Raw genomic sequence first — 144,179 nt, 5'->3', positions numbered from 1 at the left:
TTGTACCCTGCCATCATTTCCTTAGCGAAGTGTCACATGGTAGGAAAGAACCCTAAGTTCAGTGTCCAGCCACATTCCCACACTGACTCCCTGAGTGACTTCAGGCAAGTTCCCGATCCTCTCTGAGCCTCAGTTTCCTTGTCTGTCCAGCGAGAATAACCCTGCCTGCTGGTTCCCACTGCCATCAGACTTCATAACTCTCCTGCAGGCCCTTTGTGAGAGTCACTGTCCTCAAGGGTGGGGAGGACACTAACTGCTCCTGCTCTCCTGCCCAGAGCGGGAAGCTATGGGGTGGCCGGTTTGTGGGAGCAGTGGACCCCATCATGGAGAAGTTCAACTCATCCATTGCCTATGACCGGCACCTGTGGGAGGTGGATGTGCAGGGCAGCAAGGCCTACAGCCGGGGCCTGGAAAAGGCGGGGCTCCTCACCAAGGCTGAGATGGACCAGATACTCCATGGACTTGACAAGGTACTCTCTCCACCCTAAGGGCCACCCTAGAGCTCCTCCCTGTGGTCCCAGGCCCCTACCAAGTCCTGAGCACAGGTTACAGTGCTCTCCATGCACGTCATTTCCTGTGATTAAATGTCAAGGTGCCCTTTAAACTGTCTCTCTTCATTCTTTAATGCCCGTGGCTCATGGGGGAGGGAGGGCTGGGCCTGAGCTGCTCCCTTGGGGGCGGTGACTGCACCCCCTGTGGAGCACTCACTGTTCCTGTGGAGCACTCACTGTTCCTGTGGAGCACCCCCAGGACTCAGCTCCTATACAGAGACAGTCAGTGATCAGAGTGGGAGTGCAACCAGGGATGGGGCCCTTTGACTGTGGATGCCTGGCCCCTGGGATCATTGCCATCTGCTACAGGTGGCTGAGGAGTGGGCTCAGGGCACCTTCAAACTCAGCCCCAATGATGAAGATATTCACACGGCCAATGAGCGGCGTCTGAAGGTACGACCCCCTCAAGTCCCCCTGGCCTCCCCTCTTCACCTGGCCCTTGGTCACTGGGAGCATAAGTGCCGTCATTCTGTTCCTTTCATCACTGGCAGAGTGCAGGCCAGACCCCAGAACAGGCGACCTGGGCAGAGACGGCAGGGACCAGGAGTAGGGAGGGAGGAACCAGGGCGTGCCTGGGCTGACCCCACTGGGTCACGAGCAGGCAGACCCTGACCCCATGCCTCCCTCCACCCCCAGGAGCTCATCGGTGAGACTGCAGGGAAGCTGCACACGGGACGAAGTCGGAATGACCAGGTGCTGCTAGCTCTTCTGCCCCGTGCCCCATGCCTTCCCAATCTTGGGGGACCCAGGAGGCAGATTTGGGGCTCGGCAGTGGTCTGGTTCCCCAGCGAAGCAACACATCTGTCTCCCTGAGTGCTGCCTTCTCCTCCCCTCAGGTGGTCACAGACCTCAGGCTGTGGATGCGACAGAACTGCTCTAAACTTTCCGCCCTCCTCTGGGAGCTCATCAGAACTATGGTGGATCGGGCAGAGGCGTGAGTCTCCCATGGACACCCAGGTGGCAGAGAGGGGCATGAGGGCAGCCGGGGGCTCCTCCCCTAAGACAGGCAGATCTAGGTGGCAGAGGTGAAGAGGGTCGGAGAGCCAGGCTGGGGTTCATGGGCATCCTGGAACTCCTAGACTAAGTGAGGCAAGCAGCCAGGAATGGGGGCATTTCTTGCTCTTTGCTACTCCCATGCCAGCCAAGCTCAGCAGGCAGGGCGAGCTCACCCTTTGCGGCTTCATAAGCAGGAGGCTAAGGCACTAGGCAGGTGCCCTGAAGCCTGAGGAAGGGGGCTGGCTGTGCCTGGGGCAGCCACAGTCACTCTTTAGCCTGCCTATGCCCTACGTCCCCATTCCACCCCCCATCCCCAAAGCTGCTTCCCAATGGCCTCATCCCAAGCTTTGGCTTCTGTGGCCTCATGTCTTTGGCGTTGGCTTTGTTCCTTGCAGACCTGGCTACTTTGCTGCCGAGAAGTCCCTACCTGGTGTCAGAGATAGGGTTAACCCTTCCTCTTTCCCAGCTCCCTGTGACCTCTTTTTCACAGACCTTACCACCTGGGGGAAAACAAGGGCATAAGAACTGTCACCCTGGGGGTGCTGGGAGAAATAGGGAGTGACTGCTAATGACTACAAGGTTTCTTCTTTGGGATGATGAAAATGTTCTAAAGTTGATGTGGTTGATGAGTGTAGCTAAGGTGTACAGTTTAAATGGGTGAATTGTATGTGAATTATATCTCAGTAAAGCTGTTTATTAAAAACAAAAATAAGCCAGAACTGTGTGCCCCTGCCTTACCCACTTTAAAGTGCCCCTGGCTCTTCTAGAGTCCTTGGGAGCTTCTTGAGTGCGCACAAACATGACTCCCCGCCATGTAGTACCCACCATGTGTCTCCTCCTTTGCTTTCACCTCTGCTCAGCGCTGAAGACTTAATCACCTTTGGTCCTAGCCAAAGTCCTACTCCTGGGAGGCCCCATGGCACTGGCCTAGTCCTTGGATCGCCCCACTTCTGGCTGCTTCTTTTATGATGTGTTTGTCCCCAGGAGATCCCTTGCTTTCTTGTGCAGGCAGATCCTTGGTAGGCTTGCCCTGCTTTTCCTTGTAGGGGCCAGGCCTGCAGGGTCCCAGGTGTCACAGGCAGTCCTTGCCTGAACTTCCTGTACCCCTCAGGCCCTGCCCTTATTCTTCCCCCACAGGGAACGTGATGTCCTCTTCCCAGGGTATACACACCTGCAGAGGGCTCAGCCCATTCGCTGGAGCCATTGGATCCTGAGGTGGGTGGGTGGGTGGGTGGGGCATCATGGAGGGACTGTGATGGAAAGGAGGGCCCAGGATGCCCTGACCCTCTTGCCCCCTGGCTTCCTACAGCCATGCCGTGGCACTGACCAGAGACTCTGAGAGGCTGTTGGAGGTACAGAAGCGAGTCAACGTCCTGCCCCTGGGGAGGTGAGTGAGGCCCCAGTGCTCTGAGGGCCTAGTTGGGGGTAGTGGTTGCTATGTCACATGGTCCCTGGGGATCCACAGAATAGGAGGGACCAGGAAAGACAGAGGAGAACAGAGAGGCAAGTAACTGGCTTCCCTGTCCAGGGTTCTTCCACTGTGGAAGGGAGGGAACCGTGCATGGAACCCCCCCCCCCCCAGCTCTCTCTAAGATGAGGACAAGCAGGCTAGTGAGTATGTCAGAGCTTAACCTCCAGAGAGGTTCCAGAGAGCTGTCCAGCTGCCCATAGCCCACCATTTCCCTGCCGTGGGGACAAGTGTTCTGTCACCCGTACTGACTCGGTGGCAGCCCTGACAATCAGGGCTTGGCTCTGGGTGTGCAAGTGTGTATGTGCCAGGGCCTGCCTGCCAGGAGCCCTGGTCACCTGGAATCGCCTATTTTTGCAGTGGGGCCATTGCAGGCAACCCTCTGGGCGTGGACCGTGAGCTGCTCCAAGCAGGTGAGGTGCCCTGCCCCTCCTCCCCAGGGAGATCCCCCTCAGCACCTGCCAGGTCCCACACACAATTGGAGAGGGCAGGAGTCTGGTTGAAAACTGCATTTATTACCTATGGACACTGAGGCTAGAGAGGCCAGAGAAGGCCTGTGGCCAGGGTGCATTGTGCTGGGGAGTCTCAGGGCTCTTGCTTCCTTCTTGGGACCCAATCCCCATATCCTGCCCCTCCCTACTCTCCTCTCTGAAAGGGTCTTAAGGAGGAGGTGGCTGGGCAACCTGGTTTGGGGTAGAGGAGGCCCCTTCTTTCCCTCCAGCCCAGCCCTATTGCCTTCCTCATTTCCCTGTCCTCCAGAACTGAACTTTGGGGCCATCACTCTCAACAGCATGGATGCCACCAGTGAGCGAGACTTTGTGGGTGAGTCCTGGGGGCCAGCCCGCTTGTCCCCTGGGGCCACTCCCCTGCACTGTGCTCTAATTTGTCCTCTAGCCTCCTCCCACCCCAAGTTTGGTCCCACCTGGGGATTCTCCAGACTGAGCGAGGAACAAGAGAGGCCTGGTGACCAGAAGGCCTGCTCTCCCTTTCCTCCCACAAGCTGAGTTCCTGTTCTGGGCTTCACTGTGCATGACCCACCTCAGCAGGATGGCTGAGGATCTCATCCTCTATGGCACCAAGGAATTCAGCTTTGTGCAGCTCTCAGATGCCTATAGGTAAGTCCGGGCCCTGCCCTACCCCAGTTCTGCACCTGGCACACGGCTTCCCTCCTCCCCCTGCCACCCCCTGGGCACACCTGGACTGCATGCTGCTGGACATCCCCTGATCCAGCCAGCACACCAGCCGAGAGGCAGGGGAGCCCTTTCAGCCTCAGCATCTCTGTCCCCAGCACCGGAAGCAGCCTGATGCCCCAGAAGAAAAACCCAGACAGCTTGGAGCTGATCCGGAGCAAGGCGGGGCGCGTGTTTGGGCGGGTGAGCAGGGCAGGGAGTGGGGGCAAGGCTCTGGGCTGACCCGGAGGGTCCTGAGGTCCAGCCTCCTGCTTCTCACTCTTCCTTCAGTGTGCTGGGCTCCTGATGACACTCAAGGGACTTCCAAGCACCTACAACAAGGACCTACAGGTGCGAGGCTGGGGCTGTGGATGAGGGGCCCATCCACATACTGCACCTACACCGTATCCCAGTTCTCAGGGCCCTGGCACATCCAGGCAGGGGTTCACAGAATTGCCACCTTCTGTCCTATGTACCCAGCCCTTGACTGCCCTTGAGAGCTCTCTCCTCCCTGCTGATGTGGGTTGTACGAGGTGCTGAGTGTTCCCAGTGGAAGGCAGTGGGCATGCCTCGGTGGGGGACAAGGCTGCTGGGCTCTCACTTCCTGCCACATGCCTCCCAGGAGGACAAGGAAGCCGTATTTGAAGTGTCAGACACCATGAGTGCCGTCCTCCAAGTGGCCACTGGCGTCATTTCTACACTGCAGGCAAGCCACCCCCCTCTCCCCTTGGCCCCTACACTCTGGGATGGGCATGCCAGGAGGCCATCTTGAGAGGAGATGAGAGTTGATGTGTCCAGAAGATCTGAGGCAGGGGGAGGTGGGTATGTGTTTGTTCCTGCCCCCTGGGAACACTGAAGTGACAAAAGATGCTAGCTACAGTAGAATGGAACTGGGTTAGACTCCAGGGGTCCCATCAACTGGCCTGACCAGATTTCTTTTTTCGTCACTTACTATGGGAAATTTCAGGATGCGCGGTTGAGAGAACGTATCATGAACCCCTATGGACTAACATGCAGCTTCAACAATAATCAACTCATGGCCTGCTTTTGCTTTGGCTATCTTTACCCACTACCCACCACCTCGTTATTTTTAAGCAAATCCCCATCATATCATTTCATTCTTAAATAGTTCAGGATGTGTCTCAAAGCCGTGTTTCTCAAACTGTAGTCCCGGGACCAGCAGCCTCAGCAGCACCTGAGAATGTAATAGAAATGCAATCCTAGGTCCCACCCCAGACCTCCTGGATTCGAGACTCTGGGGGTAGGGCCCAGCGATTTATACATCCCCCTGGTGGTTCTGATGTGTGCTAAAGCTAAGGACTCCAAAAAAGGGCCGGCAACCCCTAGTAACACACTGAAACATTATCAATAGTGATGACAAAATGGCTCGAGCAGAGAGGGCAGAGTAGGCTGGATCAGAGTGGATCTGCCCAAGGCTGGGGACATCCTGGCTAATGGGGGTGGTGGTAGGCCTTGGGCCTGGGGCTGGCAGCTTCGCCACCCAGGGTCCCCAGGACTCACCACCGCCACCACTGGCATCCCCCAGATTCACCGTGAGAACATGGCACGGGCTCTTAGTCCTGACATGCTGGCCACTGACCTCGCCTACTATCTGGTCCGCAAAGGGGTAAGTGTGGAGTGGCAGGGGTGGGGGTGGGGCCAGGAGATGGGGGTGTTGCCCAGGCTGGGGCTGGGGGTCGTGGGGGAGGACATGGACAGAACAGGGAGCAGAGGAAGGCCGAGTCAGTGCCGCCCTCGCCCTGGCTCCCCCAGATGCCATTCCGCCAGGCCCACGAGGCCTCTGGGAAAGCTGTGTTCATGGCAGAGACCAAGGGGGTGGCCCTCAATCAGCTGTCGCTGAAGGAGCTACAGACCATCAGGTACAGCCCCCTTCCCTCTGCTGCCTCCCAGGAGGTGGGCCTGGGCCCCTGAGGCCCCCGGTGGCCCAGCTGGGCCCTGGCCCATCTCCTCCTCCTTCTCCCAGCCCTCTGTTTTCAGATGATGTGAGCCACGTGTGGGACTACGGCCACAGTGTGGAACAGTATGCTGCCCTGGGTGGCACGGCGCGTGCCAGTGTCGACTGGCAGATCGGCCAGGTGCGAGCACTGCTGCGGGCCCAGCAGGCCTAAAGCCCTCCCCACCCTGCTCCCAAATAAAGTGGGCCCAAGAGGAGACTGCTGCTCGTGTCCTGCCTAGCCTGTCTCCCTCAGCAGCGGGCTTCCAGGGGTCTGCTGAGCGAGCAGCGGGGGCCATCAAGATAGTGGAGAAAATAGGCAGGGATGACAGAGTCACGGGTGGGGAAGGAGGAGAGGGGATTGTCCTCATTAGAGCCCCTACCCTGCTTGGGCCCCACACCCTTCACCGCAGGGCAACACAGTGACCTCCCGTCTAGGGTGTCTTGGGAGGCTTGGCCTCCTTGGAACCTTGGTGGCACCTGATGGGCTTGGTTAACTCGGTCTTTGTTCATTGTCCTTCCTTCCAGTGTCCCCCAGGCTCCCCTGCTCACATTCTCCCCATGCTCACCCACCCTTTCCTGAACAATCAGGCATGATTACAGGGTGTCCTGTGTTCTCGCGGGGGGAATGATGTATTTGGTGGTAAAATCAGTCATCCAGGTAGCGTGTGATGCCACGCACTAGGTGAGCTTCATACACAGGTGAAGCTGTCTCCTTCACCCTAGAGAGTAATGTACAGATAAACTCTCAGCACTGACCATGAGGTGAGGGCCACAGATAGGGGGAGCCTGCCCTGTGTTGCAGTCAAAGAGTTACATTTGGTCTGCAAAGGGACTGAGGCCAGGCCTGGCACACAGTAGATGTTCAATAGCAGTGAGTCCCCAGAGCCGGCAGAGACCTGACCAAAATCCTGGTAAGAAATATCTGAAATTTATGTTTTATTAAGAACAAGGCTAAACTGAAGGAAGAATGAATAAGCCCTCCCACGTGTTTCCACGAGCAATGGAAACATGGTAAACTAAAGAACCAAAACTGCAGCAGTGGGGACACAACACCAAATTCCAAAAAAGGCCGAAGCCATGGGTCACAGAATGTTCTAGAATAGTGGCTCTGGAAGTGTGGTTTCTCCTCCCCAACTCATCATCTGGGGATTTGTTTAAAAATGCAGACTTTCAGGGGTGCCTGGGTGGCTCAGTCGGTTGAGTGTCTTGACTTCAGCTTAGGTCATGATCTCGTGGTTTGTTAATTCAAGCCCTGCGGTGGGCTCTGTGCTGTCAGCTCAGAGCCTGGATCCTGCTTCAGATAGTGTCTCCCTCCTCTGCCCCTCCCCTCTCTTCTCTCTCAAAAAAGAAAAAAAAAAAACTAAAAAAAATTTTAAGTGCAGACTTTCAGGCCTTAATGAAACCTATTAAATCGGATTCTGTGTGAGGCCCAGCTGTTTTCATAAGGCCTTCAGGTGATTCTGATGTGCGTTCAACTTTGAAAATCACTGGTCTCTAGAATCTTGTTACCCAGAGTTGCTACAAACCAGCACCCCACCTGGGTCCCAGCCTGACCTGATTCAGAGTCTGCATTTTATTTTATTTAATTTATTTTTTAAATGTTAACTTATTTATTTTGAGAGAGAGAGAGAATCCCAAGCAGGCTCCACACTGTCAGCACAGAGCCTGATGTGGGGCTCGATGTCATGAAGCCTGGGATGATGACCTGGGATGAAATCAAGAGTCAGCCGCTTAACCGAATGAGCCACCCAGGCGCCCCAGAATCTGCATTTTAACAAACTCACCAGATGCTTGTTGCACATGCTAGAGTCAAAGTGCTGATCCAGAGAATGCCTAAAATCTAGTCTCAGAAATGAAGGGGTTTATGTCCATCAAACAGCAGATAGGATTAAAATAGTAATTATAGGGGCGCCTGGGTGGCGCAGTCGGTTAAGCGTCCGACTTCAGCCAGGTCACGATCTCGCGGTCCGTGAGTTCGAGCCCCGCGTCAGGCTCTGGGCTCATGGCTCAGAGCCTGGAGCCTGTTTCCGATTCTGTGTCTCCCTCTCTCTCTGCCCCTCCCCCGTTCATGCTCTGTCTCTCTCTGTCCCAAAAATAAATAAATAAACGTTGAAAAAAAAAATTTTAAAAAAAAATAGTAATTATAATATATACTGTAATACCCATGATGCAAGGAACACTTCCTGCCATACCACCTCCATCAGTGGGGCACACCCCAATCTAAAGTGGGAGCTTTACGTTCAGACACTCCTATTAAAAGTTTCTCCTTAACTGGAACCAGCCTTCCACCTGTGAGCCTAGACACATGCAGTCCAACTTGACCAGAAAGAAGGAGTCTCTCCTGTCCCAGGGAGAGCAAGAATTTGTGTAACTTTCTCCAGACTGTCCATACGTGGTTGAGTTACGCCCTGTGTCTGCCTCTTTCTATTCTGGCACCAACTGGCTATTTACACCAAAGCTCAGTGTGACCTTGTATTGGGTTCCTATTGCTGCTGTAACAGATTACCCCATACAGTGGCATAAAACAACATAAACATTTATCTTACACTTTGTGAGGTCAGAGTCTGAAATGGGTTCTACTGAGACAAAATCAAGGGTCAGCAGGGCTATGCTTTTTTTTTTTCAGAGATTCTAAAGAAGAATCTGTTTTCTTGTAGTTTTCAGTTTCTAAAAACCATCTGTGTTCCTTGGCTTTGTGGCCCTTTCCTTCCATCTTCAAGGCCAGCAGCATAACTGCCATCTCTAACTCTGACCCTCTGCTTCCTTTGTCGCATCTTCTGACTGACCTCTCTGCCTCCCTTTTATAAAGACCCTTGTGATTTTACTGGATCCATCTGGATAAACCAAGATCATTGCTTCATCTCAAGATCCTTAATCACATCTGCAGAGTCCCTTTTACCATGTTAGGTGACATGTTTTGGGGATTATGACACTGGGGATTCATTCAGTCTACTACATTTTGTTGTCTGGCTCTCAAGGATTAATGTCCATCCCACATGCAAAACATTCACTCCATTCTATGTTCCCCCAAAGTCTCAACCCCTTATAGCCTCAATGCAAGTTCTAAATCTTATCAGCTCAGAAGTCTCATATCTCATTACCTAAGTCATCTAAATTAGATACGTGAGACTCTGGGTCTGATCCATCCTGGGGCAAAATTCCTCTCTACCCATGAATCTGTGAATCTCTTATGATTGTGGTTTGGATTAGAGTTCACACATACAAACTCAAGAAACAAATAATCTAATCCCAGAATATAACGCTTGTTTAAGCACAAGATAATACTTAGAGGCATTTCAATTTGAAAAGGAAGAAAATGGAAGGGAAAAAGGAATCACCAGTTCCAAGCAACTTTGAAATCCAACCCAGAACACTCCATTAGGTTTCAAGGCCTGAGAATTTACGTTTTCCCTGGTCTCTGAAAGTACTGTGTTCTTATGAAACTTTCCATAAGCCAAAATGCTATAAAGTGATAAAGCAATTACCATTAATTTATATGGAAAACTTTTGATCATTCCCAGGGCCCCCAAAATAACCTCTCCTAGGCTATTCTGATACCTTACCACATATCTTGCTACTGGATGCCCAAAATAAATCAAGGCAAAGCACAGATGCTCATAGACACAGTTCAAAGCTATGGTGGCTCGATGCTGAGATGCTGAGTGTAGTTCTCGGGGAAGGAGCTTGGTGATGCCACTCTCACTGCTCTGGGTACGTGCTACCTCTGTAATGGCTCACAGCAAAACAAAATGCTAATTTTGCTTTTTTTTTTGTCTTCTTGAAAGCAAAAATCTTTGGATTTCTTTTGGTTAGTGAAACAGGTACTAATGTAGGTCTTCCATAAAAGAGAAGTTGGATACAGGGGTGCCCGGGTGACTCGGTTAAGCTTCTAACTCTTGATCTCAGCTTAGGTCACCATCTCACAGTTCTTGAATTTGAGCCCCGAGTCAGGTTCTGTGCTGACAGCGAGGAGCCTGCTTGGGATTCTCTGTCTCCTTCTCTCCCTGCCCTTCCTTCCCTTAGTCGCTCTCTCCCTCAAAAGAAATAAACTTAAAAGTGAAGTGGCATAAGGCAAACTTCTGAAAAGCAGGGGATCCCTGTAATCCTCTCTGCCCTTAAGCTCTGCGCCCTGGGCCTGTACCACCACCTGCGGAATGACCGTTCCTTTTTCTTGAAGGGTAGTGCATCTTTACCATTGAGTAACATGTAAATATATGACCCTGTTTCCTGTTTGAGGAAAATCGGAAAGCCTTCCTTAATTTCCTTTTCTCTCTTTTCCTTTTAGGCCTCGCTAGCAGTGTTTTTGCTGATGTAACATTCTCAAGAGCTTTGTATATGTCAGGGGAGTTCACTTCATGAGACAAGGGATTTCTCTACAGATCTTTCCTAATCACATCTCTATTCCTGACTTCTGCTGAGATATCTGAGGGGATCTGGGAATCATGTGCCAGATCTCTTCAAAGAGCACTTTTTTTTTTTTCAACGTTTTTTTTTTTTTATTTATTTTTGGGACAGAGCATGAACGGGGGAGGGGCAGAGAGAGAGGGAGACACAGAATCGGAAACAGGCTCCAGGCTCTGGGCCATCAGCCCAGAGCCCGACGCGGGGCTCGAACCCACGGACCGTGAGATCGTGACCTGGCTGAAGTCGGACGCTTAACCGACTGCGCCACCCAGGTGCCCCTTCAAAGAGCACTCTTAACACCAGAGTGCTCTGGTCTTTTGATCTCCAGGCACTAGCAAAAGGTTCAGCCACACTGTAGGTTTTCTCCCTAAAGCATGCTTGCCTGACAGTGAATCTTCTAATTTCAGAATCTTTTGCAATCTAGATAGACTGAGAATTTCCCAAATTATCAAGTTCCTTTTTGCTTAACAGTTCTTTTTTTTTTTTTTAAGTTTGTTTATTTTGAGAAATTGCCTGTGAGCAGGGGAGAGGCAGAGAGAGAAGGAGAGAAAGAATCCCAAATAGACTTTACACTGTCAGGGCAGAGCCCGGTGCAGGCCTTGAACTCACAGACCATGAGATCATGATCTGAGCTGAAGTCAGCTGCTTAACCCACTGAGCCACCCAGGTGCCCCTGCTTAACAGTTCTTACCTCAATTTATCTCTCTTGCATTCTATACTCTTAGCTTCCAGGAATGCTGAGAAAGCAAGTTCCTTGCAAAAGGGAAAGAGGTTGTCTTACTGGCTCTTACGCTAAACTTTAATCATCCCTTGTGGATTGGGGCAGGCCCCACATCACTGAGCCTGTTGTCTTCTGAACAAAATCCAGGTCTACAAGAAAAGAGGGGAGCAATGGCTGTGGGTTTAGCAGCCACTAATGTCCAGAACATATGATTACTGTTCTTTTGAACCAAGATTGCATTGACATCTACCACAAAGCAGGTAGACTCAAAGTCAAAACTCCAGAGTTATGTTCTACATGAGCACTGTGGAAATATGTCTCCTCCTGTATTCTGTAATTATTTGAAAAAGTACAAACTAAAATTGTCCCTTGTAGAATTCATCCAAAGTTGGCTTGGTTCTCTGACTCCTGCAAGTTTGATCAGGATTTTATCTATTTTTCTCCTCTGAAATCACCAATAAAAATGATGAAGAAAGTAATGCAGATGACTGAAGCCCTATGGCATATAATCTGAGAACTTTTTCCAGCTTACTTTTTTTAAATGTTTATTTGTTTTTGAGAGAGAGAGAGAGAGAGAGAGAGAGAGAGAGAGAGAAAGTTCAAGCAGTAGCAGCAGAGACAGAGGGAGATAGAGAGAATCCCAAGCAGGTTCTATGCTGTCAGCACAAAGCCCAACACGGGCCTCTATCCCACAAACTGTGAGATCAGTAATGCTGTCATCCGTTCTAGATTTTTCAAATATCTTACTGAAATCCAGATAGCCTTTGTTAGAGCATTACCTCACCCAGGTCTAAAAGGGATTAAGAACGTTATCAAAAATTCTGATAAAAAACTTTATCAAAAAGGGAGATGAAGTTATTTTTATAGGATTTGTATTTAGGTACAACTATATTGGGTCCCAGTATCTATCAATTCTTTTTCTTTTTTCTTTAAAAAATTATTTAATGTTTATTTTTGAGAGACAGAGCGCAAGTGGGGGAGGGGCAGAGAGAGAGGGAGACATAGAATCTGAAGCAGGCTCCAAGCTCTGGGCTGTCAGCGCAAAGCCCAATGCAGGGCTCGAACTCAAGCTGTGAGATCATGACCTGAGCTGAATGCTTAACCGACTGAGCCATCCAGGTTCCCCTATCAATTCTTTTTCTAAATGCACATTCTCCACTCCTTTTACTCATTCATTCCTTTATTTTTTTAAATAATAGCACTATTGAGATATAATTCACATGCCATGAGACACTTTTAAAGTGTTCGGTTTAATGGCTTTTAGTATGTTGGTAGAGTTGTGCAATAATCACCATAATCAATTTTAGAACATTTCATCACCTCAAAAGGAAGCCCACCAGAAACTTTTGTGCTTCAAAGGAAATGAAAAGACATTCATAAATGGGAGAAAATATTTGTAAATCATATACCTGACAAGGGTCTAGTATCCAGAATATAAAATGAACTTTTACAATTCAACAATAAGTTGAATTTTATTTTAATTTCATCTATTTGAATTAAAAATGGGCAAAGTATCTGAAGAGATATTTCTCCAAAGGAGACACAAAAATGGCCAATAAGCACACTAAGCAATATTGAACATCATTAATCATTAGGGAAATACAAATCAAAACCAAAATGAAAGATCACTTCATGTGCACTAGGATGTGAGTTACTTTTTGTATTTAGTATTAAGGAAAAGGTCCAACTTCATTCTTTCCCATATGGAAATCTATGTGTCTGAGCACCATTTGTTGAAAAGACAATTCATACCCAATCGAATTATCTTGGTACGCTGGTCAAAAAATAGTTGACCAGGGGTGGCTGGGTGGCTCAGTCAGTTAAACGTCTGATGCGGGCTATGATCTCACAGTTTGTGGGACTGAACCCCTTGTCGGGCTCTGTGCTGACAGCATGGAGCCTGCTTGGGATTCTCTCTGCCCTTCCCCCACTCGCATGCACTCTCCCTCTCTACCTCAAAAATAAATAAATAAAAACTTAAAGACAGTTGACCAATACAGGGGATGAATTGTATGATATGTGAATTATACCTCAAAAAAACTGACACCCCTCCAAAATAATCAACTATTATTTCTAATAAATAAGTATTGTATGGAAACCAATTTGACAATAAATTCATATTAAAAAAAATAAGTATTTTCTACATGGACCAGATATTGCACTCAATGCTTTAAGTTTATTTAGAGCTTGTGGAACTCATCTTCTTCCCTTTCTCGAAAATTTTCTGTTTCTTCCAGTCTCACCAACATCCTGCTATCAGCCACCACATCACCCACAGAAATTCTACAAACTCACCTTGTTCTCAGTAACACCAATCTCTTACCAACTCCTGTTGCATCTGAATGTGCAAGATTGGGCCTAAAAGCTTAGCCAAATGTTCAGTTTTTCACTTATTTTTGCTCAACTTTCCCTCCCCTCCCCATGGCACCTAGACCAAAGCTTTCACACCTTCTTCAACCTCCTAACCTGATCTGAGCATCTCCCCCAAGCCCCTGGAAACCATTAGTCTACTTTCTGTCTTTATTGGCTTGTCTACTGAATATTTCATACACATGGAATCATATCATATGTAGCTTTTTGTGCCTGTCTTTTTTCACTTAGCATAATGTTTTCAAGGTTCATCCACATTGTAGCATCTATCAGAATTTCATTCCTTTTGATGGCTGAATAATACTCAATTTTATGATATACAACATTTTGTTTAACCATTAATGATAAACATATGGGTTGTTTCCACCCTTTGGCCATTATGAATAGTGCCACTGAGAACATTCATGTACAGGGGTATCTGGGTGGCTCAGCCAGTAAGCATCCAACTTCAGCTCAGGTCATGATCACATGGTTTGCGGCTTTGAGCCCCACATTGGACTCTGTGTTAACAGCTCAGAGCCTGCTTCAGATTCTGTGTCTTCCTCTCTCTCTCCCTCCCCCACCCCTGCTTAAGTTCTGTCTGTCTCTCAAAAATAAATAAACATTAAAAAAAAATTTTTTAAAAAGAACATTCAGGGGCGCCTGGGTGGCGCAGTCGGTTGAGCGTCCGACTTCAGCCAGGTCACGATCTCGTGGTCCGTGAGTTCGAGCCCCGCGTCGGGCTCTGGGCTGTTGGCTCGGAGCCCGGAGCCTGTTTCCGATTCTGTGTCTCCCTCTCTCTCTGCCCCTCCCCCGTTCATGCTCTGTCTCTCTCTGTCCCAAAAATAAAAAAAAAAAAAAAAAAAAAAAAAAAAAAATAAAAAGAACATTCATGCACAAGTTTAACAAAAGCCTCTTAATAACTAAATCCCTCAGTCCTTATCCTACTTGACCTCTCTGAGATTCTAGACAGTGTTGACCATTCCTTCAAGAAATCCCCCCTTTTAAAATTAAATATAATATGTCACAGTTCTGAAAGTAATATTAACATATTAAAAGGATTATACACTATGACCAAGAGAGATTTCCCCTAGAAGGCAAGGATGGTTCAACATACAAAAATTAATCAGTGTGATATACCACATTAACTGAATGAAGGAAAGAAACCCCATATGATTATTTCAATAGATTCAGAGAAAGCACTTGAAAAAACTCAACAAACTAGAAATAGAAGGAAACTAACTCAACATAATACAAGCCATATATGAAAAACCTACAGCAAACATCATATGCAGAGGTAAAAGGATGGAAAGCTTTCCCTCTAAGATCAGGAGCAAGAAAAGGATGCCCACTTCTTCAACATAATCCTAGAAGTCCTAACTAGAGTCATCAGGCAGGAAAAAGAAATAAAGAGCTTCCAAATTGGAAAAGAAGACATAAAATTATTTCTATTCACAGACAATATTGCCATATACGCAGAAGATCCTAAAGATTTCATTAAAAAACTATTAGAACTTGGGGTGCCTGGGTGGCTTAGTCGGTTAAGTGTCCAACTTCAGCTCAGGTCATGATCTCATGGTTTGTGGGTTCGAGCCCCGCATTGGGCTGTGTGCTGACAGCTCAGAGCCTGGAGCCTGCTTCAGATTGTGTTTCCCTCTCTCTCTGCCCTCCTCTGTTTGCACTCTGTCTCTCTCTCTCTCAAAAATAAATAAACATTAAAAAAAAAAAAAAACACCTCTCAGGTGGGGCGCCTGGGTGGCTCAGTCAGTTGAGTGTTCGACTCTTGATTTCTGGTCATGATCCCAGGTTCTGGGATTGAGCCCGGCATCAGGCTCTGTGCTGAGTGTGGAGCCTGCTTGAGATTCTCTCTCTCTCTCTCTCTCTCTCTCTCTCTCTCTCTCTTTTTCTCTCTTCCTTTGTCTCTATCTCTTCCCCTTGGCTCCTCCCCTGCTCACGTGTGCACACGTGCACACTCCCTCTCTCTCAAATCAAATTATAAATAAATAAATAAATAACTCAAAAGTAGGAATAAAGGGAAATTTCCTAAACATAATAAAAGGCATGTATTTATTTATACAATTACGATAATCTTTTTTATCGGTATCATAATACATTGGCTTATTAATAATTAGGGCGTTCTGCATATACAATATCTCATTATGGACAAGAAAATTTTAATGTTGATTATTTGCTAGATAAAGGGCATTTATGAAAAACCCACAGTAAACATCATATTCACAGACTGAAAGCCTTTCCCTTAAGATAAGGAACAAGACAAGGATGCCTGCTTTTACTGCTGCTATTCAATATTGTAGCCAGTGCAATTAGACAAGAGAAAGAAATAAAAGACCTCCCAACTGGAAAGAGATAAAACTATGTCTGTTCATGGATGGCAGGATTCTGTATTTAGAAAATCCCAAAGAATCCACGAGAAAGTTGCTAGAGTGATAGTGTGTTACACCAACCCTAGAAAACTAATAGTCATATTCTGAAGTTCTGGGTGAATATGAATTTGAAGTGGGGAGAGGCACATTCAACCCACTACACTGGGCTTTCAGATTCCTTTACTGACATTTATTTTTCTATTCCTTTTTTTTTTAAGTTTGTTTGTTTATTTATGTAAAGAGAGTGAGTGGGGGAGGGGCAGAGAGAGAGAGAGAGAGAGAGAGAGAGAGAGAGAGAGAGAGAGAGAATACCAAGCAGGCTCCTCACTGTCAGTGCAGAGCCCAATGTGGGGCTCGATCAAAACAATGAATGAGATCATGATCTGAGCCAAGACCAGAAATCTGATGCTTAATTGACTGAGCCACCCAGGTGCCCCTATTCTTCCATTTCTAATCTGAAGATCACTTTCCCAGACAGCTGAGGTGGAAATAAGACAAGCTGCAGGCAGCCAGTCACTATGTTCTTGTTCCAAACACAACTTCAAAGCCTCTTATGATCACGTTAGCCTGTTTTTGTGTTTCCCCCTCTTGTCTTCTTATTGTAAACCAGGTCTCCACAGGGCACTGGACCTGTTTGCCTTGTTTTCTGTTTCCCATCTGCTCCAGTTCAGCCAGAACGACTCCCCCTCCCCCACTCATTTGACATTACCCAGTAGAATTTGGATTTTGAGGTTTCCAGAGCCACCCTCCTCCTTAGAGCATCTACTGAACTCTGTGAGTTCAGCCACTCACTTCTGGATCATGTCTTAGAGTTGTATGCTTCCTGCCCAATATTCGAGACTAGGGATTGTCATTTTTGCTAAGGAAAGGGACTGCTGTGGGAGCAGGGACCTGGTTGATCTTCCCTAAAGGTGAAATCAGGAGTGGATCAGTGTGACAAGCTCCCTCCTCAGGGTCAGGACCCAAGCAGAGCTTTCATTCGCTGCCTTAGCTGATGCCTGTCCTGCGGCTGACCTTGAAGAATGCCTTCTGCACCCTGAAGTACCCGATGGCTCCCCGAGCCAGGCTTGAGAGCTGGCCTGGGCTGTTGGCAACTGCTTCATCTTCAGTCCTTGCTCTGATAAATCCTCCCTCCTCCAGACAACGGGACATTCATCTCTTTTCTCTACTCTTACCCCTTTGAAAGTCCATCTCTGGGATGTCCTCAAGCATCCTTCCTATCGGCAGAGCAGCTCTGCAGTCTGGAAATGGGAGAGGAGGCAGCCCTGACCCATCTCCCAGACGTTTGCTCCTCAAAGGTGAACTCAGACCCCACAGCAGGCAGAGCCTGGAGATCAAGGGCCTGGATAGCGAGAACTTCAATACAAGTTCAAAACCTCCTGACTCCCGGGGTTGTTATTTTTTCCTCCTCTTCCTTTTGTTTCCCCTGGAGTGAACTCTTAAAGAAAAAACAAAACAAAACAAAAAACGCCTCTGGGCATTTTTTTTAGGGAAGGGAGGAGAAAATGTGATTCCATATTTTCCGTAATGTTCTGCTAATCTTGAAAAAAATGTATAAAGTGACAGACCTAAAAACACTGATTTCGTATTCTCAATTCACAAAGCAGGATTATAATATAGACACATTTATTTTCAAACATTAAGAGGCAAAAGCCCAGGGGTGCCTGGGTGGCTCAGTTGGTTAAGCATCCGACTTTCGCTCAGGTCATGATCTCACAGTTCATGAGTTCAAGCCCCACACTGGGCTCTCTGTTGTCTGAGTACACCTGCTTCAGATCCTCTGTCTTTCTCTCTCTGCCCCTCACCCACTGTCTCTCTCTAAAAAATAAATAAGCATTTTTTCAAAAAGATGCAAAAGACCACATATTATATAATTCAACTTACATAAAAAAACATCTGGAATAGACAAATCTATACAAAATCTAGACAAAAAATAGATTAGCAGTTGCTTAGGACTGGAGGGGAGGGATAGAAGGATAGAAAGCAAAGAGCACAGAGTTTCCTTTTGAGGTGATGAAAATGTTCCAAACTTGATTGCAATGATGGTCACACACATCTGTGAATATACTAAAAATTATTGCATTGTATACTGTAAATGAATGAATTATGTGGTGTTTGAATTCTATTTCAATAAAGCTGTTAAAAAAATAAACATCAGGGGGTGCATGGGTGGTTCAGTTAAGCATCCGACTCTTGATTTCAGCTCAGGTCATGATCTCACGGTTCATGAGATCAATCTCCACGCTGGGCTCTGTGCTGATAGCTCTCTTTGCTGAATCCACTGCAAGAATGGGGACCATTTATCACTAGCCAGACTGTCCACATTCCAGAAATGTTATCACTCTGAAAGACCAGGTATTGTGAAAGCCCAGAGGAATCCTGTGGAGGGACCTCATCACTTTAGAAATCAGCCTCCTTGGAAAGAAAAGCAAGAGATTCTGGGTTGACAAAGAGAAACTGGTGACAGTTCACACAGTCTGTAGTCAAATATAGCACATGATCAAGGGTGTTCCATTGGGTTTCCATTAGGAGGAGGTCTGTGTGTGCTCACTTCCCCCATTTATATCTGTATTCAGGAGGGTGGATCTCTTGTTGAAATCTTATTTTTTGTGAATGAAAAAAATCAATCTGCTGGGTAAGTGAGGCCCGGTATTACTTGTTCAGTATCTCAAGCCCAGAAAGTTACTGGCATTGAACTTGTACCAAACTCAGCTTCTTTGATTCAGCAAGCTACAGCAGTTAATCACAGGCTATCAGAAAAATTTTAGATGTTATCTGTCTCTTAGAAAGGAACTGATTGGTGGGCTGATGAAAAGATCTGAGGTCGTTCAGCTACAGAAGCAAGAAGTTGCCAAATGAGTCCCAGGACCTATTTGAGATAATGTTTAAATGCAATAAAATTTATCTATTGGGAGCAAAATAGGAAGTCTCAGATTGTGCTCTGATCAGCTGAGTATCCTGTGACTTGCTTATTAAATTCAAAGCTGTGACCATACAATCTTTGCAGGGACATTTTGTGTTGCTGCACTCGACCACGAAGGGAAAGCATTAGTATCTTCCGTCTTAGACATCAGAAAGTCCTTTGGATGTAGGGTAATTTGGGAAAAGGAGTGAATGTGCCATCAACAATGGTAAATGTAGTTTTGGGTGTATTACCTTGAGTAAGTCATTTTACCTCTCTGAGCCTTAATTTCCTCATCCGTGATAGAGACAGAATAGTCATTTTATAGTCTTTCAGAGCCATAAGGATCCCTTAGCAGAATGCCTGCTCACAGGATTTCTATCGTTATTGTCATCAAGTGATAGGAATCCAGTGGGCACCCACACACACCTCACCTTTGCCCCAGTGATGCTCTGTAGGCTCTCACTTGGGGGTCAGGGACCATGTGATGGTAGTCATGGGACAAGGAAGAGGGTCAGCTGCCAGAAAGTCACAGTCTGGCAAAAGCCAGACAGCCAGGACTCTGGTGCTGTCCCCTGAGTACAAATGTGCTGACAGCTGCCATCCCAGGAAGAAGGAAAAGGGAGAGGAAACGAAAGAGTTGGCATCTGAACCACGCTTAGAAAGATGACCCGGAGATCAGCCCAAACAGTGCTACAGCCTCCAAGACAAGCCTGGGAAAGTATTTCTGGGCCCAAGAGGCCCATAAGCAGAAGTGTGCTGAGGGATGGGAGAAATGCCCAGAAAAGTAGCTTAAGACAGACCTACAGTCAAATAGCAAAATGACTCCATGTTTCAGATACAAAATACCGGTGAATAAAGCACAAAAAGAAACAGACCCGGAAAGATCTAGTCAAGATTAAAGTAAGCGAGGCCTCTTTGTGAACCAGACACAAGCAGAAGTGGTGAATAGGGAGCCACAGGGATCTGCCCTGGGTCAAGGGAAGAGCTGGTGGCCGAGCACTTCCCTTCTGTGGGGCAGCAGGAAATGAAAGCACCCATGTGTACCAGCCCCATGGAGGGCCCTCAGGATGCCCAGTAAAGGGGAAGATGAGCAGACCCACCAGGCCGCCAGGCCACATCTCTATTCCTAGAACGCAGCTGGGCAGTCTTGCATGTGAGCACAGGATCAAGAACCGCCTGAGGAATGGACGGCGTGGAGTTGGTTGTGAAAGTGCGAAATGGAAACAGCCTAATTGCTGCATAGGAAAAGGGCAGGGGTGCCTGGGTGGCTCAGTGGGTTAAGTGCCTGACTCTTGGTTTCTGCTCAGGTCATGATCTCGAGGTTCGTGGGACCGAACCCCTGGATGGACTCTGCACTGACAATGCAGGGTCCTGCTTAGGAGCCTGCTCTCCTCACTCTGCCCCTCCCCGGCTCATGGTCTCTGTCTCTCTCAAAATAAACAAACCTTGAAAAAAAAAAAAAAAAAAAGGAAAAGGGCAAAATCAGTGGTGGTGTATTCACACAGTGGAATCTTCTCCAGCAATTAAAATGGGTGAACTAGAGCTATGTGTATCAGTGTGGACAGTTCTGGCCAAAGCACGTGATGTGGCTATGCATGGTCCTGGGGGTGGGAAAGTAGACCCATCCCCCCAAGGAAGGATGCTGCTGTCAACGAATGGTTTTTCAGTCTACCACAGGTATTCAGAGAGAGAGGAGCAAGGTCACTTCAGACTACGACCAGTGTCAGGGATAAATCAGGGAGATGTGAGAAGGTGACTTGACAGGGTGCTAATTTATATTAGGTGTGTCAGAGAAGAACCTGCCCCTTATTTCTCTTGTTTAAAATTATCTTCTGGGGGTGACTAACTGGCTCAGTCAGTTAAATGTCTGACTTTTGATTTCGGCTCAGGTCATGATCTCACGGTTCATGGGTTCAAACCCCTAGTCAGGCTTTGCACTAGCAGTGCAGATCCTGCTTGGGATTCTCTCTCCCTCTTTCTCTGCCCCCTCTTCTCTCTCCACCCCCAAAATAAATAAATAAATAAACATTAACTTCGATTTCCAAACTGTTCACTGGCAGTTGAGGGGCTACATCATCTGGTGGCCAATTCAGACAAGTTCTCTGACAAATATTTGGAGGAAAGCCTCAGAAATAAGAGCAGGAACTAGAAACCAGTGCCCAAGAGAGCTGAAACTCAGTAACTTGCCTACATTTGTTAGTTAGGCTAACGTTCTCCTTCTGGCAGATGAGTCCTTAGAGTAGAAAGAGTTTGTGCACCTGTATTTGGGAACATCAAAGAGGGAGCTGGTCTCATTCCCAGATCAGGTTTAGGGGCTGGGGAGAAGAAGATTTCGAGGGTGAGGTGGGTGGGGGCAGCAAGTGAGGAAGACAAATGGGAAGACAAATGGGAAGACATATTTTTGAAAATTCGGTTTTTTTTATTTTAAATGTTTATCTATTGATTTGTTTTATAATTGATTTATTTATTTTGAGAGAGAGAGAGAGAGCTGGGGAGGGACAGAGAATGAGAGAGAATCCCAAGTAGGCTCCGCACTGTCAGCGCAGAGCCTGATGTGGGGCTTGAACCCACTAACTATGAGATCATGACCTGAGCCCAGATGAGGAGTCAACCAATTAACTGACTGAGCCACCCAGGTAGCCCTATTTATTGATTTTTGAGAGAGAGCGAGCACAAACAAGGGAGGGGCAGAGACAGAGAGATACAGAATCTGAAGCAGGCTCCAGGCTCTGAGTGGACAATACAGAGCTCGATGTGGGGCTGGAATGCATGAACCACAAGATCATGACCTGAGCCAAAGTCCCACACTTAACCAACTGAGCCCCCCAGGTGCCCCTATTTATTTATTTTGAGAAAGAGAACATGGAGGAGGGGCAGAGAGAGAGAGAGGGAGAGAGAGAATCCTAAGCAGTCTCCGCACTGGCACTGACACCACTGAGTCTGATGCAGGGCTCAAATTCACCAAATTAGATTATGACCTAAACTGAAGTCTGATGCTTAATTGAGCCACCCAGGCGCCTCTGCCTGTTTGATTTTAAAAAAGCATTTATTGGTTTGATTAAAAGAATAATGTTATGTTCTTGCAGGAAATTTCAAAAAACTCAAAAAAGTATGAGAAACAAAATGGAAATTATCTATAACACCAGTAATGCTTCACATCTATCTGTATTTCTGCGGATACAATATTTTGATCATACTGTATGTACTTTTGCATCCTACTTTTCTTGTTTTTATATTGTGAGAAAAAAAAAAAACCTTTAAATCTTGTCAGCTCCTAAAATACATTTTATTTTTACTATTCTGGGGACTCTGTTGGCAGTATGAAGGCCCATTATTAGGTTGCTTTGTTAAGTATAAAATCAGCAAAAAGTAAAAAAAAAAAATAGTAATTTTAAGAATCAGGTAACTGTACAATTTTATCTAGACCAGGTTACTGGGGCCATAAGCCCCCTCTCCTTGCATCTTTATGATCCCACAACACCAACTGGGAGCCCTGAGCCCCTGGTTAGAGGTTTGGGGCTCAGGTGACGGTAGCTGGAGGCCCACGGTCAAGGCTACGGCCGCGGGGTGCACGCCACTAGGCACCGCAGAGACTTCGCCTGGGCTCACGGGCTGTCCGGCTGTTTCCCTGGGTCCCGCTCTGGCCGCAGCCCCGGACCGACCGCCCCGGGCGGGGGAGCAGTCGGACCGGGGAGGACAAGGCGGCGGGGCGGGCGCAGAGCCGGGGACCTCTGCCTTTCAGGACGGGCGCTGGAGGCACGGGGTCCCTCTCCCCTGAGGGCCTAACCTCGGGCTCCCCGCCGGCCCACCCCCATCCCCGCCGCGGCCCTGTGGCCAGCAGACAGTGGCGTCCCTGCGGCCCCAGAGCTCCTCCGGACCGGGCACTCACCCTCAACCAAAATGGCGCGGGAGGCCTCAGGTGGGGCACGTGACTTCGCGCGCCGCCCCGTCCGCCTCCAGCGCCGCTCCGAGCCCGGCGGTAAGCGGCTGGCTGTGAGCTGCCACGCGCGAAGCATGCTCCGGGGGCCGGCGGCGGTCTGGGCGGCGCTCGGCCCGCTGCTTTGGGCCTGCGGGCTGGCGCTGCGGGGCGGGATGCTCTACCCCCGGGAGAGCCCGTCGCGGGAGCGCAAGGAGCTGAACGGCCTCTGGAGCTTCCGCGCCGACTTCTCCGAGAACCGGCGCCAGGGCTTCGAGCAGCAGTGGTACCGGACGCCGCTGCGCGAGGTGCGGGCCCAGCGGGGGAGGTGGGCAGGGAGCCTTCCTCTGAGGTCTCGGAGCTGTCGGCCAGGAGGAGGTTAAAGCTGGAAGGGTTTGGAGGCGTGGGATCAGACGACGGGGAGAGGGACTGCGAGGGAGGAAACGGGTGGAGGGCCGGCCCGGACGTCCGGGGGGCGGCGGGGCAGGCCTCTGCTCCAGCCCGGTTCGGTAAGACTGGCTGAGCCGGACAGGCTCGCGGCGCTGGCACCGAGCTCGGGGGCGGGAGGACAGGAGGTGTAGGCGTCTTGGCACCAGCCCTGCCCTGGCGCGAAGGACCTGGGGTTCTGAGGTTCAGAGAGAGGACGGGGCTTGGCACCCACCCGGCCAAGGACTCCTCCCCGGCTCTCCCCTCTGACTTGGGTGGTGTCGGCGGGAAGTGGTGCTGGGCCTGTGTGCCCACTGGCCCTCTCTTCTCTCCTAGATCCTCTTTTGTCAGTCTTTGCCATCCGTTCCTCAGGGGAGGAAGAACTGGGTGCCGGGCTTGTGCCCCACTCACAGTTTCCTCAGCAGAGCAGCCCCTGCCCCCACCAGCTTCCTCCCCGGGGCGGTCGGTTGTCTTCCTCTTAGGGTCTGGTCTGAACAGATCCTCTTGCCTCTGCCTGGGTTGTGGGCTGGGCTCGCCCTTGTCCACAGACTGCCCTGAGAAGGAGCTGGCTGCCCCCCAGCCCCAGACACAAACCATGCTAGCAGGAGGATCTCTTACCAAGTTATACATCCATTCAGCCAACGTTTTTTGAGTCTTTTACATGCAGGGCTGTGCCAGACCCTGGGATACAGCTGTGAGGGACAGAGGAAATCCCACAGACAGGACGTCAGGAAGGTCTTCCCCAGGCTGCTTCCAGGCTCACCGAGCTGTCCTGCTGGTGCCTAGCCTTCTACTGGAGATGTTCAGGGGATGCCCTGTCAGGCTCAGGCTCACCCAGTTCTGCCAGGTTGTCAGAAGGCAGTATCCCATGGGCCCCCAAAGGCCTTCCCTGACCATCCCTGCCACCCTCCACACTCTCTTCATAGAGCTGATCACCTGACAGCGGAAGTCTTCCTCACGGTTTTATTCCTAGCACCCAGAACAGCATTGTAGGTATTCACTGCACACCGTTGATCGAGTGACTGAGTGACCGCTGTGTGCTTCGTGGAGTTGTGCGAATTAAATGAGCTCCATAAACGGCATCAGCCAGTTGCTGGCAAAGAATAAGAATGGTGGGGTGGCCTGGAATCTCGGGACCCAGGGGAAGTCATCTTACCCAGCCTTCTTCCTGCAGGCCAGGTGGCTGGGGGACGTGGCCCCTGGGGAAGGGGGTTGCCTGGGTCCTGGTCCTCAATTCCTAGGTGGTCTGGACCTGATCCCAGCCCTTCTTTCCTCAGTCGGGCCCCACCCTGGACATGCCGGTTCCCTCCAGCTTCAATGATGTGGGCCAGGATAGGCAGCTGCGCAGCTTTGTCGGCTGGGTGTGGTACGAGCGGGAGGCGACCCTGCCCCAGCGATGGACTCAGGACCTGGGCACCAGAGTGGTGCTGAGGATTGGCAGCGCCCACTACTATGCCATTGTGGTGAGTACAACAAGCATCGGGCAGGGCGAGTGGTCATGTGCAGTTGCTGAGCAGCCTGGGGTTGCCTTGGGGTGTGTGGTTCCCAGGGGTCACCTGACAGCCTGCCTCCTGGGGTGGACTGGGGGGGGGTACACCCATGTCCCACACTGGGGTTGGTGCCCTGGGTCGGGGGAAGGTTGCCTGATCTGTTCAGGTGGAGCTTCATTCCTCCATTCCTGAGGCAGGGGGTGGCTGGCGGGGCCCTGAGCCCCCACATACGACACTTCTGTGTGAGGGAGTGCCTGCGAAGGCCACCCTGACTTGCTGTTCCCTCCCCGTATCTTTCTTTTTTTTTTTTTTTTCCCTCCCCGTATCTTTCTGTCTGCAGTGGGTGAATGGGGTCCACGTGGCAGAGCATGAGGGGGGCCATCTCCCCTTCGAGGCTGACATCAGCAAGCTGGTACAGAGTGGGCCCCTGGCCTCTTGCCGCATTACCATTGCCATCAACAACACGCTCACCCCCCACACTCTGCCGCCAGGGACCATCCTCTACCAGACGGATACCTCCAAGTGAGCAGCACCCTGCTCCCCCCTCCACCCCACTCCCCACCCTGCCGACTGGTCTTCCCACTGGGGCAGGGTGGCCCTAGCAGAGGTGAGGCCCTGGCTCTGGGAGGCCAGGGAGACATGTGAGCTGAGGTCAGAGTATCAGAGCAAGGTCCAAGTTGGCCATTGTTCTCCCATCCTAGGTACCCCAAGGGTTACTTTGTCCAGAACATAAACTTTGACTTCTTCAACTACGCGGGGCTGCATCGGCCCGTGCTCCTCTACACCACACCTACCACCTACATTGATGACATCACCGTCAGCACCAGCGTGGACCAAGACACTGGTAAGGGCTCCCTGCAGGAACTTCCCTCAGCCAGGCCCCAAGTGGCTCTGCTCCCTGTTTGGAAAGATGCTCCAGGAGAAAGCCTCTGCCGGCATCTCTTCCCCCTCGGGGTTCCCATCCGCCCAAAAAGAGCTGAAATCCAGCCTGTCTGAACTGCACGGGCAGCAGAAATCATTCATCTGGTCTGACCTCCTTTTGTGAGGGAACGAAGCCCAAGGAGAAGTGGGGCTTGTGTAAAATCATAGCTCAGGGTGAATCGCTTAGGATTCATGAGAATCTGTGTCCCTTCCCACTGTGCTGCCCTCGCCTCATCTCCCCTCATTGCAGGTTGGGCTCCAGAAATAAACGGTTGTTGGCTGAGGACTCCTCAGAGTGGTGGCTGCAGGAGGCTCTCTGTGTGACCCAGATCGTGTCCCTCCCTTTTTGGTCTGATCTTCCTTGTCTCTTGCAGGGCTGGTGGATTACCAGATTTTTGTTGAAGGCGGTGAACACTTTCAACTGGAAGTGCGTCTTCTGGATGAGGAAGGCAAAGTCGTGGCCCAGGGGACAGGGGGTCGGGGCCAGCTGCAGGTGCCCAATGCCCACCTCTGGTGGCCATACCTGATGCATGAGCACCCTGCCTACCTGTACTCATTGGAGGTAACGAGGTCTTTTGCCCCCACCCAGCAGCCTTGGCTTCCAAGGGGGTGCAGGACAGGTAGTCAGGTACACGTGGTCCTCTGAGCTTCCGGTCTGATTTTCTCACCGCTTGGTAGGGAGGCCCAGTTTTGAAGAGCAGGCACCAGGGGCAGGGTGAATGTTCTTCCTTGTTAATGGCAGAAGCTGGGAATTTCTGCATCTCTCTGCGTGCAGCCCCAGACGTTGGCCGTTGTGGTTCACAAGGGGCCTTCCCGCTGGAGGGTGGGCTGTGCGGGGCTCAGGCCAGCACGGATGCCTCACACCGGTGCTCGGCTTTCACAGGTGAGGTTGACCGCGCAGACGGCAGCTGGGTCTGTGTCTGACTTCTACACTCTCCCCGTGGGGATTCGCACGGTGGCTGTCACAGAGCACCAGTTCCTCATCAATGGGAAACCTTTCTATTTCCACGGGGTCAACAAGCACGAGGATGCAGATGTGAGTCGTGGCTTCTGGGTTCCTGTGACAGTTGTTGCTCACCACTGCCTTCCGCGTGACCCCTGAAGCAATTGAGGGTGACTCAGAGCAGTGAAGCAAACTGCTTGAAACAGTTGCCGGATGGGGCCTGATGGGGCCTGTCCTTGTGCCAGATTGAGGGCTAATGGGGTGACCCTTCCGGGGCCTGGCTCCAGACGGAAGTGCATCTGGAACAGGGGAGGGAGGATCACTCAACTGTGCTCTCCCCTAGATCCGAGGGAAGGGCTTTGACTGGCCACTGCTGGTGAAGGACTTCAATTTGCTTCGCTGGCTCGGGGCCAACGCCTTCCGCACCAGTCACTACCCCTACGCGGAGGAGGTGATGCAGCTCTGTGACCGCTATGGGATCGTGGTCATCGACGAGAGTCCCGGTGTGGGCATCGTGCTGGTGTGAGTGCCCGCCGCCCTCCCTGCTCAGCCTGCCGGGGGCGCAGGCGCTGACGGCTCCTTTTCCTCCCTCTGCCACAGCGAGAGCTACAGCAACGTGTCTCTGCAGCACCACCTGGAGGTGATGGAGGAGCTGGTGCGCAGGGACAAGAATCACCCGGCTGTTGTGATGTGGTCTGTGGCCAATGAGCCCACTTCCTTCCTGAAACCTGCCGGTTACTACTTCAAGTGAGTGCTCCCTCTGCCCTGGGTGGGGTCAGGGGTGAGACCTCAGCCCTTTGGTCTGGGTCAGCCTTGGGTGGCAGCGCTGAGGTTGGCTCTGGGGCAGGCATGTGCTATGAGAGGCAGCGTCCACTCCCAGCCCAGGTGGGGGTGCCTCCGTACATGGTCACTGCAGGGCACCAAGTACACACCCACCACTTGTGATTTCAACCCACTGAGCCCTGTGTCCCTTTTTCACATCTGAAATGAAATCTAGGGTTAACTTTTTTTTTTTTTTAAGTTTATTTATTTTAAGAGAGCACGTGCAAGTGGGGGAGGGACGGAGAGAGGGAGAGAGAGAGAATCCCAAGCAAGCTCTGCACTGTCACCACGGAGCCTGACAGGGGGCTTGAACTCACAAACCGTGAGATCATGACCTGAGCTGACACCAAGAGTCACATGCTTAACCGACTGAGCCACCCTGGGCACCCCTGGAGTTAACTTCTGCACAGAGTGACTTAGAGACATAACTTCAGGTTATGAAAAGAACAGTGGCCTGGCCCAACTATGATACAGAGGAGGGTCATTTATATAATTACACGTGAGTGCATGAGCCAACTCCCCAGAAGAGCCAGTGAAGGGGTCAGACGCTTGCACTTAGATGTGGAACCGCCTGAGAACGCAGCTACAGATGCTGACAGTGGGGGCATCGTTTTGGTGACTGATGCCACCGGCGGTGTTTCCTTCACTGCTGTGCATTTATGAAGTGGTGACTCACTCTAGGTAAAGTTCCAAGCCAAACCAAGTATAGTCTTCTCTCAATTTTTATGTTATCTCCATTCCTGGGAAATTTAGTGCATGTTACACCTGCAAAAACCACTTGGTGATGCTTTGGGTTCATCTCTGTAAAGTGGCTTTATGAAACTGGATTATGTAGGCACATGATTATAAACAGGTTTTTCAATGACATGCACGTTCTGACTGTTTTAAGTTACATTACTAGACAGGATCAGCCCATCTAAAAGTTCATGGTCCCATTCACTAAATGCCAGTAGGCTCCCCCCACCCTGGCATTGCAGTGGACAGAAACCACACCTACGGGTGGTTTCCAGCGGTGGGAGGGTTTACTACCTCAGGGTGGGGGTGGTCCTTGGTTCCTTGTCTTTCTTACAATCATGCAGTTGTAACTTGGCCCACAGAGGGGGATCACTTCGCTTGGCTCTAGAGGCAGCAGAGGCCATTCAGTGTCGTGGAGTGCTGTGAGCTGAGCCGTGGGTACAAGATGCGGGGCTCTGAGCAGCAGGCCCACTGGGCAAAGCTCTGAACGTGCAGCCTGGTGCCTTGAGGCACAGGCCTGTGTGAGCTGGGGCTGGGGAGACAGAAGTTTGTTGTGGGGCAGAAAGCGCAGGTGTCCGAGAATGGGTGTCTGCAAGCTTTTCTGGGAGGTGGAGAGAAGGTGATGCATGATCGTTGGTGCAGTAGGGAGGTGGCCAGGGAATGGCTGGAGCTGCCTGGGCATCAGGAGCTCAGCGAGGCTTCAAAGCTTCCCAGAGGCACACAGGTTGTTTCAGAGTGTGGCTCTGGTACTCGAGGTGAAGGGTGCTGTTCTGGCTTGAGGAACCGCAGCCCTTGTATGAGGAGAGCAGGGTGGGAAGAGTGTCATGGAGAAGGAAGCCAGCTGTGGGGACGGGGAGCAGAGGAGCAAGCTTGACCAGTGAACGGAGTGAGCTGTGCTGAGGTGGCCTGTGACGGGTCCCCAGGCTGAGCCCTGAGCGCAGGCTGGGCCCTCTGTTGGGAGCCTCTTTCCGCAGCTCCTCCTTGGGGAATGAGACGAAATGCTGTTTTTTCTGAGTATGGGGGTGACTCTCCAGTGTCAGTTAAGTGCCCTGCTATTGTCTCCCAGAGCCCTGTACCGCCCACTTGTAATGGCAGCATAGCGTTTCCCCGTGCAAATGTCTGGTCCCACTGCTCCTGTTCCAGTCTCCAGTGAGCGCCCAGTGCACACACAGCCCGCCTCCTCACACACATCCTCTACTCGTTAAATTAACGTCCACGTTGGCCCACGCCCCACCCATTCCCTGTTTTCAAGAGGTTTTTCCGAGATTCCGGCAGCACCCAGCCCAGCCCAGCCCAAGGACCCCAGCTGTGAGGGTGGCCTTCCCTCTGTGGGGGTGGGATATGGGGAGCGAGAAGGAAAGAGGCCAAGGAACGTGATCTAAGGCTAGAAGACCGTGTTTGCCTACCGAAAGGAGTCTTCAAGGTCGGGAGGGAGGAAGGGTTTTGTCTTTAGTTTTTGGCTTCGAGACAGGGTGGAGAGAGAGAGAGAGAGAAAGACGGCTGTATGAGGGCCCTTCCCAGACTGATGAGCCTGTGTCTTCTGCCCTCTGTGGACAGGACGCTGATTGCTCACACCAAAGCCTTGGATCCCTCCCGGCCCGTGACCTTTGTGACCAACTCCAACTATGAAGCAGACCTGGGGGTGAGCCTGGGGGTCTCTGTGCCACTTCTCTTCCCTGCCTGTCCTCTCGCCTTGCTCTGATCCTTGCTAACACAGGCTGCTGGGAGGAGCCCTGAGCAGCCGGTCCAGACGCGTCCCTGGATGGTCTTCAGGTTAAAGATAACTAGCTGCTTGTTTGCCCAGCAGTATGGCTTCTCAGTCCAAGGAGGCTGGGCACAGGGAGGTTTCGTGCATTCTCAGGTCAGAGTCAGGGTTTGATGCTCTGCGGTTTAGTATGCTTTTAAAGTGGCACAGGTTTAAGGGAGCTTAAAGTTGTCACTGTCCAGTGTTTCTCAAACCCAGCTGGTTGTCAGAACCACTCAGAGAAGCTCTTTGAAAGTACAGATGCCTAGATGCTGATCTAATAAGTCCAGGCTGGCAATCTGAGTTTTTAAGAAGGGAACCCCTGATTGGAATCGAAGGGTCAGACAGGCTCACTTGGCTGGCTGGACCACACGCATCCCTCCCCACCCCCTGGCGCAGCAACCCCTCAGAAACTATGCGCAGGGTTACACTGAGGCTGTAGGTAGAACATGGCAGCAAGAGAATGTGTCTTCACCAGAGAACTGAAGGCCAGCCCTTAAAAGGAAAGCACTACAGAAAGAGAAAACATCTGCAGAAAGAATGGAGGAGAGAACGCAATGTACAAAATGAACTGGGAACACTCCTTTTAACATGAGCGACCAAAGGCTCATAGCCCTGGTGTTTCCCTTGGCATCTTTTGAGAACAGCCCCTTCAAAGAAGCATAAAGACTGTGCCCAAACACCAGCATGGCACAGGCAGGCTCTCATGTCCTCAGAGCCCAAGTGGCATATCCTCGTTCTCGTCTTCTGTGTGGATGGGGCAGCCAGTGCCTGGGCCACAGAGGGTTGCCAGGCTCACCTGGTGGGATGTGTGATCCGTGTGCAAGTGTCCACCCGCGGGCACTTCCCTAGCTCCCTCTTTCTGCCCGCTGCTTTCAGCCACAGTTTGGAAAGGGGCTCGGTCGCTTGGGAAGGTCGGACCACATCAGCCCCAGTACAGGCTTTCGAGACTGGCTTGTGTTCTGGTGATAGGAGAGGCCGGACAGTTGGCTGGCCTAGCCCTTGCCACTCAGTCCTGAGCACCGCACTGTGTAGACATGAGGGGTCCCGCCCATCATTGCCGCTGCCCTCCTAGGAGGGAAGTTTTCGGCCACTCTGTGGCCCCAGCACCAGCTCACGAACGACATGGTTCACCAAGACCTTTGTGGGGAAAAAAACCGCCTCTGTCCTTCAGTTGGGAACATTTCCCAGGTAAGGGAAGCCCAGTGACAGGAGCGCCACCGCCCCGGGCTGGCACCGCGACCGGCTCATGGGGCGTCTGCTCTACCGCTCAGTCTCTCCAGAGCCCAGCTACAGCCAGGTCAAGAGCGTCAGCCCAGGATTATAGACTTGCCTTATTCAGGTCACTTCTATGTCTGCTACACGTGGGAGCACCTAGATCATTTTCTGCAGCCCCCTGTTGCCTCCTGTGCCGGAAGAGCCCCCTGAGTTTGTGAGCCCTAATGCTCTTACAGTCTTTTGGTTCGTGAACAAGCTTAATGCTCTCATCCTAGGTGCCGTATGTGGACGTCATCTGTGTGAATAGTTACTACTCTTGGTATCATGACTATGGTCACATGGAGGTGATTCAGCTGCAGCTGGCAACCCAGTTTGAGAACTGGTATAAGACCTATCAGAAACCAATAATCCAGAGCGAGTACGGAGCAGACACCATTGCAGGGTTTCACCAGGTAAGTGGTGTAGAACATCGTTTATTTTTTCACTCTCGGACATTTCCCCAAGCTGGAAATGTGCTCCTCTCCCACCCCTCACTTGTCCTGATGATCTCCATGCAGTGCTGGCTCACACCAGCCTGTCCTCCACACTCGCGGCTGCCGGACTCGGGCCTCCGCCTCGCTTGCTTGGTCCTCCTTACTGGCCTCGTTTCCAAAGAGCCTCCCCTAGCTGCCCGAGTGGTCTCCTGAGCAAATCCGAATCTTGGGAGCCTTGTCATTGGCTTCCCCTGACCCCCACGCTAAAGCCCCAGTCCCTGGCTGGGGCAGTCAACGTCCTTTGCTCTCTGCCCTCTCCCAGGTCGTCCTCCTCTGCTTTCACTCCTGGGCTGTTTTCACTGTGCTTGTTGGCTCCTGCTCTGGTGTGGGCTGTTCCGTCTGCCTGGAATGCCCACGTTAGCACCACATTCACTGACTACGGGATTCTTACTCTGTTCACATCTCAGCTCAGACGTCCCCTCTTTGGTGAGGTTTACCCCGCCTGCCATAGGCAGAGGAAACTGCTCCTTCTGCCTGGTCTTTGTGTCAGCGTTTCTCACTGGGTGCCATCATTATCTCTTTGGCCCCCTCCCTGACCAGACTGTGGGCTCCAAGAGAGAGACTGAATCCTATGTATCAGTGCTTCCCAAGCCCTCAGCAGTGTCCGGCCCTCAGTGGGTGCTAAATAATAATTGTTAAGGAAATGAATGAAATCTTGGAGCAAGGTTTTTTTTTTTTTTTTCTGTTTATTTTTTATTTTTGAGAGAGAGAGAGAGAGAGAGACAAAGGATCTGAAGCAGGCTCTGCACTGAAAGCAGAGAGCCTGATGCGGGACTTGAACTCACGAACTATGAGATCATGACCTGAGCTGAAGTCAGACGCTCGGCCAACTGAGCCACCCAGGTGTCCCCGAGGAAGATTTAATCACTAGCTTTTCTCTCTCTCTCTCTCTTTTTTATTCATTTCCTTCCCAAAGATATGATGCTTTATCTTGGGGATTTTTTTCATGTGGGTTTTTGAAGCACAGCCAGCCCCTCATCCCTACCCAGCTTCCTTACACTCAACTGTCACAAGTACCACGTTCCTTGTTGACACATTTTTTTAAAAATTTTTTTGTAATGTTTATTTTTGAGAGAGAGACAGAGACAGAGTGTGAGTCGGGGAGGGACAGAGAGAGAGAGAGAGAGAGGAAGACACAGACTGTGAAGCAGGCTCCAGGCTCCGAGCTGTTAGCACAGAGCCCAACACAGGGCTCGAACCCATAAACCATGAGATCATGACCTGAGCTGAAGTTGGACGCTTAACTGAGCCACCCAGGTGCCCAACACACCTTTCTTAATATGCTTATCCTTGGTATGTTGAACAGCTACCTCTATGTGCTATATTATTCTGTTCATACCCTTAAATTCATCTTGCTTACACAGAATGCCACTTTACAAACTGGTAAAGTAAGGGAAAATAGCTTATGAAGACAGTGTATATGTACATCAGCTCTCTGTTTTTGAAAAGGTAACCAACTCTGAATGTTTAAGAAACTCAGTCTAGACCTAGTGCTGATAGGACCCTTTGCAGTGATGGAGTGTTTCTGCATTGTCCAAGAGGGTAGCCACCAGCCACATGTGACTCTTGAGGACTTGAAATATGACTAGTTATGACTGAGTTGACTTAGTTTAATTCGGTTTTAAGAATTAGACAATGCGGTTGTCTAATGGGTTGTTTCCATTAAAACAAAGTAAGAACATCTACATATACAACTTCGGAACTGGAACAAAACCTGGCTCAGTTGTACCGTTACATTACCAGTGTGTCCTCGATAGCATTTCTATCCTTCTCTTTGGAAAAGAAAGCCAAGGCCTACAGGGCTTTGTTCTCTTGTAAAGTGACTGAAGAGCTCTATCCTTGAACGTTTAAGATTTGAGTGCCCCTCAGGTTGCCATGGGATGAAAACTGAGACCGTCCCAAGAACCTCTAAAAGGTCATTATATCTTAGTACACAGCACACAGGCGCTCTTCACCAGGTACTGAACGAGTCCACAGACGTGGCCTCTGCCTTCGTTCATCAGGACCCTTCTCACCTGTCAGGTCCTTGACGTCTCCTCAAGGGAGCTTTGCGTGGCCCTTCTCAGCCCCACCGCTAAACACCCCCTGGCTCTGGCTCTGGCTTTGCACTCTGCCAGTCACCCCCATTTACCCTCATTACGCTAACACCTTGAGTCTTTCTTGTCGGAGTATAAAGCCTGCAGGGGCAGGGACACTCGCCTTTCTTGCTTGTCACTTCATCACCAGAGCCTCCATCCATACTAAGTGATTATTTGTTGAATGGACGGATGTGCTAAGTAGCAGCTGCTCACCCAGACCAGATACAGAGGAATGCGAGTTGAGTTCAAGTGAGTCACACTATTTCTCAAATCGTCAGCTGGCAGCTACTTAAAATGTGAGTTTTAAATTTATTATCTGAAGACTCATTTTTACTTCCAGTGTAGCTCAGCTTTCAGGCTGCACTGGTGAATAGAGATGGAAGATAAAATATCAAACTCTGCTTAGAAATAAAGCAGTTCCTAATTAAGGTTCCCTAAACAATCCCTTTTCTTTACTCTGGGCTACACCACAGCCTGGCTGTATCTCCACCCGCGCCCGAGTCCTGCAGTCACTGCAGCCCACCGTGGAGACGGGTATTTTGGTCACGTCACATGGATCTTTATTTTTATCTACCATTTACAATTCTGCCAGTTCTGCCTCTTAACTTCACTCTCTGCCTTGAATTCCAGGACCCACCTCTGATGTTCAGCGAGGAATACCAGAAAGGTCTGCTGGAGCAGTATCATTTGGTTCTGGATCAAAAACGCAAAGAATACGTGGTCGGAGAGCTCATCTGGAACTTTGCCGATTTTATGACTAACCAGTGTAAGTGGCAGTTGGGTTTGCGGAGTGTACTGTTCCTCATTTTTTCAGGTTGGCCTTTTAGTTCAGGACATTTGTTTGTAAGAGCAGTGGAAACGAGGGGGAAAGCTCTAATCAGTGTAAGCTACGTGAGGATTTCCTAGTTTGGCAAGCAGCAATCACTTGCCCGCTTCCCAGATCATTTCATGGTAAAAAAGCAAACGGAGGATGTATTATCTTGAGGCAAAAATGACCAACTTGCCTCTGTCTGTTTCACAACAGTGTGTGGAAAAAGTGGACCTAACTTTGGATTCACGTGTGGGCTACACTTATTATTCCAGAGTACGGTACAAAGCCTGGGAAACTTAGTATGTTTTGGTGTGTTTTACATCGTTCACTTGTAGGAGGCAGGTTTACCAAATGCAAGTGTCAAAGTGTTTGGAATGTGGGAGGGTCTGAAAGTCTTCGGAGAGAATACCGTCTGCATTCTTTCTCAAGCGGGGAGACGTGAGGGCCACTTCAGTGCCATTCATCGTGGATCCCATTTCTTTCTATACCTGTAGGTGTTACTGGTTTCTTGATATCCCATAAACTTAGCATAGCGATTTGGGGAGGTAAGGAAGGATTTGCTAGTAGTGGGATTTACAACCTGTTATTCACAGGGAAAGACAAGTCTTTGGAAGGCGAAAGTTTAATGAAAAATTAGAATGGAAAGAGGAAGGTAGAGTAAAAGGAACAAGAACTCAAGCCTCTCTCTGGCAAGTGAGATCGACGGCTCCTGAAGTCCGGTTTCGTGAATGGATGCGCTGGCTCTGTGTAGTAAGAAATTAGCTGTGCGACTGTGGACAGATGATCTGACCCTGTCACAAGCCTGTAAGTGGGGATGAGCCCCCTGCGGGTCGATGTAGGAATTCATGTGATAAAGTGCTTGGCCCAGTGCCTGGCATTTGCTTCTCGTGGAAAGACCTTCCCGTTCAGCGGAAGCTGTGGTTTCACCTGAGGTGGAGAGAAGGTGTGCTGGGAGCCTGTGGCCCGCTTCGCCTCCTTCCCAGCTTCAGCTGCTGCAGAGCAGCCGACCTGCCACTGGCAGTTGGAACCCAGCCGGAAGTCTGCCTGAGAGAGCTTTGAAATCTGGTAGATCCCACCGAGGCACCCTTGCCTGGTCAGGACCCCAGCTCCCACTAGGAGAGCCGTCTCTTTAGAAAAGCCCAGGCCTTTCTCAGGGTAACTCTGTCTCAGTCCCCACTCTCATTACCGGGCAGCTGGGTGCTCATGTTTCAAACCTTATTTTGCAGATAAAAGAAAAATAATTTTAGATTTTCCTCTAAGAGACAACAACAACAACAACAACAAAAATATACCAGGGAGCTGAGCTGTTTGGGGGAGCAGCAGGTTAAATCTTTAGCCTTACATTAAGTGGCCACTTCAGACCAAGCAATCCTAAGTTTTATAGAAAAGGACATTTCTGTTTCGTGCCCAGCTTGTCTCTAGGTTGGTTCCCGTTTGGCCCATCAGAAGTCATCTGAAATACCTTTTTGCCTTGTTTTTAGCACCGCAGAGAGTAATGGGGAATAAAAAGGGGATCTTCACGCGCCAGAGACAACCAAAAGGGGCAGCGTTCCTTTTGCGAGAGAGATACTGGAAACTTGCCAATGAAACCAGGTATCCCTGGTCAGCTGTGAAGTCACAGTGTTTGGAAAACAGCCCATTTACTCTCTAAAGCAAGAACTACCTCTGCTGACAAGAGCAGATAGCAGCCCCTCCTCCACAAGTAAGGGGCGACTTCCACAGCAGTCCTGGACTGTGCATGGCCGACTGGGAAGTTTCTGGCCCGGATTTTGTACTAATTTACCAGAAGGGAATGTCAGAGGTGCAAATAAAAGCTTTCGTAGTGTGGGAATAAAGAGTTGTCTTAAAAGTGACCATCCATAAATGCGATGATCTGTATTGCTGGAAAGCGTCTGAAATTCTTATGTGTCAGGCTGTTTTCACAAACTTAGCTGTGTGCGGACTCTTGCGAAACTTGCTTCCACACTCACACCACGGCCGGAGTTGCTGGGTGCAGACGGCACTTCCGTAGGACTAGCCTGGCAGCCCTCAGGCCCCAGGGCCTGTGCAGCGAACCAGGCGCGTGAGGAAAAGACGACTGCTTCTTCAGCTTCCCAGATGAGCTCACGTCCCAGTGAATTTACAGAAAGCGATGTTACTGGAATAATCGACAAGGTCTGTGTACCAATTTCCACCAAGTTAAGCTGACAAATAAGCATAAGAAAGGTAAGAGATGAAGAATGTCTGGATCAGAAGGGAGCTCAGAGCTTACCAGTTCTTCCAGGACATTATTCCAACCCCAGCCATAGTCTAGTCTTGACAGAAATGGACAGAGGAGCATAAAGGCCCACTAGTGCCTTCATATCCGACTCCACTGAATGTGACGGGACCCTCTTAAAGAGGTCAGGCCTACAGACAAGTAGTCTAGGGCTTTGTCCTTTTGGATGATGCCACCTGTCTTGCTCCTAGAGGATGGTCTTATTCCTTATGGAATCACTCCTCCTCCTCTTCCAGAGGCTCTGTTTAGGCAAGTAAGGTACATTATTCCAAGATGGCAGAATCAGTCCTGGTTTAAAGCTCAATGCTGTGGGGGCGCCTGGGTGGCTCAGTCAAGTGTCTGACTTTGGCTCAGGTCATGATCTCATGGTTTGGGAGTTTGAACCCCGCATTGGGCTCTCTGCCGTCAGCACAGGGCCTGCTTCAGTTCCTCTGTTCTCCACCTCTCTTTGTCCCTCTCCTGCTCTCTCTCTCTGAAAGATAAATAAACATTTAAAAAAAGGGGCATCTGGGTGGCTCATGTCCAGTTGAGTGTCCGACTTCAGCTCAGGTCATGATCTCACAGTTCGTGGGTTTGAGCCCCGCGTTGGGCTCTGTGCCGTCAGCATGGTCTCCCTCTCTCTCTGACCCTCCCCCGGTCATGCTCTGTCTCTCTCAAAAATAAATAAACGTTAAAAAATAAATAAAGCTCAATGGTTTGGAAAAAGGCTCCCTTTGGTGTCCAGTCAAATGGAGGACCGTGAACCAAAGCAGTTAATACAGAACTTGATTCACTTCACTTGTGGTTGATTCACATATCTCAACACATACCCATTTGTATCCTTTCTTTCCAAACTCCAGGAAAGACAGTGAAGATAACTGAACCTTCTTTTAGTGGCCATCTTTAGACCACTTTTAAGAAATGCAGGTGTTGTTGGTTCAGATACGAAGTTAGGGGTTCTGGGGGTTATATGTTTGTTTTGTTACCACTGAACTTAAGTTCCTTGAAGGAAATCAAGTTTTGCGTTCCATTTAATGTCAAGGAATAACACAGAACTCTTTAACAACATTAAAAAAAAATTAAACACTTAAATGTTTTACAAGTTAGGAGTGGTAAGGTCCATTTCCTAAATCCTGAGGTTCTAGAGAACGCGTTTGTTGTATTCAATAAAATATGGCTGAACTATATTTTAAATGGATTCATCTTCCTTGCAGGTGTTACCTTTTTAGGGGACTGAGTGGAGCATTCAGGGGGAGCTGAAGTAAAGCCGTGGGCAAGATCTGATCAGCACGTGCATGTGCTTCTAGAACTCTAAGCACTAATTCCTTTCTCATGAATTCTTGACAGCCGTATATATCATGAGCCCACACGCATTCCAGTACTGGAATCGCTTAAGATTTCTGCCTGTGTCTTCTATAAATTACATCTAATTTAAGGGAAAAAGAATCAACTCAGGACACCTGTAGAAATGAAGTTACAGTATCAGCTTCAAGAATAGTTTGTAGGAAGACTGGATTCATTGCAGCTTTTTGCTTGAAATGTAATACTGCAGTGTAAGAAGGATGGCCGTACAGCTTCCACAGGTAACGTCTACATTTATTTTATACCAAAAAAGTTATGTGCAACAAATAAACATTCTTACATATTTACATTTGTTTTTACCAGTTAGCAAAACTGTGTCCTAAATCTCTGGTAAAGAATATTTCTATCTATATTAAAGGGGAAGTCTGCCCAGTGAACTCCACTTTAAATGAATGTTTACTCCAGAGCTGAAAGCACTAGTAATAAATATTTTCGATGGAACATACTATACAGATCATACACCTAATACTTAGGCCATGCTTAATACAGTTTTATAACAAAACATTTCACCTTTTCTGGGCTAATTATTTGTAAAAAACAAACAAACAAAAAAACCAAGTAGCCTGGATTCCCACCCCTGCCCCTTTTGTTTGATTGAAGGGTAGTTCTCACAGATTAGGAATCATTAGTGCTGCCTAAAATGTCTGAATAGAAATGTTCCACCAATGCTTGTATCTCGGGGGAAAACCCATGAGGACAAAGGTTGCAGGTTAGGTATTCCTTCCCAATAGGTTGCCAATAATGATAGTGAATTTCTTGTTGGCATTTGTCCAATACAGATTTTCAAGACAAGGTCTGTCAGCATTCACTCACGTTAAGCAGTGGTTCTAATCTCAGTTACAAAGCAATTGCTGAAGATTACTTTGCACTTTTGCTGATAATCTTAAAGATATAAATGAAATACAAACAAATAAAACCCAACAATTTAGGTTTAATTAGGTTTAATTTCACTGTAGTCTTGGTCCTATATCCTACTTAGTAGGGTCCAAAGATCTCTTGTACCAAATGGCAGATCTCTGTATGAAACAGTCAATGCTTTCAACATCTTTAAAAGTAATAAAGAGAGGTGACATACACAAAGGAAAAGTAATTCCTGGCACACAGCTAGTTAAACCTGAGTTATTTCACCAGTTTACCTTCCTGGAAAGCACCTAGCTGAAATGCAAAACTGAATGAAATCCTCCAAATCACCTAGATTGCCTAGAATTTATCATTTAACCACAGCTTCTCTCATTTCTTCAAATGATATGACTACACAGTAAATAAGAGGCTTCATTTGTTACATACAACTTATTCCCAAAACCAAGAAGCATGGAATAACTGCAAAAAACAGAAATCCAATTCTCCCTCCCCCCCCTGCAGTTTGTTCTTCAATGTCGGTGGCTGGTAATGTCGCAGTGTTTTAAATATTCAGTCTCAAAAAATCATAACGATCCTCAAATTTTATAGCATGGTGTTTTCTCCTTCTTGGAGTGGAAGAGAGGATGTAGAGGGGAGCCTAAATTCTTCCAGGGCAAAAATATCCCAGCACCCACTGGGGTCCTGTTACTGACATACTGGCATTACCCTGCTGTTACTTCAGGCGGCACACCTTCATCACTCAGTGAGAAAACAAAGAGATTAATTCTACTGGGCTCATAGGAATGTGGCAAAAAAATTTTCGTACAACTGAAACAGTGGTGTTTCCCCCAAGGCTTAGGAAAGCAAAGGAAAATCTTGAAGGGTCTGGCTGAACGTTTTTACATTTTATCACATGAGAGTTGACATTTGCAAGAACACAACATCAAGACAAGCTTTAACTATACTCTGCTGATTGATACCAAATATGATGAAAATCCATTTGAAATTGGGACACGAGGAACTTATTTAGCACAACCAGTGTTATATATATACCACAGAAGTCTTCACTGTTAACCTTTTCCATTCTAGCCTAGAAGAAAGAAGCAGTAAACTGCCTGGCAGACCGGGAAGCACTGCGATAAGGTGACCTCATTGTACAAGTTCTCCGACATTACGACTTGTTTCTCCACAAACACCAGACATCCGATCAATGCTTTCTAGAGTTCTTTAACTAGAAACAAGAACAATACACACATAATAAAACAGGCATTGAAATATTCACATTCATGGGAAAACAGCCTTGAAATCTGAATTCAACTTTTACAAAACCTGTTAAAACCCGTTGGAAGTTCATTACAATTCAGATTTTATACCTGCCTTGGGCCAGAAAAATACATTGCATCAATTAGGACAGTTAGTTGGAAACTGCTGAACAGTTGCTGACTCTACACAGTACGGTTTACAGAGCAGAGCCTGTCCCCTCCCTTCAAAAAGAAGGCTTATTAAAGAAAAGTCACCGGTCTATTTTTAACATAATGATTAATCTAACTGGAAGCAAAAACATTGCTACTACTTCTCAATCTAAGGAACAAAATGATTGTACAGAACCTTTTTATAGACTGATGCAGGCTTTCTACTTCATGGTAAGAGGAAGGAAGGACACTTCTGCCCAAGTTCAACACACAAAATATTTGGTTTGAGATTTAAGACAGAAGGCACTTTTAACATTCTGATATAAGGTGTTAACCATAGAAACATACTGTCACACTTTCATTTGGGTTTATTCAAATCACTCTTAAAACCTATGCATTGCGTAGTTACTAGAAGGAGTAGTGACACCATTAGTGTATTTTACCTTCAGATATTTCTACCCGTACTACTCCCGGTTATGCAAACTGAGCAGCGTGTCAGCCCTAAAATTTACAAATCTAGTATGGACTCTAAAACAATTAGAAACTAGACATCCAATTAGTGCAGAATTAAACAGGAAATACTACAGAGCTACCCAAGAGCAATCCTACTCTGGAGCAACTGGGCTTATACTGGTTATTTCAAGGTCCTAATACTGTTTGGTCGACTGGCACCGATGTTAAGGAAGAATATCTGCATGAAAATTCAACTGCTGTAAGAGACTTTACCTAAAAATGCCATGTTAATATTTCCAGCTTTTCTCCAAAGAAATCTACCCATTTCCCCATTTTTAGTGTCCTGAAGGCCTTGGATGTGAAGGTCTGGTCACATGACTCATTTGGTAAGGTTATAATCAATCCAGTTTTATGACTAGACACAGGCTTGACTTGAATGTCCAAATTTAGTTTCTTCCTTTCTGAGGAAGGAGATGAAAGGGAACCAACTACCCTATTATTTTTGCTGTCAGTGCTGGACCCACAGCTGTCAGTACTTTTCACAAGATGCTCTGTATGGACTTACTATTTTCATTATTTCTTCGGTCAACGTTGAGCTGACAATTCTTCATCGCTACACTTCAACTAAACTGTACAGTAAGTTCTGCAGGGATGGATCCAATATTTCTACCTTTATTTACAAATATCACATAAATGGATTCTAGTTGAATCTACATGTTTAAATCCATCGGCTAAAAACATATTACATATTGTAAACATGGCAATATTTAATACAGTATCTATTCTAAAATATTTTCATGTCATGATCACATTTGTTATACCTGAAATTGAATTTATACACATTAGAGAATTACTAGCAATGGTTGCTCACTTTACAATCAAGGGCAGGGGGCTAGGGCTACATTTTATTATTTCAGAAACATTTTCAAAGTAAAGTTAAAGCTTGTCTTTGATTGGCTCGGCATATCCTTTTTTTTTTTTTGTATCCATATTTAAAATGAAGATTGACACAAAATAGCTAGGGCCCCTTCTAATTTATAGGATTTTATAAAATCAGTTTAAGATTCTCAGGGAAAGTGTCTGTTGTGAAGAATTAAAAAACAAAAAACAAAAAACAAAACCGCTGCAAAATAAACTTAATGGAAAAGGGAACTTCAGGCCGTCAGTCCGGAGCTGGTCAGGCTGTCAGTCTTGCTTAGGCTGCAGCTGCCGTTTCCAGGCCTCATTCAAATAAACTAGTCGTTTGTAGTTGATGATAAGAAGAATGAAGTTCAGCACATATGTGATGACACAGATGATGCAAAACTCCTTCAGCACAAAGTACAGAATGTAGGCCAGGTACAATGACCCCACCACAGACACGATGGAGGACGTCATGAGGATTAAAGCTGCGACTGCACTTGCTGTCATGCCTGCAAGAGAAAGAGACGTGTGGCTCCGTCAGTCCTTGACAATGGCGAGAAAGTTTCTGAGTTAAAAGCTAGCACTCCATGATTTGCTGCAGCATTGCAATACTGATTTTACTGCAAAATGCTATGGAATTTGAGAACAAAACTTACTCATCTATTTTATTAAGATTATGCAGGGTGACTTTTGCACACAGAATACCAGTTTTATAGCTGCAGTGTTTTTGATTTGTCAGTATTCTAGGTGAAGTATCACTTCTATCATAAACTAGCTTTAGTTAAGTCATGCAAAGAAAATATGCAGTCTTGTAATCACATTATGCAATAAGCCAGTCTGTAAAATTGACAGTCTCACCCCCTCCTAATGGATAAAGGAATGTGAGGACCCCAACCTTCTCTCCCAAGCAGGACACGCTTCCCCTGGCCTTTGCACTGGAGGCTCCCCATGTGTGGGAAGTAAAATTTGCTTTCCATGTTTAGATCAAATTTATCAAAAATCCGAAATGGGAGATGATTATACCAATATGCTGCTGAAGAAGGGGAAAAAAAATTGTAGTAAACATTTCAGAAAGGGCTCACCCTGGAAGATAACGGAAACCACGTTTGGCCAGTTGGCCACATGTGGGTCAAAGCAGATCAAGAAAAAAGGCAGTTATGTGCACTAAACCAGGGCTCTCTCGGTGCTGACATCCTCACGTGTATTGTTTTGTAATTTCCCACAGCTAACAGAAATGAGAACGTGTGTGCTTATTCTCAAGGACAGAGGAGTTAGAGCATTTTACACTACCCTCCTACCCAACAACTAACGGACAAGGAAAACACAAAGAGGAAAAAATAATTGGTGGTAGGAGGTTTGAAGAAGTTAATTAAGGAGCTGAAATCCCCACCTCTTGTTGAATGAGAAGCTGCCTGGAGGCTATAGTCTCACCATAAAGGCCTGACTTGCCCACAGGACTGGTCAGTACTAAAGTATGACCTCTCATAAGACTCTTGAAGACTAAGATACTATTGGATTACTTACAGTGAGGGGCTGGCCAACCTGGCCACCTGCTTTTGTAAATAAAGACTGACTGGAACCCAGTCACACTCACTCATTTAGGTAACATCTGTGGTAGAGCTGAGTAGCTGCGACAGCCAGCAAAGCCTAGATGGTTTTCTGTCTGGCCCTTTACTTAAACAGTTTGCTAACGTCATCGATGCTAAATGTCTAAAACTTCAAAAATTAATGCTGCCACATTAATTTTAAAAAGAAAGTGAGTTTCAGAATGATACGAGCTGTTATTTACTTCCTCCATGTCACTCTCTTCCTTGAGATAATAATCGTTTTTACCTCCTAATACTGATGTGTGGATTAAAAGAGCTGATAGGTGGGGCGCCTGGCTGGCAGAGAGTGCAACTCTTGATCTCAGGGTTGTGAGTTCAAGCCCCATGTTGAGCTTAGAGCTTAGTTAAACAAACAAACAAACAAAAAAAAGATAAATAAAGGAGCTAATAGGTACAAAGCACTTTGAATGCTCCATAAATACTGGCTGTTGGTTAAGTACTATTGTATCAAACCTGTCCTAATGTAACGTAATGTAGGCTGGTGGCTTGGGATACAATTCCCGGTGGAATTTACAATGTGCTGTAACTCTAAATAAATGACAGTACTATCAAACAATGGAATATTTTGCAGCTGTAAGGAAGGATGAAGACACTTAGTGAACGGCTATGGATATCAATGTATTAGTCAAGCAAAAAAGAAAGAGTATATAGAACAATATGTATAGCATCTGCCTTTTATATTTTAAAAGCAGGAAAATTAAGATGATATATTTGTATTTTCTTGGATATGCCTTGCGAAACTCTACAGCAACAACAAGCAGATACCAGTTGGGCATGAAAGGCAGTAGGAAGTGGGCAGAGGGGGACGAGGGGTGAGGTAGGCGTTTCACTGGACAGCATTTTAATTTTTTTTTTTTTACTTTTGAACTCATGAATGTATTACCTATGGAAAAACTAAAAATGCTGTCTCTCAAACACCTTAGAAGGGAGTGAAGATGATGTGCTCTGGAAAACTGTTAAATGAGCTCACATATATATGCCTTCAATGTGCCTCCAGATATTAAAAATGCATGTGAATGCACAAAATTGTGAACAGAAAAGATACAAAGGATACATATGATTTAAAAATATATATATAAGGAAATTCACAAATCAAATATTATATATAGAAATTTGTTCCATCTCTATCTCCAAAAATTAACATAGTCAAAAGCATGTTTTGGGCTATTTTAATTTTGGCTTATATGTTTGGATTTATAGATTCTTCTTTAGAAATCCAAACAGAAAAAATAAATGGAATAAAAAATAAAAATCTCACTCCTGGCCTCCAACCACCAGACCCTTTCCTATGCATTCACATGCATATATGTAACATAAACTTGTATCTATTATACTATAATTTACTTTTTTCACTAACCTATGTCTTGATCCTTCCAGAATATACATGTAGACCTACTTTTTCCTTAAATGGCTACATAGTATTTTCTAGTATGGAGGTAACCTAATTTATTCAGCCATTACGTTTGAACGCTTCCAATTTTTTTGCTATTTTAAACTGTACTGCTGTGCATATCCTTGTGTATATTTTTGTATTTCTATAGGATATAGAACAGGTCAAACTTGATAAGGAATATTTAGAAAACTTAGATTCACAATTTGCCTCATAACAAATCAACTTCAGCTAGACAGAAGAGCAGAAAAGAGCTGGCAGATAATAGGGCAGAATATTAACAATTGAAGCCCAAAGATAAAAATGGATAGATTTAACTCTAAAAACATAAAAAATTTTCGTATGATCAAAATTCACCAAACTAACATAAAAAAAGGAAAAAGAAGGGGTAAAATGTTTCTAACAAATATGGAAATGGACTATTATCAGGATCCCATCAACAAAAGTGACAATGTAAGGAAATTAAAATGTAATAATGGCTATACTTTGTAACTACTGAATTAGAAATTTAAACATTAAAAAAAAATCTATGTGTTTTGACTCATCCATCTCATGTTTGGAAATTTATTTTGCAGAACTAATTCAAGGAGGGAGGTGTGTGTGAAGGGGTCTTTAAACGATGTTGATTACCACAGTGTTAATGAGCATAAAAAAATTGAAACCTTGTTATCAACAACAAAACTGAAAAGGAGAAACAAAATAAGGATTCACATAAAATTAAGTAAAAAGAACAGAAAGCAATAGGAATAGTGGAGGTGTAAAGGTGATGAAATTATGCACATGGTTCACTGTTAGTGTTTTCTCAGTATGTAATAGTTTTAAGTAACCACACAGTATATAAAGTAATAAGAAAAAAAGTTTCCAGGGAAGACTGGAGTAATAAGTTCTCTGATTGGGACTGTTTTTTCTGGACACTATGGGATGTTGCCATCCTTGATCAAACACCAACAGATACCAAGTTCAGCATTAGCATCATCAAAATCTTAGGGAGCCAAATTTTCACAACAGAAAAATGTACTGCAAACTAGTGGTTCTATCATTAACATGCTTTTATTTAATATAAAGACATTTCAGGGAAAAGACACAAAGTACTAAATGGAATACAACAAAACAAACTTATTTTTGTATTGCTGTATACTTACCAAGTAATAATTGTAGTATATAAAATATAAGTCCAAAGACACTGTTTGGCTGGTTTAATACACCATCCTTTCCAAAAATGGAACCCAAAAGACCAAATCCTCGACCCCATCTGTAAAATAAGGAAAACCAATAACCCTATTTTGAGTCCTCCTATTTTTAAAAATATAAAATTACTTGAGAATGCCATGCCAATACACCCATCTGAATCTCTAAGTTGCCTATTTCTATATATTCTCTTATGCAAAAGGTAGGATAAAGTACTCTTTTTCTTTTTAAATGTTTATTTATCTTGAGAGAGAGAGTGCACACACACACTAGCAGGGAAGGACAGAGAGAGAGGGAATCCCAAGCAGGCTCCGCGCTGTCAGCACAGAGCCCAACGAGGGGCTCAAACTCACAAACTGCAAGATCATGACCTGAGCCAAAGTTGGACGCTTAACTGACTGAGCCACCTAGGCACCCTCAAAGTACTCTTTCTCTGATGGCATTAGTATCTGCAGAGAAAGGGCTCTCTCAATTTATGCCAGAGCCTCCTAGCAGCAGCACCACTCACATTTTGGGCTAAAGAATTCTTTACAGTTGGGGGCGGTTCAGTGCATGACAGGGTGTTTAGCAGTATCCCTGGGCGCTGCCCACTAGATGCTAGTAGTACAACCCGCCAGTTGTGACAACCAAAAATGTCTTAAGCCATTGCCAAATGTTCCTGGAGGGGGACAAAACCACCCCTATTGAAAGCCACTGACTTAAGCTGCCCTATTTCTTCATTCAAAGTCTGTAGATTGCAGTGTTGCTTCCTGACAAATTTCACCAGGATATGCAATAGGAAATGTATCTTGGGAACACATCTTTAAATGTAGAACAAGAGCAGAAACTATAGGCCCTTCCTACAATCATACATACCTCAAGAGTAAAAAACTGACACACTATTTGTTCCATTGTTTTTATTTGCAGTTTAACCTCAAGTTTTGCATTTCACTTCGCATTTTCAGAACCATATTTTCCTATTTTTTAAAAAGATTACTTCTGATCTAATAAAATTTGATTCAAATATCAAACTAACATTTACTTCAGATGAAAACTTTTGAAGATAACTTTAACTACGAGCATGCTTTTTAAAATACCAGAAAGAAAACACTAATGGTTTTAAGTCCATAGCAAAGCACTCAATAAAACCTAAACTTTGGTTTGGAAAACAAACTACCTGAAGACAAGGATAAATAAGTGATTCTTTATTTGTCACACTATTTTAAAATTTTTTTAATGTTTATTTTTGAGAGAAAGAGAGAAAGAGCGTGAGTGGGGAATGGCAGAAAGAGAGGGAGACACAGAATCTGAAGCAGCCTCCAGGCACTGAGCTGTCAGCACACGACATGAACTCATGAACCGCAAAATCATGATCTGAGCCGAAGTTGGACGCTTAACTGACTGAGCCACCCAGGAGCCCCCATCACCCTATTTTAAAAATATATATATTTTTTACAAGCAAGTGAGAGCCCTGAAGATTTTCACTGTACAGAGTTACACACTTTGAGGAATACAAAATAATCTCCACGTTTTTGTATTCTTTCACACATCAAATACTCATTGTGCATGTTCTAGGTGCAGATAATGGGTCAGGCATTGGAATCCAGGAGAGTACCAGTCAGAAGAGGTGGTGCCCTTGTGGAACGCTTATTCCATTTAGGGAGGAGAAGTAGTGAACAGGTGAACAAATGACAAAGTTATCTTCAGAAATGGATGAAACCATTAACAGATATGTGGGAAAAGTGAGGTGGGAGATTATTCGAGACCAGAGCTTCTGAAAATTTAAAAGTGCATATGATCACTTTGGGGTCTCATTAACATGCAGGTTTTCCTTTAGCAGGTCTGTGTTAGGGCCTAGGACTCTGTGTTTCCAAACAAAACAAAACAACTCCCAGCTCAAGCTTCTAGTCTGAGGACCACACTCAGTACCACTCAGCTCTAGACGGAGAAGGGGTGGAGGGAGCTATTCTAGCTAGATGGTCAGAGATGGCCTTTTCCAGGAACTAAAATCCTGAATGAATTAAATCCTGAATGATGAAAAGCAGCCAATCTCAAGAGCAAGCACAAAGGCCTTGAGGCAGGAATGAGCGATGAGTGTCCTAAGGCCATCAAGGCTGACACAGCGATGAGGGAAGAATGGCAAGAGAATGAGGCACCCAGTCATTTACATCATTTATGGCCTTGTTTGTAGGCCATGATGAAGAGTTTGAATTTTATTCTAATTGCAATGGGAGGGCATTCAGTGGCTTTAAAATAGGAGAGTAATATAAGCTTATTTATGATCACTCTTGACTATTGTGTAAAAAACAAACTGCAGGAGAGCAAGAGCAGACGGAAGAAACTATATGCAATCAACTTCTTAGCCCCACTCATCTGAAGTAGGAATTCAAATGTAAATCACCACCTTTGGCAATGGAAATAACTGGGCAGACTGCCAAAATTATAACCGGCAAACAGAATTTTTATATATTCCAAACACTGATCTCTAATTATTCACATAGGATCATGTCGATCTTTTTCCTGAAAACAATGCAGAAATCCATAGAATGAATATATTGGCTTATCACAGTAATACGTATATAAGGTTTAAAAATCAAATAACACTGAAAGTCTTACAGAATAGACACCCCATACTCCAGCCCTCTCCACACACAGTTCTGACCCCAAGAGGCAACGATTTTGATATCTTTTAACCTTTTTTCCCCTATTTAATTCCACATTTCTAAATAATATGCTTACATGGCTATTTCTTGACTTCTGGATTCTAAATATCTTCTGATTTTCTAATACGGTAGACCAGAATGTTGCTTTAAAGAAACATTTTATTGTGGAAAGCGTTAAATGTACAGACGCAAAGTTAACAGAACAATCCATGTAATAATCTCATCACCCGGCTTCAAAATTAAACCTCTTTTGTTTCATTTCCACCTCTACCCACACACCACTCATGATGATTTTTAGTTACTTTTTAAATTTTAATGCACAAATCTTAACTTTTCTGTATTTTTTTAATTTTTTTTTAATGTTTATTTATTTTTGAGACAGAGAGAGACAGAGCATGAACGGGGGAGGGTCAGAAAGAGGGAGACACAGAATCTGAAACAGGCTCCAGGCTCTGAGCTGTCAGCACAGAGCCCGACGCGGGGCTTGAACTCACAGACCGCGAGATCATGACCTGAGCCGAAGTCGGCCGCTTAACCGATTGAGCCATGCAGGTGCCCCAACTTTTCTGTAATTTTGATGAATGGAACACCTGACTACTCCTGGATACATCTGAGTAGTCCTGGTATACTAATTCTGGTATACTTACTAATAGTGTGAAAGGAGAATTTAAGTACCTTTCCTAAACAAACAAACAAAACCCAAACATTCCAACACCAGAGTCTTCCCATCTCCCCAATTAAGTTGTTAGTTCCTTCCTGTTGATCCACACTCCTCTTTACCACAAGCAGTAAGTACCTGGCTATCTAGGTAGGAATCCAACCTCAAAACCAAAATTAGATCTCTGGTCTTCCTGATCACACTGCTACGCCGTTTCCCTCACGTCACATTAAGTTATAAAGTACAATTACCATTCTAGCATTTTCAACCAAACAGAACGATCACTTAATTACTTGATGAATATAATAAAGTTTAATAAACTTTGATGAACGATGGAATAAGTGTTAGCAAGTCAACTCACAAAGTAGACTGACATTATGTAAGATTATTTTCCTTGGAAAGGTCAATGAGAACAGATTTTCATAAATGACACTTAAAACTGCTAAGGGTGGTTGTAATTTAAAAACTTCTTAGTGAATTTTTTTCAAGTTGGGACATTTGAAAATACTGAGTTTTCCCCCACTTCTAAAAGCTATATGGAACTATATGAGATACATTTTATGTGCTAACTTTATTCCTGGCTTTATCTTAGTTTCTAACCATTTTCTCCTTGTCCCATCTATAATCACAATTCTATTATTTTACTTATCCCAGACCTGCCCCAAGTAATTTATGGAAGGAGGTGGGATATTAACCAATTGAGAAAAAAAAAATGTTCTCATTTTTTTTAAATGATGATCTTTTTGGTCATTAAAAAAAATTATTTTAATGTTTATTTATTTTTGAGAGAGAGAGAGAGACCAGAGCACAAGCAGGGGAGCGGCAGAGACAGAGGAAGACAGAATCCGAAGCAGGCTCCAGGTTCTGAGCGGTCAGCACAGAGCCTGACGTGGGGCTCAAACTCACAGACCGCGAGATCATGACCTAAGCTGAAGTCGAATGCTTAACCGACTGAGCCACCCAGGCACCCCTTGTTGGTCATTTTTTATTAAGTTTTTAATTTTAATTCCAGTGTAGTTAACATACAGTGTTATATTAGTTTCAAGTGTACGATATAGTGATACAACACTTCCATACATTACCCAGTGCTCATCACAACTGTACTCTTTAATCCCTATCACCTATTTTGCCCAATCCCCCCCACCCCCTGCCTTCCCTCTGACAATCAGTTTGTTCTCTATAGTTAAGAGTCTGTTTCTTGGTTTGTCTTTTTCCCTTTGCTCATTTTTTTTGTTTCTTAAATTCTACATGAGTGAAATCATATAGTATTTGTCTTTCTCTGGTCTATTTCGCTTAGCATTATACTCTCTAGCCCCGTTCATGTTGTTGCAAATGGCAAGATTTCATTCTTTTTTTATGGCTGAGTAATATTCCATTTTACACACACACACACACACTCACACACACACCACATCTTCCTTATCCACTCATCTGTCGATGGACACTTTGGCTGCTTCCATATCTTGGCTATTGTAAGTAATGCTGCTATAAACATAGGGGTACGTGTATCCCTTTGAATTATTATTTTTGTATTCTTTGGGTAAATACCCAGTAGGGCAGTTGCTGGATCTTAGGGCAGTTCTATTTTTAACTTTTTGAGGAACCTCCATACTGTTTTCCACAGTGGCTGCACCAGTTTGCATTCCCACCAACTGTGCAAGAGGGTTCCTTTTTCCCCACATCCTGGCCAAAAGCTGGTTCTTGTGTTTTTTATTTTAGCCATTCTGACAGTGATATCTCACTGTAGTTTTGATTTGCACTTCCCTGATGACTGATGTTAAGCATCTTTTCATGTGTCTGTTGGCCATCTGTATTCCTTCTTTGGAGAAATGTCTGTTCATGTCTTCTGCTCATTTTTTAAATTGGATTATTTATTTCTTGGGTGTTGAGTTGTATAAATCCTTTATTTATTTTGGATACTAACCTTTTATTGATGTCATTTGCAGATATTTTCTCCCATTCATTAGGTTGCCTTTTAGTTTTGTTGGCTGTTTCCTTTGCTGCGCAGAAGATTTTTATTTTTTTTATTTTTAGAAGATTTTTATTTTGATGAAATTTATTTTTGCTTTTATTTACCTTGCCTCAGAAGACCTATCTAGAAAAATGTTGCCACAGCTGATATCAGAGACATCACTGCCTGTGCTCTCTTCTACAATTTTATAGTTTCAGGTCTCACATGTAGCTCTTTGATCCATTTTGAGTTGACTTTTGTGTATGGTGTAAGAAAGTGGTCCAGTTTCATTCTTTTGCATGTAGCTATCCAGTTTTCCCAACACCATTTGTTGAAGAACCTGTCTTTTCCCCATTGTATATTTTTTCCTCCTTTGTCAAAAACTGACCATGTAATTTGTGGGTTTATTTCTGGGTCTTCTGTTCTATGGATCTATGTGTCTATCTTAATCCAGTACCATACTGTTTTGATCACTACAGCTTTGTAATGTACCTTAAAGTCTTGAATTGTGATACCTTCAGTTTTTTCTTTTTCAAGGTTCCTTTGGCTATTTGGGGTCTTTTTTTTAAATTATTTTTTTAATGTTTATTTATTTTGGGGGACAGAAAGAGAGGGAGACAGAGGATCTGAGGTGGGCTCTGTGCTGACAGCAGAGAGCCCAATGTGGGGCTCAAACTCATGAATAGCAAGATCATGACCTGAGCTGAACTCAAGTGCTTAACCAACTGAGCCACCTGGGTGCCCTGGGGTCTTCTATGGTCCCATACAAATTTTAGGATTACATTCACAAGTTTTAAACTTCTGATGACTTTTATTTATTTGCTTATTTACATATTGGAAATCATTTGCTTTTTTCTTTGGTATTTAAATTTTGTAATGTGTGATGATTTTGCTTTTACCATTATATTTTAACAATACAATTTAATAATAGCAATTGAAAAATTCTCTTTATACAACAAATACATAGATATTTGAGTTCTAAGTATGTGTAGTAAATTTAATCACCAAATTTCCACATGGAGAGACCTCCATTTCAGCAATACTTCCTGCCTCTTGACCCATCCCCTCACTTATCTCTTGCTAGGCTGGTAGCAAAAACTTGCTTGATTGATCAGTTTACAAGAAGGAACTGGGCATCTGTAGATCAGACCCTTCTGGATTCCTTCTTTGGGATCTATCTGAACAAAGCTGCATCTAAGACTAAACTTTTTTTTTTTTAATGTTTATTTATTTTTGAGAGAGAGAGAGAGAGAGAGCACGAGCAGGGGAGGGGCAGAGAGAGAGGGAGACACAGAATCCAAAGCAGGCTCCAGGCTCTGAGCTGTCAGCACAGAGCCTGATGTGGGACTTGAACCCATGGACTGCGAGATCATGACCCAAGCCGAAGTTGGATGTTTAACCAACTGAGCCACCCAGGCGCTCCTATTTTTTTTAATTGTGGTAAAACACACACACACACACACACACACACACACACACACACACACACGCACACACATTAAATTTACCACCTTAACCATCTTTAAGTGCACAGTTCAGCAATGTTAAATATGCTTACATTGTTGTGAAACATCTCCAGAACCTTTTTATCTTGCAAAACTGAAGCAACTCTGCTTTTCTCTCTCCTCCCAGTCCCTGGCAACCACCTTTTCATTTTGTTTCTATGAATCTGACTACCTTACTTTAGATACCTCATATAAGTGAAATCCCACAGTACCTGGCTTTATGTGACTGCTTATTTCATTTAGTACAGTTCCTTCAAGGTTCATACATGTAGCATGTGACACGATTTCTTTGCTTTTTAAATAAAAGGCTGACTAATATGCCATTTTCTGTGTATACCATACTTTGTTTATCCATTCGTCCATTCAGGGACACTGGGTTGCTTCCACCTCTTGCCATATAAAGCTTGTTTGCTATTTTTTTTTTCTGGTACCCCAAACAATTACAACTGCTCTGGTAATTTTTCACCCATTCCTCTGACAGAAACAAGCCCTCTTGATAGTAAAGTTTCAGGTAAAGCCCAATGTCCAAGCAAATCAAAGATGAGGCCCTTCAACAAGAGCTAGGACATCCTCTCCTACCATTTTGTTGTGAGAGTTAACAGCATGGTTCATGGGAGGAAGATGGCCCTGGGTGAAGATTAAAAAAAAAAAAAAAAAAAAAGATATTTCTCTCATTCTAAAATCATGGGTTATGATACATCATCAACTTAGTAACAATTTTTCAGAGGAAAAGGTACCATATAAATATCTACATTCATCCAGATGTTAAAGCTAAATAACAATGGAACACAAAAATCAGAGAAACAAAGAAGTTAATGTCTGGGTTTAGAAAATCTTTGTCAAAGTTTCTTTTGAGGAAATGACCAGCTTGTACCAGGAAAGGGCCTCATTCCCAACCCACTGTGGACACGAGGTGTGGAACAAAACTTAAAATTTTTTCAGGATGAAAGGTCTGTTTTTTCACATTATCTCAAGAACCCAAAAGGGTCAAAAACCACTAAAAAGGAAAAATGGATCCTGGAAAACGCACAACAGTGGGATAATCCTTGTATTGGCCTAGCATGGTATCTGGTAATACCATATGTGAAAAAAATACTTGTGATTACTACTATAAAAATTTCTGAGGAACTTGATGGAAGACTTGTATTCTCATTTGGTAAGATTTTTTAAATTTGTTTTCATGATATTAGTTCTCTGATCTTGGAGTCACCCTTCTCAGAGGCAAGCACTTTCAACTCATTTTAGTGGTTTCTTTGGTATTTACCCAGAAATTTCTTTGTATACACATTCAAATGATCTTTTCAGATAATCTATTCAATGATGCAGCAAGCCACAGAGAAATACAGTCCATACCACGGTCTGGCCTTTGGCTTTCATGACACTGCTTAGTGTGTGGTTCTCCACAATCTTTGTTTTACTGTTGTCTCCGTAATTCAGCTGCTGCGGCGCTTCCTTACATTCTCAGCCAGCAAGCTTCCTTCACATTTCTTCCCTCCACCCCCAAGGTGAAGTCTTACGGTGACCATATTATTTATTTATGTAAAATTTAACAACTCTTTGAACTCTGTCAGTATTTTAATTAGGATTATTGTTGCTTTCTCTTCGTCATCTGGTTACATTTACACAGGTTTTGAATGGTCCACCCCATCCCTTGTTTTCCCATAAGCCCTGGGAAATGTACTTTTTAAATGTACTTTTGATCAAAGTATCATTTACATATAGAAAACTACCCACAAGTGTATTAAACTTAATTTCCAGGAGTCTCCACTCCCATTTTCTTTTATTTGATGTTAAGTCACTTTTAAGCAATAAATTCCTAGTCCTGGTATTTTTAAGGTTCAATTCCATAGGAAATGCATTTTTTTCAGTAACATATTATATCAGAAATTCTATTAAAACTATAATTACATTTCTTTTTGTGCACAAATTGCTTTTCCTGGAGTTAATAATTCATTCTTATTTTTTCTTTTTCTATGCCACCATCATTAATTTTCCAAAATCCTTCTGAGCAATATTATCCTTTTTTTTGACACCCTAACATGTTTTTTATTTTTTAAGTTTTAAAAAACTTATTTGGAAATATTTTCAAACTTATAAGAAGTCACAAAAATAAAAATAGAACAAAGAACACCCATATATTCTTTAGAAAGACTCACCTACTGTTATTTTACCCCGTTTGCTTTTTTATTCCATCTCCCTCTCCTTCTCTCTACACATACACACACATACTGACTGTCATCCTAACTTCCAATCTCTTCCCTACCTCAAACCTTCTTAGATCTTCCTTTTGCCCTTGGTTAATCACTTGTTTTGGTGAAACAATCTTTTAGTAGCTTCCCTGAGAAAATATTACACTGGAGGTAACATTTCTGAGATGTGGAGTCTTAAAATATCTTTCTTCTACCATCAGAGTGGATTGGTAGTTTTGGGGGTATATAATTATAAATTAAAAATAATTTTCCCTCAGGAGTTTTAAAGCCATTGTCCTTGAAAAACCTGCTGCCGTTCTGACCCTTGAATATGTCCTGTTTTTCTTCCTTTATGAGACTTTTAAGAAACTTTTTAATCCTACTGATCTAAAAAAAATTTTTTTTTTTTAAATTTTTTTTTTTCAACATTTATTTATTTTTGGGACAGAGAGAGAGAGACAGAGCATGAACGGGGGAGGGGCAGAGAGAGGGAGACACAGAATCGGAAACAGGCTCCAGGCTCCGAGCCATCAGCCCAGAGCCTGACGCGGGGCTCGAACTCACGGACCGCGAGATCGTGACCTGGCTGAAGTCGGACGCTTAACCGACTGCGCCACCCAGGCGCCCCTAAAAAATTTTTTTAAAGTTTATTTATTTTTGATAGAGAGAGACAGAGCACGAATGCGGGAGGAGCAGAGAGAGAAGGAGACACAGAATCCTAAGCAGGCTCCAGGCTCTGAGCTGTCAGCACAGAGCCTGCCTGATGTGGGGCTCGAACTCACCAACTGTGAGATCATGACCTGAGCCGAAGTTGGACGCTTAGCCAACTGAGCCATCCAGGTGCCCCTAATCCTGATGTTCTAAAATTTCACAGGGGCACCTGGGTGGCTCAGTCAGTTGAGCATCTGACTTCAGCTCAGGTCATGATCTCACAGTTGGTGAGCTCAAGCCCCGTATCGGGCTCTGTGCTGACAGCTCCGAGCCTGCAGTCTGCTTCGGATTCTGTGTCTTCTCCTGTCTCTGCCCCTTCCCATGCTCATACTCTGTCTCTCTCTCAATAATAAATATACATTAAAACATTTTTTTTAATTTCACAAAGGATGTGCCTTGATATAGGTCTTAAGTTGTTCATTGTGAAGGGTCCTTGGTAGGCCCTTTGAATGTACAAATTCATGTTTTTCAATGCCAGAAATTTTGCACATATTACCACTTAGCCAAATGTTGGACTTCTTAAACTGAACCTCTAGGGGTTTTTTTTTTTTACCCCTTTCTTTTATTTTCCATCTCTTTTTCCTTTTACTCCATTTTCTTGGAGATTAACATGATGTAACTCTTCCAAGTCTTCTATTAAATTCACTTATTAAACTTACTGCTACCATATGTTTAATTTCTAAGTGTTCTCTCCTATCCTATGATTATTCGTTTACATAAATAGAATCTTCTTTGTTTAAAGATACCACTTATTTCTTAGATCTAATGAGATAAAACCATCCATTTTTATTTTAGGTTTACTTCTTGGCAGCTTCATTTAGTTTCTTCTGAGTTCCTTGGTGTCATCTCTCATATTGGAGACTTTTCTCAAATGTATGAGGATCCTTAAGTGTCAATTCACTTGTAAGACCAAGGCATTAAAAATATGAATGTCAATTCTAGCCCTGGACAGAATACAATATGGCTATTCCAGCCTCTCTCTCTCTTCCCTACTGATTACAACTAAAAAATGAACAGAATACAGAAAGCAACTACCTGAGGATCCTAAAAAGTAAAAATAGCCAGTGGATAGAGAAGAAAGGTCAAAACTTGAATAAAAACCAGAACGGTGGAATTTTCTGAGGGTTTTTCCTCCTTTACCTTCTTCTTTTGAACCGAGGGTGGTATAAGTTGTGGAACTGTCCATGGGAAGAGATAATAAAAAAGCCCCACTTTCTGGCCAAAGGATGAGTAAAAGGGACCCATGTGAGTTGGAGAATGTGGGAGCTACCAAGTTTGTTTTCACATTTAATTTTTCCCTCCTGGTCTTGCCTAAAGGGAAGCAAGAGAACTGTACCTCAGGCATGGTTTGAGATACCTTGAATTCTGAGAGAAAAGCCTCTCTCTGTCTGGAAAAAATAAGAAAAGGGGCCCCTGTGGTCGTAAGTATGTGGGAGGAATCCTGTAATTTTTCTCTTTTCTCTCATGGCTTTACCCCAAGGGTGAAGTCAGTCACGTGGAACCGTATAACAGTAAGAAGGGCTAAAGCTCTCTGTGAGAAACCTGTCTTTTTAGCAGGAGGAATTGTGAAAGGGGCCACTGGGAGTCAGAGATTAGGAAGAGAATCCCAGCAAAGAGCAAGCCAAATAAGGGACCCTTAATTCTGAAGAGGAATTAACAGAAGTCCCAGAATCATCCTTGAGATGCAGCATGGAACAGAGCCAAAGAAGCATAGCAAAGTCTTTGAGAACTAAACTACTGTATAAACCACCACTCAAGGTGCAGACTAACTGACTACTGAGTGTGGCATGTGAAGGGGAACTCAACCAGGAGAACACGGAAAGCATCGTCTATAGTGTGAGAGACAGAACCTGTAGTCTTAATCTGATTGAGTTAATTGCCAAAACAAACATCAACATCTCAGAAGATCTTTAACAGGACCCAAAGTCTAACAAAATAATATTCAAAATACACTTAAAATAACATGCCAAAATGACATAAAGTACAAAGAATTAAAAAAAAGTGACTACTCTCAAGGAGAAAAAATAATTAATAGATGTCAAGCCTAAAATAACACAGGTATTACCAGTATAAGATTTAAAACACTTACATCTATATTCCACAAGGTGAAAGTAACCAGAAATGACTGGAAAGGTAAAAGTTCTCAGCAGAGAAGGAATCACTAGAAAAGGTCTAACAGTCATGTCATGGAAATCTAGAAGAGACTGAGGTGCACACACACACAAAGAAATACTGGTAAAAACTCCACAAATTTAGCCAAATATAAACATTTATAGACTTGACAAACTAGGTAAACATGAAAAAGTTGATAAATTCAAAGAACATCACACCCAGACACATCATAAACTGCTAAAAACCAAAGATTGAGGGGAGAAAACTCCTGAAAGCATCCAGAGAAAAATAATACATTACCTTAAAGGAACAATAATTCAGGAGACACTGAAGGCATCTTTTTTTTTTTTTTAATTTTTTTTAACGTTTTATTTATTTTTGAGACAGAGAGAGAGAGAGCATGAACGGGGGAGGGGCAGAGAGAGAGGGAGACACAGAATCGGAAGCAGGCTCCAGGCTCTGAGCCATCAGCCCAGAGCCCGACGCGGGGCTCGAACTCACGGACCGCGAGATCGTGACCTGAGCTGAAGTCGGACGCTTAACCGACTGAGCCACCCAGGCGCCCCTGAAGGCATCTTTTTTTTTATTAAGATTTTATTTTTAAGTAATCTCTACACCCAATGTGGGACTCAAACTGACAACCCCGAGATCAAGGGTCACAAGTGCCACCCACTGAGGCAGCCAGAAGCCCATGACACCAAAGCATCTTTAAAGTACTGAAACAAAAAGAACTATCAACCAAAAATTCTATATCCAGCAAGAGCATCTTTCAGGGATCGAGGATAATTGAAGACATTTCAGAAGCAGGAAGCTAAAAGAATTTATTAACCACACACTTGTACTAAGAAAAATGCTAAAAGCAGTTCTTTACATTGAGGGACAAGGATACGAAAGGGAAACACGGGAACTTCAGAAATTAAAGAGGGGAGAACAGAAATGGTATATATTTGGGTAAACATAATAGATTATTAGTCTCCTTATGAGTTCCTTAAAATATGTAAGACTATTGTAAACAAATGTTATAACATTGTTGGGGTGGGGGGTTCAATATATGTAGATGAAACACACATGACAACTATAACAAATGGGACAATAAAGGTCCCTTTATAGATGTAAAATTTCCATATTCTCCTTGGTTATTAAATACTAAATCTAAACAGAATATGAAAGATTATGTATATCATAATCTCTACAACTACCACTAAAAAATAATTCAACTAAAAAATAATTCAGAGATATAAACAAAAAGCCTATTGTGAAGTTAAAATGAAATATAAAAACATCCAGATATCCAAAAAAAAGATAAGAAATCGGGAATGGATGAGCAAAACAAGAGAGGGTACAAAGGGGGAAAAAAAAAGGTAGACCTAAATCTAAACATATCAAATATTAAATTAAAACTAAACAGTCTGGGGGCGCCTGGGTGGCTCAGTCGGTTAAGCATCCGACTTCAGCTCAGGTCACGATCTCATGGTCCGTGAGTTCGAGCCCTGCGTCAGGCTCTGGGCTGATGGCTCAAAGCCTGGAGCCTGCTTCCGATTCTGTGTCTCCCTCTCTCTCTGCCCCTCCCCAGTTCATGCTCTGTTTCTCTCTGTCCCAAAAATAAATAAACATTAAAAAAAAAATTTTTTTTTTAAAAACTAAACAGTCTGAACACATCAATTATTATGTTGTACACCTGAAACTAATATAATGTTATATATGTCAATTATACCTCAATAAAAAAAAAATCATCCCCCCACCAAATCAAAAGACAGGCATTGTCAAAGTGAACTCAAGAACAAAAAAGGACTGAGTATATGCTGCCAATAAGAAAATCACTTAAATATAACACAGGTTAAAACTAAAAAGATAAAAAAGATATGTCATACAAACAGGAATCTAGAAAAATCTAGAAAGCTAGATTAACAAGGTTAAAAATGGTAAAGTTTGTGTTATGTATATTTTACCATGAAGGGGGGAAAAAAACCCTAGAGTGGCTATATTAACATAAAAAAAAGTAGTCTTCAGAACAAGGGAACTTATCAGGGTATAAAAAGAGTATATAATGTTAAAAGTGTCAATTTAACCAAGATGACAAAACAATCCTAAATGTGTAAGCATCTAATAAGAGAACTCCAAAATACAGCAGTGATAGAACTGTAATAATAAATAAATAAATTCATAATTATACTTAGAGACTTCAACAAATCTCTCAGTAAGTGATTGAACAAACAGAAAATCAGAAAGGATATAGAAGACCTGAATAGAAAATCAACCAACCTGATTTGACTTTTATAGAACATTCCACCCAACAGTAGAATACATGTTCTTTTCAAATACACATAGAACATTCACCAAGGTAAACCATACTGTAAACAAAACATAAATAAACATTGTAAACAAACTTGAATAAATTTAAAATAACTGAATCCATAGAAAGTATATCCTCTGACCATAGTGGGAATTAAACTAGAAATCAGTACAGAAATATACCTGAAAAATGTCACCAATTATTTGGAAATTAACACACTTCTAAAAACAAAAATCCACAGATCAAAAAGTCTTAAGGAAATTAGAAAATATTTTGAACCCAATGAAAACATAACATATCAAAAGCACTGGTATGCAGCTAAAGTAGTGCTTAGAGAGAAATTTGTAGGATTAAAAGAAGGAAGGAAAAAAAAACTAGGGCAAAAATCAATGAAATTAAAGACAGAAAAACAGGAAGACTGGGGCGCCTGGGTGGCTCAGTCAGTTGAGCGTCTGACTCAGGTCATGATCTCACGGTCTGTGAGGTCGAGCCCTGCGTCGGGCTCTGTGCTAACAGCTCAAAGCCTGGAGCCTGTTTCAGATTCTGTGTCTCCCTCTCTCTCTACCCACTCCCCAGCTCATGCTCTCTTTCTCTGTCAAAAATAAGTAAACATTAAAAAAAAAAATTAAAAAAAAACCAGGAAGACTAAATGAAATCAAAAGCTGATTCTCTGATAGAAAAAAAAAAACTAAAAAACAAACAAAAAACTGATAAACCACTAGCTACAGTTCATAAAAGGAAAAAGAGAGAGACAAGGAAAGAGAGAGATATATACACAGACACAAAATATCAGATATGAAAGAGAGGATATCATTACAGACAGGTATAGACATTAAAAGGATAAGGGAATACTACTCTATGCCCATAAATTTGACAATTTACAAATAGAGCAATACTTTGAAATTCACAAATCCTAAAACTCACTCAAGAAAAAACAGAATCTGAATGGTTCTACTAATAGTTTAAAATCTTTCCTCGAAACAAAAACTCCAGGTCTAAATGGTTTCATTGGCAAATTCTAGATAATATAGAAGGAAGGAATAATACTAAATTCGATACAATCTCTTCCAGAAAACAGAAGAGAATGGGACACTTCTCAACTTCATTAATTTGAGGCAAGCATTACCTTGACATCAAAACCAGACAAAAACATTACAAGAAATATTAAAAGAAACAAAACTGCCATAGATCTGAATCACTCATGAAAACAGACACAAAAATCCTCAACAAAATATTATAAATCAAATCCAGCAATACACAGAAGGGATAATGGGAGCACCTGGCTGGCTCAGTTGGTAGAGCATGCAACTCTTGACCTCAGGGTTGTGAGTTCAAGCCCCACGTTGGATGTGGAGCCTATTAAAAAAAATAATAATGATGAATCATGGAATCTACCCCCAAAACCAAGAGCACACTGTATACGCTGTATGTTAGCCAACTTGACAATAAATTATATATATAAAAAAATAAATAAATAAAAAGAAGGGATAATGTATCACGACCAAATGGGATTAATTCTGAAAATGCAAGGCTGGTTCAACATTGAAAAACCTATCAATGTGTTTCATCATATTAACAGACTAAAGAAGAAAAATCACATGAGGATTTCAATAGATGCAGATAATGCATTTGCTAAACTACAACATCCATTCATGATTTAAAAAAATGTTCAGCAACTGAGAAGGGATTTTCTTTGACCTGATAAAGGTTATTTAAATATATTTAAGGGGCGCCTGGGTGGCGCAGTCGGTTAAGCGTCCGACTTCAGCCAGGTCACGATCTCTCGGTCCGTGAGTTTGAGCCCCGCGTCAGGCTCTGGGATGGCTCAGAGCCTGGAGCCTGTTTCCGATTCTGTGTCTCCCTCTCTCTCTGCCCCTCCCCCATTCATGCTCTGTCTCTCTCTGTCCCAAAAATAAATAAAAAACGTTGGAAAAAAAAAAATCCCTACAGCTAATATCACATTCAACAGGGATAGACTAAATTCTTTCTAAGATCAGGAACAAAAGCAAGTCTGCTCTCACCACTCCTTTTCAACATTGTGCAGAAGTCCTAGTCAGTACAATTATGGAAGAAAATAAAAGTCACACAGATTAGAAAGTTAGAAATAAAATTCTACCTGCAGGCCACATGACTGTCTACATGGAATCCTAAGCGAGAGGATAAATATACAAAAAGATGATAGACCAAATACAAAAATAGAACTCTGACCTACAAACTCTGCAGCAACTAGTTGAGGAAGCCAAACCACAACTTCTAGAGCTATTGACTGATTCCAAACATCCAGGACTTGATCAATAATTGTCAGCTTCTCTAATTTTTGCCTCCACTTCCAATTTAGGACCAACCAGAGAAAACCAAATACGCTCCCTTAACCAATCACATAGGATGCCCCACTGCTAGTCAGGCAAGCTTCCAGCTTCCCCATACCAACAACTTCCAACAAGGACAACCTGAAGCTTTCTTTTTCATTAAAAAGCTTTTATATTTTCCTTTTAGATTCCCTTTTGAGTCTGTACCAAATGGAAGTAAGGTGGCTGACACCTTACTTGTTCTCATTTGGGTGATCTTCATGGATAGTATGTTAATTCTCCTCAGACTGATCTATAGAATCAATGCAATTCTAATCAAAATGCCAGTGAGATTTTTTTCTGTAGATAGTGACAAAAATTTATACAGAGAGGTAAAGGAACCAGAAGAGCCAAAGCATTTTTGAAAAAAAGTGTAGGGGCGCCTGGGTGGCTCAGTTGGTTGAGTGCCCAACTTCGGCTCAGGGCATGATGTCATGATTTGTGGGTTCGAGCCCCACATCGGGCTCTGTGCTGACAGTGCAGAGCCTGGAGCATGCTTCAGATTCTGTCTCCCTCTCTCTCTGCCCCTCCCCCACTCGTGCTGACCTTCTCTCTCTCTCTCTCTCTCTCTCTCTCTCTTAAAAATAAACATTTTAAAAAATTGTTTAAGAAAAAAATATAGCTGGAGAATACATATTAATTTCAAGATATTCTAAAGCTATAGTAATTAAGACAGTACTGGCAAACAGGTAGATACAGATCAGCAGAGCAGAATACAGAGCTCAGAAACAGACACAATTGATGTTTTTTTTCACAATTGAGGTTTTTAACTAAAGTACAAAAACAACTTAATGAAGAAAAAAATCTTCAACAAATGGTGCTGGGATTATTAAACGTGGATATGCGAAGGAAGGAAGGAAGGAAGGAAGGAAGGAAGGAAGGAAGGAAAAGAATGAAAAGAAAAGAAAAGAAAGAAAAGAAAAGAAAAGAAAAGAAAAGAAAAGAAGGGAAAGGAAAGGAAAGAAAAGGAAAGAAAAGAGAGGAAGAAAGAACTTTAACCCATTATCTCATACCTCAAGCATAATTCACAACAGAGAAAATTACCAAAGTGGACTTCGAAACTTAAAACAGTTGGTCTTGAAGATAGTGTCAAGAAAATGAAAAAATAAACTAGAGACTGGGAGAAGATACTTGAAAATTACATATCAGGTAAAGAACTTTTATCCAGAATATATAAAGATCACTAAAATCTCAACCATGAGAAAACAAACAACTCAATCAAAAAAGAAAAAGCAAAAGATTTAAATAAAAACATCACCAGATATATAGAGATGGCACACAAACATATGGAAAGATGTTCAGCATCTTCAGTCATTAAAGAAATGCAAATTAAAAATCTAATGACACACTACTACATACATAGCTACCAGAATGGCAAATAAACAAAATATAACAAAACTAAGCATACACATCTAAGTGCCGATGAGGATGTGAAGCAACTGGAACTCATACATTTGTTGACGGTCATGTAAAATGGTACAGCTGTTTTGGAAAAGAAATGATTCGTTTCTTATGAAGTTAAACATACATGTGTCCTATGACCCAGCAATCCTGCCTGTTCATCCATGAGAAATGAACACTTATGCTCACTCAAAAATTTGTTTGCAAATGTTTATGGTAACTTTATTTATAATTGCCAAAATTTGGAAACAACGCAATTGTCCTTCAACAGATAAATGGTTGAACAAACCAATCACTCAATATCACTCAATAATAAAATGAAAGGATATATGCAACATATATCCATGTTGTATATGCAACAACCTGGATGAAACTGCAAATACATTATAATAAGTTAACAAAATGAGACTCAAAGACTGGGTACTGTAAAATTCACTTAAATGATATTCTGGAAAAGGTAAAACTATAAAGACAGAGAATAGATAAATGTCTGCCAGGGATTAGGGATGGAGAAGTGTGGACCTCAATAGGGAACTGTTCTGATGCGATGGGACTGGTGGGCACCTGGCTGTGTGCATCTGTTTAAACTCAACAAAGTGTAAGCAAAATAGGGAATTTCACTGTATGTAAGTTTAAATTAATTCAGTTCGAAACGCAGAATGGAATTTCTATTATTGGATGTGGTTTTGTCAACATTATATGTTATCATAAGTAGATAATTAGGCAAAGAGCTATCAATTGTATCAGTAAGGGTCCCTGAATGTCAGTATCTGTACATATTTTACCTAGAAAATAAATTTCTGTACAAAATAAAAATTCCACCAGTCTCCTACTGCTAGAGGTAGGGATGTTCTTACAGCTGTGTCTACTTTCCTATTCTTTCTGTCCTTGTAGTTTTATACAATTTCTTTTATTCCTTTATTCTCATTTTCTTGGGGGTTCCTGAGGGTTCAGAGATAAACACATGCATAAAAGCTATTATGTTTACCTGGAAATTACTCATATTTTATCAAATACATATGTGCCAAGCAGGTGGTATCTGAAGCAGTAGGTAGGAACTGTGAAGTTGGACGGAGAACACATGAATCAGAGTATCTACCCCCAAGAAGCTTAGTCTTTAAAGAATAGGGAAAAGTCATATTCAGAAACACAGAAATACTGTAAAGTACCTATGTATCTAAGTGAAGAGAGCTTAATTCTGCTTAAGAGGGTTAATAGGTAATTGGTACACAGCAGAGATTGATTGGGGTGGGTGGGTGTCAGAACTGAAAGATAAGACCAGTTAGGAGACTGCTGTGTCCATGAAATGTGAAGGTCTGAACTAGGACAAAGAGCACAAAAGATGAACTCAAAAGAAATTCAGAAAGAAAAATGGACAGATTTGACAACAGAATTGTGAGGGAGTAATGACTGGATAGATGGTGAGGCCACTCATGAGACAACACAGGAGGAAGAACAGTGGATGACTGAGTTAGGTTTTTGTTTTTGTTTGTTTGTTTGTTTTTTTTAATTTTAATGTTTATTTCTGAGACAGAGAGAGACAGAGCACGAGTGGGGGAGGGGCAGAGAGAAAGGGAGACACAGAATCGGAAACAGGCTCCAGGCTCCGAGCCATCAGCCCAGAGCCCGACGCGGGGCTCGAACTCACGGACCGCGAGATCGTGACCTGGCTGAAGTCGGACGCTTAACCGACTGCGCCACCCAGGCGCCCCTGTTTTTGTTTTTTAATGTTTATTTATTTATGTTGAGAGAAAGAGGAGAGAGACAGAGAGAGAAAGAGAGAGAGAGAATCCCAAGCAGGCTCCTCACCGTCAGTGCAGAGCCCAACACAGGGCTCAAACTCATGAACCGTGAGATAATAACCTGAGCCAATATCAAGAGCTGGTCGCTTAACTGACTGAGGCACCCAGGTGCCCTGGAGTTATTTTTAACATGTTGAGTTTACACATATCTCTGAGCCACACAGATAGTTGTGTTTAATAAGAGGCCCAAAATAAAAATCTAAATATTTATAAATGGGTTTAAACTGTGGATTTAGCAGTGTGGTTCTAAAAACAATAGCCATGAAAAAGATAGCTCAGGGAGAGTAGTTTTTTAAATGTTTATTTATTTTCGAGAGAGAGAGAGGGAGACAGAGTGTGAGTAGGGGAGGGACAGAGAGAGGGAGACACAGAATCCAAGCAGGCTCCAGGCTCTGACCTGTCAGCACAGAGCCCGACGCCCAGCTTGAACTCACAAACCTCAAAATCACTACTTTGGCCAGGTAAGACACTCAACCGAGCCACCCAGTCGCCCCAAATGTTTATTTATTTTTGAGAGAGAGACAGTGCGAGGGAGCGAGAGCGAGCACAAGCAGAGGAGGGGCAGACACAGAATCTGAAGCAGGCTCCAGGCTGAGCTGTCAGAGCAGAGCCCAACACAGGACTTGAACCCATGAACTGTGAGATTGTGACCTGAGCCAAAGTCAGATGCTTAACCAACTGAGCCACCCAGGTACCCTGGGAGAGTATTTAGAAAAAAATTATATAGCGAAGGAGTCCATGAGGGTGACTGAAAACTGGCTAGCGCAATAGAACCAGGAGAGAGTAAAAGGAGTGAATGAAAGAGAATTTAAGGAAGAAAACAGTCTTCAATATCAAATCCCAAGGAAAAGATTAGTAAGATACAAAGTGAAAAGTACCTCCTAGATTTGGCAATTAAGCTAGTGATTAACCATGACTTAAAAGAATGGGCAGGTCTTAGGGGTGCCTGGAGGGCCAACTCTTGATTTTGGCTCGGGTCAGGATCTCATGATCATGAGATCAAGCCCCACATCTGGCTCTGTGCTGGGTATGGAGCCTGCCTAAGATTCTTTCTCTCTTTCTCTCCCCCTCTGCCCTCTCCCCACCCCCCAAAAAAAAGAATGGCTAGGTCTTTTTTTTTTTTAATACTTATTTTTGAGAGAGAGAGAGTGAGCGAGTACGAGCGGGGGGGGGGGGGCAAGGGAGGGGTAGGGAGGGGAGGGCAGAGAGAGAGGGAGACACAGAATCTGAAGCAGGCTTCATGCTCTGAGCTGTCAGCACAGAGCTCGATCGATGCAGGGTTCAAACTCACGAACCCGAGATCATACCTGAGCCGAATTCGGATGCTTAACTGACCAAGCCACCCAGGTGCAACATCACTTTAATGTTGGTATGCCCAATTCCAATGTGGGGCAGGGGGCTTCTTATCCCCCACAAAACCAAGCAATTCTTGAACACAAGCAAGCAAGCTGTCTGAGAATTCAACTCAATTCCATCACTACGAGGAGATTCCAGATTCCATAGATTAAGGGCTAAGTCCTACAAGACCACCTCCAACCTCAACTTCAGAGGCCAGCTGCCAGCCCCAGCAGCTCTCTGAACCCAGTCCTTCTTGATTTTTAATGGAGGCTTCATTACATAGACTAGCCCAAAAAAACTCCAAAACCAAACACCAGAATTGATTAATCTAAGAGGAGAAAGAAATCAGTGGGAGAAAAAGAAATCGTGAGATATTATTTTTAAATCCAAATATACCAGTAATTAGATTAACCATGTGAAAGGTCTATTAAAATATCTGCTAAAACCACTATTATCAACACTTGTGGGATTTAGCTAACAGTACGTATAGAGAGAATTTTTAACCATAAATGCATGCATTAGTGATCTAAATATGAATCTCAACCAATTAGAAAAATAAAAGCAAATTAAACCTCCCCAAAGTAAAAGAAACTAATATAAACAGTCAATGAAATAGAAATAAGTATAATGGCACAAATCAAAGATTAATAAAAGGGATCAATGCCTAGAAAGACCCATCTTTAATTAAAAAAAGAGAAAAACAATTTCAAGAATGAGAAAAAGCACACCATTTACAGAAGCTACTTAATGTTCATTTTTCAGATCCCAGCTTTTGACCCTTGACGGGGGAAAAGCCTCCCCACCCCTCCTGTCAGCTTCCTAGGGTTTTTACTCTCATACAACCAAGCTCCTTCCTTGAGAGCTTTTCTTGGATTCTGCACATACATTTATGTGCTACTACTGTGTCTCCCATGAGTCTATGCTCCATGAGAGGGATCCCTCACTGTGACTACCCACAGTCTAGCACAGTGTACAGTCATTTATTTAACAAATACTGAGTGCCCACCATGTGCCTGGTACTATTTTAGGGGCTCAGAATACAACAAACAAAACAGACAAAATTCCATGCCTTACATTCTCATGGAAGGAGTGGCAAGCAAACAAATAAAATATATATGTCGGATGGGGAGAAACAGAAACAAGGCAGGGAAAGGGGAGTGTGGGGCTGAAAAAATTACGTTTAAAATTTAAATAGTCAGTGAGGTGAGAAAGCAAACTATGCCCACCTGGCAAGTTTGAAGAACAGTCAAGAAAGCATGGATGGAACAAACTGGAGGGGAGAGCAACAGGAGACCAGGAAAGACAAGGAAGAAGAAAGCAATAGGAGACAAAGTCAAAAAACATCAGGGCAAGGGTAGCAGCAGATCATACAGGATGTTTAGGCCATTATTATGACTTTAGCTTTTACTCTCAATGAAATTTGTGGGTGTGGCCACTGTTTATATTAATTTTTTTTTTTTACTGTTTATTTATTTTTGAGAGAGAGAAAGAGAGAGAGAGTGTGAGTAGGGGAGGGGCAGCGAGAGAGAGACACAGAATCCGAAGCAGGCTCCAGGCTCTGAGCTGTGATCACAGATCCCCGTATGGGACTTGAATTCATGAGCCGAAGTCAGACACTTAACAGACTGAGCGGCCCAGGTGCCCTGCCACTGTTTATAATTTAAAAGGATCACTCTGGCTGCAGTGTTGAAAACAGTCTGAGGGACAAAGGTGGAAATCAGGAGTCCAGTTATGAGGCTACTACAATAATCCCCCAAAAAGACCATGGTGAGAAATGGTTAGGCCTCACATAAATTTTGAAGGTACAGAGAGCCACACAAGACTTGCTCACAAATTGCATGTGCAGTGTGAGATAAGGAAAATGGTCTAAGATGATACCAAGGGTTCAACTTGAGCAGTTGAAAACAGAAGTTGGTATTTTCTGAGCTGGTAAAGAGCAGGCTTTGGAGTGACAGAGAATTGAGGGAGAATTCAGTTTTGGACACATTAAGTTTAAACTGCCCTTTATGTATCCAAGTGATGAGATGTCAGATAGGCAATTAGAGGAGTCTGCAGTTTAAACTAGAGATAAAAATTTGAGAGTTGTCAGCACATGGGTGGTATTTAAAGTCATGACACTGAATGACATCACCAAGTACCCTTTGACAAATGACTCAATTCATCAATCAATGACTAATAAACAAATGACGTGGCCCTCTGAGCTGTCAAGGATCAAACAGTTTTGTTGAACTTTGGGGACTTGAACTTCAGTTGGAGTGAAACCACAACTATGGGGCTTGTTGTGTTTTTGTTTTTTTTTTTTTTAAAGAAGAATCTTCTCAAATATCACCTCCAAGGGGAAAAAATGTATAGCCAACATCAGGGCAAGGCAAGTTTCCTCAGTTTCCTCTTACTTGTTCTCCAAAGTTGGTAGATTTCCTATTTGACACCATGTTACCTGCATTCTAACATGCATTCTATATATACCTTGAAATGGATGCTGTACCTATCTTATCAAATCCTAGGGGTAAAAGTAACCTTTGTTGAGTGCTTGAAGATTATCCCAACCATTCATTTTGATGGGTATTAATTGGAAATAAACCTGGGCCATCAGAAACCTATGGCCTGGGCTCAATCAGGTTAAGTGTCCAACTTCGGCTCAGGTCGTGATCTCACAGTTCGTGGGTTCGGGCCCTGCATCGGGCTCTGTGCTGACAGCTCAGAGCCTGGAGCCAGCTTCAGATTCTGTGTCTCCCTCTCTCTCTGCCCCTCCCCTGCTTGTGATCTCTCTCTCTCTCTCTCTCAAAAATAAATTAAAAAAAAAAAAGAAATCTATGCCTTTGGACAACATTGTCCATCCTGTGTAAAACTGCTTGCATTGAGTTTCAGTTGGCATTACATCTGGTAATTTCTAAAGGGAACAGTCATATGATAACTGCTTTACTTTGTTTGCTATAGGAATATTGCTGAAAATACTGTCTATATCTGTGTCTTTTATGCGTAATCCTACAAGAAATTTCTTTTATAATTATAACGTATAGTAATATAGTAGTTTATAATTAACTGTAAGAAGCAGGATAAAACTTCCTAGGGTTATAGTTATGTTTCACATCAGCATTTCTTAAAAGTGGCACTACTGACAGCTGTGACCAGACTCTACCCACTAGATGTCAGTACTTCCCTACCCTTCCCATGCCCAGTTGGAACAGCTAAAAATATCTCCACATGGTCAAATGTCCCCTGGGAGGCAACATCGCCACTCATTGAGTACCACTGCCCTATATCTTAACAAAATTTTGGCCTACAAAGGTGTATGTATTTATGTCAAAACTCAGAGAACATATACTATCAGTGTGTTGCACCGTGTGGATTTTAGCTCAAAAGAAAACAAACTACAAACACACAGTGAACTCTGGTTAATGATATACATGCTAAAGTATTTAGGGTTTTTTCAGTGATGGTTGGATAGAGAGATGGATATTTGTATAGTCATGTATAATGTATAATGCAGGCATAGTAAAATGTTAGTGGTAGAATCTAATTGGTGAATATACAGGCACTGTAAAAAACTCTTTAAACTTTTCTGTATGTTTGAAATTTTTCGTACGATGTTGTGCTATTGTCATTGATCCATTACATAAATCAGGTACCCAGTGGAGCCAGTTCAGAAGCATGGGGATACTTGTGCGTGGGAAAGGATCAGCTGTAAGCACCGTGATCTTGGAAAGTCACAAGTTATACCACATGGTATGTTGTCTCTGATGGCTCCTTGAAGAAGAAACAATGCTCTACAGCTCCGCTATCATTAATAACTTATATCAGCAAGTTCACACTTCATAAGTATTTAAGAACACTTTAAATAATCTGAAATTTCAGTTAAAACTATAAATGCCGGGGTGCCTGAGTGGCTCAGTTGGTTAAGCGTCAGACTCTTGATTTTGGCTTAGGTCATGATCTGCACTAAGTGTGGAGCTTGCTTGGGATTCTCTCTCCTCTCTCTGCTCTCCTGCTCGTGTTCTCTCTCAAAATAAATAAATAAACATTAAAAAACCCCACAAAACCCTGTAAATGCCTGCACACTGTTTCGTAAATGCATTGTAAAATACTTGAAAATTAAAATGTAATAATGACTAAATACGTTATATTTCTTGTTTCTAACAAGGCATTTTTACTGTAGTATTATCTTATTATGTAATTATATTCCAATACTGTGTAATGTGCTCTGTTGTGTCATATAATAAGTATCAAATCCTTTTAAATTTTTTTTTTTTTTCAACGTTTATTTATTTTTGGGACAGAGAGAGACAGAGCATGAACAGGGGAGGGGCAGAGAGAGAGGGAGACACAGAATCGGAAACAGGCTCCAGGCTCCGAGCCATCAGCCCAGAGCCCGACGCGGGGCTCGAACTCACGGACCGCGAGATCGTGACCTGGCTGAAGTCGGACGCTTAACCGACTGCGCCACCCAGGCGCCCCTCAAATCCTTTTAAAAGATACAGTGAAACCGGTTATTTCCTATAGACTTAAGTACTAGTGCATATAAAGCCTACAGCTTTACTGCAGGCAATACAATCATCTAGTCCACTGACTTTCAAAGCATGGAACACAAACCAGTGGTGGTCTATGAACTCTTATGGATTCATGTTGAGATCAATTCAGAAACTGAAAGTAAGCACTTAGAAACTTTTACAGAAGTGTAACATTACCATGACATCAAAGTGCATTAGTGGATTGTCTTGTTGAACAGAATACAGACAGATCCAAGTGTGGACAAACTCATGTGGTGAGTTGTATATGGCATTACATGTGCTAGTCAAGCATAGAATCAAGTTACATGTGAGATTTTAAGGTAATCTTGCCAGCTACCTGAAGGTGTATAAAATTCTGAGAAAATGCACAGGCTTATTCATTTTCATAACTAGTTAATTTTATGAACATTTTCATCTTAATCAAGCCGGCTTTTTATTTTATTATTTAACATAATTAGCTAAATTAGAGAAGTGAAATTTAGATTACTGTAACCTAATTTACTGAACAAGCTTCAGTGGATTTTTCAGCATCTTTTTAGTGGAAAAGACATATCTTTTCTGAATGCACCAGTGGCAGTAAATGAAATGAGAATGAAGGAAGTGAGAATGAAGGAAATGAGAATAGATGAAGACTAGCAGAGGCCTACTTTCAATCAGGAGTATGATCCCTTGTAGAATGAGTTCAGTTTTATAGCCATAATTGATGGTGAAGTGCTAACATCACAGTATGTTAACTGCAGAAATATACTGGTTAATGGAACAACAAAACCATGTAAATTTAAGGAGTGTTCATATATAAAATGTGCACAAAAATGAGTTCAAAACCAAAAGAATTACTTGAAAGAAAGAGCACTGAATTTAAAAGGCTAACAGAAGCAGATATTCAGTATTTCATCCATAAATGTTTGTTTTACAGGCTTCCTATCCTAGCACTTTGGACTGTTAAAACTAAAATGGTAAATACGATTGTTAAGAAACAAGAGAATAACTTAATCAAAAGTATTTGCTTGGAAATATTGGGTAAATCTGTATTTTTCGAAGCTAGCACAGCTTACCACATTTAGAAACTAATGATCTGGAAGAACCAATTTACAAAACAATACTTGCAAAGTATTTTTCATTGTACCTGGACAAGTGCACAGATATTGCTAATATGTTGTTTAAATATGAAGGAAGAACTCTTGCTCTCAGTGGAACAGCCAGCAAACACAATCAGAGCTTTGAACTGGATAAAACTATGAAGAATTACACTGCCAACAAAAGTGATCTGGAGTTTTGCAGAGAACAATGTTCTGATGGCACAACTGATATGACAAGAAAACATTCTGGAGTAATTTTCCAGATGAAGAAGCATCAGAAAGTAAATCAACACACTGGTTCTTTTGTTGACAAAATCTTGTTACACAAAAAGTCAGTTTAACTCAACAGCGGGTTTAGTGTTCTAATAAAAATCATGAAAATGTAAAGCATCAAAGATTATTTTATTATGTAATAATAAAGATGTATCTTATAAATGATTACTAATGGATTAATGTTAAAACAGTGTTAATGTTAAAACAATGGCTACTGTGGGGAAGTTGAAATTACAAACTCAGTGTTTTCTGTGAGATAAAAAACAAGTTTCATTCCACTTTTCAAAGATGACACTGGATAACCAAGTTGTATAATATCTTCAGTACTTTTAATGATCTTAAGCCTTCCTTACAAGGAAGAAATGCAACGTGCTTTTCAATGGCAGTTGAGATAAAGCGAAAAACAAAAGTTTCCTTGGAAGAAGTTTCTATAGATTATCACCATATGATTTATGAATGTAACACAACACTTTGAAGTTTAACTTTCCATCCAAATGAGATCCACAGATAGGAAATGTAATAGAACCGAATCTATTTCTTTCATTTAAAGATAATTTAACCACTGACAGCATAAACTGCTGGAATTCACTACTGTTGAAAGATAAAGCATCACTTGTTTTTGGTTAAATTCTAAATGAATATTCTGAGCTTGATGAAACTGTTTTTAAGATCACTTCTTCTAATCCCACCAACATAATTAACATGTTCTCTCCTTTATTTTTTAATAGAATACACATTTTATTTTTTATTTTTATTTAAATTTAACATTTTATTTTATTTTTGAGAGAGAGAGACAGAACATGAGTGAGAGAGGGGCAGAGAGAGAGAGGGAGACATAGAATCTGGGACAGGCTCCGGGCTCCAAGCTGTTAGCACACAGCCTGATGCAGGGCCTGAACGCATGAACCGCAAGATCACAACCTGAACCAAAATTGGACACTCAATTGACTGAAAAACCCAGGCACCCCTTATTTTTATTTTTGAGAGAGATACACAGAGAGAGAGCCAGAGGGAGAGACAGTGAGAATCATACGCAGGCTCCACACTTACCGTGAAGCCTGATGTGGGGCTTGATCCCACAACCCTGGGATCATAACCTGAGCTGAAATGAAGAGTCAGATGCTCAACCGACTGAGCCACCCATGCACCCCACAAATCCCTACTTTAGAGTACTATTAAATAAAAGCATAGCAACAGTTTAACCCTATGTCATCATCTGAAAGTACTGCCAACTTCAATCCAACCTAGATAACAAGCAAGACATAAGCTCATTTGTCACATTTAAACTTTAAGTACTGATAAGACAATGCTTGTTCAAGGTATATGTTAGGTGTCTAAAATACCCAACTGCTGGGGTGTCTGGGTGGCTCAGTCAGTTAAGTGTCTGACTCTTGATTTCAGCTCAGGTCAAGATCTCACAGTCATGAGATCAAGCCCCACATTGGGCTTTGTGCTGACAGCGCAAAGTCTTCTTGGGATTCTCTCTCCCTCTACTTCTGTCCCTCCCCTGCTCGTGCTCTCTTTTTCTCAAAATAAGTAAATAAACTTTAAAATAAATAAAATACCCAACTGCTATTTATCATAACTTTATTTTTATTATTTTTTTAGGTAATCTCTACACCCAACATGGGGCTCAAACTCACAAGAGTTGCATGCTCCACTGACTGAGTCAACCAGGCACACTTCTATTTCATAACTTTAGATACAATTACCAAATAACATAAAGTTAAGAGTGTAATAGAGAAATTTACCATAGTAATTGACTATACATGCACAGTTTTTATAATTCTTCACATTATTTTACTGATTATACTATTAAAATGCAATTTTGTCAGTTGAATAAACTACTTGACCTTTTATTTAGCATGTGCTGTTTGCATTTATTTTTTGATAAATGTTTTTTGTAAACTATCAGTCCATAATAGATGGGAAATTTTAAAAACTCATCTTCTACTAGTTTGAAAAACACTGGGCTAGCCTAAGTAGCTACTTGTATCTTGAGTTTCTGTCAAGAGTAAATCCACATAAATCCTGAATGAATCTCTATTAACTGAAATTTTACAAACACTTGAAGTAAACTTAAATTATTAAATATTTGGAAACTTTCAAGTTTCCAAATATAGAAAAATGTCTTAACTGGTTGTTGGTATTCATATGCAGAGTAGTTGTGGCCTCCCTTTATCAGAGGAGTTCACAGGTCTGGCACATTGCTTTCTTTTTTCACGGTAAATAAAGAGAACCTGGACTATAGCATATTTTCATATTTAATCCAGCATTTCAGCCACTGAAACTACTGTCTCCAATGGAAAAAAGAAACTGATGAGGATTCTCTTAAAAGAAAAACCTCCCCAGCTGAGATTAACAAACTGAACAAAATTGTCTTTGTAAATATCAACATGTTCTGATTGTAACCTTAGACTCCCTGAAGTGTAAGTAAATTTGAACTTGAAAAATAATTAAACACCTGGTTCAGAGATCTGTAGGTCATTAGGCTAGCTAATATCAATGAAAATATTAGACCTTGCCCCCCATGATTTAAAAATAATAGTGGTATTCACAGTGGCATATATTGCCAGTAATTAAAACTGGACACTGGGAGATGTACTGTGGGTTATTCAGGAATATGAAAGCAAATCTAAGCCACTCTTTTTTTTTTTAATGTTTTATTTATTTGGAGAGAGAGAAAATACAAGCAGGGGAGGGTTAGAGAAAGAGGGAGAGAGAGAGAATCCCAAGCAAGCTCTGCACTGCCAGTACATAGCCCGATGCAGGGCTCAAACTCATGAACTGTGAGATCATGACCTGAGGCAAAATCAAGAGTTGGACACTTAACCAACTGAGCCACCCAGGTACCCCTAAGCCACTCTTTCAAGACATAAGTCAGTGTTGGGAAGAGGATACCTGAGGCCATCAGAATTATTGCTACCATAAATAGTTTTCAAGTATGAAGGGAAAAAATTTTAAACCTCCATTTTAACTTAAAGTTTTAATGATTAATTTCACATTAATGTGAAAAGAAATAGAATTCTAGCAGCTACATGCACAAAACTGAGGTTCAGTCCCATTCCCTTCAAATCACCTATCTTGAGTCAATACATTAAGATTTGTTTTCCATCCCTATACGAGGATTCTTACAACTAGAAAAAAAAGAACTTAAGCATTGCTTTGTAGATTTTTTATTCATCACAGGTTAAATGGTATCACTCCAAAATGCAATCTCAAATCTCTTTCATTCTGCAAAAGTCTCTGCTGACCTCTCAGGAGAAAATGTAAACCGCAAATTATGGATCTCCTTCACTTTCTGGTACACCACTACCACTACTGTTTTACTTATTTTGTTTATATCGTCTGTGTCTGGCATTAAATTGGACTTCAGGAGAAAAGGAACTCTCATTCATCTTTGGGTTCCCAGGTCAAAATTCTAAAGTATAAATAATTAAAGAAAGGAATAACCAATTCTTTCAAGTTCCCAACTGCCGTCCTCTAAAGAATAGGTATTTTGTATTCAAACTTTCATTACTTTTTCTTTGACCAGTTCTCTACCTTCTGGGGTCTCAAAAAGTAGTTGAAGAAGTAGATGCTGTCTAGGGGCGCCTGCCTGGGTGGTTCAGTTGGTTAACCGTCTGACTTGTGATTTCAGCTGAGGTCATGGTCTCACAGTTTGAGAGTTCAAGCCCCCCATTAGGCTCTGCACTGACAGTGTGGAGACTGCTTGGGATTCTCTCTTTCTCCTTCTCTCTCTGCCCTCCCCTGCTCTTGCTCTCTCTCTCTCTCTCTCTCTCAAAAAAAGTAGATGCTGTCCAGAATCCTCCCACATAACAATCTTTGCAAATAAAAACTCCTGAGCCCTAACTTTGTACTACTAAAAGCCTGTGATTCCACATTTTAATTGTGTCAAAGTGAAGTAAGGGAACAAATAATAATACTAATACTAATACACCATTTTCTTTTCTTTCCCAGCCCTAAAGTATTTTAAAATGTACTACACAGTGAAGTTTAAATACCCTAGAGCTGAAAACAGATATAAAATCTGAGTCTCAAATAGTTGATATGAATTGAGAGGAAAGTAATAAAATGCATAGAGCTTAATATTTTTAAAGAATCTCAGAAAATTCTGCATATGGGGAAAGGATTAATAGAGATGAAAAGATTTTCAGAGATGAATAACATGACTTGCCAAATTTAAAACAGCAACAGAAGTAGTGAGTAGCAGATAAACTACTACCAAACAAAAAGTGACATAAAACAATAAATGGATAAATTATCCCACAATAATAGAACAACAAAAAGGACAAAACAGACTAGTAAGATGAAAGAAAAAAATGTTAGAAATATTATACAGATCAACCTTACCAATAATAGTTGTAGAAAGAAAAAAAACAGTATTTATTCTTTTAACAAATTTATTGAGCATACAGTAAACTATTGCAGGCACCAAGGAGTCAATAGTGAACAAGAGTGATATGGAAAAGTTCACATTCTAGAACAAATAAAGCTGAAGTAATAACCAAAGAAATGAAAACTAAACTATTAAAGTAGGAAGAAGGAAGGAGGGAGAGAGGGAAGGAGGGAAGGAAAAAGGGAAAAAAAGTGAGAGAACGAAGGAGAGAAGGTAGTTGAAGGAAAAATAAATGTACACATTTTGTGTTCTAGCTAAATTTAATGCAGAGATTGGCAGAATTTTCAAACTTCAAAGATAAAGAAGTATCCCATAAGCATCAAGTTACAGTTTAGAAAACAATCTGATTGGCAATGTTTAATACTAGGCATGTAACAAGGAAAAGGTTAAATTGGCACTCCTATACACCATAGGGGGAGTGTAAATAGGCACAATTTTCTAAAGATTAATTTAACAATCCCACTTCTAGGAATCTAGCTTAAGAAAATAATCAATGATGTAAAGATTTACATAAATGTGTACAAGGGTGTTCAACACAGTATTATTTAAAATGGCAAATTGAAAAACAACCTAAATGGCAAATTATCTAGGATGAAGCAAATTACATTTTGGATATTCAGTGGAATACTATACAGACATTAAAAGCTCTTTTTCAAATATTTTATTATATGTCAAAATGCTTGTGATCCAAACTTAAATGGAAATGAAGAGCATGGCCTCAATTTTTTTTCTTAAAAAAAAAACAACCCAGCACATATTTATGTATAGACATTTGGATGAATATGCATGTGTACACATACATATTTATACACAAAAATCAACTGGGAGTGCACTAAAATATTAATAGAGGTAATTTTTATCTCTTTTACTTTGCAAAGCTTTTCAAGACCATTTACATTTAATGTAATGACAGGTTGATATGACTATGTTTAAGTCTAGCATCTTGCTGTTCCCTGTTTGTCCAAACTGTATTTTGTTCTCTTTCCCCTCATTACCTGCCTTCTTTTGGATTAACGGAGAATTTTTTTAGGATTCCATCTCCACAATTACTTGACTAGCTATAATTCTATTTAATTTTCCTAGTGGTTACTCTAGGTTTTACATTGTATCTTTATATTACCTTTAACTTAGGCTGCTTTCCCATAGCAGATAAAGAGCACCTCATGTATTATTTAAGAACTTTCTAATCATGTATTTCCATTTTCCTCCCATCTTTTTGCTGTTGTCATGCATTTTAATTTTACTTCTATATGTTATAAAATCCACAATACATTATTACTTTTGATTTCAAAACCAAGTATCTTTTTTTCCCCCCAAAATATTTATTTTGAGAGAGAGCACAAGCAGGGGAGGGACAGAGAGAGAATCCCAACCAGGCTCCGCACCACCAGCGCACAGCCCATGCAGGGCTCAAACCCACAAACCATGAGCCAAAATCGAGTTGGACACTTAACCGACTAAACCACCCAGGTGCCCCCCAAGTATCTTTTTAAAGCTACTAATTCCAGAACATTTCCATCACTCCGAACGTACACAACCATACCTGTTAGTCACTCAATTCAATTATCATTTAAAGGAATTAATAATAAATATCTTTATATTTACCCCACATTTACCACTTCCGGTACTTTTCAATCCTTTGTAAAGATCCATATTTCTACCATAAATAATTTATCTTTTGCCTGAATAACTTCCTTTAACATTTCTTGTTGTACAGGTCTGCTGGCAACAAATACTCTCAGCATGAGTTTGTTCAAAAGTCTTTATTTCACTACTATTTCTGACAAGTATTTTCCAAGATAAGGAATACTAGGCTAACAGTTCTGTTTGTTTGTTTTTAAGCACTTTAACGATGTCTCTCCACCGTCTTTTGATTTGCTAAATTTCTGATAAGAAATCTGCTGACATTCTTGTTACCCTACATAATGTGTCTTTTTTCTCTGCCTGCTTTTGAGATTTTGCCCTATCACTGGTGGTCAGCAATTTGATTATGATGTATCTTGATGTGGTTTCCTTTATACATATTCTCCTTGAGATTTGTTGTGCTTCTTGAATCTGTGGGTTTGCAATTTTCATCAAATTTGGAAATTTTCTGGTCATTATTAAAAATGTCTTCCGTTCTCCTCCCTCCCTCTTTTCTGGGCTCCAATACACATATGTTAGACTGTTCTTGTTCCTGACTACTGTTCCTGTTCTAGACATTGATGATCTGCTAATTTTTCCTCACATTTTTTCTCTGTCGCATTTGGAACAGTTCCTACTGTTACATCTTCACGTTCACTGATCTGCTGGTGCCTCGTGTGCTGCTAATCCCTTGAGTATATTTTTCACTCCATTTCTATCTCTGGGAGTTATATTGAGGTCTTTTTAATATCTCTCCATTATGTTAACCATTTCCTCTACCTACCTGAACATATAAAGCATATTTAAAAGAGCTGTTTTAGGGGTGCCTGGGTGGCACAGTCGGTTAAGCCTCTGACTTTGGCTCAGGTCATAATCTTGCAGTTGGTGGGTTCGAGCCACACATCAGGCTCTGTTCTGACAGCTCAGAGCCTAGAACCTGCTTCAGATTCTCTGTCTCCCTCTCTCTCTGCCCCTCCCCTGCTCACACTCTCTCTCTCAAAAAATAAACATTAAAAAAAAAATAGAGCTATTAAAAGAGCTGCTTTAATGAACTTTTTTATTCCATCATCTCTGGGTTTATTTCCATTTTTTTATTTTTCTGATTATTTTCTAATTATAGGTCCTATTTTTCTGGTTCTTTGCTTGCCTGGTAATTTTTTAATTGGATGGCAGGGACACTGTGAATTTTATGTTTGGGGTACTAGATTCTGCTATATTCCCTTAAAAAGTGCTTGTTTTTGTTCCAGAACACAATTAAGTTTCTTGGAATCATTGGATCCTCCAAGGCTTGCTTTTATGCTTTGGTAGGGCAGGTCCAGAGCAGCCTTTATTTTAGGGCTAATTTAGCCCTATAACCAAGGCAATATCTTTTTGATGCCCTACATATACTTTGGCTAGTGAGAACATACACTATTTCCAACCTTGTGTGAGTTTCAGCCTACTATTTTTCAGTGGAGTTCTTTTTTTGGCTTCAGGTAGTTTCTTCTTATGCATGTGAAGATCAGTACTCAACCAGACTCAAGGGTACACACCCGCATATCTCTGGGGTTCTCTGGGCAACTTCTCCTCTCTTACATTGTGCCCCACAAATGAGAGCTGCCTTTGCCCCATCAAACTCCCATCTCTGTCTTCTCAACTCAAGGAAACCACTGGGCTCTATTTGGGTTCCCCTCTCCACTCTGCAGCCTGAAAAACACCTCCCAACAAGAAACTGGGGCAACCACAGAGCTCGGTAAATTCGTTTCTCTTCTTTCAGTGATCACAGCCGTGTTGCCTCTCATCCAATGTCTCTAAATTGTTATTTCATATGCTGACTTTCCAGTTGTTTAAAATAGCAAGGTAAATTCAGTCCCTGACATTCCATCGTTGCTGGACAGAATCAATTTTATGATCAACTAGTGATTTCACAATTTCTTATCTAAAGTATTCATCCAGAACTCTCTTTTTTAGTACCTAACAATGCTAACTACTCCTTTTTTTCTTGGAATTTGTTCCACTCTTAGTTTGACACTAAACTCTTAATTCTCCTGCTTCTCTATGATTTCTTATTCTTGAATCCCCAAATATAGGCAAATTTCCAAAGTTCTGTCCTTGCCACATTATCTTCTCCATCTGTGCAGGATTCTCACCATGTGTGATTTCAACAAGCCCTACAATTTCATTTATGACCTCTTTCTTTTGCTGCTGACTTTTCTTTTTTCTTTTTTAATTTTTTTTTTTAACGTTTATTTATTTTTGAGACAGAGAGAGACAGAGCATGAATGGGGGAGGGGCAGAGAGAGGGAGACACAGAATCTGAAACAGGCTCCAGGCCTCGAGCTGTCAGCCCAGAGCCCGACGGAGCCCGACGCGGGGCTCGAACTCACGGACCGAGAGATCTTGACCTGAGCTGAAGTCGGACGCTTAACCGACTGAGCCACCCAGGCGCCCCCGCTGCTGACTTTTAACACAAGAGAAGCATCACATGTAACTGGTTCTGGACTTTTTCATTCATGAACAGAATACAAAGAAAAAAAGCAGAACACAAAATGTAAAATCTCAACTCCATTTTAAAACGTGAGAGTTCATACATATACTTTCATAACACGTAACCAAAACAAATAAACAAACACACCCAGAAGTTAATTCAGTTAAAATGTTAAGAATGATAATCTATTCTATGGATAATTTTTTCTTCTATATACTTTTCTGCATTTTCTACACAGGCACACATAAACACACACACATTGGCATACACTAAATTTATAATGAAAACTTATTTTCTAAATCCCCACTTCCAGCTCACAGCTTCAGCATCTCAAACCAATATAGGCCAGCATCTCAAACCAATACATATTCAAAGACTAGTCACATATCTTCCACCTAGAGCCTGCCTGTCCTTCTCTGTTCTGTTTAATAGTACAAAGTCCTCTCATAAACTTCAGTCATTTCAACTTGTTCCTCTGTCCCCACACTCAGTCAACAATCCTGATAGAAATGAGTCTCAATTCATGGGAAACAATATTACTGCAGAAAGCTCTAGAATAATGATCTTAAGCAGCACTGAATAGCTAGAAAACGAGACCCCCCCCCCTTTTTTTTCCAGGTCAAAGATACAGGAGAAATCTGCAAAGAGGAAGCAATGCCCTTGGCATAGAACCAGGTTGTGCCAGGGGTAAAGAGGTAGACTTTGAGGAAAGGGCCAAAGTTGGACAATAAGCCCAGGGGAAAAACTACTGTACTGAGCAGACTGAGAGTCAAGAGGCTGGGGACTTAATGACCCTCTATTCTGGTGATACCTATACATGAAAACAAGGAGAAATATGTAGTAAAATAAAACTTTAAATGGCACTATGGTATAAATCTGTTTTGCTGACAAAACTGGCATTAAATGATGGTTGATGTGAATAATACACACTACCAACTTTTACATATAATTAACCAGCTCTGAATGATAAAGTCTTACCTTTTTATTCTAATGCTCCTTTAAAAATAGGTAATAGGGGAGCCGGGCACTTCAGTCGGCTGAGCATTGGACTTCGGCTCAGGTCACAATCTCATGGTTCACAAGTTTGAGTCCTGCATCAGGCTTTCTGCTATCAATGTGGAGCTCTCTTCAGATCCTCTGCCCACCCCACCTCCCTCTCTCTCAAAAGTAAACATTAAAAAAATAATAAAAATCGGTAATAAATGAACAAGGTACAGAATTCAAAGATCACAAAATACGATGTCTGAGCCTTGAGGACATTATGTTAAGTGAAATAAGCCAGTCACAAAAATACATACGAATATTTTATGACTCCACTTTTATGGGGTATCTAGAGTAGTCAAATTCATAGAAACACAACGTAGAATGGGTGATTGCCAGAGGTAAAGGGGAGGAGGAAACGAGGAGCTGTTTAATGGGTTTGAAAAGTTCTGGGGGCACCTGGGTGGCTCAGTTGGTTAAGCATCAGCCTTTTGGTTTTGGCTCAGGTCATGATCTCATGGTTTGTGAGTTTGAGCCCCACTTCGGGCTCTGCTGACAGTGTGGAGCCTGCTTGGGATTCTCTCTTTCTCAAAATAAATTAAAAAAAAATTTTTTAAGTCCTGGATACTGGTTATACAATGATGTGAATAAAATTAAATTAAGAGTACTGAATTGTACACCTGAAATGCTTAATACAGTACATTTTATATTATGTGCACTTTGCCATTATGAAAATTTTTAAAATTTAAAAGTATATGAGTATTCAGGGAAAGTATCTCCCATTTTGTTCCCCAGCCACCAACTTCTCCCCAGAGAGCCAGCATTAATATACTTTTCTATACTTCCAGAAATATTCTATTTATATACTTTTTATGTAAATGACTTAAAAAATATACCCACACAAAATACAGTTGGTCCTTAAACAACACAGGTTTGAACTTTGCAGATTTAGTCATAATAAAATTTTTTTTGATGAATACAGTACAGTACTGTAAATGTATTTTCTCTTCCTCTTAAACATTTTTTCTCTAGCTTATATATTTGTATAATATACAAAATATGTGTTAATTCACTGTTTATGTTCACAGCAAGCCTTCCAATTAACAGTAGGCTACTAGCAGCTAAGTTTTGGGGGAGTCAAAAGTTACACACTGGAAATGCAAACCAAAACTACAATGACTTCATACTAGTCAGAATGGCTAGTATTAAAAACACAAGAAATAACAAGTACTGGCAAGGATGCGGAGAAAAGGGAACCCTCACCCAGTTGGTGGGAACGTAAGTTGGTGCAGCTGCTATGGAAAACAGTAGTTTTCCTCAAAAAATTATAAATTCTGTACGATCCACTAATTCCACTGCCCATTTACCCAAATGAAAACACTAGTTTCAAGATATATGCACTCTTATTTACTGCAGTATTATTTATAATAGCTAAGAGCTGAAGGCAATTTAAGTGCCGATGGATGGATGGATGGATGGATGGATGGATGGATGGATGGATAAAAAAGATGTGGTATATATGCACACTGAAGTATGACTCAGCCATAAAACAGAACGAAATCTTGCTATTAGTGACGACATGGATGGACCTAGAGGGTATCATGCTAAGTGAAATCAGAGACAAATACCACAAGATTTCATTTATATGTGGAAAAATCTAAACAACAAAACAAATGAACAAACAAAAACAGAAAAATTCTCACAGAGAATTTTGCCAGAGGGAAGGGGGGTTGAGGGGACAGGCGAAACAGGTGAAGGAAGTTAAGAGGTACAAACTTTCAGTAATAAAAAAAGTCACAAACAGGGATGAAAAGTATAGCAAAAGGAATGCAGTCCATAATATTACAACAATGTTGTATGGTGACAGAGTGTAACTGCATGTATAGAATTGTGGATTATTTTGAATACCTGAAATGTAACACTGCATGTCAACTATACTTCAATTTTAAAAAATGCAAATTGTACTACACAGGTGGTCAGTGCCCCTAACCCCCATGTTTTTCAAGGGTCAACTGTATTAGCATACTACATATATCATTCATGCACCTTGCTTGGTCTTTTAAAAACATCTTAAGAGATGTTTCTAAATTAGTTCACAAAGAACTCCCTTCCACTTTTTAAGAGCTGCTATTCATTCACTCTATTATATTACCATTAATTATTTCACCAGTTCCCCACTGACTGGTAACTAGAATTTGTCCCAACTTTTGTTATGATAAGCATGGCAATGAATGTCTTCATACTACTTAACTGCCACATACAAGAGTGTATATGTATGTATTCGTGTTTACAAGCACAGAAAAGAACTGCTAAAAAAAAAAAAAGGGGGTATGTGCATTATGACTGTGTATATACATGCTATTATCTATTTAGAATTTGTTATTGAATTATAGCATACATTCAGAAAAGTACACAAAAGCTTGATGAATTTTCCCAATGTAAGCACAACTGTGTAACCAGGACCCACATTAAGATATAGAACACTACAAGCCTCCAAAAGCTTGTCTTGTGTTCCTTTTCAGTGAGGTAACACTACTCTGACTTCTAACAACATAGCTTTAATTTTGTGTTTTGGAACTTGTATTTTTGTCTGGCTCTTTCACTCACCATTATGGTTGTAAGAACCATCTATTTTTGTGTGTAAATTGTAACTCATTCATTCTTGTTCTCTAATGTTCTATTGTATAAACACATCATAATTTATTTATCCTTACTACTCTTGAAGTACATACATTTTTAATTTTAATGGATATTATCAAACTGCTCTTCAGAGTTTAGAATCCTACCATTACTATATGGAACTTGATACTTCTCTACATCTCAGCCAAGTTAATCAAAATTTTTGATCTCTGCCAATCTAATACATTAAAAACGTTTTCAATATAGTTTCAATTTGCTCTTATTATGGCTGAAATTTCCTGTTTAAGAACTATTTGTGTTTATTTTCAACTGTCTTTTTTTAAGTTTGTTTGTTTGTTTTGAGAGAGAGAGAAGAGGAGAGAATTCCAAGCAGGTTCCACACTGTCAGCGCAGAGCCCAATGCAGGGCTCGAACTCAAGAACCATGAGATCATGGTCTGAGCCGAAATCAAGACTTGGATGCTTAACTGACTGAGCCACCCAGGTGCCCCTATTTTCAACTGTCTTTGAGTGTACTGTGCCCACTCGTCTGTTGAGATGTTGGTCCTTCCTGTATTTATTTAAAAGGATTCCTGTCTTTTCCTTTTCTTTAAAGGAAATTAGCTCCTTGAAAATGATGCACGGCAAATATTTTTTCCCAGTTTATCTTTGGCATTCCAACTTCATTTATGCTAGTTTTTGCCATGCACAGGTTTTGTCTGCCTTTATGCAAATTAATCAACTTTTTCTCTTTATGGTTTCTGAGATTTTATAAAACTTAGAGCAACTGGAACTCTCATATGTTGCTGGTGGGAATGTAACCTGGTATACTCACTGTGGAAAACAGTTTGGCAATATACACTAAAATTAAACATATATGTAGCCTATGACCCACCACTTCCACTCAATTCCAAGAACAAATGAGTACTTAACACCCAACAAACACATACAAGAGTGTTCTAAGCAGTTTTATTCATTTTAGCAAAAAAAAAAAAGTAAACAACAAAAATTTCTATCAATGATAGTGTGGCATATTAACACAATACTACACAATAAAAAAGAACTGCTACATGCAACATAAATAAATCTCATATAGTGTTAAGCGAAAGAAATGAGACACAAAAGAAGACTTAATATATTGATTTATTTGAAGATCAAAAACAGGCAAAACTAATTGATGGCCAGAGGCCCAAAAAGCGATTACCACCAAGGGGGTTGGTACTGACTAGGAGGCAAATATAAGGGAAACTTTGGGGGTGCTAGAGAGTCTATTTCCTGATCTAGGTGACAGATCCTGTTACACGTGTACAGATACATAAAAAATATTGGCCCTTTAAAATATGTGTACTTTCCTTTTTTTTTAATTTTTTTTAAATTTTTTAAATTTACATCCAAATTAGTATATAGTGCAACAATGATTTCAGGAGTAGATTCCTTAGTGCCCCTTCCCCATTTAGCCCATCCCCCCTCCCACAACCCCTCCAGTAACCCTCAGTTTGTTCTCCATATTTATGAGTCTCTTCTGTTTTGTCCACCTCCCTGTTTTTATATTATTTTTGTTTCCCTTCCCTTATGTTCATCTGTTTTGTCTCTTAAAGTCCTCATATGAGTGAAGTCATACGATTTTTGTCTTTCTCTGACTAATTTCACTTAGCATAATACCCTCCAGTTCCATCCACGTAGTTGCAAATGGCAAGATTGCATTCTTTTTGGTTGCTGAGTAATACTCCATTGTGTGTGTGTGTGTGTATGTATATATATGTGTGTATATATATATATACCACATCTATATACCACATATATATACCACATCTTCTTTATCCATTCATCCATCCATGGACATTTGGGCTCTTTCCATACTTTGGCTGTTGATAGTGCTGCTATAAACATGGGAGTGCATGTGTCCCTTCGAAACAGCACACCTGTATCCCTTGGATAAATGCCTAGTGTGCAATTGCTGGGTCGTAGGGTAGTTCTATTTTTAGTTTTTGAGGAACCTCCATATTGTTTTCGAGAGTGGCTGCACCAGCTTGCATTCCCAAAATATGTGTACTTTCCTATCTGTGAATTGTATCTCAATAAAAGCTTTTCTTTTTTTTTAAGTGAGATGGCAAGCTAGCTTTCTTTTTCCTCAAATGGCTAACACAATACTACTTACTTATTGAAGAATTCACTGTTTTCACCTTCATTACCTGTGACATTTCTATAAATGAGGTCACAGCACTACTCTCAGCTCTGTTCTGGGGATAACCTACCTGCTCCGGCATGCTTAATCACTTCAGCTTGAACCCTGACTTTCACAGTACTAATTCTCCTTCGTGAATTATTGATTTTCATATTTTATAAAAAATTCCATTTGTGTTCTTTCATATAAACTTTAGAATCATGTTTTTAAAAGCCTGTGGAAATATTAACTGGGATTACACTGAATTTACAAATTATGTTTGATCAACTCCAAAATACCTTCAATGTAAGATGTACAATTTTATGTAGCCCTAAAAAAAGGACATTGCCACCCTGACATAATGCTGCCTTGTGACTGAGGATTTTTCTTTTAGGCTTATTAAAATAGCTCTTTTAGCATATGCATATGAATTGTGCTTATAATGAAAGGAAAATAAGTAAAATAAACTGGTTAAGATGTTCATAAATAAAACTTCTTCACCACTACCACATGGCCAGAAGTGACTAGAAGGTATCCTCAATTTTAAGGCATATCTCAATTAAAAAAATATAACAAGAAATCCATTATATATTAACAGAAATAAATTCTTTATGAAAAATCACTATTTTCCAAAACAAAAACTTAGTGAAGAGTCACATCTGGCTTAAAAGGAGACAGTTTTTGTCTAGAGACAATTAAAAAAAATTCCACATAGATTGTTGACCTAAATGTGAAAGACAAAATGTAAGAGAAAATATCTTTATCGAGAATATCTTCAATACCAAGATACAAAAAGCTGATTATAAAGGAGAAGGTTAACTGTGTTAAAACTAATAATTTCTGTTAATCAAAACATACCTTTAAGAAAATGAAAAGGCAAAGCAAGCCACAGAGTGGAAGAGAATATACACAACACAGATTATCTGAAAAAAGACATATATAGACACATGTATATACATACACACATATATACATATAAATATGTATATATATATGTATCTTAAAATGAATAAGACAAAGAACGAACACCAGGTAGAAAAATGGGCAAAAGACTTTAATGAGCCTTTCAAAGAGAAGATATCTAAATGGCCAACAAAAAAACAGAGGAAAGGCTGCTCAACCCCTTTAGTAATTAGGGAAATGCAAATTAAAACCAAATAGGAATGTTAAATAGAACAACCACTTTGGGAAACTGTTCTATAGTTTCTAACAAAATTAAATACCTACCCTATGACCCAAAAATACACTGAGTGTGTGTGTGTGTGTGTGTGTATAAAATCATACAATGGCACTAAGCAATAAAAAAATAACTGATAAAACCAACAACTTGGATGAACTGCTATTATGCTGGGCAAAAGAAGCCAGACACAAGAGAGTGCATACTGTTAGGAGTCCTTTTACATGAAGTTCAAGAATAGGAAAAGCAAATTTACAGTGATAGAAGTCAAAACAGTATTGTCAGGGGGCACCTGGGTAGCTCAGTGGGTTGAGCGACCGACTTTGGCTCAGGTCATGATCTCACGTTTGTGAGTTTGAGCCCCGCGTCGGGCTCTGTGCTGACAGCTCAGAGCCTGGAGCCTGCTTCTGATTCTGTGTCCCCCTTTCTCTCTGCCCCTCCCCCACTCATGCTCTGTCTCTCTCTGTCTGAGAAATAAATAAACATAAAAAAATTTTTTAAAAAACAGTATTGTCAGAATAACAGCTTCTGACTGAAAAGTTGCATAAGAGTACTTTCTGAGGTGATAGGAATGTTCTTCTGAGTAGTGGCACACGCATATATAAAAAAATTTTCAAGTTGTACATTTAGAATTTTTGCATTTTACTGAAATACACCTCAATAACCCACAAAAATCCATTACATATATACCAGAATGGCTAATAAAATTTAATAGACTGACAATTCCAACACCCGACAAACAGGTAGAACAACAGGAAATCTCATACATTGTTGGTAGGAATCTAAATTATTGCAATCACTTTGGAAAACAGTCTGGCATTACCAACTAAAATCGAAGACACACAAAAATGTTCATAGCAGCATTATTCATAATTGCTGCAAAGTGAAAACAACTTAAATGTCCATCCAAAAAAAGAGTGAATAAGTTAATTGTGATGTATCTGTATAACAGAATAGTCAGCAATGACACATAAACTCTAGCTCCGTAAAACATGGATGAATTTCACAAAATACTGTTGAGTGAAAGCAGCCAGAATAAAGAATACAAACTAAATGGTTCCATTTAAATGGAACCGTTTACAAAGTTCAAAAAGCAGGAAAAACTAAACCAAGTTTAGATGCAACCTCAGGTAGAAAAGTAAGAAAGTGAGTATCATAAAAGTCAGGACAGAAGTTAGTTACTCTTGAGAAGGAGGAAGAGTATATTTGATAAGGAGGGGGTTAAGGGAGGGCTTTCTGAAGACAATAGTCTATTTGATGACCTGGATGTTGGTTACAAGGGTTATGCTTTGTCATTACTACGTCAAAAAAGATGCACAGCTCAATGTCTCTTCCATATGTATGTTACAAATCAGAACAAAAAAGGTTAAAAAAAAAAAAATCAATGGGACCTGGTGATTGATTGGATTTGGTGGGGGAGGGGAGGGTGGAGAAACAACCAAGGACAACTCCCAGGTTTCTGACTTGCACAACTGCTGGGGCAGTGATGCCTTTCACTGGGATCAGAAAAAGCCTTTTCAGGGTAAGAATATTAATTAAATCTTGGACACATTAAACTTATAGCACTTTGGAGACATCTAACTAGAGATGTCCAGCAGGCAATTAGATATGCAGATCTAGAGTTCAAAAGAGAGATATAAATTTTGAGGCTATAGACATAAATTTCCAGGCTAGAGATATAAATTTTAGGTTCATCTGTGAGTGATGCCATGAACACGGACATGACTGTTTAGAGAAAGAAGACTAACAAGAGGGTAGGGCTGATTCCTGGTAAACCAACATAATGGGTAATTGCAGGAGGATAAGCCAGTAAAGAAAGCTGAGAAGGAACCAAGTGGTAGGAGGAAAATCAAGAACATGTCATGAACCATTAAGCAAGGGAAGAGAACGTCTCATGAGTAATAAGTCACCCACTGCAGGTTGATGCATACTTAAGAGAGAATATGGCTTATGTGCAATACTCAACAAGCCAGTTTTTATTCCACCTCTTTCTGGTTGATTTGAGACAACAACCCAAGAGAAAAACCAATGCTTCTGAGAATGGCTGAAAGTTTCTATGTTATCTTTAGAAGTGAGCAATCAAGGCCCTTCTCACTGTTCTTTCTCCCTGATTCTCACAAAGGAAGAGGACAGATTTGAGAGCACTGATTGGGTCTGTGTGATACTGGGTAGAATCGCCATTAAAAGTTCAGCACACGAGTACAGGCTCACTTTTCTGCTTCTTCTACATGACTAGAGTGGTATGAGAAGCCCTCAAGAGGGTTTCTCTTCTCTAAGTGAGAGCCAGGGCCAAACCTACTACTTGGGCAGAAAAGGCCTGAGGCATGTGGCCAAGGCCAGATCAGCAGTCAGCCAAAGCAAATGTGCGCTTTGGTTACACAGCCCTGGGCACTGATAGGAATGAGTTAGAGCAGGCTTTGCTCACATCACAAAGGAAAAATCTAGCCATGTTTGAGAATTGGGGAGATGAAAGGGGTCCATATCACAGCCTGTTTTAGTTTGAAACAATTTAAGACTAACTGGATTAAAAAAAAAAAATTTCCACATGAACCCAGCTGGGCTCATTACATTCTTTTGTCTTGGGAGTTTGGTACCCAAGTCCTAGTTAAGAATAAATGCAAAGTATTTTAGTTTTTCATTTGTAAGTACAAATATTTAACATAAATTTCTTCCTTGGGGAGCCTATAGAGTTGAAAATAGTGGTTGCAGACTAGAGAAAATTGTTCCTGGGATCCATGATCAGGAATACCATCATAAAATTTCTCAATTTACAGCACCACATAAATCACATACAAAACAAGACCACAATGGGCATCTAGGTTAAAATGATAACAGATTAGTAACTCCAGAAATAGATACAATATGTTACTTGATGGGAAGTTTTGAGTAAAGGTTGACTCCCAAATTCATCTAAACATTAAGTACAATTCTAATCAAAATCTCATTGGGATGTTTTTTAGAACTCATCAAAATAAATTCTAAAATTCATCTGAGATGGAATAGCCAAAACATTTTTTAAAATGAGCATATTTGCCCTATCAGATGTCAAATTACTATTTAAAACCACAGGGCAGATGGGGACTATAGTAATGGAAATGTGTGGAAACACAGACAACATGTCACTAGAACAGAGCTGAGAATCCAGAAAGAGGCCCTATAGAATACAAGGAAATTCTTGTGGTACTTCAAATATGGTCAAGTCAATAAATTGGGAGTTAGGCAAAAGTCTATCAATTTAGAAAAAAGTTAGATCCCTACCTCACACCACACACAAAAGTATATTCCATTCAAACTAAAGGAGCTAAATATGAAAAAAAATTCAAACAAAATATATGAAAGTTAAAAAAAAAACAACCACCTTGGGATGCTACAGATTTTGCTGAACAAGATTAATGAAAGAAAAAAAAAAACCATGTTTTAAAACAATAGCTACATTTTATGAGCATTTACTTTTGTGTCAGGTGCTATACTGTTTACAGAAACTGGTGCATTGGTACACTTCATATTCACAATAATCCTGAGTTAGACACTACTGTCACCCTCATTTTATGAAGAGGAAACTGAGACAAAAGAGAGATCAAGTTATACAGCCAAGATTTCAATCCAGGTACTCTTGCTCTATAGAAGTCTGTGATATTAATTTTTAACACAATGCACAAGCAGAAATAAATCAAACTTATAAAACACAGTGTAGTTGAGTATACTCCACCTTAATTCATATTTTGTCATGGATCTTCCACTATTTTACTTCTCAAATACAATGATTATTTATTTTTTTTATTTTTGAGAGAGAGAGCATGCACAAGCAGAGGAGGGACACATACAGAGAGAGAGAGAGAGAGAGAGACAGAGAGACAGAGAGACAGAGAGAGAGAGAGACAGAGAGAGATGTACAGAATCTGATACAGGCTCCAGGCTCTGAGCTGTCAGTGCAAAGCCCAATGCAGGGGCTCGAACTCTGAAGTTTGAGATCATGACCTGAGCCAAAGTCGGACGCTTAACCGACTGAGCCACCCAGACACTCCTCAATGACTATTTTTAAAATGGTCAATAATCACACAACAGTGAAAATAGCATCCTTGAAATTCCTCTAAGTTATAGATGCTCATAATGAAAGCAACTTTATAGCTTATAATCTAATGGTTTTAAAAATTCTTAGTAAAAGAATTTTTTCCAAATGAAATTTTATGTGGATCTATAATGAGAAACAGATTAAAGTAGTATTTCATTCTATCACTGTATTTTATTTAAGTATTTACAGCTTTTTAAGTGTTTTATTTTATTTATTTTAAATAGGCTCCACGCCCAACGTGGGGCTTGAACCCACAACCCTGAGATCAAGAGTCTGATGCTCTACTGACTGAGCCAGCCAGGCACCCCCTTATCAGTACATTTTAAAAGCTCAAGTTTATAACATTTACAATGAAGGTGTTCTGATTAACACAAACTAAATTATGGATGATTGGGGCAGTCAGACTTGTTATGTTTTGATTGCACAGTATCAAGAAAAGCCCGATCCAAAGAGATTAGCAGTTGCAAATGATAAAGACTTTTTTTGTCATTTTTTTAATAGTACATTAATGCTATCTAAGGATTTTATTATACCTGTCCAGAAGTCTAAGTAGAAGAACATTCCTAAGTTAAATCTCTAATAATAAATCTTAAAATATGTAATAATAATGACATGACATATTATGCATAAAGCAGTCACATGTAATAGTATAAGACAGTAAGAGTTCCATAATAGTGAATTTGCTGATATAATTTTACACGAGCAAACAAGCACCGGCCTGAATTTTTAAAATACCAATATATAGCTGTAATTCTTCTAATCAATAGCATTTTTTAGAATTCAAGTATATACACAAAGAAAGCAAGAAACTCTATTATAAGGATTGTTATCCTGAATGGTGGTATTATGGATAATTTTAATTTTTTTTTTTTATCTTAAGAGAGAGAGAGTGCGTGAGCAGGGGAGAGGCAGAGAGAGAGGGAGAGAGAGAAAATCCCAAGCAGGCTCTGTACCCGCAGCATGGAGCCCAACACAGGGCTGATCCCCCAAACCGTGAGATCATGACCTGAGCCAAAATCAAGAGTAAGACACTTAACCGACTGAGCCACCCAACTGCCCTAGGATAATTTTAATTTTGTCCTTTTGCTTATTTTCCCTCAAATATTCTAAACATGTTACTTTCCCCCTCTTCTTTTTTACTTTTTATCTCAAAATAACTATAAATCACAGGGATTTGCAAAAAATGCACAGAATGGTCCCCAGGTCACTTTTCCAAACTTTATATCTTGGTTAGTATCTTGCATAACTATAATACAATATCACAATGAGGAAACTAATCTTGTTTTTTTTTTTTTTTTTTTTGAAAGAGAGAAAGAGGAAAGAGCAGGGAACAGGCAGAAAGGGAAGGATCAGAGGATCCAAAGTGGGCTCCATGCTGACAGCAGAGAGCCCAACACAGAACCCGTACCCACAAACCTCAAGATCATGACCTGAGCCAAAGTTGGACATTCAACCTACTGACCCACCCAGGTACCCCCAGGAAACTAATCTGGGTACAATCTAGAGTTTACCGAGATTTCACTACCTGCATGTTTGTGTATGTGTGTGTTTCTATGCAATTTTATCACATTTGTAGCTTCGTGTAACCACAACTGAAATACTGAACTGTTCCTTCCCGACAAGGCTCCCCTCAAGCTACCTGCCTTAACCAAGCCATCCCTTCCCCCATTCTGAACTCCCTGGCAATTACTAATCTGTTCTCCATTGCTATAATTTTGTTATTTCAATAATGCTATATAAATGCAATCATACAGTATGCAACTATTTAAGATTGGTACTTTTTCTCACCTAGCATAACTATCCTGTGAGATAACCTGGCAGTATAAATCAGTGGTCTCTACTGTGTTAAAAAATTTAGCATGTTATGCAATTGAGTATACATAAATGTTTATAATGTTTTAAAGTTTAACACGTTAAAATGTGAATCAAATGCTTATGAAATCCCTGTTGTACCACCACACAACTAGGAGTTTGGGGAATGAATTTTGAAAACGGATAATCTAATACCAATCTAGTGCAACTGAATACAAATACTATATAGAAGAGAAACCCAAGGCTCAGTGCTTTTAAGTTTTATCCAAGTTTACAAGAACACATGGTTTATAAGAATGCCTGGTTTTGCATTTTTTGGGACAAGCGCTAGATTCCAGTCCTTTCCCAACCCAGGTGGGTCTATGTTACATCCAAATATGGCCACTTGCTAGTCCCCCCAAAGGGCCACCATTTTCTGCCTTTCCCAATACCGTTCCCTAGAGTCTTCCAAATTGTCAAGGAAATGAATCCCTGTTAAATTCCTACTTCTGTATGGTGATTTAGCCAGCACCACACCCCAGGCCCAATTCTCCTGACTCCATGTACAGTAGGTCCATGACTCAACATCTCTCTCAGAAAGGGCTACCCCACCCTAGTACGAATTCAAACTAACTTTCTCCCCTCCCCGCCTCTGGTGCCTAGATGCCCTTTATCTTCCTTTCCTTGACAATTATGTTAAGTCTTCCTGATAGCTCACCCCACTGCATACCTGTTCACTAAGTGTGACAAACTCCTTATCTTCACAAGTTGAGGATTAGAAGGCAACCACTCCAGAAACAACTTCTTATATACCATACCTTCATAGTAATGTCCTTACTTTTCTAAAAAAATTGCTCTAAAAAAGTAAAAGCTATAATACAAACACTAGGCATTTTGGCATACAGATGTTAAAAAAAAAATGGCACCAAGGTTGGCATAGTTTAAAAAATTTGGCTGATATGGGCATCACTGTGTCAATATTAGATCACTCAATCTAATATTGAGACAGATTGCCTGGGTTAGAATCAGGCCTCTGCCATCGTATTATCTAAATCAAGTTTCATTTGTATTTTGTGCGCCTGTTTTCTCATCTGTAAAACAGTGATAAAAGCACCTCATAGGACTGTTATGAGAACTAAATAATACAAGTAAAGCATTTAGAACACTGCTTAGCACACAGTAAGTATTATCTTAAGTTTTCACAGTTATCTCTAATGCATGGCAGTCTGGTCACCCTTTGTGGATAGGCCTCCTTTCCTCTTGCACTCTAAGTTTGTACTGCTTCTGAAATTTCCATACCAAGAAACAATAGTAACATAAGAACCTATATTTTATTTATTAGGTTCATATCAGTCAAAACAAACTACTAGAACAAATTTTCTTTTACATATCAGCAATTATTAACAACATTACAAATGTGAATATAAGCACTTAAAATATGTGATGGAAAGAATGCTAACAAAAAGTAAGGTACACACAGAATATATAATATGATAATTTATGTTTAAAAATGGGGGTGGCACCTGGGTGGCTCAGTCGGTTAAGCATCCGACTTTGGCTCAGGTCATGATCTCACAGAGCATGAGCTTGAGCCTCACATCAGGCTCTGTGCTGACACCTCAGAGCCTGGAGCCTTCTTCGGATTCTGTCTCCCTCTCTCTCTGCATCCCCACCCCACTTGTGCTCTCTCTCTTTAAAATAAATAAATAAAATAAAAATGGGAAGAATAATATGGTCATATTTATGCTTGTATGTGCACAAAAAGCTCTGGAAAGTTTCACGGTTGCTGATGGAGGACAACTGCATGTTTGGGTGGCGGGGTTATGAAGGAGATTATTCACCATATATGCTTTAGTATCTTTGAATTTGAAGCAGCAAATGCATTATCTATACAAGAATTTAACTGAAAAAAAATGTAGGCGGGGTCTCTAAACAAGTACTCTGGAAGCCAGGCTTCTAGTCCCAATCTGCTGTAACTGTGTTACCCTGGGCAAATCGTTTAACCTCTGAGTCTAGGCGGACAAAGCGAGGAGCACCAAAAACTTCAAGGTTCTATTCTAAAAATGTAAGATCTCAGGGTGCCTGGCTGAGCATGTGAGTCTTGATCTCAGGCTCATGAGTTCAAACCCCACGTTGAGCAGTAGAGCCTACTTTAAAAAAAAAAAAAAAAAAAAAAAAAAAGGAAGATTTCAACAAAGGGGTAGTAAGTAGATGGCACTACTACTTTTTTTTTCTGTCATGAGAGAGGTACTAAACCAACATTTTGCAAAGGAAGGCAACTTTTTGAGGAGTTGATGGCTTTCAAATACTATTTTACAGCTTTTAAAAATGTAGAATTGCCAAGCCTATTAATCTTTAAAGATAACTTGTATTATTCTTAACAAAAAAAAAACCTTTCTTAGAAGGGGGTCTAATGTAACTTGCAGAAAATACCTATAAAGAATATTCTGCATATCATATTGTTTCTCTTGCCATGCTTCTGAAATTGTTTTAAATGGACTTTAAGTCTTTATACTATGGCATGGAGGGAACAATAAAGTATAATAATTTACATTTAAAAAATACACAACTGACTGGGGCACCTGGGTGGCTCGGTCGTCCGACTTCAGCTCAGGTCATGATCTCACGGCTCGTGAGTTCGAGCCCTGCTTCGGGCTCTGTGCTGAGCCTACTTCATATTCTGGGTCTCCCTCTCTCTCTCTGCCCTCTCCCGCTCATGCTGTCTCTGTCTCTCAAAAATAAACATTAAAAAAAATTTTTTTTAAATACACAAATGACTATACCTTAAACAAACAACTTACGTTACTTAAAGGCATTTATTATCAGATACTGCAAAAAAAGTAACATCTCCAATCAATGGCAACAGCCATAATTGAGTATATAATTTATTCCAGGTACTATCCAGGTATTCATTCCTCCTATCATTGTTAATCCCACCATTCTCTGGCAAAGCAGGTTTTAACAGCCCCACTTACCATATGTAGCAATGGAGGCTCCCTGAAGGTAAGTGACCAGCTTGAGGTCACAGTCTAACAAGCAGCAGAACTAGGAGCCCACCAAGAATCTTTGGATCTGAGCTCTGCACAAAACAGGGGCTACTTAATGTTGGCTGGAAGGCTGGTGCAGGTTTGCAACAGACTTTTTACTGATTTATATAAAAATGAGGAAAAATAATAAGAAAGGAAACTTTTTAATAAAGCTAAATGATTCAATTCTATTTCATTTTACTTTACAGAGAGATGGTACGGGAGGGGGCAGAGGGAGAGAGAGAATCTGAAGCAGGCTCAGCAGGGCCTGATGCAAGGTTTGATCCCATGACCCTGGGTTCATGACCTGAGTTGAAAGCAAGAGTGGATACTCAACCAACAGAGCCACCCAGGTGCCCCTAAATGATTCAATTTAGAGGTCTTTTATTCTGAAATTCTGTCCTCTCAAATTATTTGAGTTAAAATATCCTTTTTTAAAATAAAATGATAGTGAATGTAGCTAGTGATATGTTACTGTTTTTATTGGCTACACCTGACAAAACAAAACAAAACAAAAAAAACAAAACAAAACAAAACAAAAATTGGTAACTCCTCTGCACCCAATTTGGGGTGGTGGTGGATAATTTCTTCTTTAAAAACAATTTTTTTAAGTTTATTTATTTATTTTGTGAGAGAGAGAGAGACAGCGCGGGTGGGTGGGGGAGGGGGGGTTGGGTAGCAGAGAAAGGCAGAGAGAAAGATTCCCAAGCAGGCTCCTTCCTGCCAGTGCAGAGCCCCACGTGGGGCTTGAATCCATGAAACCTTGAGATCATGACCAGAGCCAAAACCAAGAGTCGGACGCCCGACAAACTGGGCCACCAGGTGCCTTCTTCTTTTTTTTTTTTTGCTTAATTTTTATTTGAGAAAGAGAGCACACTCAGGGATGAGGGGAAGAGGGAGAGTGGGAGGGAGGGGGGGAGGGAGGGAGGGCGGAAGGAGGGGGAGGGGAAGTAGGAGAGGGGGAGGGAGGGAGAGGGAGAGAGACAGAGAGAGAATGAATTTTAAGCACAGGCTTAAGGCTGTGCTCCATGCTCAGCACAGAGCCCAACGCAGGGCTGGATCCCATGACCCTGGGATCATGACCCAAGATGAAAACAAGAGTCAGATGCTCAACCAACTGAACTATCCAGGTGTCCCAATAATTTCCTTTGAAATCCAAAGTCTGGAAACTATTCCCTTAAGACAATGATGCCTTCCTAAATACTAGAGGACTTTACAAACACACATACATCCCCACCTAAAATTCTCTCTTTAGTCTCTATTCTGTTTGGATTAAGACACTGAAGGACTGAAAAATGAGAATAAAGTGGGATTTAGCAATCCAAAGTCACATGAGTTAACACTGGGGGGGGGGGGCTTACTTTAGGATTCATCAGGTAACTTTCCTTATCTTTTATCTGCAATTCTACTCATTCTAACTTGGGCTCAGACTTCCTTTTCCTAAAATAGTCACATTTTTAATACCTCTACTAAGTGGCAATCAACAATTAAGTCAAAGAAAAAGAATTACTTGAGGTCTCCAATAATCTGATTTTATTTAAAGTCTCTCTGAAAAAATAAAAATTTATAACAATGTTTATTCTAACTGTATACAAAAAAAAATTGGTCTATAAATCAGACTCAAGCCACTTTAATTTCCAAATTTCTGTGCCTCCATTAAATACACACACACACACACACACACACACACACACACACGGTATACACATATACATACATATATATATATATTTTTTTTTTGTAAGCAGTTTATAAACAGGCTGATCAAACTGGATAAATTTCTTAAAAATAATTTTATTGTGTATAAGGCAAATAAGTTATTTACTCCTTTTGTTAGCCACGTTTTATTTCTTACCTATCCTCCTTTAGCAAGGATCAAACTTATTTTATGTAACTAAAAGTTAGTTGCAATCACAACGTATTAAATTCACATTTAAAACTACGGTTTTTAGGATCCAGTTATTTTTAGTCTTACTTTTATATTACTTTATGGTGCTTTATTAAAAATTTTAAAAAGAGCACAAAAACATGGACCTTAAATGACATATAACTGAAAATACTTAGAGTCTGCACTTATTACATGGTTCAAAACATGCCTTCTCAAAGGAAAATCAATTTTAAGAACTTAACCACACAGTTTGGGTAACATAAAGCAGTCTTTCCATGCCCACATGTTAAAAGGCCCAGTTAAATTTATTATAGACTACAGTGTTTGCAAAATCTAAAACTGGTAATAATTCTGCCTAAACTCCATACTCACCTAATATCAAAAGTTATTTTTATTTCTTCTTTTTAAAAATTACTTAAAATATACTGCTGGATAGTCTTTTCACTATATATTTATTCAACTAACTCTGGGTGCAAGCTACTTTTAAGTGTAAAAGTCCTTTCCAATGGAAGTGAAAATAACATAAAAATGTTTGTATAAAATACACTCAGTGGCTCTCAAAGAGTCGCTGAGTCTATTAAGTCTATTAACTTGGTTCAAAATACCCAATCAAAAATGTTAGCTTTTGTCACATTGATATATTTTAACTGTTAACTAATATCTACATTTTAAACGCACTGTGTTTAATGTAGCAATAATGATGACTATTTTCTCACTAACGCAACAGGATTTTAAGGGCAAATGAGATAGAGCTGTCTAACTGGAAAAGACTGGCAGCCTGCAGTTTGTAAATAGTAACAAGACAAACTCCCATGCTTGCTTCTTCATGTAATCACCAATATGTAGGTCAAAATAAACTAGTGAGCTATACATTACCATCTACCTAGCAATTACGGATCAACAGGAGGGGAAGAAACTGTTCAAATATGACTACTGTTAAGAAATGCAAATACTAAGCAACGTATGTCTTTATAAAAATTGTAACCTATCAATTCTGAAATCATTTTCACTTTTGCTACTTTTAATGAACCCTCCTCACTAATTAAAAAAAAAAAAAAAAGCCGCCACTTTAAGATGTAAATTCCTCTTTTTTTCCAAAGTAACTTGCCTTGGAAAATCTAACGCAGAAAATAAAATATAACAGATAAATCACTACAACATTTTAAAAAACCTAAAGTTATCAGTAAAAAAAAACAAACAAAAACAATCCCTCCACTTAGGCAAGGCGTGTATTTTTAATCTTCTGTGGGTATCCCATTATACTAATCAGCAACGTTTAAAAGTCACCAAATGCTCCAAACACTACCACTACACATGACATACTCCCTTTTACTCAAATGAAGCTTAAACTAGACCCAAACTCAGGCCAATTCCCCCTCTCAGGCACACTGAAATATACGAGGGGGAATCCAAGAAATCAGATATGTTAAGTGCCGGTATCTTCTTCCAGAGTAGGGTAAAATTCGTGTTTGCCTGCAAATGTCACCGTCTCAAGAAGTCTGCAAATTCTCATTAGCCCTATAGAGTACAAAGAGGCCTGACCACAGAAACACCTGTCCTAGCACTGAGAAGACAGTGGGAAATGCAACCCAAGCCCACGCCGGCCGCACAGCCTCCGGCTGCAGCGAGCCGGGACGAGGGATGGACACTGACCTCACCGCTCCCACGGCAGGGTCCCACACGCTCGACCTGCCTTCCCCGGCGAGAACCAGGAAATCTGTCAAGCCGGCCGGGACCCACCCTCCGCGAACCCCTCTCGCTCCTTCCCAGCCCGGCCCCAGCCGGCCCAACTGCTCCCGGTCCGCTCCGGCCTCCCGGCTGCACTCTGCCACCTCATCCCTCCTCGCCGGTCTCGCGGCCCCGCCGCCTCCACCCCGGGAGCCTGAACTCGGGCCGTCCCCCGGGCCGGAGCCCCCGGCCGCCGCCCCCGGCCCCGGCCAGGCTCGCAGCGCCGTCGGTCCCTCCGCGGCCCGGTCCCCGCCGCCCCCCAGGCCCGAGCTCCCGCCGCGCGCTCCCCACCCCCAGCCTCCGCCCTCACCCCGCTCGGCCGCTCCCGGCCCGCTCCCCCCAACCGGGCTACCTGGAGGCAAGGGCGGCGGAGCACTTCACCCAGGGCCCTAGGTCGCAGAGGGCCCGGTGCTCGGGGTCCCGCTCCTTCTCCCGCTCCACGTGGTAGGCGTAGATGGAGAGCAGGATCCCGGCGGCGCACACTGCATACCGGGCCACCCGCTCCCACCGCGGCACCGACACTCTCAGCAGGACGGGCGCCGCCATCTTCCCCCCTCCGCCGCCGCCGCCGCCGCCTCCTTCGCCGCCGCCGCCGCCTCCCTCCGCCTCCACCTCAGCCGCCGCCGCCCGTCGGGGCCCGACCCAGCCGCCGCCGCTACCGCCACCGCCTCCGCTGCCGCCGCCACCACCGCCGCCGCCGCCGCGCCCCATTGGCTCGACCGCCTCCTCTGGGCCCCGCCCCCACAGGCGCGCGGCCCAACCGCCCCGAAAGGAGAGAGCCCGGCGGGGCGGGGAAGGCGCGCGCGGGCGCGGCGGGAGGGGGCGGAGCGCGCAACCGTCGGAGGCCGGGCCGGCAGGCGGAGACAGAGGCGGCGCGGCGCGCGCGGCGGGCGGGGCAGAGTGGAGGGGCGTGGCCAGAGGAAAGAGGGGCGGGGCTCCGGGAGGGGAGGGGAGGGGTCATGAGGGGACGGGAGGGGTCATGAGGGCGGTGAGGTGCCTGAGGGCTTTAGGGGACTGGGTGCAGCGAATAATAAATTTCACGTGTGACTGAGTAAGCCCTTGGCCCCTCCCCCTGGGGGGTGGCGATCATTGCCATCCCTTTTTCCTTTTTTGTCATCATTTGATATTTTTGGACCCAATCCAGATTAACCCTGGCCAATGCCTGGAGTTCCAGAGCCATGCTTCCATTACCTGATATTCCCCACAACCTCCAAGCACCTCCGTGTTCAACAGGTGCAAACTTAAATATTTTTTAAATTATTTATGAAAAAAACAACAAAGTTATTTATGAATGCCTTGCTTCTCTGTAAGTTGAACTTGAGATGGGTTAACATAATTAATGTAATATAGAAAAATATAAAAACGAACTAAAAAAACAGGAAAAAGAAAAAGACAAATCAGAATAAAAAGAAAGACCAGGAGTAAGAACACAGGTAAGCAGGCCATAGAGTCTTGCATAATTATTAAGATTGAACCATAAATTTGGCTCTGAGCTTCCTGGTGATCACAACTAAAAGGAGAACATGTGTGATTCTCACAGTCTCTAAGAAGAAAGAAACACACCATTCTTGGGGATGGCCAGCTTTTCCCTGGTTTCAGTTCTCAGAGATTTCAGAAGCTTTATATAGTGATTTTGAGTAACAAGCAATGTCCTTGTTGGTAACAGATTACCCCAACGTTAGCAGCTTAAAACAAAAATCCCTTATTTTCTCACAATTTCTGTGGGTCAGGGATGTGGGTACCACTTTGCTAGGTCCTCTGGCTCAAGGTCTCTCACATTCAACTTGTGAGTCAGAGCTGCAGGCATCTCAAAGTTGGAGAATCCTCTTTCAGGCTCACTCAAATGCCATTTACAGGCCTCTGATTCTTTATTAGTTCCTGGCTACATGTACCCCTCCATAAAAAGCTGCTATCTTCCCCTAAGACAAGGGATAAGAGAGGGAGATGGAAGTCACAGTCTTTGTTGTAATATAATCTCAGAAGAGACAGCCCATCACTTTTACTTACTCTATTACTTAGAAGCTAGTCCACAACCCCAGTGTCCGTCAGGGATGAATGGATAAAGAAAATGTCGTATTATATATACCATGAAATAATTATCCGGCCATAAAAAAGAAGGAAATTCTATCATTTGAGACAACACTGATGAATCTTGCGGACATTGTGGTAAATGAAATAAGTCAGACAGAGAAAGACAAATATTATATGATCTCCCATGTATGTAGAATCTTAAAAGGCCAAACTCAGAAACAGATAGATTGGTGATTGGCAGGGGCTAGAGGTTAGGGGAAATCGGGAGATGTTGATCAAAGGGTACAAACTTCCAATTATAAGATGAATAAGTTCTGGGGATCGAAGGTGCCACATGGTGAATGTGGCTAATAATACTGTATTATATACCTGAAAGTTGCTAAGAGAGTAAATCTTAAATGTTCTCACCACATAATACTCACAAATTATGTGAGGTGATGGATGCATTAACTAACCTCATTGCGGTGGACATCTCACAATCAATTTGATCACGAAATGATCAAATCATGTACACTTTAAACTTACACAATGTTATATTTCAACTATATCATAATAAAGCTAGGAGGCAAAAAAAAAAAAAAAAAAAAAAAAAAAGAAGCTAGTCCCTAGGTCCAGTCTGCAATGAAAGGGAGGGGATTACACAAAAACATGGAAACCAGGAGAGGGAATCACTGGGAGTTTATCTTACAGGCTGTCTACCACAGTCCTCAAAAAATCACTACTCTCTCTAGTGGTTTCCATAAATCTGAGTGAACTCATTCTGCTGCAACCTCTCTCCTTCTGTATCCCTTTCCTGACTTGATGAGATCTGTTGATTATCTGGCTTCTTTCACTCATCATCATGTCTATGAGGTTTATTATTAATAATTGCGCATAGCTATTATTATTTTTCATTGTTGTGTTATAGTCCATTATATGAATAACCACAGTTTTATTTGTCCATTCTCTCCCCACTATTGATAGACATTTATCCTGTTTTAGCTGTTATGAATGAAGTTGCCATGAACATTCTATAAACGTCTTTTGGTGGACATAAACACTCATTTCTATTGGTAATAACCCCATGAGTGGGATTAGAGTCAGACAAAATTAGTAATTACTGCCTCTGTCAATTCAGGTCTTCCATAAAGAAGATACCAGCGTAGAATTAGATATGCAAGACATTTCCAGGGGGCCTTGCCCGTGAAGGCTAAAGGAGAGAGGGAGGAAGAGTAGACATGGGGAACCTCCAGACCACAGTGCAGATCTGACCGCTGTGAAAACTCCACAGTCTCAGCCAGGCTGACAGGGAGCCCAGTGTACAAACTGTCCATCATAGGAGCTGTGTGCAGTGTAGGATGGCCTGGAACTAGGACCTCTGCCATGCACAGTCACGGGCCGGGAGCAGCCTGGAAAAAGCATGGCCTCAGCATGAACACTGAGGTGGGTCTAAAAGTGTGGCAGCTGGAGCTATTGGCCAACTAGCCTCCTTGCAGCAGGCTCTCTTGAAGGGAGATCTGAACGGTGTGTCACCAGGGCCACCAAGCTACCAAACGTTTTTCCAAAGTGGTTATACCAATTAAAACTCCCACTAGCAATGTCTGAGATTTCTTTATACTCTACGTTCTCACCAACCTTTGGAAGTGCCAATGCTGTTAGTTTTACACATTTTGGTGGTTCTCTGGAGGGATCTCATTGTGGTTTTTTTTTAAGTTTATTTATTTTGAGAGAGAGAGAGTGTGTGTGAGAGAGAGAATGCAAGTGGGGGAGGAGCAGAGAGAGAGGGAGAGATAGAATCCCAAGCAGGCTCTGTGCTGTCAGTGAGGAGCCCAATGTGGGGCCCAACCCCACAAACGGTGAGATCATGACCTGAGCTGAAATCAAGAATTGGACACTCAACCAACTGAGCCACCGAGTGCCCTTTATTATGGCTTTAAAATAGGCTTTGCTGATGACTAATGAATTGGGGCACCTTTCATATGCTTATTGAGTACATAAATGTTCTCTTTTGTGAAGTGCCTACCCAGGTCTTTTTCCCACTTAAAAAAAAAAAAATATGTTGTCTGTCTTTTTCTTATTGGATTATAGAAGTTCTTTATATATTGTGGATACGAGTCCATATGTGTATTGGAGATATCTTCTGCCACACTGTGTCTTTTTTTTTAAATGTTTATTTATTTTTGAGAGAGAGAGAGAGAAAGAAATTACATGCATATGAGCAGAACAGGGACAGGTAGAGAGGGGGACAGAGGATCCAAAGGCTCCATGCTGACAGTAGACAGCCCAATGTGTGGCTTGAACCCACAAACTGTGAGATCATGACCTGAGCTGAAACCAAGAGTCAAAAGCTCAACCAACTGAACCACCCAGGGGCCCCATCTTGTCTTTTTTTAATTGTGTTTGTTGCTGAACAATAGAAGAGACTGTGAATTCCTCACATACATTCCACTACCTCTCACCTTGGAAATGTCAAACTCCTACTTATTCACAGCTTAGATATCTCTTTCTCCTGGAAGGCTTTCCCACCTCTATTGTAATAGTGAGGATTCTGGTAACACAAACTCAGTTCACCAGGCCAGGGACTCAAACCCCATCAGGACTCTCTCTGCCCATCTTCCCACCTCTGTGTGTTGATTTTGTTCTCTCAGGCCAGCTGTGTGCATTCGGAAGGAAAAGTGGCTACTGGTTCCTCCATCTTGCATCTTTGTTTTCTCCTACCAGAAGGGAACTGCCTGCCATCCCTTAAATCCAATTTTAAAAATCCTGATGAAGAATTCCAGGTTGACCAGCCTTAGGTCACTCATGGGCCCTGTAGCTAGAAAGAGTGCTGGCTATGACAAACCCACACACCCACAGGAGATTCTGTAAAGGAGCAGTCCTCCCAAAGAACAAAAAAGTGATATTCTCAAATGCAGGAAGAGGGAACTAGGCAGACAAAGTAGGAGGCTAATCCATTCACTTATTTCACAAATGTTTATTGAGTACCTACAACGCGCCAGGAACAATTGCAAGTGTTGGAGCCATAGAGAAGATGAGCAACAGCCGTTGCCTCACAGAGCTCATGTTGTGTGGGAAGCTAGGTGAGGCTGTTGTGTGGGAAGCTAGGTGCTCCTGTTGAGGGCTCACAGAGAAGAGCCCCTGTTGTTGTACAGAGGAAAGTCCTCTGCTCCCAGGCAGGTAGAGCTGTTCACCAGCCTTTCCGCAGTACCAGCAGACAGCCAGGGTCTTCACTGGCTGGTGGGCAAAACTCTGGGAGATTGATTTCCAATTCAAGAATGTAAACTTCAAAATTTATACACAGATGGAAACGTCATACATTGCTGGTAGGGAATGTAAAATGGTGTAGCCACTTGGAAAACGTGTCTCAAAATGTTAAACATAGAATCACCATGTGACCCAGCAATTCCATTCCTAGGCACATATCCAAGAGAATTGAAAACATGTGTGCACAGAAAAACTTATCCATAAGTGTTCATAGGAGTATAATTCCTAATGGCCAAAAATGTCCATCAACTGATAAATGGATAAACAAAATGTAGTATGTACATACAGTGGAATATTACTATTCAGCCATAAAGAGGAATGAAATAGGGGTGCCTGGGTGGCTCAGTCGGTTGAGTGTCCAACTCTTGATTTCGGCTCAGGTCATGATCTTGCCGTTTGTGGGACTGAGCTCCACATTGGGGTCTGCGCTGACAGCAAGGAGCCTGCTTGGGATTCTCTCTCTTTCTCTCTCTCTCTCTCCCCCTCCCCAACTTGTGCGTGCATGTCTCTCTCTCTCTCTCTCAAAATAAATAAATTAATTTAAAAAAAAGGAAAGAAGTACTGATACATGCTTCCACATGGACGAACCTTGAAAACATGCTAAATGAAAGAAGACAGACCCAGACACAAAAGGCTATGTATTGTATGATTCCTTCTATTTTTAAAAAATTTTTTAATGTTTGTTTATTTTTGAGAGAGAGAGAGAGAGAGAACGAGCAGGGGAGGGGCAGAGAGAGAGGGAGACACAGAATCCAAAGTAGGCTCCAGGCTCTGAGCTGTCAGTACAGAGCCTGACTCGAGGCTCAAACTCACAAACCCGCAAGATCATGACCTGAGCTGAAATCAAGAGTCAGAGGCTTAACCGACTGAGTTCCCCAGGCACCCCTCCCCATTCCCTTTCATGGAGGCTTGGCAGGGATCTGTGCTCTAGCTCGTCACCTTGGTTTCTGGGGCCTCTGCATCCATGGCCACATCCCCTTGGGCCACTGCAGTTCCATCCCTGGACTGGTTTGAAGGCCTATCTTTCATCAACACCTGAAGATGTTCCTTTCTTCCTGCCAAGTATGGCTATGTGGTTAAGCTTTTTTTCCCGGCATGTTTTATCCAATATTTCTGCATTTTCTGTGTTGGCTCAATCTACCATGCCAGAACCGGAAATCCAAAAAGGTTTTCATAAGCTTGTTCATGACCCCAAACTTGCTTTGCTGAGTTAGAACGCTAGACTCTATGTTTTCTGTTTGGGAAAAGGTCACAGCAAGGATATAGCAGGACAGTACTGGAAGTAGCTGACCAGCAATCTTTCTATAGCAGGATCTGTGAAAGCCCAAGCCTCCCAGGACCCTTCAGGAAAACACCACTGAAAGTAAGTGTCCTACTGAGAGGGGATGGATGTGTCATTTTCTCATTCAAGGGATAGTAGAGTCTGATATCATTTCATAACTGCCAGTACAGAGGAAATGCTCATTTTTACATGATGAGGAGTGGACCAGTAAACATCCTATGTACATGGATGACCCACTGTCTCACTAGGCGATGAAGCCATCCACTGAGCACACATCTAACAGCTAGACACTGTCAGCCTCTTGATATTTAAACTTCATACGATCTGTATAAGGTAGGTATCATTATCCCCAGTTTTCAGGAGAAAAGTAAGTCTGAGAGGATTAAGTAACTCGCCCTATTACTTAAGAGGTAGAACTTCGTATCAGGAGTGTTGAATCGCTATATTGTACACCTGAAACTAACATTACACTGTATGTTAACTAACTGGAATTTTTTTTTAAAAAGGTGGGGGGAGGGCTTCAATTAAAACCTAGGCCTGTCTGATTCAGGTGTCTCCCACTTTCCACCTATGTAGCTCCCCTGTGGGAAACCACCTCTCAATTTCACTTGGATGCTCTGTTTGTTACTAGGATGCAATGAATGGCTTATTCACTACCTCTCCCCTTCCATTCTACTCTATCAGTATAACTAAGTTCCAAGGTCTTGTTTCTGCATCCAGGTGAAAACAGATATTTCCCTGTGGTCTGAAGTAGGCTGAACCCAGGGTTAAATCCTGAAGTCTGCTGAGATTTCATCTGCACGCTGCCATCCCACATACTACCCTGGGGCAGCCTGAGGCCCCTGTGACATGTCTTCATTGAGATCTGTTCCTCCCCAGATCTATGAACCCCAGCACAGGTACCCTGACTGATAGGATAAGCTTGGTCCCTGAGCTTCAGGAGGAACTCTGAAGCCTGTGACTTCCCCCTCCGGGCCTCCTGTCCCTGTCATCCTGTTCTAAGTTCTTTTCCTTTATTAGCTCATTTAATCCTGACAACAACTGTTGATGCAAAAACTACTGTTTTCAGTGGTGTACAGATAAGGAAACTGAGGTTCAGAAAAGCTAAGTAACCTGCCAAAAATCACACAGCTACTAAGTTGCAGAACTGGGATTCAAACTCCAGCAGTCTGGTTCCCAGATCCATGCTCTTAACTCCTGTGCTATGATCTAAGATGCACAGAGAATTTGGACTTTTTCCTTTAGTATTTATCACTATATAATATAATGTGCATTATTCTTCAAAAAAAAAAAAGAAGAAAAGAAAAGAAACTATTTTAGGGGCCCCTGAGTGGTTCAGTCAGTTAGGCAACCAACTTTTGGTTTTGGCTCGGGTCATGATCTCATGGTTTGTGGGGTCGAGTGCCACGTCGGGCTCCATACTGATGGTGTGGAGCCTGCTGGAGATCCTCACTCTCCCTCTCTCTCTCTCTCTCTCTTTCTGCCCCTCCCCTGCTTGCTCTCTGTCTCTCTCTCAAGATAAAGAACTAAGCATTAAAAAAAAAAAACCTCTTTTATGTTTGTCTCTATCACTAAAATATAAGCCTCACAAGGGTAGAGATCTTTGTCTATTTTGTTCACCACTATATCAGCAACTATGTCAGCATCTAAAACAGACCTGACCAGAGTAGGTACTTAGGAAGTACATTTTGAATGAATGAATGAGTACTGTAAAAATGTTAACCATTAGTGTCTTTGCACAAAAAAATAGGCCCACAGCAAATATGTTTCCCCACATAAAAGAGAAGTCCTCCCCACAGAGATTACTTTCTTTACCATCTCAGACCCAAAGGCAAAACTCAGAAGATTTTGTTTGCCCTCTCTGCTTTTATCACACTCTCTCAAGCCCTTAGCTTTCCTGAGGATGTCAGTGTCCATCCAATGGCCATGCAATTACCCTGACTCATCGTCCCAGATCTCCCTCAACTCTGATGACCTTTGCTTCCATTCCACCTAAATTGCCTATAGGAGTGGCCTTTGCGATCCTTTCAAATGTCCAGATTTCTGAATTCTTGAGCTCTAATATCCTGCTCTTTGTACACACCCTCTGTGGCAGATTGTATTTTCCAAGATGGTTGCAATGAGATTCCCCCATGCAACACACTTTTCTCTGTGATGTTGACCCTGCTCCTGTCAAGGTTGAGTCTGTGTTCCTTTGAAGCCAAGAGGGTCTGTAACTATGGCAGAAGTGACCCTCTGTATTTCCAAGTCTAGATCATAAAAGGTGATACTTCTTCATGGTCTTCTTGGAATGTTTGCTCTTTGAGCCCAGTCACCACGCTGGGAGGAAGTCCAGGCCACACAGGGAGGCTGCACTTAGATCTCCCAGCCAACAGCCCCAGGTCTCAGCTGACAGCCAATATTAGTCACCCAACATGGGACTGAAGATGGCTTTGAGATAACTCCAGTCCCAACCATACTAACAGCATGAGGAACCCAAGTGAAAACCACCTAGCCGAATCCGGTCAACTATACCAGAACCATTAAAAAAAAAAAAAAAAAAAAAAAAAGGATTGTGTTTTAAGCCTCTAAATCTTTGGGGTTATACATTATGCAGAAAGAGTAACTGAAACACATTCTTTTCCTTCTAGCTCTCCAGTTCTCTTATGCACCAAACCTAGTCTCTCACTGGAAACCTGCTGTGACCTAATCAATGTTTTCCCCATAGACCCAGCAGGAGATGGGTTGGGGCATCTTTGTCCTTTTCATGGCCATTTCCAGACCATTTTTCATCCTGCTTGGCTAACCTAAATGTCTCTGCATTCTCCCGCATTCTATCACCAAGAATATTCAATCTGTGCGAGTGCAGCAAGTCTTGGTTTTATAGGGTTCCCTCCCTAAGGATTTCTGAGATTCTCTGAGGAAGCTAAAATGCCACCCCTAAAGAGGTGAGTTAATTTGCTCACAGTCCATATCACAGCCAGCAGTGAAGCCACATGCCAGCAGTACCTGGCTGTCCCTGCACACCACACTTTCTTTTCTTGTATACACTCTCCTTGCTATATGAGAGCAAGAATACTTTTGATCTAATCAATGTGCATGCTTTCTGTTTAAAGCAAAATACATAATAAATTAACCCTGCCAAGGTATCGAATTCTTAGTGGAACCATGTGTTAAAAGCAGCTGTCTTCAAACACAACTCTTATGAATGTTTATAATTTTGTTTCCTGATTAGAGATTTCCCATGATACTCTGAATTCAACAATTCACAGGAAGCCCAAGAATAAATTATCAAAAAATCATTAACAAAAATCTTTATTTAATAATTGTGTTGGTGATCTTTTCTTGCTGGTATAGAAAATATTTTTTAGAAGATGCCTCGGTGTTTAGGAACAAGGAGACTTCTAGCAACTTTTTGGCCATGAGTTGGATACAACACAAGGTAAACCTCTTTTATATAAGAAATACATTTCACAAAAGTGTTGAATAAAGGCACACTTTGAGCATCAAAGGAATTGGTCTGGAATAAGAGTAGAGGAGCAGGATTGTGTAGGTTAAGAGCATAGGTTGGAATTGAAGCTTTAATCACCCTTCGCCTCAGTATCTTCATCTATAAAATGGGAGTGGCAGTAATACCTGCCTCAGAGGGTTTGAGGAAGGGTAAATACATGGTGACTGACCCACGCCAGGTGCTCAATGAATGTTAACTCTTGTTATCTTAATCTTTGTCTCTATGTATAAAAGGAAAATGCAGCATTCAGTGAAAGTTTTTCCAAAAGCAATGGCTTAAAATAAACTGCTATTTGTAGACTAAGATTATCATTTGGGTAAATGCTATCCCAAATTTAACTGATCTGTATTCCAATAACTACATGAAACACATCAAATTGTGTAGTTACTTAGAAGAACATTTAACAACTAATGCAAAATGCAGATTCCTGGGCTTTGCTTCATATCTGATTCCCATCAGAGAAGATGCCTAGAAATGTGCATTTTTGTGAAACCTCCCTCCAGGTGATCCTTATGATCAGGCAAATTCAGGCAGTAACATTGATTGAAGGGTTGGGGAGTGTATGATTTTCCTGAGGAGGGCATTTTAGTAAGCCTCACCTTGAATAGTCTCCAGGTTACATGATATTGTTGAGCAGCTGTTTTCAAATTCTAATGTACTTAAGAATCACCTGGAGAGGTGGTAAAAATTCAGATTCCTAGTCCTACCTTTAAGAGATTCAGATTCAGAGATTCAGGTGGCACTTGGGAATCAGCATTTTTTAACCAGCCCCTCCCCTCTAGGGTGAGTCTTTGAGAAGCATTTTTGACTCTTGTCATTCACATGCTAGAGAGGAAACAGACATAGATATTTTTTAAATCTGACTTTCCTATGTAATTTGAACATCTCAGACCTCCTCAACTTGTAGGTACAAACAACTTCACAATAAAATGATAAATGGATCTTGTGAAATTCGAATACTAGATGATTATCCAAGAATCAGTTCTCCTCTCCAGGTATATATCCGGAGATCTCAAAAAAGTGCCTTCATGTGTATGTGTGTTTTTTGTTCACCAGACTGATGGCTCAAATTTCAGCCTCACCACTTACATGCTGTGGGCAAGTTGTTATTTATCTATTGCTGCATTACAAATTATCCCAAAACTTAGTGGTTTAAAACAGCAGCAATCATTTTATTATTTCTCATGGTTTCTGTGGTTGGGAGTTTCAGCAGGGTTTGAGTTGGCTCAGTGTCTTTCATGTGGTTACAATCAGACAGTGGTTGGAACTGGAATAGCAGGGGGTGGAGGAGCTGGGGTTTGCTGGATGGATATCTCTCCCTCTTCACGTAGTTTCGGGACCTCTCTATGTGGTCACTCCTTGTGGGTAAGTTTGAGCTTCCTCACAGCATGGTGGCCTCACAGCAGTCAGACTGCTTCCATGGTAGCTCAGGGTTCGAGGATAAGTATTTCTTTCTTAAAAAAATGTTTGGGGCACCTGGGTGGCTCAGTCAGTTAAGCGTCCGATTTCGGCTCAGGTCATGATCTCATGGTTTGTGGGTTCGAGCCGTGCATCAGGCTCTGTGCCGACAGCTCAGAGCCTGGAGCCTGCGTTGGATTCTGTCTCCACTTTCTCTGCCCCTCCCCCGCTCATGCTCGCTCGCTCTCTCTCTCTCTCTCTCTCAGAAATGAATAAACATTATTGCCACATTATGTTTATTCATTTTTGAGAGAGAGAGAGAGAGAGAGAGAGAGAGAGAGAGAGAGCATGAACAAGGAAGGGGAAGAGAGAGAGGGGGACAGAAGATCTGAAGTGGGCAGCAAACCCTTTATGGGACTCAAACCCATGAACCATGAGATCATGACCTGAGCCGAAGTCAGATGCTTCACTGACTGAGCCACTCAGGCACCCCCAGCATAAGTATTTCTGTAAAGAAGGTGGAAAGTGCATCTCCTTTGTGACCTAGGCTTTGAGGTCACATTGCCTCATTTCTGCTGCATTCCATAGGTTACAAGAGATCCAGAAGCCTGATCAAGATTCACGTGGAGGAGAATAGACCCCATCTTTCAATGGTAGGAGGATCAAAGTCACATTGCAAAATAACACGTGGGTTAGGACATATTGTGGCAGCCATCTTTGGAAAATGCAATCTGCCATATAACCTGTCCAAGCCTGACTTGTACAAGGACGATGATAATAATATCTACTCACTAGGGTTGTAGTGAGGACTAAGAGAAGAAATACATGGAAAGCACTTGGAATAGTAGCCACCATGCTCCATAAATACTACCTATTATTATCACCATTATCATCATCACTCTTTCTATTGCTTACTGAATGGGCACTGTGCAGTCATCGCCCCCACAGGTCCTCAGAACTGCCTCTCTGAGACCAAATACACCACTGCCTCTGGCCTCTATTTCCCTGAAACACCCTCACTGTCTGTAAATCTTCCACCATTGCTAGTGTCATGCTGGCTGAGCCAAGACCCTGCAGCCGCCGGTCCCCACACATTCTCAGATATTCCAGTGCATAGACCCCACACCAACTGGCTGCAATCCATTGCTGCCACTGCCTCAGCAGCATTATCGCCACCAATCCCAAACTCTAGCAGGCAGCCCAACATTTCCAGAAAGGAGTCACCTCTGAGTGACCTGCCCCCCCCCCGCCTCTTTCTGTCACCCCATGCCTGAGGGGCAAATACCTGCTGATTCCCCCCACCACAAACGTCCATTGAGAAGCAAGTAACAGAATCAAACAAGTAAACAAAACAACTCCCTCCCTCAGTACTATGCTGAGTTGTGGAGGCTGGAACACTGTTGTCTGGGCCCTAAACTGGCCGATTGTAGTAAAACCTTTTCTCAAGTGACAGACATGGTTGTTCTCCCTGGAGCAAAACACACTCCTAGGATGGGTTCTGACATCAGACCCAGGGCTGTTTCCTGCATACACCTCCTCTTTCCTCCTCACCCTGGCCCTGTTTAAACATGTGGCTATCACACCAGGTGCCATGAGGAATATGGTAGTTTCCATAGTCTCCTTCCACTGGTCCCAACAAGTGTAGTTGTAAACTGTAAACCAGACTGAAGTTGATTTCCCCCCAGGGTCTCCCCATACAAGTCAGTAGATGCAGATAGATATTTGGGAGGAAGGGAACCACTTAGGCCCAGACACGGAACACATTTAAATCCCAGCTCTGCCTGCCGGGATACTCTGTCATACCTACCAGGACCCCCTCAACCACTTGCTTGTTTAGAAAATAGGCAAAATGTTCCATGTATTTAGCAAAGAGTTTTCATGATTTCCTTGACTTAGGCTGTGGTGGGGGGACTGTTACCCTGGATGGGCGACATAGCCCTTCAAGGAACAGATTTCAGCAGGTGTTTTAGAGGAGATGAGATGGGGCATAAAGAGATCACCAGGAGTCAGACTTCACAGCTCAGGCTGAAGAAGCAGTTCTCACAAGTGATTCTATGGGCACTGGGGTCCACACCATGCACTTTGGTACACAAATGTCAGTGTGGCTCAGAGGAGGCTGGGGGACTCAAGTGTCAAGTGGATGTAAGCCCCACTGCGGTGGACATCTGTTCTCACCCAGGGGTACCCAGGATCTAAACTGCTCTTACACTTGGCAATCTCCACCTAAGGAGACAGAGCCCAACTCCCACTGAAAGAGCTGAAAACACTAGACACTTGCTTTTCTCAGCTTTGCTGGAGGTAATGTATGAGGGAGACCCACTGGCCTTGTGTCAGGAAGTAGATGCAGTGGCAGCATCTCCATCTCATTTCTTCTGGAGGTGACAGTGACAGAGTTCTGGTGTCAGTGGGGACAGTCTGGGTGTACAGCCAGGGCATCTTGGAGAGGAATCTCCTCACTGAAATAGCCCCCAGATAGGATCTGGACGTTTGTTTCTGTCTATGGACATCCTCATCATGTTTTCTCTGGTTATCCAGAGAAATTTTGAAAACTATCCAATATCATTTTAACAAGAAGTTCCTTTTTTTTTTCTTTTCTTTTTTTTTTTTTTTTTTAAGTTTCTGTCTTTATTTGTTTTGAGCGAGGAGAGGGTGGAGAGAGAGAATCCCAAGCAGGCTCTGCACTGTCAGCACAGAGCCCAGTTCAGGGCTTGAACCCATGAACCATGAGATCATGACCTGAGCCTAAGTCAGGCACTTGACCAACTGAGCCACCCAGGCACTCCTCGTTCCTTTTTGTTTTTTTTTTTTTAATTAGCCTGAATTGATATGATGCTTGCCCGTAAGACTTTGACCAATACCGGCACTTTTAAACATTTTTTAACTCTAGAGACTTCAGAGCACAGTACTCTCCACAAGGATACCAATGTCTACAAGGGTGCCACTGGCCCAGCACGGGTAAGGCCTGTCAAGGGGCTGTGGATATCAACCAAGAAGACCAAGGCTGGGAGGTGGGGGCTGGGGAAGAATGCATTGGATGCCCTGGGGTAGCAAAGTTGCCAGTTTTCACCTGTAAAACATTCTTAGGAGACTGGCCTTAATGGTGGAAGGACGATCCTACCACAGCAGGTGAGAGTAAGACCCAGAGAGACATTTAGCGTATTCATGACTGTCGATGTGACCTTCCATTTATCTCCAGGCCCGTGTAGCCCCAGGAAATCTGTTATTCCACAACAACCTCCACTGTACCCTAGGGAACCTGTCAACCAGGCCCTGGCCACAGACTGTAACCTCAAAATGGGGATCATGAAAGCTTGTTAGAATGCCTGGGGCTGAGAGAGAAAGAATTCTGGAATTTGTTGTTTGTCTCTCTCTATATATATGTTGTCTCTCTCTCTCTACATATATATATATATATATGTATGTATATATTCATACAATATTCATGAATCATTCTGAATCATACAATATTCAGAGCCCAACATGGGGCTTGAACTCATCACCCCGAGATCAAGACCCGAGCTGAGATCAAGAGTCGGATGTTCAACCAAATGAGTCACCCAGGCCCCCCTGTTTGTTTATGTTTTTAATTGAGGTATATCAGTATGGTTTTTGTAAAAAACAAAACAAGAAAAAATAAAAAACAAAACCAAAACCCTCTTTTTTAAGTTAAAAAAAAATCTTTACATTTATTTATTTTTGAGAGACAGAGCACAAGCGGAGGAGGGGAGAGAGAGAAGGAGACACAGAATCCTAAGCTGGTTCCAGGCTTTGAGCAAGCTGTCAGCACAGAGCCCTACATGGGGCTCGAACCCACCAACTGGGGGATCATGACCTGAGCCAAAGTCGGATGCTCAATCGAATGAGCCACCCAGGCTCGCCTCCCCCCACAAAAAACCCTCTTTTAATGCCTTTGCCTATAGCAGGTGATATAGGAAGGTGGTATGAAGAGAGGGAGAAGGGCACAGAAAAGAAGAAAAATAAGAGAAAAGGAAATAGGGAAGAATTTCAAGCCAGCAGTATCACTTTCACACATCTCTGCAGGGTTTAGGCGGCAGCATGAGATGTCAGGCCATCCAGGGTGTGCCCGTATCATTGTCACCATTCTAAGGGAGGCTTAAAGTTCATTTCCCAGTGAGGTACTTCAGGGTTAACAATGCCCTACCATTTGAAGGAAGGAGTCCAGGGCTTGGCTGCCACTTAAACTGTCTCTGTCTCGGTACCCTCAAAGGAAGAAGAGAAGGGAGAATTCAGGCACTTTTTTTTTTTTTTACTATAAGTTCAAATGTTCTTTCAAAAGAAACAAAAAAGAAATCACAGAAATATCTATAATGCTACAAGACAGGAACCACAATAAGAACAAACAGTAAGCTTTTGAGTGAGAGCCCTCCCAGTGGGGAGGTGGTGGCTGGCAGTGAGGACCAGAGCTTCTCCAGAGGGTGGAAGTGAGAGGAGCTTGCAGGGGCCATGACGGCTCACCCTGCTCCTGAACCCACTCACACCAGCAGCCCTCTTACAGCCAGCCAGTTAGTCTTGTGCCAGCAACTGTGGCCAATTAACCCGTCTTATTTTGTGAGGATGAAAAGTGAGTGATTATTTTTTTGGAGCAAAGAAGTTGACTCTGAACTTTATAGGTGAGGGGATCTTTTGAGATGACTGAGTCCAACCCCTTTGATAGCAAATTTCAGTAAAATTAAATCTGTAAATGAAACACTTGACACACTGAAAGGAGTCTTGGTAGATGAAGCAAGGTTAAGACAGTGAGGGTTCTTGGGGTGCCTGGGTGGCTCAGTTGGTTGAGCATCCAACCTCGGTTCAGATCATGATCTCACGGTTCATAAGTTTGCGCCCCACGTTGGGCTCTCTGCTGTCAGCAGAGCCCGCTTCAGATCAGCTGTCCCTTCTCTTTCTGCCCCTACCCTGCTTGTTCTCTCTCTCTCTCTCTCAAAAATAAATACACATTAAAAAGAAAGAAAAAGAGAGAGCGAGAGAGAGACTGAGGGTTCTTGATAGTCCTGGATGAAGTGTTGGTTATTTACTGCTGCACAACAGATGACCCCCAACTGTAAAATCTTTAGTGGCCTAAATGACAATACCTGTCATCTCAGAGTTTCTGTCAGACAGGAGTCCAGGCTTCCAGGAACCCACAGCCTAGCTGTGTCCTGTCTCTCTGGGTTCTTACAAGGTTTCATCAAGTTGTCAGCCAGGGCTGCAGTCTTATCTGAAGGCATGACTGCAGAAGGATCTGCCTCAAAGCTCCCTTACATTGTTCTGATTGTTGGATTCACTTCCTCACTGGTTGTTGCACTGAGGGCCTCCATTCTCTGAAGCTGTCGTCCACGGGCTACCCTCAGTTCCTCTCCATATGGCAGCTCGCTTTATCAGAGTGAGCAAGCAGAAAGAGCAAGAGAGGGTGCCAGCAAGAAAGAATGTGCTAATGAGATGGAAGTCCCAATCTTTTGTAACTTAGTCCTAGAAGTGACATCGCATCACCTTTGTGTATTCTGTTCCTTAGAAGCAAGTCACCAGGTCCAGCCTATACTTAAGAGGAAGGCATTATACAAGGGAGTGAATGCCAGGAGGCTAGATTATTGGGAGGCACATCAGAAGCTGCCTGCGAAAACAGGGGTATATAGAAGGTTGGAAAAGGGTCAGAACCACAGAAGTATAGAATTTTCTGATTGAAATGAAAGGGGCCCAATAAATCCAGCCATCTGCATGTTGCCTGAATTCCTAATATAGCTCCCTGTCAAGTAGCTTTTCACTCTACATCTGCACAATGGTGTAGTTAGAAATGGTAATCCTGGTTATACTGGGCTAGAAACCACCTGCCTATAACATTCATCCATGCCCAAGAGGCACGCTATAACCCATGAAAATGGTGGAAAGGTCAGAAGATTCTATTCTCTTGAATGGTTAACTGCTTTGATGAAAGCTAAAAAGTAAATTGTAAATAAAGATTTGGTCTAATTTTAAAGTAACCTGGAACATGTAGAATGTTTCTCCAGTTATTAGTTTATATGTGTTGACATATAAAACACAAAAGATCTTCCTAAGAAGCTGGACAAGTCAGTAAGTTTTAAAGAAAAAAGTAGTGGGAGTATCGAATATTACCAAAACAGACATCAAAGTCAGCAGCTAAAAATTTCAGAACTAAGACAATAAACAGATTAAAAGGAAGAGAAGGCCCTAGTGCTTTACTCCTTTGACATTAAGGATATTTTTCATATGGAATTTTGAATTTGGCAAGAAGTGTGAACTGTGGCTTCATGACTGGCAGACAGCATTTCAGAGTTCACAGACTACTCTCTGGGAAACTGTTGTAGCCAAGGTTGTGGCATCATGCTTGACCACTCACTTCTTCAAAGAGCTAGCTCAAATGGCTATTTGTGAATGTCAACTCTAGTCTCAAAAGAGAAAAGATTGTAGAAAGTAATTATAAACTATCAGAAAACAATAAAGCTAGGAGGGAGGGAGGGAGGAGGGAGGGAGGGAGGGAAGGAAGGATCTTTTCCCTTGAATACTCCTCCCTTATTTTGGGTGATTACAAGATTATAGGAACTCACATAAGGCCTACCTTGAGAACCACAGCACTATTTTGGGTGTGTGCTTATTGGAAAACAAAACTCACTAATTAACTCATAGAATAGCCAAGATGCAAGGATCTTAGGGAACATGTGGTGTCATCCCTAATTTTGAAGAAATGGGGTTCCAGAGAGACTTAAGTAACTCACCAAGTAATTAGAGCAGAGTGACACTTAGGTCAGCTATTCTCACAGGGGGTCCAATATGAAACAACCAAAGCCAGCTTGGTAATGTCTCCATCTCAGGGGGCAACCAGTTTGTCCTTTGCCTTTTGCACCGACTCCACAAGAGGTATTTCTCAACATTGTGTTTATGCAAACTCTTGAGCAGCACAGACTCCTGAGCTAAGAGACTCTCCACTCTGTGTGCAATTGAGGGCAAAGGCTGGGATAGCTTGGCCCTGCTCCAAACTCTTTCCTCGGAGGCCTGAGGGGACAGAAAAAACACATGTACTTTTCCTAGTTGGGTGAATAGAGACCAGGCTCATCAAGTAGAGGTGAAAGTGACTTTATTCTTGAAGTAAATGAAAAACACTCAAACCTGAGGAGAACATTGACTGTTCCTACTCAGTATAAAACTTTACAACTGGCCAACTCTCATGGAACAGGTGGGATAGGGGAGAAACCTGAAAAGATAGTTGATGTTAACTCTAGTGGAGACAGAAATAATTCGTCTGCTTTTCTTTATGCTTTCTCTCAGCCCAAATGAAACAGCTTTTAATTCCAAATGCAAAATAAACAACATGGAAATATAAGACAGCACATTGAAAAGACCCAAGAGTCAAAGGAGGAAATTTGTATCCAGAGGTGTTCCATGAAATTGGATGCTGAGAGATAAGAAAAGGAAAAAAAATGGAGAGTGAAGAAAGCAACATTTTGAGAGCTGAGCAGGTTTTTTTTTTTTTTAATCAGAAATAGTGTTTATTGGACTCCCCTCCATAAAAAAAAATTGCTTATGGAAATAAGGTTAGTATCTTTTCCCTTTGGTTCCCAGAACTCCTAAAAAAGGAGATGAGAGGGAAACAGGGGAGGAAGGAGAGAAAGAAGGACTTGGTGAGAACTGGGGAAATCTTCAAGAAAGTTGGGGGGCAGGTCCATGCTTTTGCTTCTCTGCTCTCCCTTCCAATTCTATAATTGGCACAAGAAAGGATTCCAGCCCTACTTTGGCTTATCTCTCATATTCTTAAGTCCATGCCTGTTCCTCAAGTATTTAGTTAGGGAGGAAAGCTGTGAGCTGGTAAAGTCTGCTCCCCCACCACCTCTGGAATTTTCCCCACGGAAATAGGACACAATAAAGTCAGACAATGCGAGCATTCACACCAGGGCAGCCAGGGATGCCTTTGTTCTGGTGAACCAGAATGAAGCTTAACTAAATATGCTGTGAAGCAACTTAAGCAAAGTGGAAAGAGAAAATGATTTTCCACTTCTAGATATAGCAAAATACATTAGCAATAGCACTTGGGTCTAAGCAGATCCGATGAGTTACAAATGATCATTTTCATTATGGCCTAATGAGATCACGGTTGAAGTAAGTTAATAACGATTAAAGTTAATGAAAAAGGGTGCCTATATAGTTTGTTTTCTCTAAAGTTGTGTCTTTTTTTAGCCCCACTTTATTGAGGCATGATTGACATACAAAAAGCTGTACATATTTAGTGCATACCACTCAGTGAATTTAGGAGTCAAATTGTGTCTTCTTGGGGTTATACGGTAATTAGATTGCTTAAACATTTTAAACATTCAGAAATGCTACCTGGATCACTTAAAAGGCAGTGTGTGATGATACTAAGTGTCTAAATTTAGCTGTTTTGATAACAGCTCTCTTTGATTAAAAGAAGGAGTTTAAAAGACACTACCTAGGAGTTCTCTGGGACAGAAATGATGATAGCAAGATTGAAACAGTGGTTGTGGGATGAAGGAGAGGGAGGCACACAGAAGAGGTGGTCCAGAGGTACAATCAAATAGGACTGGGAGAGCAAGCATATCAGGTGGGGAGCATGAAAGGAGAATCAAAAGAGGGCTCCCAGGTCCCTGGGATAGATGGCCAGGTTTGGCATGCGGCTTCAGTCACTGAGCTGGCAGATGAAAGAGGGGCAGTGCCACCACGCAGCCAGTCAACACACTCTGACCAAGTGACTGCCGAGGGCTGTGTGTTCTCCAGATTGCTGCCAGATTATGGACAACTCACTTGCCCTGGCTGCCTGTCTTCACATTTACAAAATGAAGCTTGTTTTAAGACTCTGCTAACATCGTGTTTAACAGTTGGTGTAGATATTCAGAAGCCCCCAGATAATGTACACATTTAATGAACTTTATGGGTAAACAAATTAAATAAAATGAATTCCATGAAGACAAGAATTATGCCTTTTGGATATCCCATTTGGTAATCCCTCATTATGCACAATATGCCATTTAACAAGCATGCTGGGAGAATGGTCCTTGTGGTGGGGGACAGGGGACCAAGAAGGTGGCAAGGAACAGAGGGACACAGCCCTAGTGACACCCTCCTCTACCTTGCCTCACTCTTGTCCATTCCTTTCTATAATCCAATAATTTAAAAATAGTTTCCCAAATATAAAATGCATGCTTCATTCAATGACAGAATAGACAATGTTCAAATTTACTGAGAGGGAAAACCCCCCATTTGGAGGGGCGCTTGGGTGGCTTAGTCCATTAAGCGCCCTACTTTGGCTCAGGTCATGATCTCACAGTTCGTGGGTTCGAGCCCTGCATTGGCTCTGTGCTGACAGCTCAGAGCCTGGAGCCTGCTTCAAATTCTGTCTCTTTCTCTCTCTCTGCTCTTCCCCCATTCATGCCTGTCTGTCTGTCTGTCTGTCTCTCTCACACACAAATAAACATTTAAAAAAATTAAAAATTTTGGAAATATAAAAAAACATACATAGGTCAAAGGAACTGAAAAAGAAAAAAAAGCTCAATTAAATGTTATTAGAGAAAGCAGAAACAATTTTAAGGAACTTGGTGTTTATACAGACCGGTATGGTTGGTTTCTTGTCCTCTCTTTTCCATTTCTTGTCCCTCTCAAAGTGTGGGTTTCATTGACAAACTTGGGGAAAGAGGTGTTGAAGGAACATTCATTATTTAGAAATCCACTGCTGCCCAAGGGCTACGTTGAGTCATAACTAATACACTTCAACTGGGAGCCTGTAACAATGATTTCTCTTTGTGTGAACTCTTGAGCAACACACACTCCTGAGCTAAAGACACTCCACTCTTTTTGCAACTGGATGGAGCAGATGTAGTAGGAGAGACAGGCATTGTCTCCAACATCAAAGGAGTGAATGAAGATATTGGTTTGAGAAGCCAGTGATTTCCCAAGAAGCCTCCACAGCCTGACCCCACTGGGCCTTCCCAGGCACAGAATGTGAAGGTGAAGGAATCTGGGGCTGGGTCATATTTTCTCAGAGTCCCTGCTCAAAACTTGGCCTGGAGTGATCAAAGGAAGTTGATGTAGCTCCTCCTCACTGTCCTGCTCCCTCTCTTGTCCCTCCATGTTCAATTTCTCAACAAGCAGCTAGAATGTTCTTTAAAACAAAGACAAGTTACTCAACCATCCAACAACCTCCAAAATTCTTAGAATAAAAACCAAAGACCTTACTAGGGGCTCAGAAACTCTTTCTGACAGACCCCCATGATCCTCTGACGTCATCTTCTGCCTCTCTCTCCTGTTCTGGCCACACTGGTCTCTCCGTGGTTTCTCAAACACACCAGGCACATTCCTTTCTCAGGGACCCTGTACTTGCTGATCTCTGTGTTGGAAGACTCTCAGATCTTCATGTGACTCCATTTCTCACTTCATTCAAGTCTTTGCTCAATTCATCTTGCAGAGAGGCCTTTCTTAACCCTTCCTCTAAACAGTACCCCCTCATTCTCTATCCCCTTGCCCTGCTTTTTCTTCATAGACTTATCATATCCTAACCTTACATTATATATTTAATGCTTATTGTTTGCTTACCCTCACCTTCTGGGAGAAGGAATCTTGTACTTGATGAATGAATGAATGAATGAATGAGAAAAGAGTGATTGATGATAACCAGTGAAAGGTTATTCCCTTTAAATTAGTTCAGATTCAATAATAGGAAATGCCATCAGATGAAATGTTTCAATGGTAGGTAGGATCTCCATATAAAAGTGGCAAATCCCAATATCTCCCTCCATTGATAATCATTCATTCTCAAGACATTTATTGTATGCTTAGTATGTGCCAACTACATTCTGAGAATGAACAAGATGAGACTCCTGCCATATGGTGCTTAGGTCCTAATTTGGGGAGGAGGACATACAATTTAAAAAATAAATAACAAGCTAATTTTTTAATGTGATATATGCTCTGAGGGAACTAAGCAGGGTGATATTATGGGAAGGAGAATGAATTCCTTCTTTAGACAAGATGAGAGAGAAATCCTCTGTAGAGCTGATGCTTGAGCTGAGGCCTGAGAGACAAGAAAGATCTAACCATAGCATGGAAGTCTATTTCATGCAGGGAAGAGCATGTGCCAGGGTCCTATGGAAGAAAAATACTTGGTATTTATAGGAGCAGAAAAGAAACCCTTTTGCTGGAGCACAATGAACAAGAGGCAAGGGTTAGAAGAGGACAGGCCCAACCAGATCTAGGATTTGGTCTTGTTTTTATTTTACTTTTTTATTTTATTTTATTTTATTATTTTATTTTATTTTATTTTATTTAACTGAATTCTAAACCATTAAATGCTGTCAAGTGTAGGACTGACATAATATCATTTATATTTGAAAGTCACTCTGTATATCAGTTATCTATTGCTGTATAACAAACCATCCTAAGCTTAGTGGTGTAAAGTAACAACAACATTCATGATTAGTCTCACAATTCTGGAGGCTGATTAGACTCAACTAGGTGGTTTTGCTCAAGGTCTCTTGTGTAGTTGTCTTTAAATATTGACTGTGACTGGAGTCATCTGAAGGTTTCTTGGCTCAAATACCTGGTGGTTAACGTGAGCTATCAACTGGGACCTTAGCTGGGGCTCTGATGGAACACCTACATGTAACTTGCCCATGTGGCCTGGGCTTTCTTTTTTTTTTTTTTTAACGTTTATTTATTTTTGAGACAGAGAGAGACAGAGCATGAACAGGGGAGGGGCAGAGAGAGAGGGAGACACAGAATCTGAAACAGGCTCCAGGCTCTGAGCGGTCAGCACAGAGCCCGACGCGGGGCTCAAACTCACGGACCGTGAGATCATGACCTGAGCCGAAGTCGGAGGCCCAACCGACCGAGCCACCCAGGCGCCCCTGGCCTGGGCTTTCTTAAGGAATGGAAAATGAGTTGCTAGAGAAACAATGCCGAGAGAGAGCCAGGTGGAAGTCATATCATCTTTTATGACCTGGACTTGGAAGTCATAGGCATGTGACTAAGTCCATGTTCAAGGGAAAAAGAAATGGATTCCACCTCTTGATGACAGAGTGTCAAAGAATTTTCAGACATGATTTCAATAAACCACTACATCCTGGTTCCTGAGTGGAAAATAAATTATATGGGGACAACAGTGGAGGAAGGGAGAACAGCTAGGCATCAATGCACTATTCAGGAAAAAATGACAATGGATTGGAGATGAAAGACATGCAGAATACTAGGCCACATTTGGGAGGTACAAATAACAGGACTTGGTAGTGGATTGGATGTGGAGCATAAGAAGGATGACTCAGGCCTTTGGTTTGAACAACAGGATGAGTATTGGTGCCATTTACTCCTATGGAGAACACTGAGGGAGGAACAAGTGACTGGGAGGCAGGAGATGAAAACCAAGAGTTCTCTATAAGACATTTGGCTTTTGGGATGCATACTAGATATGCAAGTGGAAATAGCAAGGAATCAATTGAAACTTAATTTAAGTTCAAGAGATGGGTGTACTCTTAAGGTATAAATATGCCAGTTATTAACATATACATAGCATCCAAAGTCAAGGATAGAAGAAATCACCTATCCAAAGGATGTAGTCAGACAAGATGACTAATCCTAGAGATGCTACAACATTTAGGACCCTATTTGGAAGAAAACATAACCTCATTTTAGAAGAAAATGCCCCTAAAAGTGCTTTGCACTACAGATTAATTAGGAAATAAGAGCACAAGGATAAGAAAACAATACCACAGAATGAGATAAAAAGGAAGATTATAGACCTAAGCAAGGAAGTAAGAGAGACCAAAATACCACTATTAAAATCTAATCAATTAGAAACAAGGAAGAGACTCAATATGATCAAAAATAAAAATTAATCCTGAGATAACCATAGTGAATTTAGAGGATAAAAGAAACAGATTAAAGCACTCCTCCCAAATTATTGATTATGAAAATTACAAAGAGACAATCCAGGTTGTTAACCGGTGGCCCCGAGGTAGAGAACATAAAACATGAAACAGGAAAAGTGTGCAGAGATACAAAAGAATGTAATCAGCAGTCAAAGGGCACACCATATACCTGGAAAAATTAATATAGAATGACTGGCCCAGAGCCAATCCTGGCTAAGCTATTGGGCAGGAAAGCATGACCTACACATGAGAAGAATCTTCAGGTAGGCTCAGAGCTATCCATATCCACAGCCAGTGCCAGGTGATACTAAAGTCATAACTTGAAAGGAAATCTAGAGTCATAGCTCAAAGGAAGAGAAGAAGAAACAGTGAATCTAGAATATTCCACTCATAAAGATGTCATCCAAGTATAAAATCATTAAGCACAAACTCTCAAACACCAACTCAGGAAATAAAGCACATATGAGCTAAAATGGAAGCTGAATATTAAAAAGAATAATCATATTTTCATTATCTTTTTTATAACCTTAAATGATTCTTGAAGAAACAAATATCACTTGTGCATAAGCATTTATCTGAAGTTCAGAAAATCCCCTATCTTTAGTTTCATTAGCTTCTGCTATATCAAGTAAAATTAAAGTTAAGACATATATTTAAAATACACGTAAAATATGTAAAATTGTTTTTATCTATTTGTCTATCTATCTATTAAACTACATATTTTCACAGAAAGAGGTATGAAATGATTATCACCTAATGCTAAAGACAGATTTGGCGGGTGGGGTGGTTGGTGGTAGGAGATTTCATGATTTGTTACTTTCTCCTTTGAACTTTTGTATATGACTTGAATTTTATATAATTACAAATTATTTTTATAAAAACAATAGTCATTCTAAAAATTGTTTAATGAAAGCAGATATTAAGAGTTATAAGCAATAATATTTGTTCAGCACCTATTACACACTAGATATTTTGCACATATTGGATAATCTAAGCCACATATAACTCATCAAGGTAGGAATTATAAATTCATTTTCCAGAAGAGGAAACTGAGGTCCATGGGTATTTGTTAATTTTCTAGAGTCACACAGCTAGTAAAGGCAGAGTCAGAACTTGGCCTGATGCCAAAGCCAATGTCCCTCCCACTGGCCTGCCTCCTGGTGGTTTTATCAAACTCAACTCCCCACCCCCACTGTGTGCACATGAATGTTCACATACACACATTTCCATCTGCCCAGATCAGGAACTTGTTATGACAAGCCAAATGCAATAACCCATTTCCTGACCAAAGCTATTATTCATTATCTTTATGATTTGGGAAATAGCTGCTGATTTCACCCTGAAAAGGGTCATACTTAGGTCTTAAGAGAAGTAGTAATTACAGACCTTCTGTTCTGTGTGGAAAGATATGATATTCAGATATACCCAGCCCTTTGAGATGCTCTGCTGGCAAGTGGTTGAAGTGCAAAGTACTATTGACTCATGGTCCTCTCTGTCCACTTTCATTAGTGATGTTATTTTGTTCTTTAGTGTTTGTTCTAAGATGGTTTCAAAAGCCCAAGGGAGCTTATCAATTTCTAGGTATTCAAATATCTCTTCCACAATGAATGTTTGTGTGATATATATACACAAATCAAAAAGTAAATTCTTAATGACAGATGAAAGCAAATGGCAACAAAAGCATAACCCATGCTCCCAGGCCATGCTAACTCTAGGCTGGAGATGAAAACTGAGGCTACCACCATGGCCCTAGGAGAATGCCATTGGTTTTGCTCCTACCCACCTGTTTTCTGGGAACTCCATCTGCTATAAAATCCTGAGTTGCCCTGGGCATGTATCACACGTGTTCTTGGCTACTCCATTGGATCTTCCTCTGATGCACGTTCTTAATTATGTCTTCTGGCATTGTGGGGCCCAGTGTAGCAATGGTTGCCAGGGTCATGGCCCACCTGAGACCCCATTGCTGCCACAGTATCCACACAAAGCTAACCCTACTTCCACCTGTCCCTCCAACAATCTAGTTTCCACAGAGTGGTATATGTAAAACATGAATTCCCTGGTTCCAGAGGCATTCCATTACACATCCCAAATGGCTCGCCATGGCCTGTAAGACTTTGCAAGGTCTGATCCCATCTGCCTGTCTAGCAAGTTTAATATGACTGTGTGCTGGAGGAAAATGGATGATTAAAGGAACATACTGAGCAGACCTCTCAGACTTACTTTTCCTTGACCCTGGCCCATCACTTTTGAACCAGACATTTGTGCCTTTGTGCTCTTTCCTCCTGATGAGCCCTTTGTTAACAGACCCTGACAGTTCTGCACCAATCTCCCAGATTTGCCAGGAGGTGGGTGCTGAGAAGTTTCGATACCCTCATCACCTTTATTTAACAGCCCTCACTAAAGTCAGGTCGAATAAACCTAAGTCACTATAATCTAAGTGAAAGGGGTGTGTCATAACTTCAAGACAAGTCAGGTAGCTGCAACCCCCTCCAAACCCAACCACCCCCACCCAATTTCTGCCTCTAAGTTTTCTGAGGTGGAGATTCTGAAGCTGCCACTGATGAAAACTGGTATGGAAAAAAATATGAAAAAAGGACTATGGGATCTTGGACAGAAGTCTCCAACTTCAACTGGAAACGTAAAGAAGGTGGCACAAGTTTTAAGCCCAGTTTTAATGTCAAATAAGAGTCATCATGAGGGCTTTGTATGTCAAGCTAAGGAATTCTTTTGTCCAATTAATTAGTGGTATCTGGAGTAGGCAAATGCTCCCCCAGGAGATTCCAAAAATGACTACTGAGGGATAGAAAGAAAATGCTAGAACTTCTATTTATATTTATTTTTACCTTGGCCATTTACATTCTTCTTTTTGTATATATTTTATATTCATATATTGTGGTTGCATGATCAAAAACATTTTACTTATGGGATGCAGGAACAAAGTATAGAGACCACTGCTGTAAAAAATATGAGCCCATTTGAAGAATTTAAGCCAGGGGATGACAAGATCAGGTTTTATTTCAGTAAAATCACTCTGAAGTGTGGAGAATGAATTAATTTGAGGTGAAAACACAGGCAGAGGGGTCACCTAGGTGGCTCAGTCGGTTAAGCATCCAACTTTAGCTCAGGTCATGATCTCACGGTTTGTGCTTTGGAGCCCCTCATCCAGCTCTGTGCTGTCAGATCCTCTGTCTCCCCCTCTCTCTGCCCCTCCCCCACTCATGCTTACTTGCATGCATGCTCTCTCTCTCTCTCAAAAATAAATAAACATTAAACAAAAAGAATAAACGGGGAGGCTGGGTGGCTCAGTTGGTTGAGCCTCCAACTCTTGGTTTCGGCTCAGGTCATGATCTCACGTTTCATGAGATCTCTCCTGACCATGCAGAGCTTGCGTGGGATTCTCTCTCTCTCCCTCTCTCTCTCCACCAACTTGCACTTTCTCTTTCTCTCAAAAATAAATAAATAACCTTAAAAATAAAATAAAATAAAGAAAAACAAGAAAATACAGGAAGAGGCTCAAGGTTAAGAGATATCTGAATCCTTCAACTGAAGCAATGGGAAAAGGAATTGACTGGGGAGTGAGGACAGAGACAGAGGGAAGAGAGGATGAGAAATATTTAGCAGACAGAATCAACCTGATGGCCAATATATAGGACAGCAAGGGAAACAGACAAGTTTCATATGGCTTTTAGGTTCCTAGCCTATGTGACTGAGTGGAACCAGCATCCAGGATAAGGAAGCCAACCATGAGGCAGGAGCTGGATATTGGAGAAACTGCCTATGTCATAGAAGTCTGCCAACAGGAACAGGTCAGAAGCAAGAAGGAAAACTTCCTGCAATGTCTTCTCTGTTACCCTCTACTGACAATGCTGGACATCATAACAGCTGGCCAGGAAAACATATTTAAAGGGCCCATCTTTATTTCTGCAGAGCAGACAATGAAGAAAGCACTAAAGCTGAGAGGCAATAAATTAATAATAACTGATATAATTCCCTTTTGGCTTCTCAGCTTCCACAAAAGATTTTCAGTTTCATCTGAGTCCAACTATATGTTCCTAATCCAAGTTTTAGTATACCATTCTTTACCAAATGATGCCCCAACTTTACATAATGCCCTAGTTTCACATGGGAAACTTTTACTTTCACTTGGTGAGACTGTAAGTTCTTGTAATTCAGGAACTCACACTTAAATTTGTATTCAATTTTCAAAATTAGCCCCATGGATAGGAGAAATAAGAGATTCTTTTAAGGCTGTTATGGCAACGCTTCTGTTCGCAGACCATGACTTAAGCTGAGTATTAAAGACTTAAGCTTGTTGGTTTTCTTTCTGTAAGTGCTCAAGTGCACTCTCAAAAATCCACCCCGCACCATAGTCTTCATAGTCCTCTTTATGTCATGAAGGTCAAGTGCAGCATCCACTTAACCCCCAAGGCATGTGTTTCAGTTGACATTTCATCACAGTAAGCATAAGTGATAGCTTGATTAATTGTGATGTCACTGATGTCATAAATTACCCACATCTCATTTTCCACTGACAAGGAGCTCAGCACTGCACTCAAGGACAAAGGCATGACCAAACTCATCACCAAACCCCATCTTTGTGGGTCTATATCCTGGTACTACTGATACCAATTCTGTGTCTGTCAGGGTCTAATCAGGAGACATACACCACACAGAAGTTGAGCAGGTAAAGTTTAACATAAAGAATTATTAAAACAGAGGATCAGAGTAATGAGAGATTGGCCAGTAAAAAGTAAAAAGATCTTTAAAGAATACGAGAATAGCAGATATAAGATGTAGCTACTATCCTTAGGTTGAGATAGAGTGCCCAAGGAAGGGATCCCCTGCCCTCAGGGCTGATATCCAGAACTTTCTGGCGGAGAGACAGTTGTGGGGTATTGAATGGAAGAAAGTTGTTGTGGTGCAGCCCTGGTGGAGCTGCTAGAAATCTGCCCTCCAGAACTTGTTAGAAATCTATCCTCCAGAGTCCTAGATTAAACTGTTAAGAGATATCTCACTGGAGGCACTCTACTGTATGCCACTCCAGTGGAGTGCTGGGGAAAGCTGCTGGCCATTAGGTGCTACTAACCATGAAACACTACAGGAGCCTGGTGCTGGGAAGCTCTGTGTCTGTGGAATAAGTGCACCAGAACCAGGGCGGGGGGGGGGGGGGGGGGAAGCCCCTTCCTCTTCCTCCCGCAGTGTTTATCTAGCCTCCTCTACTGACAGTGTTTCATATTGTGTCAGCTGGCAAAGGACACATTTAAAGGACCCACTTCCATGTTCACAGAGCAGGCCTTGAAGGGTGAATTTGGAACAGTTATCAATTGATAATTGGTACATGATACATTTCCACCTGCCAAGGAAAGAAGAGAAGAAAGAAGAAGGGGAGGGTGGAAGGAAGAGAAGGGAAACTGGATCTTCCACATTTGCAGACTCAGTCTGAGAGGGACAGAAGAAAGACTGTCACAACCACACAGGTTGGAGCCACTGTAACTTCAAGACTGCCACCCTCCCCTGGACCCTTGATGCTTCCAAGAAGCTGTCTGCATGTCTTGAGTCAGTTTTTTCCCCCATGTTCCTCAGATGCTTCTCTGTGCTCTTCATGTCCCTAACCCCAGGAGTCTGTCCCTCCCTTGCAGACAATGACTCCATCTCCTATTTCACAAAAACTTGGAAATCATTGACAGAAACCTCCTCAACTTTTTGCCCCTAAATCTATGTGCTATCCTTTACTTCATCATTTTCACTCAGGCTAGAAAGAAAATGCTAATCCCCCATCCAGTGAATTCCCTCTTGCCTTCTCTAGAACCTCACTTATCAATTTTTTTCCCACTGTCCTGTATCTTTAGTCCATTTCTCCTTTTCAGTTCCTTCCCATTAGCATATAAATTACTCATGTTTCTGGGGCGCCTGGGTGGCTCAGTCGGTTAGGCATCTGACTTCAGCTCAGGTCATGATCCCACGGTTTGTGTGTTTGAGCCCTGCATCGGGCTCTTTGCTGACAGCTCAGAGCCTGGAACCTGCTTCAGATTCTGTGTCTCCCTCCCTCTATCTCTCTCAAAAATAAATAAACATTAAAAAAATTATGAATAAATAAATAAATAAATAAATAAATAAATAAATAACTCATGTTTCTTCCATTTTGAAAAGCCTTCCCTAAACTCAGTGTGTTCCCCTGTTGCTATCCCCCTCTTTCCTCCACTTCACAGCCAGATTTCTTCATTGACTTGTCTGTGCTTGCTGTCTCTGATTTCTCACTTCCCATTCCCCCTGCAACCCACTCCGTCAATTCTTGCCAGTGACTTTCACAGGTCTCACTCCACCAGACCCTTTCTAGAATTTACCTTTCTTGTGCAGTCAGAAATAGTCAATGCCGTTGACCCCTCCTGCCTTCCCAATACATTTCTTTCTTTTGGTTTCCACTATACTTCTTTTACTCTCTCCTATCTCCAGCCCTTCTTGTTTTTCTCTGAGTTTGGTAATGTACATTCTACTACATGAAAGGGAATTATTTATTCATTATTTAAATCATGACTGTCTATATTTTTAATTGGTTTTTAACGAATTATTATTATTTATTTTGATGGTCAAATTGTCCCAGATTTGGCAAGTGTGAGTTCCTTCTGTGTCTTTCGACATGTTCCCATCATGACTTGAACATTTTCTTTGCAATAAAACTTTCCAGGTCCATCTTATACATTCTCTGCCCAAACCTTGCCTGAAACCAGTCATTTCTCAAGGATCTCTGGTTTACTTTTAGTGGGGAGTAGTATTTGGAAGCTAAGATTGGGGCACTAGGCATGCTCATTGCTCGTAGGTGACACCGGTCCCAGGACCTCTCAGGATGGCACGGGGAATAACTGTATGTATACCACTGTGCCCCAACACACATTTTTGTAACCTACACTTAGATCTCTCTCTACATCGTAAAGCATGAATTTGCGCCAATAGTTCCAATTCCAAGCCAACACCACAGGGCTCATTCTAGTTCCCCCTTTCCATATCTGTATCTATCTTCAACAGTGAGAAACCTGGCTCCCAGTGTCCCTAATATATACATGTCTCTATGAGGTGAATCCCTTCATGGAGCTAGTCACTTGACCCCACTGGGCTGCCCCTGTCACCCCACACTCATGCTGTCCTCATACAGGCCACCATTACCACCTTATTTGGGCTTGTCAAGCCTAAACTGAATTAGAATGCAGGAAAGGAAAGGTAGAAGGGGAAGGAAGCAAGGTAGGGGAAAAGAAAGAAGCCAATAAAGGAGTAAAGGAAAGAAAGGGAAGAAGAAGGAAGGAAGGGAAAGTATGCTGGCCTCTCCGGTTGCCAGAGGCCTACCCTGACTTTCCAGCCCCTCCAATGTTTGTGCTCCTTACCCTATGATCTCTTATATTTTCTCTCCCTGAGTGAAATCATCCTTTCACTAGGCTTTCATCTATTTGATGATCACAGCAAAATTGTGCATCTCCATTCTATACTTCTCTTCTGAGACTCTAACTTAATGTATTTATCCATTAGAATTGACTCTAGGATGGATGGCCACAAGCATCTCAAATTTAACACGTCCAAAAAGCATCTTATTACAGCTCCCCCAAAACATGACCTATTTCTGCACTTTTGTCTCATTAAAAAACACAAACAGAAGCACCTGATGCCCAAACACAGACCCAAGCATTACCCTTAGCTCCGTTCACCAACCCTCATGATTCCGTTTTCTTAGACATACATCCACTCATTCTCTCCATCTCCACTGCCCCCTCCCCTTTTTGGGGTCTCCATCACTCCCATCCAGAGTCATCTGTTCCTATTAGTGCCTCCTCTGCACAGCTGCCTGAATAAGGGCTCTACTCCATGAATCTGATCATGTCACTCCCTCATTTAAATAACATTCCCCTTGCCTTCTGCATGAAGTCCAAACTCCTTAACAGTCCTTGCTCTGTCCTACCTTGTAAAGTAGCATCACTGACTTCCCCTCTCTATTTTGTCTATTGTTGACAGAATCTCTTCTCTACCACCCAGATGACCTGTAATCTCTCTTCAAGGAACCTCTGGAGTATTTTATCCTCTCTGCTTGGAACACTCTTCTTAAACCACCTACCCTCAACTGGGCTAGCTTCTGCTCATCTGACTCTTGTCAGCTTTGACATCACCTTCTCCTGAAAGTCATAGTCACTGTGGTAGACAGAATAACGTTACCCCAAAAGAGATATCTACATCCTAATCCTATGTTACATAACACATAAGGAGGCATTAAGGGTACAGATGAAATTAAGGGTGTTAATCAGCTGGCTCAAACTTACATGAGCATGGTCTCATGCTCATCCTTGAACCAATCATTGTGGCCACAGGGATAGGATGAGTTCATTGAAAAATGCTCACTGCAGAAGGACTCAAGAGGAGTGGAGGCCTTTCAAGATAGGCCATGTGAGTAAGATAGGTCAGAGAGATATCTGATCAGGGTCCCAGGGAAAGGTCTCTGAAAAGGCCAAAGAAGCACAAAGGCTAGAAGGTAGGCTGATGCTCATCTGTGGCTTTTTTCAGCCACAGTCAGGTTGCCCAAGGAAGGCATGTGGGTGATGTGATCCACAGTTGGGCCCCACAGTTGAGCTGGGGCTCAGGAGGACCAAAGAAGAGAGAAGTGGGGTCTCAGAGAGGAGGTGAGGTTTAGTTAGGAAAGGGAGTGAAACCAGGAGGGGACTAATGGTCCAGGCACTAAAGATGTCAAGGAGGTTGAAGAGCGAGTGGGTTGAAGGAGTCAGGGAAGAAGGAATAGGCAGAAAATAAGATATTAGAGTTCAAGGCTAGAGTGAAGAGAAGGTCCACTCAAAGGTATGACTCTAGGAATGACCATGGAAATAGGTGGTATAGGTGGAAGCTGTTGAGATCATAGCTGTCATCATGATGTAATAAATACCTACTAGGAATTTTTTATTTGCTTATGCCCATTTTGAAACAGGATTTAAGATGGTTCACAAAGATACACACAACATGTCAACAGGCTAAGGCTGGGTGAGATGATGTGAAAAGGAGAAAATAAAGGTAGGCAAATAATAAGGAGACTAGGAGTAAAGCTAGTACATGAAATCCATGCCATGAATTCCTAGACACTTGATATTCAGGGCCACAGTTTTGACTCAAAGCTTTCCATTAGCCACTGTAAATAAGGGAATAAAATAAGCAGTTTCCTGAATGTCCTAAAGATAAAAATAAACTGGGGTGCCTGGGTGGCTCAGCCAGTTCAGTATCCAACTTTGGCTCAGGTCATCCTTTCCCCTCTCATGGCTCATGAGTTCAAGCAATGCTACAGGTTCTGTGCTGACAGTTCAGAGCCTGGAGCCTGCTTTGGATTCTGTGACTCCATCTCTCTCTCTCTCTGCCTCTCTCTCTCTAAAAAATAAACATGAAAAAAAAAGATCAAAAAAAAGATAAAAACAAACCAGTGAGCAATAAGAAATATAACCAGTGCTGGTACTGACTTCAGAAAAGGTTTCCTGTGTAGGTCTCAGAAGAGAAAGCCCTCATGACATCACAAGAGGCTTGGGATTCCAACAGAACTTACTCCATCACAACCTGGTTCTAGCACTGACACAACTTCATTAAGCTCTGCAAGCCCCAGTTTTGTTATCTCTTGAGTGTAATAATCCTCACTTTCCTTGGGTTGCTGTAAGGATAAAATAAGTGACCATGTAAAGCACATTTTATGTGAACAATTTCGAGTAGTTATTGTGTGTCCCCAAATCAACAAACTCTTCAGTTCTTAAGTCTGTGTCTTACAGCCAGAAGCTTACAAGTCATTTACACTAGCCCTTATTGCTATTTTGAAAAATAGCAACCTTAATGAAATATAAGCACAATGGTCCAAAATCTCTGGGATGCAGCAAAAGAGGGTCTAAGAGGGATGTTTATAGCAATACAGGTCTACCTTAATAAGCAAGAAAAATCTCAAACAACCTAATCTTGGGTCTAAAGGAGCTAGAAAGAGAACAACAAACAAAACCTAAAACAAACAGAAGGAAGGAAATAATAAATATTAGAGCAGAAATAAGCGATATATAAACTAAAAAAAATAATATGGCATAAATATGTTAAATTGCTATATACCAATAATGAAGCAGCAGAAAGAGAGGTCACCCAAAATAGTAAGATACCTAGGAATAACCCTAATGAAAGAGGTGAAAAGACTTGTCCTCTGAAAACTATAAAACACTGATGAAAGAAATTGAAAATGACACAAAGAAAGGGAAAGACATTCCATGCTCGTGGATTGGAAGAATATTGTTAAAATGTCTATACTACCCAAAGCAATCTACACATTTAATGCAATCTCTATCAAAATGCCAACAGCATTTTTCATAGAACTAGAACAAACAATCCTAAAACCTGTATGGAACCACAAAAGACCCTAAATAGCCAAAACAACCTTGGGAAAAAAACAAACAAACAAACAAAGCTGGAGGCATCACAATTTCAGACCTCAAGTTATATTACCAAGCTGTTGTAATCAAAACAGTATAATACTGGCACAAAAACTGACACATAGGGGCGCCTGGGTGGCGCAGTCGGTTAAGCGTCCGACTTCAGCCAGGTCACGATCTCGCGGTCCGTGAGTTCGAGCCCCGCGTCAGGCTCTGGGCTGATGGCTCGGAGCCTGGAGCCTGTTTCCGATTCTGTGTCTCCCTCTCTCTCTGCCCCTCCCCCGTTCATGCTCTGTCTCTCTCTGTCCCAAAAATAAATAAACGTTGAAAAAAAAAATTAAAAAAAAAAAAAAACTGACACATAGGTCAATAGAACAGAACAGAAAATACAAATATATCCCCACAATTATATGGCCAATTAATCTTCAACAAAGCAGGAAAGAATATCCAATGGAAAAAGATAGTTTCCTCAACAAATGATGTTGGGGAAACTGGATGACAACATGCAAAAGAATGAAACTGGACCACTTTCTTACACCATACACAAAAATAAATTCAAAATGGATTAAAGACCTAAATGTGAGACAGAAACACATTAAAATTCTAGAGGAGAACACAGGCAGTACCCTCTTAGACATTGGCCATAGCAACATTTTTCTAGATATGTCTCCTGAGGCAAGGGAAATAAAAGCAAAAGTAAACTATTGGAACTTCATCAAAATAAAAAGCTTCCGCACAGTGAAGAAACAATCAACAAAACTACAAGGCAACCTACAGAATGGGAGAAAATGTTTGCAAATGACATATCTGATAAAGGGTTAGCATCCAAAATATATAAAGAACTTACACACCTCAACACCCAAAAAATGAACAATCCAAATAAAAAATGGGCAAAAGATGAAAAGACATGAAAAGAAACAGACATTTCTCTAATGAAAACATACAGATGGCCAACAGACACAAGAAAAGATGTTGAACATCACTCATCATCAGGGAAATGAAAATCAAACCTACAATGAAATATCACCTCACACCTGTTAGAATGGCTAAAATAAAAAATCAAGAAACAATAGGTGTTGGTGAGGATGTGGAGAAAGGGGAACCCTCTTGCACTGTTGGTGGCAATGCAAACTGGTGCAGCCACTCTGGCGAACAGTATGGAGTTTCCTCAGAAAGTTAAAAATAGAACTACCCTATGATTCAGGAACTGCACTAAGTATTTACCCAAAGAATACAAGAATACTAATTTGAAGGAATATATGCACCCCTATGTTTATAGCAGCATTATCTACAACAGCCAAATTATGGAAACAGCCCAAATGTCCATCAACTAATGAATGGATAAAGAAGAAATGGTGTATATGCAATGGAATAGTACTCAGCCATACAAAAGAATGAAATCTTGCCATTCTCAACAGCATGGATGGAGCTACAGAGTATTATGCTAAGCGAAATCAGTCAGAGAAAGTCAAATACCATGGATTTCATTCATATGTGGAATTTAAGAAACAAAACAAACAAGCAAAGGGGAAAAAAGAAGAGAGAGACAAAGCAAGAAACAGATTCTTAATTATACAGAACAAACTGATGGTTGCCAGAGGGAAGGAGACTGGGGGGATGGGTTAAGTAAGACTTGAGGGTTAAGAAGCTCACTTGTGATGAGCACAGGGTAACATATGGAAGTACTGAATTACTATATTGTACACCTGCAACTAATATAACACTGTATGGAATTAAAATAAAACTAACTGGAATTAAAATAAAATCTTAGAAAAATATCAGGCTTTGTTCATTTTGGGCTTTGAAAGAAAATGTCTAGCTACATTGGATAGGCTTCCCTGGACCAGAGTGTGCACCTATGGTGGGTCTTCTATATTGGATGGTAAGTCATCTCCTATCTAATTGAGTCTTCCAATCATGGGTCTTCCTTTGGAAGGTGACTAATGGATTAAATCAAAACCCAGAGATGGCTGATGAGGGAAATCAGAGAGGGAGAGAGAGAGAGAGAGAGGGAGAGAGAGAGAGAGAGAGGTAAAGACCCCCAGAATAACAGAGTAGCTGACAGGCTATTAGAATTCCTTACAAGAAGTCTCCCAGTTTTCAGGTTGCCCAGCTCTTCCTTGTAAACTGAAAAAGCCATACGAAATCAGTCAGTCAAAAAGAAGGCATGGCCTTTCCCATTGCCAAGCCACTCTCCATGTAGGGGTGGGGAGAACACAAGGATACATCAGGAGCCAGGCTCTATGCAAACAACTATGCACATACTGTAAGGGCGGTGTTATTACTCCCATTTCACAGATGAGGAAACCAGGATTCAGAAAGAATAAACAGAAGTGGCAGAATCCAGATGTATGCAGTTAACACCTTGAGTTATAAATACAGTATCTGTTTTTATATCATTCTCCTCCACCACTCTGTGAGCTAGTTGATGTGAAGACCAGTCCTACTTAACTTTGTGTTTCCAGCTCCTGACACAAAGCCTAGCACACAGTAGGCTTCTACTAAAGTCTGCATCTATTAGTCAGTAACTAATAACCCCATCACTAATTGACTAACTGACATTAGCTAATTATCATATATCCCAAACAGATATATAATCAAACCGAATACATACATCCAATTTCTAATAACCCATGGGAATTTTCCCTTGGCCCTGCTGCAACTTCTAATGAATCCTGGGATCCCATGGAGCAGTCTAGAGACTCTCAGTAGAAGAAAATGCATTACCAAGAATGTCAGTCCACTGTGCTAGGACTTCCAACTTCATTTCAATGCATTGTATGCCTAAATTATTCAGGTCATGGAATAGTTAAGCAGATTTCTTTTTACCTAAAATTATCCCTCCTTCCACTCCCCACACACCACAGAGCCCATCAAAATTGTTGTATACAATTTGATTCTTTAGGGATTGTCCCCAGTGAGAAGTATGATTTTTTTAGGTCCCAAGAAGCAAAATGTTTCATGGCCATCTGATAGGTTGTGTTTTGTGCCTTGCTGGAAACCAATTGCCCAGCTGTTCCTTAGTGTTGGCTCATTGCTCCTCTATATCAGAGCTGATAGCTCTATTCCTTCACCATGGCCAAGAATTCCCAGAGTGCACCATTTTGTGTACTATAAATCATTAATATTTTAAACTAAATGCCTGTTGCTATAAAGGTCCAGTAAGTACGTTTATAATTTTTCTGGTTTTGTGACTTTTAAAGAAACCCAAAACCACAAATAAAAACTACTTTATTTTGTTTTGCTTTATGATCAGCTACTCTTAAAAGTAGAGATTGATGCCTCTGCATTAATTTATTACTTTGTGACTTATTAGAAAGTATTATCCCGTATATTGGTTTATTTGGCCCTTGGAACAACCTGGGAAGTATTATTATCTCCATTTTACAAGTGAGAAGTCAGAGGTTGAAAGAGGTTTTATAATTTGCCCAAGGTCACACAGCTAATAACTGGCAAAGCCAGGACTAAATCTAGGTCTTTGAATAGCAAATAGCATTCTCTTTGCATTGGAAAGAACCTTAGTGATATTTAATTCTGAGCCCAAATGAGAAACTGTAGCTCAGAGAGGCTGAATGACCTTCTGGAGCTCATCTGTCTGGCAGATTTGCTCACAGCAGATGAGGAGCATTCAGTCTCCGCTCTTCACGTGCTACCTTAAGGATCCACCATGTTCAAAATCACACATATACCTCAAGGTATAGAAGTAATTTTATTATTAATCATTTAGTAATTAGGCTGAGTAAACTGAAAAATACTGGTCACATTCCTTTTTCACAAACCTCCAAGAGACTCTCCAAATAGCTGTGCTAAAATACTGTACTGAAGAATGCTTAAAAACAGGCTGAGAACATTTTTAGATGGTGCTGTGATATTCTTATGGTGCTCAAATAGTATGTATTTTTCTGTATTTGGCCAGTGAAATTGATGCTATAGGGATTCTGTGACTGCTATGCCTGGTGCCAAAGTAGATATGCCCTACGAGAGCAAAATTCATGGACATTCAGAAAAGGAGGGACCGAAAGAAACTTCTCTGATAGAAGTACAGTGAGTATTATTTTGGTGTATGCTATGGAAATTCAAGAAACATCATATTACTCCATTTGTCCTAAATGTTCACTAAAGCACTTACTTTGTGCCAAGCACTGACCTAAGAACTTTAAATGTATCAGATAAATCCTATTTGCCCCTGTTGCTCCCTCTCTTGAGTCATACAACAATGTTGGATTATTTGGCAGGGGTTTGGGCAGTGTGGCTCCCCAGCCACTAAACTCTTTAGCTTCCACAACACCCATGCCCACTGCCAGCTCTCTGGGCAGGCTGGACTCTCTCTGGAATCACGTGGCAGTAAAGCACAGGTCCCAGACTTAGGCCCCAACCCTAGAGGCCATCCCCAATACTCCAAATCTTGAGTTTACCATTCCACTTCCTGCACCCTCAATGCAGTCTCTTGAACTGATTTGTACTCCCCTAGACAAAAGCCTTATGGCTCCTGGGTAAGGGCTCCTGGAGCTATAAATTTTATTCTCCACTTGGGTTGTCAAATTGAGCAAACATAAATATAGAATGTGCAGCTAAATTTGTATGTCAGATAAACAACAAATAATTGGGGGGGGTGTACTTAGACTAAAGAATTATTACTAGTTTATCTGAAATACAAATTTAACTGAGCATCCCATATGTTATCTGGCAACCCTACCTGCACTCTCTCTTTCCCCAGCTTTGCAACATAAAAGCCATCAGGAACTCTCTAAGGATGGGGAGCCCAAACTCAGGACACAGAGGCTACTTGGATAGAGAAGCAAAGAATGTAAAAATATCTCACCTTTGTTTGAGGCTCCTATGGCAGTGAGACTAAAGCACAAATGAGTAGCTCAAGGATTACCCTGCGACTGAAGCAAGGTGATAGTTAACAGCAAGATTTTTAGAATACTGCCTCTGTGACAAGGCAAATTTGGGATTCAAACCTAGAGTAGATTCTTGGCATTCACAGGGTCCAGTCCTGAGGCCTTCACACGCACCCCCACCCCCAGGTTCATGAATATCATGTTAGTGTAGTTCAGTTGAAAATTTTAAGTCATCCTTCAGGCTCTTAATGATCCCTATATATTCAGGATTCGAAAGTCAATTATAAAATGGTCTTCTGGCTAAAGAATGATGAGATGCCTCTTAGCTTTTCCTAGATTTCAGTCACCAGATCTACCACTGACTTTCATTTCAGGCCATTTTTCATTAAGAAATACGTTCTGATATCGTACGGCTCGTACATGAGTCTGGGTCTGGCCACAGCCAGCGAGTCCAGGGCTGAGGCAGGAGCCGAGACCTCTCAGGCTGTGCAGACAAACGGAATTCAACCAGTAAGCAAAATGGGAACTCAGCTTATAGGAATTACAACCAACACCTCAGGAGGCAATAACGGATGACTTGGACATTGTGGTTTCACTTCCAAGTCTACACAAAGAACTAATGTGCCCAATTTGTTTGGATATGTTGAAGAACACCATGAAGAGCAAAGGAGTGTTTACATAGGTTTTGTGCAGACTGCATTACCACAGCCCACGGAAGTGGCAATAAAGAACGTCCTACCTGTAGGAAAAGGCTAGTTTCTAAAAAATCACTAAGACCAGACTCAAACTTTGATGCACTCATCAGCAAAAGTTATCCAAGTTGTGATGAGTGTGAAGTTCATCAAGAGGGAGTATTAGCCGGGATCAACAAGCAATAATCAGCAGGCACTCAGTCACAACACTGAGGAAGGACGGAAGATACAGGCCAGGAACAGACTACAGAGAGGCAAGAAACAACAGATTGAAGATAGTAGTGGAGCAGAAGACACTGGTGACAGTTCTCACTGTAGCAATGCTTCTGCACACAGTAATCAGGAAGCAGGACCTAGTACCAAACAGACCAAAACATCTGATGATTCCCAGCTTGAGCTTGATAAGAGCAGTGCAACAGTGGCAATTGATCCAGTAATGGATGGTGCCAGTGAAACTGAGTAAGTATTCAGGACTCCCCCCACACTAATGGAGAAAGATAATAGTGCACAGAGAAGATACCTAAAAACTTCAGGTGATGCCACTGTTGATCACTTAATCCAAGTCTCTGGCTGAGAGGTTAGATTTGGAAGAACTTCAAAACAAAGGAGAATCAAAGCAGGTGACCCTTGATACAGCCAGTGAGAAGCAGTAGACCATTTACATAGCAACAGCCAGCGGGCAGTTCACTGTATCAAATGGCTCTTTTTCTTTGGAATTGGTCAATGAATAATACTGGAAAGAGAACAAACACATGGGACTTTATTATGCACCCACAAAGGAGCTTTTACAAGTTGTATGTTTTCACAAACTGTGATTTCATCTGGAACACCCTTCTGACCCAGAAATTTTTCATAGTTCTGTATTCTTTTCTTTTTAAAAATATTTTAAGTAATCTCTACACCCAACGTGGGGCTTGAACTCACAACCCTGAGATCAAGAGTAACATGCTCTATTGACTGAGCCAGCCAGGTGCCCCCACAGTTCTGTGCCTTAAGTGATGATTCAGTTGGCTATCCTTTTCCCTTCCCTCAAGATTTTTCTTAGGCTTACAGAATGTTAAGTAATACGTATTTTGACTTTTTTCCCTAGAGTCTTATATATTTATAGTTTCCTATATAAGCTGTAGTGTCTTCATGAAGACCAAGGCTCAAATTCACTGTGCCTAGGGGTGCCTGGGTGGCTGTCGGTTGAGCGTTCAACTTCCGCTCAGGTCATGATCTCACGGTGGCTTGTGAGTTTGAGCCCGGCGTCGGGCTCTGTGCTGACAGCTCAGAACCTGGAACCTGCTTCATATTCTGGGTCTCCCTCTCTCTCTCTGCCCCTCTCCTGCTCATGCTGTCTCTCTCTGTCTCTCAAATATAAACATTAAATGTTTTTAATTCACTGTGCCTAAAAAACAATTTTCATAAGATTATTATTTTCATGGTATTTTCTTTCATAATATCTCATTTTTTAAAAAGGTTCTTTATGAACTTAGTGTCCATTTGCCATGCAGTGTTATTTTTTTCCATTTTTTCTTTCTAATTTTGGAATTTCTGATCTTGGGGAAGAGAAACAAACAAAATGTCAAGTTCTATGACAACTTGGCTCATTTACAGATTTCACGGAAGAAAGGAAAATTAAATTGGTCTTATATAGTCTTCAAGTGTAGATTTAAAGAGGACTTTTTTTGTATTAGCTTTTTTGTTACTTCAGTCCCTTTATTATATGTATTTGATGCTTTTTCCTATTAAATACCAGAGATATGGAGATATTTTGCACTTCATCCCTTTTTTTTTTAATGTTTATTATTTGAGAGAGAGAGAGAGAGACAGCAAGCAGGGGAGAGGCAGAGAGAGAGGGAGACTCTAGGCTCTAGACTCTAGGCTCTAGACTCTAGGCTCTAGACCCTAGGCTCTAGGCTCCAAGCTGCCAGCAGAGCCTGACGCAGGGCTCGAACCCACAGACCATGAGATCATGACCTGAGCCGAAGTTGGCTGCCCAACTGACTGAGCCACCCAGGTGCCCTGCACTTTATTCTTTAATGAGAAGATATGTTCAAAGTTTCCCTTATTCTTTTCTTATTGGTAACCATGTAAGTTTCAAGAATAATGTGGCACATGGAACTAACAATTGGAAAAAAAAAATAGTTTGTTTCTGTTTGAAAAGCGTATTCAGCATTTTGGGTGGTCCTGTCAGTTTATAAATTTGGTGCTGTGCTAATCACACTCCAGAGAAGCAAGTTAATGGGGCTTGAGATTTGCCCTAGTGAAAGATAATTCTGTGGAAGAATGTCAGCAAGTTGGGTAAAGTCATTCTCCTTTTCTTAATTTAGTTTTATATTGAAGCACAGTGTTGGGCATTTGGCTTTATGAAGACAGATCAGAAATAAGATTGCCTGTGTGTTATTTTTTCATCATTGTCCTGATTCCAGGTATGTTTCCAAGTTTATATTATCACAGTATTTATGAAGACTTGTTTGCATTGAGAAATTAACCCCAAAGGGTTTTTTTTGTTTTGTTTTTGTTTTTTTGCCAGAAGTGAGTAGTCCTCCAGTATCATTGTATTTAAATAACATATTTAGTCATTGTAAATATTTATTTGTCATTTTTGACAGATTGGGGCCAGCTTCATGTTTTAAGTCTTCAGCCCAATATGAAAACTTACTGGCTCATTAATTTTTTTAACATATTATTGAAAATATTTAAAATCTGTTTTTACAGTTTTATTGGTAACCTGTGCCATGAAATTTGGTGACCACCAAAAATCAAGGGGAATTTTTGTATTCAATTCCTTTTCTGGTGTAATGTTAAATTATATGGATTATTATTTTTTAATTTTTTTAATACTTATTTACTTTTTTGAGAGAGAGCCTGAGGTGGGGAGGGTCAGAGAGAGAGGGAGACAGGGAGACACAGAATCCCAAGCAGTCTCCAGGCCCTGAGACTGTCCACACAGATCCCGACACGGAGCTTAAACTCACAACCCATGAGATCATGACCTGAGCTGAAGTTGACGCTTAACTGACTGAGCCACCCAGGCGCCCCTTAAGTTGTACAGATTATTAATGCATGTCCACTGAATATAACCCAGTTTTGTGATACAGCTGCTTAGATTTTATTGGTGACATTAGATTAGTGGATGCATTAAATAACTAAATTCCCATTGTGATCAACTGAGAAAAAAAAAAAAGAAATACCACTTGACACCACTAGGATTACTATGACAAAAAAGACAATAACAAATG

The 144,179-nt window shown here is 42.2% G+C and overlaps 3 protein-coding genes, 1 non-coding gene and 1 pseudogene across 5 annotated transcripts in view; 3 read left to right on the top strand and 2 right to left on the bottom strand.

The window, feature by feature from the left end:
- ASL (argininosuccinate lyase) overlaps positions 1-6,356 on the top strand; it is a 9,701-nt gene extending 3,345 nt beyond the window's left edge. Inside the window, exons 3-17 of the mRNA XM_030301181.1 lie at positions 276-470; positions 861-944; positions 1,188-1,244; positions 1,388-1,485; positions 2,685-2,762; positions 2,857-2,934; positions 3,376-3,428; positions 3,775-3,837; positions 4,016-4,130; positions 4,304-4,388; positions 4,476-4,535; positions 4,807-4,890; positions 5,731-5,811; positions 5,958-6,064; positions 6,169-6,356. Of these exons, the coding sequence (XP_030157041.1) occupies positions 276-470; positions 861-944; positions 1,188-1,244; positions 1,388-1,485; positions 2,685-2,762; positions 2,857-2,934; positions 3,376-3,428; positions 3,775-3,837; positions 4,016-4,130; positions 4,304-4,388; positions 4,476-4,535; positions 4,807-4,890; positions 5,731-5,811; positions 5,958-6,064; positions 6,169-6,313 (1,383 nt within the window). The 3' untranslated portion in view covers positions 6,314-6,356. The remainder of the gene's footprint in view (positions 1-275; positions 471-860; positions 945-1,187; positions 1,245-1,387; positions 1,486-2,684; positions 2,763-2,856; positions 2,935-3,375; positions 3,429-3,774; positions 3,838-4,015; positions 4,131-4,303; positions 4,389-4,475; positions 4,536-4,806; positions 4,891-5,730; positions 5,812-5,957; positions 6,065-6,168) is intronic.
- A 16,544-nt stretch (positions 6,357-22,900) lies between these two features.
- GUSB (glucuronidase beta) lies at positions 22,901-36,394 on the top strand. 2 transcript variants are annotated; one of them, XM_030300331.1, is made up of 12 exons: positions 22,901-23,128; positions 24,524-24,709; positions 25,077-25,258; positions 25,438-25,580; positions 26,032-26,219; positions 26,541-26,693; positions 26,944-27,122; positions 27,201-27,347; positions 29,715-29,799; positions 31,395-31,571; positions 34,361-34,496; positions 36,023-36,394. In XM_030300331.1, the coding sequence occupies exons 1-12, from the start codon at positions 22,919-22,921 to the stop codon at positions 36,190-36,192; spliced, it is 1,956 nt and encodes a 651-aa protein (XP_030156191.1). In that variant the 5' UTR covers positions 22,901-22,918; the 3' UTR covers positions 36,193-36,394. The 2 variants fall into 2 exon arrangements, with proteins under 2 accessions (XP_030156191.1, XP_030156192.1); XM_030300332.1 differs by lacking the exons at positions 22,901-23,128; positions 25,077-25,258; positions 25,438-25,580 and having other exon boundaries at positions 24,643-24,709.
- Positions 36,395-39,050: 2,656 nt separating this feature from the next.
- On the bottom strand, positions 39,051-101,246 carry VKORC1L1 (vitamin K epoxide reductase complex subunit 1 like 1). The gene is made up of 3 exons (XM_030300333.2): positions 101,029-101,246; positions 45,887-45,996; positions 39,051-42,256 (listed from the first exon to the last, which is right to left on the bottom strand). Exons 1-3 carry the CDS (start codon positions 101,220-101,222, stop codon positions 42,030-42,032), a joined length of 531 nt encoding a protein of 176 aa, XP_030156193.1. The 5' UTR covers positions 101,223-101,246; the 3' UTR covers positions 39,051-42,029.
- Positions 92,474-92,546, bottom strand: TRNAK-CUU. Its single transcript has one exon. It is a non-coding gene; the product is annotated as a tRNA-Lys (tRNA).
- Positions 101,247-140,680: 39,434 nt separating the features above from the next.
- On the top strand, positions 140,681-141,767 carry LOC115503900 (annotated as a pseudogene).
- The last annotated feature ends 2,412 nt before the right edge of the window (positions 141,768-144,179 follow it).

This window comes from Lynx canadensis, chromosome E3, assembly GCF_007474595.2.
Source record: "Lynx canadensis isolate LIC74 chromosome E3, mLynCan4.pri.v2, whole genome shotgun sequence".
NCBI lineage: Eukaryota > Metazoa > Chordata > Mammalia > Carnivora > Felidae > Lynx > Lynx canadensis.
The sequence above is the reverse complement of the archived record's forward strand: the minus strand, read 5'-3'. Positions and strand labels throughout refer to the sequence as shown.

Coding starts and splice junctions, on each gene's coding strand:
- GUSB (XM_030300331.1), top strand. CDS start 22,919: ATGCTCCGGGGGCCGGCGGCGGTCTGGGCGGCGCTCGGCCCGCTGCTT. Junction 24,710..25,076: donor CCCACTACTATGCCATTGTG/GTGAGTACAACA, acceptor TTCTGTCTGCAG/TGGGTGAATGGGGTCCACGT. Junction 26,220..26,540: donor CCTACCTGTACTCATTGGAG/GTAACGAGGTCT, acceptor CGGCTTTCACAG/GTGAGGTTGACCGCGCAGAC.
- VKORC1L1 (XM_030300333.2), bottom strand. CDS start 101,222: ATGGCGGCGCCCGTCCTGCTGAGAGTGTCGGTGCCGCGGTGGGAGCGG. Junction 45,997..101,028: donor TCCGCCGCCCTTGCCTCCAG/GTAGCCCGGTTG, acceptor CTTATTTTACAG/ATGGGGTCGAGGATTTGGTC. Junction 42,257..45,886: donor TATACTACAATTATTACTTG/GTAAGTATACAG, acceptor TTTCTCTTGCAG/GCATGACAGCAAGTGCAGTC.